This window comes from Oncorhynchus masou, chromosome 15 (genome assembly GCF_036934945.1).
Source record: "Oncorhynchus masou masou isolate Uvic2021 chromosome 15, UVic_Omas_1.1, whole genome shotgun sequence".
Taxonomy (NCBI): Eukaryota; Metazoa; Chordata; class Actinopteri; order Salmoniformes; family Salmonidae; genus Oncorhynchus; species Oncorhynchus masou.
The window spans coordinates 4664792-4805977 of NC_088226.1; the positions used below are offsets into that span (position 1 = coordinate 4664792).

General features: G+C 42.5%; 4 protein-coding genes across 5 annotated transcripts; 2 read left to right on the top strand and 2 right to left on the bottom strand.

The window, feature by feature from the left end:
• Nucleotides 1–57420: 57420 nt before the first annotated feature.
• LOC135555386 (hepatic leukemia factor-like) lies at nt 57421–71914 on the top strand. The gene is made up of 5 exons (XM_064987762.1): nt 57421–57930; nt 60915–61259; nt 62969–62980; nt 67559–67764; nt 68555–71914. Exons 1-5 carry the CDS (start codon nt 57816–57818, stop codon nt 68768–68770), a joined length of 894 nt encoding a protein of 297 aa, XP_064843834.1. The 5' UTR covers nt 57421–57815; the 3' UTR covers nt 68771–71914.
• A 2886-nt stretch (nt 71915–74800) lies between these two features.
• Nucleotides 74801–94486, bottom strand: LOC135555387 (monocyte to macrophage differentiation factor-like). 2 transcript variants are annotated; one of them, XM_064987763.1, is made up of 7 exons: nt 94295–94486; nt 86717–86798; nt 86326–86486; nt 85668–85742; nt 77863–77964; nt 77537–77606; nt 74801–76449 (listed from the first exon to the last, which is right to left on the bottom strand). In XM_064987763.1, exons 1-7 carry the CDS (start codon nt 94330–94332, stop codon nt 76246–76248), a joined length of 732 nt encoding a protein of 243 aa, XP_064843835.1. In that variant the 5' UTR covers nt 94333–94486; the 3' UTR covers nt 74801–76245. The 2 variants fall into 2 exon arrangements, with proteins under 2 accessions (XP_064843835.1, XP_064843836.1); XM_064987764.1 differs by lacking the exon at nt 94295–94486 and adding an exon at nt 87981–88380.
• An 11747-nt stretch (nt 94487–106233) lies between these two features.
• On the bottom strand, nt 106234–110756 carry LOC135555388 (transmembrane protein 100-like). Its single transcript, XM_064987765.1, has 2 exons — nt 110594–110756; nt 106234–109415 (listed from the first exon to the last, which is right to left on the bottom strand). Exon 2 carries the CDS (start codon nt 109312–109314, stop codon nt 108883–108885), a length of 432 nt encoding a protein of 143 aa, XP_064843837.1. The 5' UTR covers nt 109315–109415; nt 110594–110756; the 3' UTR covers nt 106234–108882.
• A 1679-nt stretch (nt 110757–112435) lies between these two features.
• On the top strand, nt 112436–120101 carry LOC135555389 (phosphatidylcholine transfer protein-like). The gene is made up of 5 exons (XM_064987766.1): nt 112436–112529; nt 114683–114800; nt 116185–116262; nt 116672–116843; nt 119198–120101. Exons 1-5 carry the CDS (start codon nt 112522–112524, stop codon nt 119341–119343), a joined length of 522 nt encoding a protein of 173 aa, XP_064843838.1. The 5' UTR covers nt 112436–112521; the 3' UTR covers nt 119344–120101.
• Nucleotides 120102–141186: the final 21085 nt, after the last annotated feature.

The window sequence follows — 141186 nt, forward strand, 5'->3', positions numbered from 1 at the left end:
ATGCCACCCGTTCCTTTTAGCCGTTAATCTTTCTGGTGTTCCCCCCTAACAATACAACTAGAGAATGACACACCCATGGCCTCTTTTGCTGAGGATTTGCCATTTAGCACACAAGAAATTCACTTGTGATTGAAGGGTTATTTCGTTGCCTTTTGACAGCTTCCGTAGGGAAATTCAAGATCTGCAAAATTAGACATGCTTTCTTTTAAACCCCTTTTATTGTATTGGTCGTTGTCAAAATCCTAATTCACACAGTGTCCCAATTGACCACCGAGGGGTGGTATTGCCATAGTAAGCCAAACCTGTCTTCACATAACAGTGTGCACAAAACAAGATCTCCTTCCTAATACTGAGTTGCGGAACCCCCTCCCAGCACTTTGCCTTCAGAACAGACTCAATTCGTCAAGGCATGGACTCTAAAATGCGTCGAAAGCATTCCACAGGGATTCCACAAGCATTTCGCTACACCCGCAATAACATCTGCTAAATGTGTATGTGACCAATACGATTTGATTTGTTGACTCCACAGTTGCTTCCCACAGTTGTGTCAAGTTGACTGAATGTCCTTTTGGTGGTGGACTATTCTTGATACACATGGGAAATTGAGCGTGAAAAACCAAGCAGCGTTACAGTTCTTGACAAACTGGTGCACCTAGCACTTACTACCATAACCTGTTCAAGGGCACTAATTATTTTGTCTTGCCCGTTCACCCTCAATGGCACACATACACAATCTGTCACAATTGACTCGAGGCTTAAAAAATATTCTTTAACCTGTCACCTCCCCTTCATCTACACTGATTTTAAGTAGATGACAAGTGACCTCAATTAATGAATTGTAGCTTTCAGCTAGATTCACCTGGTCAGTCTGTAATGGAAAGAGCAGATGTTCCTAATGATATGTACACTGTGTGACCTGGCGCCAAACATGTAAAACAAGCAACATTTGCATGCTGGACTAAAATGCTTCACACATTAGTATGATTCTGTCATACTAAATTTTGGCATGACATTGTTACATTGTCATAGCCGGGGTTTGTTAGAATTCCAGCTTGGTGTTAGGTGTGTGAGTTTGTGATTTCAATTTGGCTTTACTTTCTTTCCGACCATATGCCCCTAGAATGCTCGTGTCAGATTTGTATGACTTCACAAGCAACAATTAATGCAGTCATGACACGCATGCTAAATGAAACTCAATGCTTGTCTTTCATCCTAATAGCAAAGCCAACTCAAACGGGAGTGCAAGTTGGAAATGTAGGTTATCAAGCAGGTTCTAGATACTGTGCCATCAAAGTATTCATGCCCGTTGACTTAGTCCACATTTTGAGTCAATTCAAAATGGATTCAGTTTTTTCTTCTCGTTTTGAGACATTTTTGTGAATTTAAAAGAGAATATATGAATATATTTACCTAGATACAGTGAGTGCATTCGGAAAGTATTCAGACCTCAACGTTTTCCACATTTGTTACGTTACAGACTTATTCTAAAATTGATTAAATCATTTTTCCCCCTCATCAATCTACACACAATACTCCATAATGACAAAGCAAAAAAAAAAACATTTTTTAGAAATACCTTATTTACGTAAGTATTCAGACCCTTTGCTATTGGCAATCTAAATTGAGCTCAGGTGTATACTGTTTCTGTTGATAGTCCTTGCTGTTTCTATGACTTGACTGGAGTCCACCTGCAGTAAATTCAATTGATAGGACATTAATTGGAAAGACACACACCTGTCTATATAAGGTCCCACAGTTGACAGTGCATGTCAGAGCACAAACCAAGCCAAGAGTTTGAAGGAATTAGTCATCCGATGGTCACTGACAGAGCTCCAGAGTTCATTTGTGGAGATGGGAGAACTTTCCAGAAGGACAATCATCTCTGCTACACTTCACCAATCAGGTCTTTATGGTAGATTGGCCAGACGGAAGCCACTCCTCAGTAAAAGGCACATGACAGCCCACTTGGAGTTTGCCAAAAGAACCTCAAGGACTCTCGGACAATGAGAAACAACATTATCTGGTCTGATGAAACCAAGATTGAACTCTTTGGCTTGAATGCCAAGCATCACTTCTGGAGGAAACCTGGCACCATCCCTACGGTGAATCATGGTGGTGGCAGCTTCATGCTGTGGGGATGTTTTTTAGTGGCAGGGACTGGGAGACTAGTCAGGATCGAGAGAAAGATGAAAGGAGCAAACTACAAAGAGATTCTTGATGAAAACCTGCTCCAGAGTGCTCAGGACCTCACTGGGGAGAAGGTTCACTAGGACAATGCAGGAGTCGCTTTGGGACAAGTCTTTAAATATCCTTGAGTGGCCCAGCCAGAGCCCGGACTTGAACCCGATCGAACATCTCCAGAGAGACCTGAAAATAGCTGTGCAGCGACACATCCTATCCAACCTGACAAAGCTTGAGAGGATCTGTAGAGAAGAATGGAAGAAACTCCCCAAATACAGGTTTGCGAAGTTTGCAGGATCATACCCAAGAAGACTCAAGGCTGTAATTGCTGCCAAAGGTGCATTAACAAAGTACTGAGTAAAGAGTCTGAATACTTAAGTAAATGTGATATTTCAGGTTTTTTTTGGTTAATAGATTTGCAAAAATGTCAAACCTCTTTTTGCTTTGTCACTATGGGTACTGTGTGTAGATTAACTAGGGAAAATAACTATTTAATGAATTTTACTTTAAGGATGTAACGTAACAAAATGTAGAAAAAGTCCAGGGGTATGAATACATTCTGAATGCACTGTAAGTGGCATTCCCACAGATCGGACGTCATGACTAGAGATGATGTTCCCTGTTTGTGCCTGATTTTGGTCTAGTACACCCCTCTGCCTGCAACACCCCATCGCAGCACAGGTACTATGTAAAAATGTTAAGTATTAATGACCTCATGAGAAGACTGATTTGCATGATAAAACAGAGACAAATGGTGCTGAATCTATCGATGATTCCACATAGAACACCACAGGGATTCTAGAAGACTGTCACAAGCATTTTTATCTCAATGTTCTAACAACTATTTTATAGCTTTGACCAATTCCCAGAGGTTGTAAGGCTCTGGTTAATGAAGAATTAGACAAAGTCTCAGATTCTGCAATAGATCAATACTTTATTCAGAGAGCGCTCTGTCTTCAAAATGAGAACACAATCTTTTTATAACACACACACACACACACAAATTTACTCACATCAGTAGAAACTCCACCTCTCTTTAGGTGGGCTGTATTTTTCCAGAGTTCACATACATTGTTTATCACCCTTCTGCAACATGTTTCATCTTCTGCAAGCCATTTTTAACAGTTTTTCTCCTCCTTAGGGTGGGGAGTTCTCTTTCCAGTTAAAAGTTTCACCGTTATCACAGGTCGATAGTTCAGTTGTCCTTGAATGTCTCAACTATACCCAGCTCATATTGTGAAATAGTAACACAATGGCCTAGTCACACACATTATTGGATTATGACTCTAACACATTTCATACAATTATATGGTTTCAGGGTGGAATACTTTAGTCATTATCTTAAACATAGAATAATTTGTATCAACTGTTACTGTTTACATTACACTACCATAGCCTGAATGCCTGTGTTTTTGTACTATCATGCCAACTCCTTGTCAATAATTGTCATGACAAACTTTGACTTTACAATGTCAGCAATGTAGTTGGTAAGAGCACAAACTGACTGGCACTCAGGGTAACACTACTGAACTTATTTATGGTGAAACACACTGAAAGGAATAGTTGGTTCAGTGATGTGAGTGAACCTCCTATTAGATACTCACATTTTCACACAGATAGCACTACTAATCTCAAATGATTAGCTGTCTCAAAAAAGTGGTTTGTCTTGAAGATGCAGTGGTCAAAACAACATGAGGATATGGCCTTCATGTACGTACTACCAACTGGTACAAGCACTCATTGCTGTAACAAGAATGTGACTGTGATCGTTTAGGCTGCTGGGACTGCAGTGTTTACTCACCTGTAACGCTTGTAATTTAATAGGCAGTGTTAACAGATGCTGTTTACAAACTAACAACCTCATGAAATGATAATGAAAAGAAAACGAGCTTAGATATGTCCTTGTGACGCAAAATGTTACTTTTGTATACATCGTCTACTGATGGCTCAGAGAGAACAAAACGAGTCGGTTTGGTCTTTTTGGGACTCATAACCTTAAAGGTCACTGATAATTCAATGAAAAAGAGAACAAACTGCATTTCACTATCCTGGAATGTTGTCTTATCAAATGTGACCCAATTATTTTAGGAGGGTAATGGCTGTTGTGTTGGGATTTGCACTTCTTGATTGTCCAGGTGTACGTCAGTGGTTTCATTTCACGTAATGCAAACAAGGCCTGCCAGAATAGGCCTTTTTCAGGTTAAACCCATTTTACTAATTCATTTAGCTCTGAAAGGCAGATAGAGCTGTGGTGTAAGTAACTAGGTGTGGACCCCAGGAAGAATAGCTGCTGCTTTGGCAAAAGACAATCGGAATCTGAATAAAACAATAAACTAACATTTTGAAAACTTCATAATATATATATCTATATTAATGAGTATTATCTCTATTCAAGGAAGGATTGACACAAAGTTACTTGATCATTTTATGATGTCGGAACAGATGTTATACCATAGGCCTGTCCTAGTTTTGCTAGGTTGTTTAATGAGCTTGAGCACCAGACCAGAGATCACACCCTCTGGTTCTGCCTCCTAAGGAAAGAGAGAATTCACAAATATGTAGACCAAAAGGTGGAGTGCAGTTATGAATGTCTTTGACACAGAGCTCCCCAGTAATTCAAATGAAATCCCATCAGGTGTAATAGTCTGTATATAATTGCCTATGGTGATAATCATCTAACTATTTTACATACTACCTCAGTAAGCCTGACTAACAGGTGTCTGTATAAAGCCTTGCTACTCTTTTTTTCAAATGTCTTTTTACTGTTGTTTTATTCCTTTACTTACCTACACACACACACACACACACCTTTTTTTCCGCCATTGGTTAGAGCCTGTAAGTAAGCATTTCACTGTAAAGTTCAGCGCACGTGACAAATAAAGTAATTTTTTAATTAGCACTATAGGTTGGCGGTGTTTGTAAAATGTCAATGCAGAGACGGGTGGGCACCAAGGGCATTCAACGCAACAGAGTTACAGTTGATGAACACATCTCTGTTGCTTCAGCTGGCTGTGTGGAGGAGGTGTTTCCATAGAAACCAGGAGCTTGGAGGAATTGCTTTATTGAACATGTGATCCACTGTCATTTTAGTTGGGGGATGAGTATAGGATTTGATTGATGGAGGGAAGTCGTCTGAAAAATAGATCCTGGAAGTCAAATTTACTTACAGTGGGGCAAAAAAGTATTTAGTCAGCCACCAATTGTGCAAGTTCTGCCACTTAAAAAGATGAGAGAGGCCTGTAATTGTCATCATAGGTACACTTCAACTATGACAGACAAAATTAGAAAAAAAATCCAGAAAATCACATTGTAGGATTTTTAATGAATTTATTTGCAACTTATGGTGGAAAATAAGTATTTGGTCACCTACAAACAAGCAAGATTTCTGGCTCTCACAGACCTGTAACTTCTTCTTTAAGAGGCTCCTCTGTCCTCCACTCGTTACCTGTATAAATGGCACCTGTTTGAACTTGTTATCAGTATAAAAGACACCTGTCCACAACCTCAAACAGTCACACTCCAAACTCCACTATGACCAAGACCAAAGAGCTGTCAAAGGACACCAGAAACAAAATTGTAGACCTGCACCAGGCTGGGAAGACTAAATCTGCAATAGGTAAGCAGATTGGTTTGAAGAAATCAACTGTGGGAGAAATTATTAGGAAATGGAAGACATACAAGACCAATGATAATCTCCCTCGATCTGGGGCTCCACGCAAGATCTCACCCCGTAGGGTCAAAATGATCACAAGAACGGTGAGCAAAAATCCCAGAACCACACGGGAGGACCTAGTGAATGACCTGCAGAGAGCTGGGACCAAAGTAACAAAGCCTACCATTGGTAACACACTACGCCTCCAGGGACTCAAATCCTGCAGTGCCAGACATGTCCCCCTGCTTAAGCCAGTACATGTCCAGGCCCATCTGAAGTTTGCTAGAGAGCATTTGGATGATCCAGAAGAAGATTGGGAGAATGTCATATGGTCAGATGAAACCAAAATATAACTTTTTGGTAAAAGCTCAACTCGTCGTGTTTGGAGGACAAAGAATGCTGAGTTGCATCCAAAGAGCACCATACCTACTGTGAAGCATGGGGTTGGAAACATCCTGCTTTGGGGCTTTTTTTCTGCAAAGGGACCAGGACGACTGATCCATGGAAAGGAAAGAATGAATGGGGTCATGTATCATGAGATTTTGAGTGAAAACCTCCTTCCATCAGCAAGGGCATTGAAGATGAAACGTGGCTGGGTCTTTCAGCATGACAATGATCCCAAACACACCGCCCGGGCAACAAAGTAGTGGCTTCGTATGAAGCATTTCAATGTCCTGGAGTGGCCTAGCCAGTCTCCAGATCTCAACCCCATAGAAAATATTTGGAGGGAGTTAAAAGTCTGTGTTGCCCAGCAACAGCCCCAAAACATCACTGCTCTTGAGGAGATCTGCATGGAGGAATGGGCCAAAATACCAGCAACAGTGTGTGAAAACCTTGTGAAGACTTACAGAAAACGTTTGACCTCTGTCATTGCCAACAAAGGGTATATAACAAAGTATTGAGATAAACTTTTGTTAATGACCAAATATTTATTTTCCACCATAATTTGCAAATAAATTCATTAAAAATCCTACATCTTTTTAAGTGGGAGATCTTGCACAATTGGTGGCTGACTAAATACTTTTTTGCCCCACTGTATATGTATATTATTAACATATTTTCGTGTGTCTGCCCAAAAAGAGAGCAAGCATTTCCTAAAAAAGCCAACATGCATGGCAAAGATCACTGGGACCAACAACCATTTTAAGGCTGACTGACACATGGCTTTGGCCAGGAAAAGAAACAAATGTGTAAATGGTTCTCTTGAGTCTGCAATTTTCTCTAAGAATGTAACTATGTTAAGGTTCCAATCCTCTGATACCTTCTCATCCTGCTCCATAATGACCAGCTCTGTCGATTTCTAGTATAAAACCTTGTTATGCTCAATGGTTCTAAACCAACGGTGATAGGATTAATTAAACAAATAATCACATCCAGCATTCAGACTAATGATTTACTGTTCGATGTGTTTGTAATGGTAGAAGCACTATCAGCTTCATGGAGTTTTCATTGTGATCCTGCTATTTTAAAATACAATCCAATTATTCACTTGGGGTTCTTGTTGTGAAGTAACGAATGCAGAACAATAATCCCTTTTGTGAGCGTCATGTAATTCTCTGGAATTCACAGCGAGAGACGGCATTCAGAGAGCTCCAAGATCAGAGAACCAACTGGTCAAGACTAGTTGGTTGTTCAAATGGATGTTGTTGAGATTACATTACATAACAGATTTAAGCTATTATGAGGATAAGTTCATGCTAACTGGTTTTGGCACCTGGCATTTAAGTTTTTTGGTTTGTTCTTGTCATTAGAGAAAGTCAACTTTCTTGTTGGATTTTGATAATGCATTCTCCCTGATTTGAGGGCAACCTCACAGCACAGGGTCTGTCGGGTTGCGGTTCCTCCCTGTACCACATGGTGGCAGTGCAGAGCAAGGTACACAAACGACTGTCTGACCTACATCCATGTGCAGAGTCACAATATCTATCATGCTGTGTGCACTCTGTCTTTCTCAAACCCATGCACACACACTCACATACACCCAAATGACAGCATATAGACCGTGCTTAGAACACATCACACACAGTGAAAGTGCCAAGAACATGTATCTCAGCCTAATCTCAAAATTGTATTTAGATCCTCGATACATGTCTTTCAACCATGAGAAACAGAGGGAGAGATCGGTGAGTTGTTAGATATGCAGTGGAGAGATGGAGAGTGTGTGGGTGTGCTCGGTCATCAAGCCCTCTGAAGAACCCTGCCAGAAACCGGTTTGGAGATTAGAGTAGATGGCTGCCGCTGATCTTGTTTTATGGGCCCTGGGTAAAAAGGCGGCTCTCCAACTGACCTGGACAGAATCCTAAAGCCCTAGATGCAGGATTGCATACATCTCTGAGCTTAAATACGCCGTCACAACACCCAGAGATGGGCACTAAGAGAACTCAATGACCATCCCTCAATGAGCCTAAGGGAGCATGGTTGACTGGGTTCTGACATGCGCTCTGCAGCATCCTGCGCTCTACTGGAAGGCTGTCTGCACTCTACTGGAAGGCTGTCTGCACTCTACTGGAAGGCTGTCTGCACTCTACTGGAAGGCTGTCTGCACTCTACTGGAAGGCTGTCTGCACTCTACTGGAAGGCTGTCTGCGGAAGGCTGTCTGCTCTACTGGAAGGCTGTCTGCACTCTACTGGAAGGCTGTCTGCGCTGTCTGCTCTACTGGAAGGCTGTCTGCACTCTACTGGAAGGCTGTCTGCTCTCTACTGGAAGGCTGTCTGCACTCTACTGGAAGGCTGTCTGCGCTCTACTGGAAGGCTGTCTGCACTCTACTGGAAGGCTGTCTGCGCTCTACTGGAAGGCTGTCTGCACTCTACTGGAAGGCTGTCTGCACTCTACTGGAAGGCTGTCTGCACTCTACTGGAAGGCTGTCTGCACTGGAAGGCTGTCTGCACTCTACTGGAAGGCTGTCTGCACTCTACTGGAAGGCTGTCTGCACTCTACTGGAAGGCTGTCTGCACTCTACTGGAAGGCTGTCTGCACTCTACTGGAAGGCTGTCTGCACTCTACTGGAAGGCTGTCTGCACTCTACTGGAAGGCTGTCTGCACTCTACTGGAAGGCTGTCTGCACTCTACTGGAAGGCTGTCTGCACTCTACTGGAAGGCTGTCTGCACTCTACTGGAAGGCTGTCTGCACTCTACTGGAAGGCTGGCTGTCAAGCAGTGCTTCTGAGACATCACGGTCTGAAAACATCATGAGCTCCACATGGGCCTTCATGTTAGACCGCGTTAGTCAGGCTCTTATAACATTTTGATTGTTATGCTTCATAGCTCTTTTGTAATGCTCACAGAATGCATTGGGTCTCTGACTATCAGAGTAACAACAATGAGAAACCGCAAATACTCTGCCTCTAAAGGCACCACTGTGTAAAACACAGAACAACCTCTTACAATCTTTTTGGAATGTGCAACAATTTCAAAAATGTTACTGAGTTGAAGTTCATATAAGGAAATCAGTCAATTGAAATAAATTCATTAGGCCCTAATCTATGGATTTCACATGACTGGGAAAACAGATATGCATATGTTGGTCACAGATGCTTTAAAAAAAGTAGGAGTGTGGATCAGAAAACCAGTCAGTATCTGGATTTTGGCGGGAACTGGAACACACTGTCATACATGTTGATCCAGAGCATCCCAAACATGCTCAATCGGTAATATGTCTGGTGAGTATTCAGGCCATGGAAGAACTGGGACATTTTCAGCTTCCAGGAATCGTGTACAGATCATTGTGACATGGGGCTGTGCATTTACATGCTGAAACATGAGGAGACATGAGGTGATGCCTTCCAGGAATTGTGCTGTCTAATCAGCTTCTTGAAATCCCACATCTCTCAGGTGGATGGATTATCTTGGCAAATGAGAAATACTAACAGGGATGTAAACACATTTGTGCATAACATTTGAGAGAAATAAGCCTTTTGTGCGTATGGAACATTTCTGGGATCTTTTGTTTCAGCTCATGAAACATGATACCAACACTTTACATGTTGCGTTCATATTTTTGTTCAGTATAATTACTCTGTGGAAGGTTTCCCAATGTCCCCTAATTTGCTCCAGGGGTGCCGTACTACTATAGCTGACCCTGTAAAACAACGTGACCATAAAACATCCTGTTTTTATTTACTTTTGTGAACCATAACCATGTCAATTTGAAGTATCACTACTCCGTTTGTTAGGGCAATAATACAAATAACTCCAATGTCACACAAAACCCTTGTAAAGTATTGGTTATCTTTTAGAGAGAAAGAGGACCGTGTCATGGGTGAAGAAGTGGTTTAGAATGCCTAAATCATGGCTATTCCCCACCATTTATTTTCTCACTACTCTCAAACATCTTAGCCCCCACCCCCCCCCCAACACACATACCTAGCCCTCAGTGAGTGTGTGCAGCAAAAAGGCCTGGAGCTTTCATCTCTGGGTTAGGCAGAAGCATAGGGTCTGTGTCCACTCCTCTAGCCACGGCATGAGAACTACAGGCAACAACCAGAGAGGAATGTTGTAGGGAGGGGACACATAGTCCCCTGTGGCCAGAAACATCCCTGTCATAACATCAAAACTGACCACTAACCAGCAGCACCCCATGTCTTGGCCCATTCACAAATACACTGAGTGTACAAAACATGAACCCTTTCCTCATATTGAGTTGCACTGTTTGGTGGTAGGGGATGACAGATCTCATTATCTGTAATTGCTTCTGGTTAGAATTACATAAAGTCACACAACATAAAAAGAGCAGTGGGAGATATTACTGATTTTGCCTCCTCTCCTGTTGTGAGAGCTGTTTCCTGCTGGGTTAATTACTGAAGGATGCTTTCACAACTGTCTTTGTGTTGTTAGTTAGGCTACCTTTCAAGTATAGTAGCTACTCTCATTAGAATATTTTCAAAATATGTCAGCATTGTACTTTTTATTAATGTTTTACCTGGACAAATTGTCTCTGTAGACTAGAGAAATATTGGTAGCTATTTTATGAGCGACCTGTGTGTGATGCGATTATAAACTCTTACGTACACTCATAGCGAGTTTTGTAATGTTCAACTCAACCTGTGGGTAAATGCATGAGGTGATAGAATAAAACAGATCATTCATTATGCACAGGTGGTTCAAAAAAAGTGGTACTGAAATATTTGGATATGCTTGTGCACGATAAAAGCCGTCAAAAGCTCCATGGTTAATATTTTGTGTCTAATTCTCTGCATGCGTTTGAATTGCATTCTTCAGTAAAGTGATTGAACAGGCTATATGCTGGGTCATTTGTGCAGGGCGTCTGAGAGGCACAAAGCCACCTGTCCTTCAGTGTTCTAATTGGTCATCAGTTTTATTCCCCCACCACTCTGCTTCTGACAGGCCTTACAGATGGAAAGCCTGTCTACTGTTCCCAAGGAAACAGTAAGACCTATTTTACACTGCAACAGCCTCTTGGAGCTAATGCCAAGGTAGCACTCTTAGTCTCCCATGTTTCACACTGTAAATGAAGTGGAATTGGAAAAACAATTGTTCTACACTATGGCTGGTTGGTGAATGATCTTGATAACAATCTGCCATATAGTAAATATACTGAAGAAAAATATAAACGCAACATGTAAAGTGTTGGTCTCATGTTTCATGAGCTGAAATAAAAGATTCCAGAAATGTTCCATGTGCACAAAAAGCTTATTTCCCTCAAATGTTGTGCACAAATTTGTTTACATCCCTGTTAGTGAGCATTTCTCCTATGCCAAGATAATCCATCCATCTGACAGGTGTGACATATCAAGAAGCTGATGAGACAGCATGATCATTACACAGGTGCACCTTGTACTGAGGACAATAAAATGCCACTCTAAAATGTGCAGTTTTGTCATACAACACAATGCCACAGATATCTCAAGTTTTGAGGGAGCGGGCAATTGGCATGCAGACTGCAGGAATGTCCACCAGATCTGTTGCCAGATAATTTAATGCTAATTTCTCTACCATAAACCGTCTCCAATGTAATTTTAGAGAATTTGGTAGTTTGTCCAACTGGCCTCACAAATGCACACCACGTGTAACCTCGCCAGCCCAGGACCTCCACATCCGACTTCGTCTGAGACCAGCCACCCGAACAGCTGATCTTAACTATGGGTTTACACAACCGGTCAGCTGATGTAACTATTGGTTTACCCAATGTCTGCACAAACCGTCAGAAACCGTCTCAGGGAGGCTCATCTGCATGCTCACCGTCTTCACCAGGGTCTTGACCTGACTGCAGTTTGGCGTCATAACCAACTTCAGTGGGCAAATGCTTACCTTCGATGTCCACTGACACGCTGGATAAGTGTGCTCTTCACCGATGAATCCCAGTTTCAACTACACCGGGCAGATGGCAGACAGTGTATATGGCGTCGTGTGGGCAAGCGGTTTGCTGATGTCAACATTGTGAACAGAGTGCCCCATGGTGGCAATGGGGTTATGGTATGTACAGGCATAAGCTACGGACAACGAACACAATTTCATTTAATCAATGGCAATTTAAAAGCACAGAGATACCGTGACGAGATCTGAGATACCGTGACGAGGTCTTGAGGCCCATTGTCGTGTCATTCATCCGCCGTCATCACCTCATGTTTCAGCATGATAATGCATGGCTCCATGTCGCAATGGTCTGTAAACAATTCCTGGAAGCTGAAAATGTCCCAGTTCTTCCATAGCCTGCAGACTTGCCAGACATGTCACCCATTGAGCATGTTTGGGATGCTCTGGATTGACGTGTATGCGTATTCCAATCCCCCCAGCAACTTCGCACAGCCATTGAAGAGAAATGGGACAACATTCCACAGGACAAAATCGACGGCCTGATCCACTTGATGTGAAGGAGATGTGTCGCACTGCATAAGGCAAATGGTGGTCACACCAGATACTGACAGGTTTTCTGATTCACACCCCTGCCTTTTTTTAAAGGAATCTGTGACCAACAGATGCATATCTGTATTCCCAGTCATGTGAAATCCATAGATTAGGGCCTAATGAATGTATTTCAGTTGACTGATTTCCTTATATGAACTGTAACTTGCATGTTGCATTTATATTGTTCTTCAGTGTAGAATCAATGCCCTCCATGAACTGATTCAGAACACTGCATGGAGAAGGTAGAGGCTTTTCCCACACAGAAAACCTCCTATTATTCCTCAGTTGACGTGTTCACCACAGGGTTACATGGCCGCATGGACCTGAGTTTGTGCCATCATGTCTCCAGGGCTACCCGTCCTTATCTCAGTAAAGCCATATAATATCACTGTACCTTTTATAGCAGGAGAGTTTAGACCACACCTGGCTGTGCCTGACTGTAAACAACTTAGGTGCCATTCAATAATGTTACCCTCTCAATTAGCCTTATCAGAGAACCTTGCAATAGTCAGTGCTTCAATCTTTGCAATTATGTTCATTAACGTTACAGTGCATTAGGTCCGTGTTTCCCAAACCTTTTCACTCATGTCCCCCTTTCATCATTGGGTAGCATTCCACTCTGTGTGTATTTGAATGATATTCACAGTCCACCCTAGAGAGCCCTTGAGCTCCCACCACACACAGGGCAGTGTTCTGAATCAGTTTTTAAATGGCCACCCGGACTATTTACATTGACCCCCCCTTTGTTTTTCCACTGCTTCTACTTGCTGTTTATTTATCTATGCCTAGTCACAAATGACCTCGACTAACCTGTACCCCCGTATATAGCCTCGTTATTGTTACAGTACATACAGTATGTACATGTTTTGTGTTACCTTTTGATTGATTGGATTTTTTCAAACTTTAGTTTATTCAGTAAATATTTTTTAAACTGTATTTCTTGAACTGCATTGTTGGTTTAGGGTTTGTAAGTAAGCATTTCACGGTAAGGGCTACATCTGTTGTAGTCGGTGCATGTGACTAATGAAACTTGTCCTTGACTTGTATTTCCCTCAGTGACACACTCCATGGTTCAGACCTAGTCTGGTGGTCATCTTATTCAGCAGCTGGTCCCTTGGTTAGTGAGATCAGACGATCATCTCCAGTCAAATCAAATCAAATCAAATTTAGTTATATAGCCCTTCGTACATCAGCTGATATCTCAAAGTGCTTTACAGAAACCCAGCCCAAAACCCCAAACCTCAAGCAATGCAGGTGTAGAAGCACAGTTGCTAGGAAAAACTCCCTAGAAAGGCCAAAACCTAGGAAGAAACCTAGAGAGGAACCAGGCTATGTGGGGCTGGCCAGTCCTCTTCTGGCTGTGCCGGGTGGAGATTATAACAGAACATGGCCAAGATGTTCAAATGTTCATAAATGTCCAGCATGGTCCAATAACAATAAGGCAGAACAGTTGAAAGTGGAGCAGCAGCATGGCCAGGTGGACTGGGGACAGCAAGGAGTCATCATGTCAGGTAGTCCTGAGGCATGGTCCTAGGGCTCAGGTCCTCCGAGAGAGAGAAAGAAAGAGAGAATTAGAGAGAGCACACTTAAATTCACACAGGACACCGACTAGGACAGGAGAAGTACTTCAGATATAACAAACTGACCCCAGCCCCCCGACACAAACTACTGCAGCATAAATACTGGAGGCTGAGACAGGAGGGGTCAGGAGACACTGTGGCCCCATCCGAGGACGCCCCCGGACAGGGCCAAACAGGAAGGATATAACCCCACCCACTTTTCCAAAGCACAGCCCCCACACCACTAGAGGGATATCTTCAACCACCAACTTACCATCCTGAGACAAGGCCGAGTATAGCCCACAAAGATCTCCGCCACGGCACAACACAAGGGGGGGGCGCCAACCCAGACAGGAAGATCACATCAGTGACTCAACCCACTCAAGTGACGCACCCCTCCTAGGGACGGTATGAAAGAGCCCCAGTAAGCCAGTGACTCAGCCCCTGTAATAGGGTAAGAGGCAGAGAATCCCAGTGGAAAGAGGGGAACCGGCCAGGCAGAGACAGCAAGGGGGGTTTGTTGCTCCAGAGCCTTTCCGTTCACCTTCCCACTCCTGGGCCAGACTACACTCAATCATATGACCCACTGAAGAGATGAGTCTTCAGTAAAGACTTAAAGGTTGAGACCGAGTTTGCGTCTCTTACATGGGTATGCAGACCATTCCATAAAAATGGAGCTCTACAGGAGAAAGCCCTGCCCCTAGAATTTCTAGGGACAATTAGGAGGCCTGCGTCTTGTGACCGTAGCATACGTGTAGGTATGTACGGCAGGACCATATCAGAGAGATAGGTAGGAGCAAGCCCATGTAATGCTTTGTAGGTTAGCAGTAAAACCTTGAAATCAGCCCTTGCCTTGACAGGAAGCCCGTATAGGGAGGCTAGCACTGGAGTAATATGATCAAATGTTTTGGTTCTAGTCAGGATTCTAGCAGCCCTTATTTAGCACTAACTGAAGTTTATTTAGTGCTTTATCCGGGTAGCCGGAAAGTAGAGCATTGCAGTAGTCTAATCTAGAAGTGACAAAAGCATGGATTAATTTTTCTGCATCATTTTTGGACAGAAGGTTTCTGATTTTTGCAATGTACGTAGATGGAATAAAGCTGTCCTTGAAACAGTATTGATATGTTCTTCAAAAGCGAGATCAGGGTCCAGAGTAACGCCGAGGTCCTTTACAGTTTTATTTGAGACGACTGTACAACCATTAAGATTAATTGTCAGATTCAACAGAAGATCTCTTTGTTTCTTGGGACCTAGAACAAGCATCTCTGTTTTGTCCGAGTTTAAAAGTAGAAAGTTTGCAGCCATCCACTTCCTTATGTCTGAAACACATGCTTCTAGTGAGGGCAATTTTGGGGCTTCACCATGTTTCATTGAAATGTACAGCTGTGTGTCATCCGCATAGCAGTGAAAGTTAACATTATGTTTTCGAATTACATCCCCAAGAGGTAAAATATATAGTGAAAACAATAGTGGTCCTAAAACGGAACCTTGAGGAACACCAGGGTTCCTCAACACAAGTCCAGTCTATAGTCTGAGGTGTCTTACATCTTTGTGAATAGAGAAAAGGATTTGAAGAAGACAAAAAGCTGGCACACTATAACATTTGTAATACCACCTGGGAAGATGTCTGAGGATTGTTCTTTGTCAGGTCAGAACATACATTTGTACAGGATGTACCATTTTTTGATCAAATGATTTGTGCAGGATCAACTGATTTTTAGCCTACTTACTCTACCAGCTACAGTATCTCTAGCAGGTACAGTATCTCTAGCAGGTACAGTATCTCTCAAATGTGACATGAGTCTTGAGCAGGAACAACTCCTGGCCCTGATATAGTACTACATTTGAGGAGGTTAGGGATAGGCCCGCTAGGGTTTCCCTTTACTATGAGGACAGTAGCAGGGGGCTTTGACAGTGACAGACCGATGACACAGTGGCCTATCACAGTTCACCCACTCCACATCCAATCTGCACATTCCCTTTATTTTTATACAGAGTGAGACCTCAGAACAGGGATCACAACAGCAGGGACATGGCCTGCCCTACATTTAGTTCTGCTTACGGATGTGCATTTTTCATTTTCCCTTCTGCTCTGTCTAGTTTCCACAAGCCTCTTAAGTAAAACTGAGTGGGAGAGTGCATAAAGCGAAGATCGACTGCAGTAAAATAAATCATGGGCTTTACAGTGACAAGTAACACCTTGATTCATACCTTACCACTCGGCAATAAATACTAAAGATTTGTAAATAGCTCCAGTCATGAGCTCTTGATTTGCTTCCTTCCTCAAATCTGTTTGTATTTTAACCACAACCATGCCATATTTGGTTTTGAGATGTGCGTGTGTGCGTGTGTGCGTGTGCTTGTGCGTGTGCGTGTGTGTGTGTGTGTGTGTGTGGTGTTATAGTTACCATATATTTTGATTGGAACATTTTGACATGCATCTGCTTGTCATCTCACTTCACGGGGTACACCCTGGCAACTAGGAGACAACTGGGACCACAAAACAAGGCTCGAATGAAACAAAAACAAAAGAGAAAATGGATAGAACATTCTGCGAAAGAGTAGGATCAGAAGGCATTGGCCTACATTGCCCAGATTGATGATGTGACACATGTGTGAGGCCCTCTTTCTATGAAATGCATTCCTTGTGCCTGGAGGCCCTCAGGATAGGGGCTAGTTGTGGGTATTCTTGTGCCTGTGTGTTTAATCACATTACAGAAGCCAACAAGCTGTGGCTGGTACACAACAGCCTTCTGGACTGGAGTCCCACTTCTCATGGGAGCTTCCGGTGTAGACCCTGCCTGGTGAGCTCCATTTAGACAGAGGGTGTATACTAAGCCTTTCACACCCTCTACTGTACCAGCCTGTCAGCGCCAACACAGCAAACCCGCCCTCTCCCTTGTCAATGCACTCTAGGTCTTCTCTCCACTTCCTCATTCCAGCTCCTTTCCCCAGACTCCACTTCGTGTTTTCTCTCTCTCATGTTCCCTGCTTGAAAAAGTAGGTCACTGTTTGCTTTGTATTATTCAGCAACTGGAATGATTGAGCAGCAAGCCTCCTTGCTCCTGCCTGTGATCTGGGTGAGGTGCGGTGTGGCCAGGTTGTGGTGTGTGTGCAGGGCTGTGAGAAGGAGACCAGCAATATCATGGCTCATTAGGGCATTTGACAGCTCATCGGGGAGCTAATATCGTGTTTGACTTATGGTGTTTGAGCAGCCTCACTCTGTGTTCCTGCTACAAACAACTTGGCTGTATCCTGATGTGCCCTCCTGCCCTTCAGCCTGCCAGGCCCTCCCCACTATGTTCTAATGTGTAATTGCCCTATGTTCCTCTCCTCCCATTATGTATAATACAGTTCTCTGTTGATGTGAAGGAAACAGAAAACAGGAAGAGAGACTGAGGAAGCCCAACAGAGATGTTATTATTGTGGGAATGGGCTATGTACACAGAACAGAAAGAAAGTAATTCACTTTGGGCTACTGCCTTCTTTTAACATGTTTGTGCCAGAAGATCAAAATTAGATACATCCTAAATGAGAAGAAATAAAGATATGGTAAATAATTGGGAGCTATGTCATGTTCTTCGCTGAGGTGGGGAACGGAATGGTCACAGCGGCTTAGCAGGGGTCATGTCATCTCGGTGTGTTCACAGGAAAGGAGGATATGATAAGGGAACTGTTTCACAGAATCAACCACGCATGTTGTAGTACAAAGAAAAGGTTAGGTGTCACCAAGATCATCACTGCATTGGATGCTGAACATCAATAAAACCATGTGTGTGTGTGTGTGTGTGTGTGTGTGTGTGTGTGTGTGTGTGTGTGTGTGTGTGTGTGTGTGTGTGTGTGTGCGTGCGTGCGTTTACATTGCAGTGGCAATTGGCCCTGCTGTCATCCTGGATTGGAAAGGTATTATACAACTTTAAGGTCCCCAGATGAACTCTGGTTAGGGCTTATCGTGACAGGCCGTTTGGCATGGCTCCACCAGAAACAGTTACTGCACTGGCTGCTCCATCAGCATCTGTCTGTGGTTGGGATGTTTATGGTTGAGTCAACATGAGTCATTGTGGGCCTTTGCTTGTGATCAGATTAACTACCATTGTCACGACCCGTGTATTTTTCCCATTTGAACATGATGTCTCCCTAAACAGACCTCAGTAGGTAGCTACTATTGATGTTGACTGTTCACTATTGATTGGAAAACGACACAATGTCCCTTTGTAGTTGGTCAGCAAGTGATACAATTGATTTGTTGGCCAGTCTTTGTGCATAATAAAACAGGAAGATATACAATAACCGTTTAGCGATTCAGAGACATCCTTAAGAATCCATTCCCCAGCCATTCAGAGAGAGACCACAGCGTCACATGGTCTCTGTGGGAGCTTTCACACATCTGGATGTCTTTACAACCAGTGTCTTCATCTCTCTGTAACGTTCACACTGTAAAACAAAATGACACACAGTCAGTTATGGTATGTCTCTACGCACCTCTGGTTTGTCCCATTAGTTAGAATCCCGACAGCTCCTCAGTCAATCACTCTTGTGTTTTTTTACAGTCCCGCCTCCAGGCAGTGAGTTGCGGTGAAGACAAGTGGACAGACTTCACGTGTACTCTCGGGCCACATTATACTTTACAGTCAGAGCATATTGAATCTGTATTATGTAGCAGTAAATACTGCAGCTTTATCCTGCTATTGGCAATCATATTCTTATATGCTGCATTATCATTCAGTTAAGACAAGTCAAGGTGTGTCTGTGTATAGCCTTACCTCTTTTACATATTATTGTGTACTACTGTATAATATGTCCTTTCTCTTCTGCCCTTGTAGAACCACTGTCTAAAGTTATTCATTGACGTCAGCCGTGTGTCTGTTATGTGTGTCTGTGTCTGTGTCTGTATGTGTGTTTGTGTGGATCCTTGCTGTCAATTAACCCCCCTTACTTGGACATTTTGACTCCCCATTGCTGTGGACAGACATTCTGTAGTGGTTACTACCGGCCTGGTACCAGCACCTGGGGGGGGGGTTCAATGTAAATAGTACGGGTGGCCATTTGATTAATTGTTCAGCAGTCTTATGGCTTAGGTAGAAGCTTGGACCTAGACTTGGCACTCCGGTACTGCTTGCCGTGCGGTAGCAGAGAGAACAGTCTATGACTTGGGTGACTGGAGACTGACAATTTTTCAGGGCCTTCCTCTGACATAGCCTAGTATATAGGTCCTGGATGTCAGGAAGCTTGGCCCCAGTGATGTACTGGGCCGCATGCACTACCATCTGTAGCGCCTTGCGGTCGGATGCCGAGCAGTTGCCATACCAGGCGGTGATGCAACCTGTCAGGATGCTCTCGATTGTGCAGCTGTAGAACGTTTAGAGGATCTGAGGACCCATGCCAAATATTTTCAGTCTCCTGGGGGGGAAAAGGTGTTGCTGTGCTGTAACGGCCGTTGTTGGTGGAAGAAGGTGAGGACCAAGGTGCAGCGTGGTATGTGTCCATATTTATTAAAATGAACACGGAAATAACAAAAATACCGAAGAGAAATGACCGAAAACAGTTCTGGCGTGTGCAGACACACAACAGAAAACAGAAAATAATCACCCACAAAATACAATGGAAAACAGGCTACCTAAGTATGGTTCTCAATCAGGGACAACGTTTGACAGCAGCCTCTGTTTGAGAACCATACAAGGCCAAACACAGAAATAGCAAATCATAGAAAAAGGAACATAGACAACCCACCCAACTCACGCCCTGACCATACTAAAACAAAGACATAATAAAAGAACTAAGGTCAGAATGTGACATGTGCGCTCTTCATGACTGTCTTGGTGTGTTTTGACCATGATAGTTTGTTGGGGATGTGGACATCAAGGAACTTGAAACTCTCGACCCACTCTACTACAGCCCCATCAGTGTGAATGGGGGCGTGTTCGGCCCTCCTTTTCCTGTAGTCCACGATCAGCTCCTTTGTCTTGCTCACGTTGAGGGAGAGGTTGTTGTCCTGAAACCAGACTGACAGATCTTTGACCTCCTCCCTATAGGCTGTTTCATCGTTGTCGGTGATCAAGCTTACCACTGTTTTGTCTTCAGCAAACTTAATGACTGTGAACAGGAAGTACAGGGGGGACTAAGCACGCACCCCTTAGGTGCCACAGTGTTGAGGATCAGCGTGGCAGATGTGTTGTGCCTACCCTTACAACCTGGGGGCGGCCCGTTAGGAAGTCCAGGATCCAGTTGCAGAGGGAGGTGTTCAGTCCCTGGGTCCTTAGCTTAGTGATGAGTATTGAGGGCACTATGGTGTTGAACACTGAGCTGTAATCAATGAACAGCATTCTCACATAGGTGTTCCTTTTGTCCAGGTGGGAAAGGGCAGCATGTAGTGTGATTGCGATTCCGTCATCTGTGGATTTGTTGGGGTGGTATGCAAAATGGAGTGGGTCTAGGGTGTCCAGGATGATGGTGTTGATGTGAGCCATGACCAGCCTATCAAAGCTAAGGGGCGGTAGTCATTTAGGGAGGTTACCTTCGCTTTCATGTTCACATGTAGCTTAACCTTCTGATGTGAGCACGAATGCAATGCAGAAAATATGGAGATATGGCCGGAAACTTGTTGCCAATGGCAACCCATCATCGGATGTTTTTGATTTCTGTCCTCTTAATAATTTGGCAATCTCCCTCTCTGGTGTTCAGCATGCATATACCTGTTGTAGTATGGTTTTTATATCTTAACTCAGGGTGGACAAAGGCAGAGACTTTTTTTCTCATTTACACCGATCACAATCAGCCAGATCCTAAAATAATTTCATGTTTGAATAGATGAAAGATGTCTGCTCAGAACATACCGTTGGTCTGATACTTTCTCCATTAGATGGTACATTTATCTTTATTTATTTTTTATTTCACATTTATTTCACCAGGTAGGCTAGTTGAGAACAAGTTCTCATTTGCAACTGCGACCTGGCCAATATAAAGCGTAGCAATTCGACACATACAACAACACAGAGTTACACATGGAATAAACAAAACATACAGTCAATAATACAGTAGAACAAAAGAAAACAAAAAGTCTATATACAGTGAGTGCAAATGAGGTAAGTTAAGGAAATAAATAGGCCATGGTGGCGAAGTAATTACAATATAGCAATTAAACACTGGAATGGTAGATTGGCAGAAGATGAATGTGCAGGTAAAATAAGGAGCAAAATAAATAAATACCAGTATGGGAATGAGGTAGGTAGATAGATGGGCTGTTTACAGATGGGCTATGTACAGGTGCAGTGATCTGTAAGCTGCTCTGACAGCTGGTGCTTAAAGCAAGTGAGGGAGATGTGAGTCTCCAGCTTCAGAGATTTTTGCAATTCGTTCCAGTCATGGGCAGCAGAGAACTGGAAGGAAAGACGACCAAAGAGGAATTGACTTTGGGGGTGACCAGTGAGATATATCTGCTGGAGCGCGTGCTACGAGTGGGTGCTGCTATGGTGACCAGTGAGCTCAGATAAGGCGGGGCTTTACCTAGCAGAGACTTGTAGATGACCTGTAGCCAGTGGGTTTGGCGATGAGGTGCTCTCATTCTCCATGGATTTTACAGTGTCCCAGAACTTTTTTGAGTTATTACTACAGGATGCAAATTTCTGTTTGAAAAAGCTTGCCTTAGCTTTTCTAACTGCCTGTGTATATTTGTTCCTAACTTCCCTGAAAAGTTGCATATCATGGGGGCTATTCGATGCTAATGCAGAACGCCACAGGATGTTTTTGTGCTGGTCAAGGGCAGACAGGTCTGGAGTGAACCAAGGACTGGAGTGAACCAATATCTATTCCTAGTTCTACATTTTTTTGAGAGGGGCATGCTTATTTAAGATGGCGAGGAAGACACTTTTAAAGAATAGCCAGGCATCATCTACTGACGGGATGAGGTCAATGTCATTCCAGGATACCCCGGCCAGGTCGATTAGAAAGGCCTGCTCGCAGAAATGTTTCAGGGAGCGTTTGACAGTGATGAGGGGTGGTCGTTTGGTTGCAGACCCATTACGGATGAGGCAGTGATCGATGAGATCTTGATTGAAAACAGCAGTGTATTTGGAGGGCGAGTTAGTTAGGATGACATCTATGAGGGTGCCCGTGTTTACTGACATTGATAATTTGTGTGAGATTGAGGGCATCAAGCTTAGTTTGTAGGATCGCCGGGGTGATAAGCATGTCTCAGTTTAGGTCACCTAGTAGCACGAGCTCAGAAGATAGATGGGGGGCAATCAATTCACATATGGTATCGAGGGCACAGCTGGGGGCAGAGGGAGGTCTATAGCAAGCAGCAACAGTGAGAGACTTGTTTCTGGAAAGCTGAATATTTAGAAGTAGAAGCTCAAATTGTTTGGGTACAGACTTAGATAGTAATGCAGAACTCTGCAGGCTCTGCAGTAGATTGCATCACCGCCCCCTTTGGCAGTTCTATCTTGGCGGAAAACGTTATAGTTAGGAATGGAAATGTCAAGGTTTTTGGTGGTTTTCCTAAGCCAGGATTCAGACACGGCTAAGACATCTGGGTTGGCAGAGTGTGCTAAAGCAGTGAGTAAAACAAACTTACATCTACTCTGGAGATGATATATTCACAGCCACGCTACCAGGTTTAACATGGAAGGTGCTGCTACAAATAGATCTGCATATGAGGAAATCATTTCCCTGTTCCTTTCAGCTTCCTGATAACCTTTTATTTTCCTCATTAACAGTTCAGATAAGAGCCGGTTCCCTTTCTGGAAATATGCCACTTTCCTGTCTGTCAACACCTTATCAACATCAATCAACAGGCTGTCATGTCTCATTCAAACTACTGCAGCGGAGGTTGGGTTGACCTTAATTGAGATTATTTATTTGAAGCTTCTCCTGGACAGTACATGTGTTTGGATGACAATTAGGTGCCAGCAGAGTGTGGTTATGTTGAGTCCTTCCAGTTTCCATAGGGACAAGGCAGTTTATTTTCTCACCACTGTTAGCAACTGAGATGCACTTCCCTTTTCTATAATATCTAGGTCAGCTTGTACTGTTTTCATAAAGTGATAACAAGACAACATCTCGCCATAATATATGATAGAGGAACTTGTTTACAACACTCAGTTTTATAGGCTAAAAATGTCATAGCACATGTTATAGCACATGTCATAGCACATGTCATAGCACACCTAGACTAAGACTGGAAACCCCTTTTTCAGTGAAGAATTCATTCAACCCTACCACATTTTTTGAGAAATTAGTTCAACTTTGACTCATCATTCATCCTTTTAAGACATCTTTGCAAGAACTAACCTTATACAGTATGTCTCTATATCCATCTATGGCATATCCCAACCAACCAACCTCTCTTCAGCTCCTTAATAGAAAAATAGCTTACAGCACACAGCAAAAGTTTAAATAAAACCCACTTTCAAATTTTGGGATCCAAAAGGGTGTTGATCCTTTCCAACCCCCTCAGGAGCACCTGCCTACACAGCCCCCTCTAGCTTTTGTTGTGCTCCACCACTCACTCATCCTCTCTACTGCCTGGAGTGGGTTTATCTATAGACACTGCTGCCTCTGTCTCCACGGGGAACAGGCTAGCATCCTGCAGTGTGGGAGGGTGAGGGCACTCCTGGCTAAACAACGTTCCAAGTATCCCTTCCTACATTAATTCCAATATAGATCTCCCTGAAATCAATCTATTGTTTATATTTTGATTATTGGTGACAAATAAAAAGTTTAACAGCAAATGGCCTGGGAATTTACAATGACCTAACCAGCTTCCATTTTCAATAGCTTTAACTATTCTGCTGTAATTCTTTGTTAAACATACAGTGCATTCGGGAAGTATTCAGACCCTTTGACTTTTTCCACATTTTGTTGCATTACAGCTTTATTCTAAAATTGATTAAATCGTTTTTGTTCCCTCATCAATCTACACAGAGTTCCGCATAATGACAAAGCAAAAACATGTTTTTAGAAATGTTTGTAAATCTATTTAAATAAATAACTGAAATATCACATTTATATAAGTATTCAAACCATTTACTCAGTACTGTTGAAGCACCTTTGGCAGCAATTACAGCCTCAAGTTTTCTTGGGTATTGTCACACCCTGACCATAGTTTGCTTTGTATGTTCTATGTTTTGTTTGGTCAGGGTGTGATCTGAGTGGGCATTCTATGTTGGATGTCTTGTTTGTCTGTTTCTGTGTTTGGACCTGATATGGTTCTCAATCAGAGGCAGGTGTTAGTCATTGTCTCTGATTGGGAACCATATTTAGGTAGCCTGTTTGGTGTTGGGTTTTGTGGGTGATTGTTCCTGTCTTTGTGTTTGTGGCACCAGATAGGACTGTTTTGTTTTTTTCACGTTTCTTGTTTTGTAGATCGTTGTATTTTCATCTTTATTGAAGATGTACAAAACTAACCATGCTGCATTTTGGTCCGCCTCTCTTTCACCAGAAGAAAACCGTTACAGGTAGGACACTACAAGCTTGGCACACCTGTATTTGGGGAGTTTCTCCCATTCTTCTCTGCAGATCCTCTCCTCTTATGTCGGGTTGGATGAGGAGCTTCGCTGCACAGCTATTTTTAGGTCTCTCCAGAGATGTTAGATCGGGTTCAAGTCCGGGATCTGGCTGGGCCACTCAAGGACATTCATAGACTTGTCCCAAAGCCACTCTTGCGTTGTCTTGGCTGTGTGCTTAGGGTCATTGTCCTGTTAGAAGGTGATACTTCACCCCAGTCTGAGGTCCTGAGCGCTCTGGAGCAGGTTTTCATCAAGGATCTCTCTGTACTTTGCTCCGTTCATCTTTCCCTCTATCCTGACTGGTCTCCCAGTCCCTGCCGCTGAAAAACATCCCACAGTATGATGCTGCCACCACCATGCTTCACCGTACGGATAGTGCCAGGTTTCCTCCAGATGTGACACTTGGCATTCAGGTCAAAGAGTTCAATATTGGTTTCATCAGACCAGAGAATCTTATTTCTCATTGTCTGAGTTGCTAAACTCCAAGCAGGCTGTCATGTGCCTTTTACTGAGGCGTGGCTTCCATCTGGCCACTTTATCATAAATGCCTGATTGGTGGAGTGCTGCAGAGATGCTTGTCCTTCTGGAAGGTTCTCCCATCTCCACAAAGGAACTCTGGAGCTCTGTCAGAGTGACCATCGGGTTCTTGGTCACCTCCCAGACCAAGGCCCTTCTCCCCTGTTTGCTCAGAGTGACTAGATGGTCAGCTCTAGGAAGAGTCTTGGTGGTTCCAAACTTCTTCCATTTAAGAATAATGGAGCACATTGTGTTCTTGGGGACTCTCGTGCTGCAGACAGTTTTTGGTACCCTTCCCCCAGATCTGTGCCTCGACACAATTCCAGAAAATTCCTTCAACCTCATGACTTGGTTTTTGCTCTGAAATACGCTGTCAACTGTGCGATCTTATATGGACAGGTGTTTTCCTTTCCAAATCATGTCCATTGAATTTAACTTACCACAGGTGGACTCTAATCAAGTTGTGGAAACATCTCAAGGATGATCATTGGAAACAGGATGCACCTGAGCTCAATTTAGAGTCTCATAGCAAAAAGTCTGAATATTTCTGTAAATAAGGTATTTCCTTTTTATTATTAGCAAACATTTCTAAAAACCAGTAGCGTGGCGTGGTTCTGGGGCCTGGGCCTTCAGTGAAGTCCTACACAGTCCCACCCGAATTAATCCACCTCTTATTACCATCATTATGATGCCTTGGCTCTAGACACTATACACAGAAACGCAGTATAACCAGGCGTTGCGTCACCTTGAAATTGACATTTTTATTCAGAGAATTGCAGGGGAAGAGTACAATACCTTTTCATTGTGCAGCTTCGTTGCCCTGCGCGCTTGTTCGTTGAGCTGTAGATCCACTCGGGTGTCCCCAAAAGTTTTCAAAAGCACCATTGCTTGTAAGTGCCCAGCCGTACTTTGGTGTCTCGTTGCTGCCTTGGTTAGACAACTCAGGTTTGCAAAGCCAGTGTGGCTCCAAACACCAAATCGATCACTTGCAAATAATAGGCATTCCTAGCAGTACAATTTGCAGTGCTTCTCGGAGCCTGTGAGTCATTGATAGCGCCCATAATTGAAAGTGGCGAACAAACCCCTTTCCAGCCTGTGACAGGCTTTGTAGCGTCGGCGTCTACCTCTCCTGACAATGTCTAACTTTTCTTGAAAAGTTTGTCTTGAGAATGGCGTTATAATTATATCCTCGACCAAATCGATATCTTCTCCTTCCACCATTGTGGGTTGAAAAAACAGATTAGTAGTACGCAAATTAATTCGTTGATCAATTTCAGTTTCCTAGTTCTGAGACATGCCCATATAGGACCTGCCTCTCAATATTGGTAATCCAATCAAAAGACGTGCACGCACTACGCCTGCTAGCTGGCTCCTGTGTAACATTGGAGCCAGCCAGCAGGCGTACAATAGCCAACTCTAAGCTGATTGGTTGACACTAAATTTTCATTTCCATTCACTTTAAGCTACAAGCGCCCGCACTGTTGATTCTGAAGGCCTGAGGGCAGATTTTAGACCCCTGGCAACACATGATGGCTGAATATGATTGGATAAAATATCTAACATAAAGACCAGCCCTCCAAATCTCAACCTGGGGCTGGAAGCAGTGCAACCAAGAGGAATGCTATGAAATTAAGAGTGTAACTCTTACTCTGTGGAATAATTTAATACATATTTGTGGGAAAATATATTTAAAAAAAATTATATTCCGATGATGTTTAGGCCAGCAGAGAAGGCCTTGCTGGCCCTGACGGCCCACCACTGCTAAAAACCTGTTTTCACTTTGTCATTATGGGGTATTGTGTGTAGATTGATGAGGAACATTTTTTGTTTAACCAATTTTACAATAAGGCTGCAACGTAACAAAATGTGGAAAAGGGGAAGGGGTCTGAATACTTTCTGAATGCACTGTATGTACATAAACCATATCATCCATGACTACAAACGTTGTTTTGTCACACATATCATTCATAGAAGTCATCATGGCCCATACTGTCACCCTTCATCATAAGAGATGTCTCTCTCTATACTGTAGACATAACAAAGAAGTCATCATAGCCCATACTGTCACCCTCCATCATAAGAGATGTCTCTCTCTATACTGTAGACATAACAAAGATACATGATTGGCCCACTACCACCACCTCACTGCTGTGTGTGTTGTACTGTACTGCAGGCAGGCATACAGTGCTGACATGCCACCCGGTTAACCCGGGGCATAGTTCTGAACCTGCAGCCAGCCGCCATCTGCTGTGTGCCCTGGGTCCTCCACTCAGCCCTTAAAGAGACACTAACGAGATGCACTATAGACTACTGTACTAACGATACCTCTATGAGCCCTGTGCCACAACAGACATTCTCCCACCCTCCGCCCCCTCAAAACCCTCAAAACCTAAAGGATTATTATGAGGGATCCTTGGATCATTAGGAAACAGGCTTTTATTGAACTTTGCTGTTCTTCAGATACTGGTAGCCTCATTATAACTGTAAACATCTGACATAGATTGTTTTATGCAAATTACTAGAGTGTGTTTGTTGGAGCTGTGAGAACAGTTGTTTCCATAAAACATGGATATTGTAACATAATGCATATTGTAACATTTCGACAGCACAATAGCAAATCAATTATGAGTTCCACAACACTCAGCTTTTCCTGTTTGCTAGTGTTAACCTAACGAATAATGGGAGAAGTCTACTGTGTGTTAAACTGTAGGTTCAGCTGGATGCAGAGTGTAGACTGAGACGTTGCCGTGGCTAATATCCCTCAGAAGGAGATGCGGGGTCAGAGCAGCCTTCCATCAAGGGAAGCCAGAGGAGAGACACACTAATTAGCAGGTGATCCACTGTGAAGGAAGCAGTGGTTGCTGTGAGAACATAACGGAACTAGGTCGATGCACAGTGGAGTGACAGCTTGAACTGTCCTTTGATCTCAAATTGATTGGTTGTGAGGAGGTTGCCTAGATACTGCTGGGAGACAGAGAAGAAACCTCCTATTCCTTAGGTCCCTGCGCTTTGCCAGAACACACAAGACTAGCTGTGTTTGTGTGGGAGAGCATCTCTGCTCTTGAGGGTTTATTTTTCTTTTGTGTTGGAATTACATTGAAAAGAAGACTGCTAGTTCAATGAAACCTGATTAACCAACCTGATTTATTCTTTTGAGCTGAGTTACACAAAGCACATGTCTCAGTCATGCTTCTCGTCTCATAGAGACCGGCACTTTGGTGACGCACGTGTGGCTTAAGAGAGGGGGGGATTTGGTAAGGGTATACACTTGATACAGCCTTTAACTTAAAGGAGTACACACAACAACACAAATGAAAAATAGACTCATCTGTGTATAGAAAGCATAGCACACAGAGCCTGGTTCCTCTCTAGGTTTCTTCCTACAGGAGGTTCCAGCCTTTCCTGGGAGTTTTTAGCCACCGTGCTTCTACATCTGGATTGCTTGCTCAAATCAAATCACATTTTATTGGTCACATACACATGGTTAGCAGATGTTGATGCGAGTGTAGCGAAATGCTTCTAGTTCTGACAGTGTAGTAATATCGAACAAGTAATCTAGCAATTTCCCAACAACTACCTTATACACTATCTTATACACACATCTAAAGGGGTGAATGAGAATATGTACATAGAAATATATGAATGAGTGATGGCTGAGCGGCATAGGCAAGGTGCAATATGAGTAAGGTGATATGAGTAATGTAAGATATGTAAACATGATTAAAGTGGCATTATTTAAAGTGGCATTGTTTAAAGTGACTAGTGATCCATTTATTAAAGTGGCCAGTGGTTGGGTCTTAATGTAGGCAGCAGCCTCTCTGAGTTAGTGATTGCTGTTCAGCAGTCTGATGGCCTTGAAATAGAAGCTGTTTTTCAGTCTCTCGGTCCCAGCTTTGACCTTGCCTTCTGGATGGTAGCTGTGTGAACAGGCAGTGGCTTGGGTGGTTGTTGTCCTTGATGATCTTTATGGCCTTCCTGTGACATTGGGTGTTGTAGGTGTCCTGGAGGGCAGGTAGTTTGCCCCCGGTGATGCATTGTGCAGACCTCACTACCCTCTGGAGCGCCTTGTGGTTGAGGGAGGTGCAGTTGCCGTACCAGCCTGTGATCCAGCCCGACTTGATGCTCTCAAATGTGCATCTGTAAAAGTTTGTCATGGTTTTGGGTGACGAGACACATTTCTTCAGCCTCCTGAGGTTGAAGAGGCGCTGTTGCGCCTTCTTCACCACACTGTCTGTGTGGGTGGACCATTTCAGTTTATATGTGATGATTACGCCAAGGAACTTAAAACTTTCCACCTTCACAATCGTCTCCTTTGTTTTTTTGACGTTGAGTGAGAGGTTGTTTTCCAGACACCACACTCCGAGAGCCCTCACCTCCTCCCTGTAGGCTGTCTCGTCGTTGTTGGTAATCAAGCCTGTTACTGTTGTGTCGTCTGCAAACTTGATGACTGAGTTGGAGGCGTGCATGGCCACACTGTCGTGGGTGAACAAGGAGTACAGGAGGGGGCTGAGCACGCACCCTTGTGGGGCCCCAGTGTTGAGGGTCAGCAAAGTGGAAATGTTGTTTCCTACCTTCACCACCTGGCGGCGGCCTTCAGAAAGTCCAGGACCCAATTGCACAGGGTGGGGTTGAGACCCAGGGCCTCCAGCTTGATGATGAGTTTGGAGGGTACTATGGTGTTGAATGCTGAGCTGTAGTCAATGAATAGCATTCTTACATAGGTATTCCTCTTGTCCAGATGGGATAGGGCAGTGTGAAGTGTGATGGTGATTGCATCGTCTGTGGACATCGAGAAGGGAGGGGGGCAGTCCTTGTTAGTGGGCCATGACGGTGGCACTGTACTATCCTCAAAGCGGGCAAAGAATGTGTTTAGTTTGTCTGGAAGAGTGACATCAGTGTCCGTGATGTAGCTAGTTTTCTTTTTGTGGCCCTAATTTCCTGTAGACCCTGCCACATACATCTCGTGTCTTTGGCCTGTACTGGCATTTCGCTTGTTTGATTGCCTTGCGGAGGGAATAACTACACTGTTTATATTCAGCCATATTCCCAGACCTCTTTCCATGGTTAAATGCAGTGGTTTGCAATTTCAGTTTTGTGCAAATTCCGCCATCCCATCCACGGTTTCTGGTTAGGGTAGGCACAACATCTCCAATGCACTTCTTTATAAACTCACTCACCGAGTCAGCATATAGATCGGTCGTTATCTGAGGCTGACCGGGACAAATCCCAGTCCGCGTAATCGAAACAATCTTGAAGCGTGGATTCCGATTAGTCAGACCAGTGTTGAATGGTTCTAGTCACTGATGCATCCTGCTTGAGTTTCTACCTATAAGTCGGTAGGAGCAAGATAGCGTTGTGGCCGAATTTGCCGAAAGGAGGGCGGGAGAGGGCTTTGCATGCTTCGCAGAAATTAGAGAATCAGTGGTTGAGTGTATTACACCCGCGCATAGTGCAATCTGCTGATATGCTGATAGAATTTAGGTAGCCTTGTTCTCAAATTTTCTCTGTTAAAATCCCCAGCTTCAACAAATTCAGCCTCGGGATATATGGTTTCTGGTTTCTACTTCCAGTGAAGTTCCTTGAGGGCCATCTTGGGGTCTGCTTGAGGGTGAATGTACACCGCTGTGACGATAACTGACAAGAATACTCTTAGGAGATAATATGGCCGGAATTTGATTGTAAGGAATTCTAGGTTGGGTGAGCAGAAGGACTTGAGTTCCTGTATGTTGTTATGATTACACCATGAGTCGTTAATCATGAAGCATACACCCCCGCCCTTCCTCTAAGTTTATCTCTGTCGGCGCGATGCATGGAGAAGCGATGAACCGATTCCGACAACATATCCAAAGAGAGCAATGTTTCCGTGAAACATAGGATGTTACAATCTCTGATGTCTCTCTGAAAGGCAACCCTTGCTTGAATTTCATCTACCTTGTTGTCAGGAGACTGGACATTGGCGAGTAGAATACTCTGGAGAGATGGGCGATGTGCACATCTACGGAGCCTAACCAAGAGGCCGCTCCGTCTGCACCTTCTGCGGCGCCCTTGTTTTGGGTCGTCTTCTGGGATTATGTCCATTGTCCTGGGTGGTGGTCCAAACAGAGGATCTGCTTCGGGAAAGTCGTATTCCTGGTCGAAATGTTGGTGAGTTGCCGTCGCTGTTGTATCTAATAGTTCTTTCCAGCTGTATGTAATAAGAGTTTAGATTTCCTGGGGTAACAATGAAAGAAATAATACATAAAAAAACAAAATACTGCATAGATTCTAAGGACACGAAGCGAGGTGACTATCTCTGTTGGCGACATCAGCAACAGTATGGAGCTCTCTGGGGTTTTAGGCTGGGTTTTTGTATAAGCACTTTGTGGCAACTGCTGATGTAAAAAGGGCTTTATTAATCAATTTGACTGACACAGTAGTGACCCAGATACCCTAATTTAAAATTTTCCCTTTAGGAGAACCAAACAAACTTCCATGCAGAATTAGGATTTTAATTTGATCACTCTTTTGTTGCTGAGAATTTTCCTGAATTTTCCTGCAGGCAATGCAGATGAACTTCATGATTTACATATAGTACATTCACTGAAAACCCACATTAACAGTATGGCACATTTCATGTAGCCTACTTTTGGCCAGCTAATAGCCTAACCGCTGATCAATCAACATTATGGACTAAACTTTCAAAACCTGATTATTTTTGCTGTGACAATTTATAGGTCAAATTAAGATCTGTAGGAAGTTTCCAGGTCACCAGAGGATTTGCACAGTAATCCTTAAAATAAACGGTCATGGGCACTGTACTACTATTCCTGTGCTGCTCTCCTGATGTTTTAGCACTATTAAAGGGACCTCCAGGCACCATTCAGATACTGTACCTACAGTATACAGTATATATTATGGACTGATCCAACTGTAACTACCTCAATAAATTTGCTTTTTCACTGCTTTAGCACACTCCGCCAACCCTGATGTCCTAGCCGTGTCTGAATCCTGGCTAAGGAAGGACACCAAAAATTCTTCATTCTTCATTCAACTTCAACATTTTTCACCAATATAGAACTGCCAAAGGGGGTGGTGTTGCAATCTACTTCAGAGACAGCCTGCAGCTTTCTGTCAAGCTATCCAGGTCTGTGCCCAAACAGTTTGAGCTTCTACTTTTAAAAATCCACCTTTCCAGAATTAAGTCTCTTACTGTTGCCGCTTGTTACAGACCCCCCCCTCATAGATATCATCCTGACCAACCTTCCCTCCAAATACACCTCTGCTGTCTTCAACCAGGATCTCTGTGATCACAGCCTCATGGCCTGAGTCTGCAATGGGTCCACGGTCAAACGACCAACCCTCATCACTGTCAAACGCTCCCTAAACACTTCAGCGAGCAGGCCTTTCTAATCGACCTGGCCAGGTTATCCTGGAAGGATTTTGACCTCATTCCGTCAGTAGAGGATGCCTGGTTATTCTTTTAAAAATGCTTAAATAAGCATGCCCATTCAAAAACAATAGAACCAGTAACAGATATAGCCCTTGGTTCACTCCAGACCTGACTGCCCTTGACCAGCACAAAAACATCCTGTGGCGTTCTGCATTAGCATCGAATAGCCCCCGCGATATGCAACTTTTCAGGGAAGTTAGGAACCAATATTCACAAGCAGTTAGGAAAGCAAAGGTTAAGTTCAGGGACACTGTAAAGTCCATGGAGAATAAGAGAACCTCCCAGCTGCCCACTGCACTGAGGCTAGGAAACTGTCACCACCGATAAATCCACGATAATTGAGAATTTGAATAAGCATTGTTCTACGGCCGGCCATGCTTTCCACTTGGCTACCCCTAACCCGGTCAACAGCTCTGCACCCCCAACAGCAACTTGCCCAAGCCTCCCCATTTCTCCTTCATCCAAATCCAGATAGCTGATGTTCTGAAAGAGCTGCAAAATCTGGACCCCTACAAATCTGCTGGGCTAGAAAGTCTGGACCCTCTCTTTCTAAAATTATCCGCCGCAATTGTTGCAACCACTATTACTAGCATGTTCAACCTCTCTTTCTTATCGTCTGAGATCCCCAAAGATTGGAAAGCTGCCGCAGTCATCCCCCTCTTCAAAGGGGGAGCCACTCTAGACCCAAACTGTTACAGACCTATATCTATCCTACCCTGCCTTTCTAAGGTCTTTGAAAGTCAAGTTAACAAACAGATCACCAACCATTTCAAATCCCACCGTACTTTCTCCGCTATGCAATCTGGCTTCCGAGCTGGTCACAGGTACACCTCAGCCACGCTCAAGGTACTGAACGATATCATAACCTCCATCGATAAAAGACAATACTGTACAGCCGTATTCATCGACCTGGCCAAGGCTTTCGACTCTGTCAATCACCACATTCTTATCGGCAGACTCGACAGCCTTGGTTTCTCAAATGACTGCCTCGCCTGGTTCACCAACTACTTCTCAGACAGAGTTCAGTGTGTCAAATCGGAGGGCCTGTTGTCCAGACCTCTGGCAGTCTCTATGGGGGTGCCACAGGGTTTAATTCTCGGGCCGACTCTTTTCTCTGTATACATCAATGATGTCGCTCTTGCTGCTGGTGATTCTCTGATCCACCTCTATGCAGACGACACCATTCTGCATACTTCTGGCCCTTCTTTGGACACTGTGTTAACTAACCTCCAGACGAGCTTCAATGCCATACAACTCTCCTTCCTTGGCCTCCAACTGCTCTTAAATGCAAGTAAAACTAAATGCATGCTCTTTAACCGATCGCTGCCCGCACCCGCCCGCCCGTCTAGCATCACTACTCTGGACCTAGAATATGTGTTCTGACCTAGAATATGTGGACAACTACAAATAACTAGGTGTCTGGTTAGACTGTAAACTCTCCTTCCAGACTCACATTAAGCATCTCCAATCCCAAATTAAATCTAGAATAGGCTTCCTATTTCGCAACAAAGAATCCTTCACTCATCCTTCACTCAAACATACCCTCGTTAAACTGGTTATCATACCGATCCTTGACTTCGGCGATGTCATTTCAAAATAGCCTCCAACACTCTACTCAGAAATTTGGATGCAGTCCATCACAGTGCCATCCGTTTTGTCACCAAAGCCCCATATCCTACCCAACACTGCGACCTGTATGCTCTCGGCGGCTGGCCCTCGCTTCATATTCGTCGCCAAACCCACTGGCTCCAGGTCATCTATAAGTCTTTGCTAGGTAAAGCCCTGCCTTATCTCAGCTCACTGGTCACCATAGCAGCACCCACCCATAGCACGTGCTCCAGCAGGTATAATTTACTGGTCACCCCCAAAGCCAATTCCTCTTTGGCCGCTTTTCCTTCCACTTCTCTGCTGCTAATGACTGGAACTAATTGCAAAAATCATTGAAGCTGGAGACTCATATCTCCCTCGCTAAATTTAAGCATCAGCTGTCAGAGCAGCTTACAGATCATTGCACCTGTGCATAACCCATCTGTAAATAGCCCACCCAACTACCTCATCCCCATATTGTTATTATTCGTTATTACTCCTTTGCACCCCAGTATCTCTATTTGCACATTCATCTTCTGCACATCTATCACTCCAGAGTTGAATTGCTAAATTGTGATTATTTCGCCACTATGGCCTATTTATTGCCTTACATCCCTAATCTTACCTTATTTGCAGATACTCTATGTAGACTTTCTATTGTGTTATTGACTACATTTGTTTATTCCATGTGCAACTCTGTGTTGTTGTTTGTGTCGAACTGCGATCTTGGCCAGATCGCAGTTGTAAATGAGAATTTGTTCTCATCTGGCCTACCTGGTTAAATAAAGGGGAAATATAATATATATTTTTTTAACAGATGCTGTATCTTAATTTGATCATCCTGTTGTTGCAGACGTTTTCCTGCACATGCAAGCATGTAGTGTATTCAAGGTTTAAAAAGGCTTGTTTCTGACATTTCTGACTTAATTTGCCCTAACGGAAAAATGTCTTAAAATGACTTCCATGAATTATAATCCACATTATAATCAGTGGTGACAGTTGTACAACTGACTAGGTATCCCCCTTTCCCTTTCCTTGACATGTCATTCAGAGCAGGTGTGGCAGAGCCTGTTTTGAGCCCCACCTGTTTAGCTAAAAAAATACATATATTTTGGCATTACTACGTGTCACATATCAGTTTGTAAACAAAGTATTTCGCTACACTCGCAATTACATCTACTAACCATGTGTATGTGACCAATACAATTTGATTTGATTTGAAATAATCTTAGAGTTTATAAAGCCGCATACAAATATGGTCTCTTTTTTGCTTTCTCGAGTAATGCAGTTCCAAAATGCAGGTGTTTCAGGCGAGCTCAGCCCTTTCTGTGGTGGTGATGCAGCCAGCAGAAAATACAGAGTGTATGGGGTTGGAAATGTTCTCTAGTTGCGCTGTGATTGGCTCAGTGTTCTGTCGCTAATGGGGACACTACTGCACCGCAAAATCTACAGGAAGAGCTATAAAATTCAAGCCCCTTGGGTGCTGCCATAGATTTACATTAGAAGTGCCCATCCAAGAAGGCTCAAGGTCATTGGCCACAGATAAAATGACGTCAAATCATGTTATATCTATCATAGCTTTGATTGGACTGATCATGTCAACATCATACTTTCAAAATGTTAGCTAGCAAGCTGGACAAGCAGCCATTATCATGAATCAAGTTGACAATCTACTGGCAAATCCTTTTCAATTATTGTCATATGTGGAGAAATGATAGATAAAACATATCGGTGCTCATCAGCCATTGGACATAAACATTACACAACAGGTTGGAAATCACAAATTCAAAAATGAGTGGTTTGGATGGAATCAGTGGCAAACTGCAGGCGTTGCAAAGCAATCACTAGCCTGCTCTTCAGTGGAGAGGTTGTGTGGCATGCATCACATTTTTGTTGTTGTTGAATTTGCCCCACCAACATTTACGTGCTAAAATTGCCACTGATTACAATTCACATTTCCTGTTTCTGCAGGATTATTTTCCTGCTCTGAGAAACTGGATCAAATTAAGATATGGCATCTGTATGAGTGGACTCACCATAATTTACAATATTACTATTTAGCCTGTTGCTTGTTCTCCTTCTGACATGAGTGTCTGTCACGCCCTGGTCGAAGTATTTTGTGTTTATCTTCATTTATTTGGTCAGGCCAGGGTGTGTCATGGGTTTTTGTATGTGGTGTGTTTGTATTGGGATTGTAGCTTAGTGGGGTGTTCTAGTTAGGTCTATCGCTGTCTGAAGTGGTTCTCAATCAGAGGCAGGTGTTTATCGTTGTCTCTGATTGGGAACCATATTTAGGCAGCCATATTCTTTGAGTGTTTCGTGGGTGATTGTCCTTAGTGTCCTGATGTCCTTGTTCTGTGTTTATTTACACCAGTATAGGCTGTTTCGGCTTTCGTTACATTCTTTGTTTTGTAGTGTTTGTAATTGATTCGAGTTTTACGTTTGTTTATTAAACATGGATCGCAATCTACACGCCGCATTTTGGTCCGACTCTCCTTCCCACCTAGAAAGCCGTAACAGATTCACCCACCACAACAGGACCAAGCGGCGTGTCAACAGGCAGGAGCAGCAGGAGAAGCAACAGCGGCAGCAGGAGATACAAAATAAGGAATTCTGGACTTGGGAGGAAATCCTAAACAGAGAAGGACCCTGGGCAAAGCCTGGAGAATATCGCCGCTCCAAGGAAGAACTGGAGGCGGCGAAAGCGGAGAGGCGCTGGAATCAGGAGAATCAACAGAGGCAGCAGCAGCAGCAGCAGCAACAGCAGGAGAAGCAACAGAAGCAGCAGCAGCAGCAGCAGTGGGAGAGGCTGCATTACTTGGAGAAATGAACTTGGGAGGAGATCCTTGACGGAGAAGGACCCTGGGAACAGCCTGGAGAATATCGCCGCCCCAAGGAAGAACTGGAGGCGGTAAAGCGGAGAGGCGCCGGTATGAAGAGGCAGCACGGCGACGCGGATTGAAGCCCGAGAGTCAGCCCCAAAAATTTCTTGGGGGGGGGGGGCTCAGGGAGAGTGTGGCAGAGTCAGCAGTCAGACCTGAGCCAACTCCCCCTGTTTATCGTGAGGAGCCAAGGAGGAGACCAGAACCAGAGCCGGTGTTGGAGGTGAGCGAAGCAGAGACTGTGAAGGAGTTAATGGGGAAATTGGAGGAGAGAGAAATGAGGGAGTTGCTGAGTTGGTGCTTTAAGCATGGAAGTCGCCCGACGGAGCGTGTCGGGGATTTGATGGCACCTGGGTCAGCGCTTCATACTCGTCCTGAGGTGCGTGTTAGTCGGCTGGTGAAGATGGTGCCAGCCTCACGCACCAGGCCTCCTGTGCACCTCCCTAACCTTGCACGTCCTGTGCCAGCCCTGCTCTCAAGATCTCCAGTGCGCCTTCATGGTCTAGCCCATCCTGTGCCACCTCCACACACCAGCCCTCCGGTGGCAGCTTCCCGCACCAGGCTTCCTGTGCGTGTCCTCGGCCCAGTACCACCAGTGCCAGCACCACGGCCTACAGTGCATCAGGCCTACAGTGCACCTCGCCTCTTCAGTGCTGCCAGAGCCTTCCTCCTCTCCTGCGCTGCCGGAGTCTCCCGCCTGTTCAGCGCTGCCAGAGCCTTCCTCCTCTCCTGCGCTGCCGGAGTCTCCCGCCTGTTCAGCGCTGCCAGAGCCTTTCTCCTCTCCTGCGCTGCCGGAGTATCCCGCCTGTTCAGCGCTGCCAGAGCCCTCCTTCTCTACTGCGCTGCTGGAGTCTCCCGCCTGTTTAGCGCTGCCAGAGCCTTCCTCCTCTACAGCGCTGCCGGAGTCTCCCGCCTGTTCAGCGCAGCCAGGGCCTTTCTCCTCTCCAGCGCTGCCAGAGCCTTCCTCGTCTACAGTGCTGCCGGAGTCTCCCGCCTGTTCAGCGCTGCCAGAGCCTTCCTCCTCTCCAGCGCTGCCAAAGCCTTCCTCCTCTCCTGCGCTGCTGGAGTCTCCCGCCTGTTTAGCGCTGTCAGAGCCTTCCTCCGCTACAGCGCTGCCGGAGTCTCCTGCCTGTTCAGCACAGCCAGAGCTGCCAGTCTGCTTGGAGCAGCCAGAGCTGCCAGTCTGCTTGGAGCAGCCAGAGCTGCCAGTCTGCATGGAGCAGCCAGAGCTGCCAGTCTGCAAGGAGCTGCCAGTCTGCAAGGAGCTGCCAGTCTGCAAAGAGCTGCCAGTCTGCAAGAAGCCACCAGACCTTCCAGTCTGCAAGAAGCTTCCAGATCCGCCAGTCAGCCAGACTCTTCCAGATACGTCAGTCTGCCAGGATCCGCCAGTCAGCCAGACTCTTCCAGATCTGCCAGTCAGCCAGACTCTTCCAGATCTGCCAGTCAGCCAGACTCTTCCAGATCCGCCAGTTAGCCAGGATCTGCCAGAACCGCCAGCCAGCCAGGATCTGCCAGATCCAACTACCTGCCTGAGCTTCCTCTCAGTGCTGAGCTTCCTCTCAGTGCTGAGCTTCCCTCAGTGCCGAGCTGCCCCTCAGTCCCGAGCTGCCCCTCAGTCCCGAGCTGCCCCTCAATCCAGTGGGGTTCTGGGTGAGGACTACTAGGCCATGGTCGGCGGCGAGGGTGGACTATCCAAGGACGCGAGGAGGAGGGACTAAGACTTTGATAGAGTGGGGTCCACTTCCCGCGCCGGAGCCGCCACCATGGACAGACGCCCACCCGGACCCTCCCCTATGGTTTTTGGTGTGAGTCCGGGAGTCCGCACCTTGGGGGGGGGGGGTTCTGTCATGCCCTGGTCGAAGTATTTTGTGTTTATCTTAATTTATTTGGTCAGGCCAGGGTGTGGCATGGGTTTTTGTATGTGGTGTGTTTGTATTGGGATTGTAGCTTAGTGGGGTGTTCTAGTTAAGTCTATGGCTGTCTGAAGTGGTTCTCAATCAGAGGCAGGTGTTTATTGTTGTCTCTGATTGGGAACCATATTTAGGCAGCCATATTCTTTGAGTGTTTCGTGGGTGATTGTCCTTAGTGTCCTGATGTCCTTGTTCTGTGTTTATTTACACCAGTATAGGCTGTTTCGGTTTCCATGACGTTCTTTGTTTTGTAGTGTTTGTAATTGATTCGTGTTTTACGTTTGTTTATTAAACATGGATCGCAATCTACACGCCGCATTTTGGTCCGACTCTCCTTCCCACCTAGAAAGCTTTAACAGTGTCTGTGAGAGCACTTCACACTCTGTACTGTAACTGGGTCTAAAGGGTGACTGGCATCCATCCAAGGGGCTTCCGTGACAAATGCAGACGGCTGGGGGCCACTTCCTCTGGCACAGGCTGTTCTCTCAGCCGCCGGCCGAGCCGCCCTCCTGGGGCCAGAGTAGGGGACGTGGACCAGGGAGCACACAGGCCCGGGCCTGCAGGGGAGCCACCCCAACCACTGGGACAACATATGTTGTCGTTGTCCTATCCTAGTACACAGGATATAACTGAAATCTATGGAATGCCTTTCACTTCATACACTAAAATGCATATCAAGATGCCCTTTGGGGATTCCTTTGGTAGGTTGAATGACCTGTGCCTAGAATAACATTGCCATTCATAATGCATTTCAGAGGGTTATATAATTGAAATATTCCCTGTATTATGACATGGCTGAATGTACACATCTCTGTAGGCCTAAATTGATTTCACAGTGGAAGCTGCAGACATTGGGCGTATCTCCTCTCAGGCTTGCAGAGTCACTGCAGATGGTCATGGTCCCTTACTCTCTATTCTTATCCCCTACCCTCTCCCCTCTACCCCCTCCATCCTCTATACTGTACTCATGTTCAGCTAGAGCTGCAGGTCATTTCTTTCTCTGTCAGATAGAGCATTGTGTTTGGCTGATGATAAAAAGACTACAGTGCTGTCAGTGAAAGAGTCTATCACATCTAAACAGTGCATGATTCTATCACATCGAAACAGTGCATGATTATATCACATCGAAACAGTGCATGATTCTATCACATCTAAACAGTGCATGATTCTATCACATCTAAACAATGCATCTCTAAACAGTGCATGATTCTATCACATCTAAACAATGCATGATTCTATCACATCTAAACAATGCATGATTCTATCACATCTAAACAGTGCATGATCCTATCACATCTAAACAGTGCATGATTCTATCACTGTCCCAGTGGTCCAGTGCTGCAAGGAAAGACCTAGTTAAGCTGCAGCTGGCCCAGAACAGAGCGGCACATTCTGCTCTTAATTGTAATCAGAGGGCTGATGTAAATACTATGCATAGTAGTCTCTCTTGGCTAAGAGTTGAGGAGAGACTGACTGCATCACTTCTTCTTTTTATAAGAAACATTAATGTGTTTAAAATCCCAAATTGTTTGCATAGTCAATTTACACACAGCTCTGACACACACACTTATCCCACCAGACATGCCACCAGGGGTCTTTTCATAGTCCCCAAATCCAGAACAAATTCAAGAAAGCATACAGTATTATATAGAGCCCTAATTGCATGAAACTTCCTTCCATCTCATACTGCTCAAATAAACAGCAAACCAGATGAAGCAACCCCTCATGGCACAACGCCTCTCCCCTATTTGACCTAGATAGTTTGTGTGTATGCATTGATATGTAGGCTGCGTGAGCCTTTAAAAAAATGTATGTAGTTCTGTCTTTGAGCTGTTCTTTTAGATGTTACGATTGTCGATGGAAGGATCGAACCAAGGTGCAGCGTGGTAGGCGTACATTTTAATTTATTAAATAAACACCGAAAAAACAACAAATACAAAAACGAAACGTAGCGTCAAGTTGGGCTAAACAGCACAGTACCAAAAACAAGATCCCACAAACTACAGGTGGAAAAAAGCTGCCTAAGAATGATCCCCAATCAGAGACAACGATAGACAGCTGCCTCTGATTGGGAACCATACCCGGCCAACAAAGAAATAGAAAACATAGATTGCCCACCCTCGTCACACCCTGACCTAACCAAATAGAGAATAAAAAGGTTCTCTAAGGCACAGAGAATGGATTGCTATGCTGTGGACATCCCCTGTCTCCATCTTCACTTTCTGACTCACTCCCCTTGAACGCTCCATCTCCGCTGGTCCTTAGCCCTAGCCAACAGGCTGTCTCTATCTGTTGTTGACTGTAAAAACAACCAGCCACAACAGATGGACACAGCTCTATTTCAGTGTGTGAGTGTGAACGTGCCTGTGTGCGTGGCTGTGTGTATCCACTGATGAGAGAGGAGATGTATCCGTTCTCCCCTGAATGTTTATGTGTGTGTGAGAAAACGTGTCTGTGTGCACTGGCAGCATGTGACTTCTTACTGTGTGTGTGTCTGTTTGTGGGGATACTGTTGTTTTAGCAGAGTATTTTCTGCAGGGATGATGAATGTTGTGTGTAGGCTGAGGGTGGTCTCTCCCCAGCAGATCCCAGAGGGACACACATCCCCTGGGGCAGCAATGGAAGTGGATGGTGATAACTAAGCACACACAAAACAACCTGCAGAGGAGGAGAGGAGCAAGGGATGGGTGGCAAAGAAAGAAGTGCTACTGTGCCATGACAAAATGATACAAGAAAGTCCCCTATCCAATATAAGAAGGAGATTACTTTAACTCTGAGCAATCACCACCAGTCTGTAGTTCAGAGATTAGACTGATTCATTATAAGAGTTAATATTAGATTTGAATCAAAGTATTTGTTTTCTTCCTGCCAGATCACACTAAAGCCAGAGCGGGGTCATACACACAACTCCATTTACATTGTAATGCTGTTTTAAAGTTCAAATCATATTAAGTAATTATAAGCATAAGTAATCAATAAATGGTCAATTTAGAGCAGCCAGTCATATCAAGTGTGTATTTTACCTAAACCATAAAGGAGTGATGTCCTGCAGCGTAAGGTTTTATATTAAGAATGTTATTATGCTCAATCATGTGCATCATTTCTGTTATGTAAAAACACTGTTTTGGCAGTGTTGGAGGTGGAACTGTGTTAGAGCTGTCAAATCCACAAGTGTCTGCTGGCATTATACCTAAAGCGGACATTGCCATTGGCTGCACGAAGTTGCATTAAGAGAAATCCCATGAGGCCTTGTTTACAAATTTGAAAACTGGAATGTGAGACGTAATCTACACCTCCATCAGGCTGATAGAAATCCTCATTATTTAATTTGATGATTTTCAATTTGAGCGTCATTATTTCTATATAGCCTACACTTTCTCATTCTGAACTTCTAACAGGAGTGGGACGTGCTTCATGTTAATGATCAAGATTAGCTGCTCACCGATTTGACAGCTCCGATGCAGTCAAGCCTGTCGCATGCTTCCCAGTCAAAACAGTTTGTGCATATATTATGACAACATTCTATGATGTTTTTGCTTGTTTTGGTGTTCGGCAGTTTTTTTTTAGCTGTTCAGTAGCCCTTTGTCTGTGATTGGTCAACAGTACTACTCTTAGTAGGAGTGGGAGCTACGGAAGTGATTCTTCAATTAAGTGTTTGTTGTCATTCAGTGAGAGATGGCTAGTTTTCATGCTGATTTTTTAAACTTGAGAAATACTGCACCAAACATCTTAGTTAGATGTAAAATTGCACGACTAAGATCTCAGCAAAAACTTCAATTAATTACAGATTTCTTGATTTATCTTAGATTAATTCAGACTATTTTGAGGAAATGTATACTGGGTATGTTGTTGCTATGGTGTCTCAAGAGGGACAAACAGTAATTTTGCAGTTTTTCAAGCAATGGTCTTTTAAGGGAGTATGCGAGGCACAGACTTTCGCTTCGCTTATCCAAGTTCTGCTAGAAGCAAACTAAACCTAATACGTGGATGCCTTCACACCTCAGACACTGCAAAAACATCAGCTATGAAGGTGTTGGCTGTCTTCTGTTAACACTTTATCTGATTGAATCTTGGCCACGGTAAGGTAAGCTATGAGCCAAAACACTTTGCTGAAGTCACAATGTACTCAACATTTCTCTGAAAGTACACAACTCCATATAGTGAAATGTACAGTCGTTTCGCCAGGGCATACAAACTGAATGACATGGACAAGTGACAGCACACCTTGAACAAAGGGTAGACGGACATGTGTGTTATGATTATTACTCTGTGTAGAGAATAGTCAAATGCGCTTCCAGTAGGTTGAAAATGATTGACTTGTGATGTTCTTCATCCTCAGTAATCTCTCTAAGTGTAAGCCACTAAGCAGCTTTCCCTATTGACTTTTTGTTCAAAGGCCAAGTCAATGCAATACATGGATTCAAGCAGGTCATTTGTAGAAAGGCTTGATTGAAGTAGATTTGTTTGTTTTATTAATGGCAACATGTAATGGTCGTATGTCAACACATGCTTTGTGCTTTGCTTCAAATCTCAAGAAATCTGCTAGGACTCAGTGTCACCAAGATGTGGGTCATTGTGACTAAATGTCACCAAAGCACCACATTTCTTTTATGTATCTATAGGCTAAAGCTAAACAAACTGATGACCTGAATAGTATAAGTCAATTGACTCTTCTTTACTCTTACTTCTACCTATACGTGCGCTTAATAAATCAAGCATATCTGGCAACCCCGCAGAGAGATTTCTTCACCTGCGTTGCTCTTGATGTGTGTGTGGGCAGCAGCAGCTCAGTATGTTGGCGCTGTGAGAGCTTAATGCAGTGTATGGGAGCTGGAGATGACCCTCAATAACTCACATCTCAGGCAGGGAGAGGAGGTGATAGACAGGCAGAATCACGCCGAGGATGGAGAATCAGTGTGTGAAGTAGAAGCTAAGAATGCATGCAGCTGCATAGAACAAATACTGTGTAGCCCTAAAACCCTGTTTCTTGTTCCTAATGTAAATGAACAAAACATAGTAGAGTTCTTTCCCCTTGTAGAGATAACATTCAAATGGAAAAACATACCGATCATGTCCTTGTCTCCGACCCTCTATTACCACTTCTTCGCAAGGTGTTACATACATTTGACACGTAGCCTTTGTCTCATGCCGCCCACCTGTCTTGTTGAGTGTGCTCTGAACACTTTGTCAATGAAATTAGATCTGGTTAGAGTATCACTTACGGCCCACTTCTGCTTGATTGTTTCTCTGCTCTACCTCACAAAGCCTGAGTTTGAGCTCCTCTGATTCCAAGAAATGTTTACTTGCCACAGGATAAATCAAAGCAAACGGAATCAGAAACTGAAGAGTGTTACCTGCCTTATGCTTTCCTGGTAACATGGACTTCTCATGGAATTGTTATTGCTATATATTGTACATTTGTGCCCATTCTATTTCTGAAGAAGTTTTGGTGTAACCCTTGGCAATCTCTCAGGTTTGGGGATGTTTGAGTTGCAATGCTGTGGTAAAGAATGAGCTCCCTGAAGTGCTTCCATTTGGAGAAGGAGGAGCAGGGTTCCAGGTAGGTCAGATGTCTCCATAATCTGGGATTATCTTTGAGGACACCTCACTCAAATTGACTCAAAACTATATAAGTACAGAACATCTTGATGACTACACTCCTCTAAAAATAACCAACACTAAATAAGGTTTATTTTAGCATTGGCCCAGGCCATTTGGATTCCCCTTGGGAATATAACGAAATCTGAAGGATTAACATCAGCCACTGTACGTATATGATGTGCCTGAAATAGCCAGGGGTCGAGAGGTCAACAATATCAAGTCATGTTTCTGTGAAAAAGGATAATGTGAATGAATAAACACGATGAGATAAAAAGCTGTATTGTAATACCCCAGCAGGCCTGATGGTCTAGGGAGCATGCTGCAGAAGCTGAAATTAAGCTGAAGCTCTTTTCAACAGAAAACTATTCATGTTATGTAACATTACACAGAGTAATTACACACGGACTCAGGCCGTTATCCCTAGCTCATCGTGCTGCAGGATTCTGTGTGCCACATCTTGCACAAAACCACATCTGAACCCTCAGTGCGAATTCTTGTCAGGGGGAGCATAGGGAGGGGGATGTTACATTGAAATAGACTCTGCATGTATTTCACAGAACAGTACTGTCAGAAACGTACATAACAAAATAAATAGAAAATGGAGGAGACCAACACTTTATGAACAATTAATAAATTATCATCAAATCAAATTTATTTATATAGCCCTTCGTACATCAGCTGGTATCTCAAAGTGCTGTACAGAAACCCAGCCTAAAACTCCAAACAGCAAGCAATGCAGGTGTAGGAGCACGGTGAAAGGCCAAAACCTAGGAAGAAACCCAGAGAGGAACAAGGCTATGTGGGGTGGCCAGTCCTCTTCTGGCTGTGCCTGGGTGGAGATTATAACAGAACATGGCCAAGATGTTCAAATGTTCATAAATGACCAGCATGGTCAAATAATAATAATCACAGGCAGAACAGTTGAAACTGGAGCAGCAGCACGGCCAGGTTGACTGGGGACAGCAAGGAGTCATCATGTCAGGTAGTCCTGAGGCATGGTCCTAGGGCTCAGGTCCTCTGAGAGAGAGAAAGAGACAATTAGAGAGAGCATATTTAAATTCACACAGGACACCGGATAGGACAGGAGAACTACTCCAGATATAACAAACTGACCCTAGCCCCCCGACACATTAACTACTGCAGCATAAATACTGGAGGCTGAGACAGGAGGGGTCAGAAGACACTGTGGCCCCATCCGATGACACCCCCGGACAGGGCCAAACAGGAAGGATATAACCCCACCCACTTTGCCAAAGCACAGCCCCCACACCACTAGAGGGATATCTTCAACCACCAACTTACCATCCTGAGACAAGACCGAGTATAGCCCACAAAGATCTCCGCCACGGCACAACCCAAGGGGGGGCGCCAACCCAGACAGGAAGATCACATCAGTGACTCAACCCACTCAAGTGACGCACCCCTCCTAGGGACGGTATGAAAGAGCCCTAGTAAGCCAGTGACTCAGCCCCTGTAATAGGGTTAGAGGCAGAGAATCCAAGTGGAAAGAGAGGAACCGGCCAGGCAGAGACAGCAAGGGCGGTTCGTTGCTCCAGAGCCTTTCCGTTCACCTTCACACTCCTGGGCCAGACTACACTCAATCATATGACCCACTGAAGAGATGAGTCTTCAGTAAAGACTTAAAGGTTGAGACCGAGTTTGCGTCTCTCACATGGGTAGGCAGACCATTCCATGAAAATGGAGCTCTATAGGAGAAAGCCCTGCCTACAGCTGTTTGCTTAGAAATTCTAGGGACAATTAGGAGGCCTGCGTTTTGTGACCGTAGCATACGTGTAGGTATGTACGGCAGGACCAAATGAGAGAGATAGGTAGGAGCAAGCCCATGTAATGCTTTGTAGGTTAGCAGTAAAACCTTGAAATTAGCCCTTGCCTTGACAGGAAGCCAGTGTAGGGAGGCTAGCATTGGAGTAATATGATCAAATGTTTTGGTTCTAGTCAGGATTCTAGCAGCCCTTATTTAGCACTAACTGAAGTTTATTTAGTGCTTTATCTGGGTAGCCGGAAAGTAGAGCATTGCAGTAGTCTAACCTAGAAGTCACAAAAGCATGGATTAATTTTTCTGCATCATTTTTGGACAGAAAGTTTCTGATTTTTGCAATGTACGTAGATGGAAAAAAGCTGTCCTTGAAACAGTATTGATATGTTCTTCAAAAGAGAGATCAGGATCCAGAGTAACGCCGAGGTCCTTTACAGTTTTATTTGAGACGACTGTACAACCATTAAGATTAATTGTCAGATTCAACAGAAGATCTCTTTGTTTCTTGGGACCTAGAACAAGCATCTCTGTTTTGTCCGAGTTTAAAAGTAGAAAGTTTGCAGCCATCCACTTCCTTATGTCTGAAACACATGCTTCTAGCGAGGGCAACTTTGGGGCTTCACCATGTTTCATTGAAATGTACAGTTGTGTGTCATCCGCATAGCAGTGAAAGTTAACATTATGTTATCGAATGACATCCCCAAGAAGTAAAATATATAGTGAAAACAATAGTGGTCCTAAAACGGAACCTTGAGGAACACCGAAATTTACAGTTGATTTGTCAACAGGACTAACCATTCACAAAGACAAACTGATATCTTTCCGACAGATAAGATCTAAACCAGGCCAGAACTTGTCCGTGTAGACCAATTTGGGTTTCCAATCTCTCCAAAAGAATGTGGTGATCGATGGTATCAAAAGCATCACTAAGGTCTAGGAGCACAGAGGACAGATGCAGAGCCTCGGACTGATGCCATTAAAAGGTAATTTACCACCTTCACAAGTGCAGTCTCAGTGCTATGATGGGGTCTAAAACCAGACTGAAGCATTTTGTATACATTATTTGTCTTCAAGAAGGCAGTGAGGCAGCCTTTTCTAAAAAATTTCAGAGGAATGGAAGATTTGATATAGGCCGATAGTTTTTTTTATATTTTCTGGGTCAAGGTTTGACTTTTTCAAGAGAGGCTTTATTATTGCCACTTTTAGTGAGTTTGGTACACATCCGGTGGATAGAGAGCTGTTTATTATGTTCAACATAGGAGGGCCAAGCACAGGAAGCAGCTCTTTCAGTAGTTTAGTTGGAATAGGGTCCAGTATGCAGCTTGAAGGTTTAGAGGCCATGATTATTTTCATCATTTTGTCAAGAGATATAGTACTAAAACACTTGAGTGTCTCTCTTGATCCTAGGTCCTGGCAGAGTTGTGCAGACTCAGGACAACTGAGCTTTGAAGGAATACGCAGATTTAAAGAGGAGTCCGTAATTTGCTCTCTAATAATCATGATCTTTTCCTCAAAGAAGTTCATGAATTTATTACTGCTGAAGTGAAAGCGATCCTCTCTTTGGGAATGCTGCTTTTTAGTTAGCTTTGCGACAGTATCAAAAAGTGATTTCGGATTGTTCTTATTTTCCTCAATTAAGTTGGAAAAATAGGATGATCGAGCAGCAGTGAGGGCTCTTCGGTACTGCACGGTACGGTCTTTCCAAGCTAGTTGGAAGACTTCCAGTTCGGTGTGGTGCCATTTCCGTTCCAATTTTCTGGAAGCTTGCTTCAGAGCTCGGGTATTTTCTGTATACCAGGGAGCTAGTTTCTTATGAGAAATATTTTTAGTTTTTAGGGGTGCAACTGCATCTAGGGTATTGCGCAAGGTTAAATTGAGTTCCTCAGTTCGGTGGTTAACTGATTTTTGTCCTCTGGCGTCCTTGGGTAGACATAGGGAGTCTGGAAGGACATCAAGGAATCTTTGTGTTGTCTGAGAATTTATAGCACGACTTTTGATGTTCCTTGGTTGGGGTCTGAGCAGATTATTTGTTGCAATTGCAAACGTTATAAAATGGTGGTCCGATAGTCCAGGATTATGAGGAAAAACATTAAGATCCACAACATTTATTCCATGGGACAAAACTAGGTCCAGAGTATGACTCTGACAGTGAGTAGGTCCAGAGACATGTTGGACAAAACCCACTGAGTCGATGATGGCTCCGAAAGCCTTTTGGAGTGGGTCTGTGGACTTTTCCATGTGAATATTAAAGTCACCAAAGATTAGAATATTATCTGCTATGACTACAAGGTCCGATAGGAATTCAGGGAACTCAATGAGGAACACCGTATATGGCCCAGGAGGCCGGTAAACAGTAGCTATAAAAAATGTTATCGTGTAGGCTGCATAGATTTCATGACTGGAAGCTCAAAAGACAAAAACGTCATTTTTAATTTTGTAAATTGAAATTTGCTATCGTAAATGTTAGCTACACCTCCGCCTTTGCGGGATGCATGGGGGATATGGTCACTAGTGTAGCCAGGAGGCGAGGCCTCATTTAACACAGTAAATTCATCAGGCTTAAGCCATGTTTCAGTCAGGCCAATCACATCAAGATTATGATCAGTGATTAGTTAATTGACTATAATTGCCTTTGAAGTAAGGGATCTAACATTAAGTAGCCCTATTTTGAGATGTGAGGTATCATGATCTCTTTCAATAATGACAGGAATGGAGGAGGTCTTTATCCTAGTGAGATTGCTAAGGCGAACACCGCCATGTTTAGTTTTGCCCAACCTAGGTCGAGGCACAGACACGGTCTCAATGGGGATAGCTGAGCTGACTCTACATTGACTGTGCTCGTGGCAGACTCCACTATGCTGGCAGGCTGGCTAACAGCCTGCTGCCTGGCCTGCACCCTATTTCATTGTGGAGTTAGAGCCCTGTCTATGTTGGTAGATAAGATGAGAGCACTCCTCAGCAGGTCAGGCTTGGTCCTGTTTGTGGGTGAGTCCCAGAAAGAGGGCCAATTATCTAAAATTCTATCTTTTGGGAGGGGCCAGAAAACAGTTTTCAACCAGCGATTGAGTTGTGAGACTCTGCTGTAGAGCTCATCACTCCCCCTAACTATGAGGGGGCCAGAGACAATTACTCGATGCCGACACGTCTTTCTAGCTGATTTACACACTGAAGCTATGTTGCGCTTGGTGATCTCTGACTGTTTCATCCTAACATCGTTGGTGCCGACATGGATAACAATATCTCTATATCTCTCTACACTCGCCAGTTTTTGCTTTAGCCAGCACCATCTTCAGATTAGCCTTAACTTCGGTAGCCCTGCCCCCTGGTAAACAGTGTATGATCGCTGGATGATTAGATTTAAGTCTAATACTGCGGGTAATGGAGTCGCCAATGACTAGAGTTTTCAATTTGTTAGAGCTAATGGTGGGAAGCTTCTGCGTCTCAGACCCCGTAACGGGAGGAGTAGAGACAAGAGAAGGCTCGGCCTCTGACTCCGACTAGTTGCTTAATGGGGAAAACCGGTTGAAAGTTTCTGTCGGCTGAATGAGCGACACCGGTTGAGCGTTCTTACAGCATTTCCCTCCAGAAACCGTGAGAAAGTTGTCCGGCTGCGGGGACCGTGCGAGGGGATTTATACTATCTGTACTTACTGGTGGCACAGACGCTGTTTCATCCTTTCCTACACTGAAATTACCCTTGCCTAACGATTGCGTCTGAAACTGGGCTTGTAACACAGCTATCCTCACCGTAAGGCGATCGTTCTCCTGTATATTATGAGTACAGCGACTGCGATTAGAAGGCATCATGTTAACGTTACTACTTATCTTCGGCTGTTGGAGGTCCTGACGTACCATGTCCAGATAAAGCGTCCGGAGTGAAAAAGTTGAATGAAAAAAAAAAAACAATTGAGGGAAAAACCAAAAATATAAACGGTAATTAAAAAGTACAAACCGTAAACTATATATTCCTTGAGTAACATGCTCTTAAGCCACAGCAGTGACATTGAACATACACGGTGGCATATCTGCATTGCATGGAGCAGAGTAAGGAGGGCCAACTGTGAAATGTACAAGTCTACTCTGAGCTGTACTTTAAAAGCCAGTCAAATTGACTGCATTTATCAACACTTACACTTGTATTACTGGTAATCCATCACTTTTACGTGTAAAAAAACACAGAGGATAGAGCTATGCTATGGTCCAGTTGAAACATGACAAAGAGAATGTTGAAATGTGACCCTTCTCATGGGCTCAACTTCAAGTTGAAGTGCACTGCATATTTAAAAGTACAAAATACACAGTGCACAAAGAAGTTGGAATTAAAACCATGAATACTTCCAGCTTGAGTAGCTTGCCACTACTGAGGAGAGGATTCTAAACCCTTCTGGGCTTGGTCTTCCATCTAGCTCCTCAGACAGGCCAAGTAAGATCTGTCATGTTTTCTTTTTCAGGCCCAGTAGTTTCACAGGAAGCCATGGGGAGCCATAGGGAACATGACACAGCTAGTGCAGCTAAGGCAGAGGAGGTCTAACCATCATGGTCAGAACTAGAACAAGGTTGGTGGATCTATGAGATCAAATACACACAACATCCTTGCGAGATGGCAAGTGCCCCTCACTGATTTGTAATATGACATTAGGCCAATTTTTTTTAACCAGGCAAGTCAGTTAAGAACAAATTCTTATTTTCAATGACGGCCTCGGAACAGTGCATGTTCAGGGGCAGAATGACAGAATTGTACCTTGTCGGCTCAGGGGTTTGAACTTGCAACCTTCCGGTTACTAGTCCAGCGCTCTAACCACTAGGCTACCCTGCCGCCCCATTTAAATGTACCATAATTGCAAATAAAATGAATAATTTTGAATGGTAAATACAATTTTCATAGGCTGTGGTGGACAGTAAATCATGTCAAGTGATGCTAAGTCCCAAAATAGTTGGTCAATATCAAGGGTTCTCAAGGAATGTTTTAAGACCCATGTTATCCATATCATGTATCTTAAAGGTACTTAGTGGGCCCTACCCAGTAGTCCCTTCCACAGGCCCTTAGCTACTGTACTGTGGCTCGTTTCAGTCCCATCCACAGGCCTTTAACTGCTGTACTGTAGCTTATTTCAGTCCCTTCCACAGGGCTTTAACTGCTGTACTGTGGCTCGTTTCAGTCCCTTCCACAGGCCTTTAACTGCTGTACTGTGGCTCATTTCAGTCCCTTCCACAGGCCTTTAACTGCTGTATTGTGGCTCGTTTCAGTCCCTTCCACGGGCCTTTAGCTACTGTACTGTGGCTCGTTTCAGTCCCTTCCACGGGCCTTTAGCTACTGTACTGTGGCTCGTTTCAGTCCCTTCCACAGGCCTTTAACTGCTGTACTGTGGCTTGTTTCAGTCCCATCCACAGGCCTTTAACTGCTGTACTGTGGCTCGTTTCAGTTCCTTCCACAGGCCTTTAACTGCTGTACTGTGACTCGTTTCAGTCCCTTCCACAGGCCTTTAGCTACTGTACTGTGGCTCATTTCAGTCCCTTCCACAGACCTTTAGCTACTGTACTGTGGCTCGTTTCAGTGAGTTGTTCTTTTTCCGTCCAGCCCCTGAATTCTTAATCACATGACTTCCACGGCTAAGTGAGACAATCTTCTTGAAAAAACGTAGTCTCCTCTCTGTTGGTACAATTCAAATTAAGCTGTGGGTTTCATTTGACACATTTCAACCAGTTGAATCTTCAATTCTATATTTTGGTTGTGGGGGAGTGAGGGGGAAAGGTCCAGGGTAGTGTGTTTGGATATACTGATCATACAACCCTAAAAACGGCTGCAGGCAAAGTGAGGTTCTCACATACAGTATTTGTGATCTCTGTACTCCCACTCTGGTAGGCTGTGTAGAATGGTGCAGTTTTAGTCAGAACTACTCTATCTGAGGAATAAATCCATCTCAACCACCACCACCACTACCACCCACAACAAGCCATGACTGAAATATGGCCTTGAATATACTTTTTTTAAACAACTTAGCCAATAAAACAATATATTTATGTTTTATCAAGTTGTTAGACTCCATGGAGGTGAACTGAGGTTGCTGCCCTACTTTCAGATGTAGGGATCCCAACATAGACCAATCATTCACTTGATATGGACCCAATCCGGGACATACATTTGACTTTTAATATACAGTACCAGTCAAAAGTTTGGACCCATTTACTCATTCCAGGGTTTTTCTTTATTTTTTACTATTTTCTACATTGTAGAATAATAGTGAAGGCATCAAAACTATGAAATAACGTCATATGGAATCATGTAATAACCCAAAAAGTGATAAACAAATCAAAATGTATTTTATATTTGAGATTCTTCAAAGTAGCCACCCTTTGCCTTGATGACAACTTTGCACACTCTTGGCATTCTCTCAACCAGCGGCATTAGTTAGTCCTGTGGAATGCATTTCATTTAACAGGTATGCCTTGTTAAAAGTTAATTTGAGGAATTCCCAACCTTCTTAATGTGTGTGAGCCAATCAGTTGTGTTGTGACAAGGTATGGGTGGTATACAGAAGATATCCCTATTTGGTAAACGACCAAAACATATTATGGCAAGAACAGCTCAAATTAGCAAAGTCCATCATTACTTTAAGACATAAAGGTCAGTCAATCCAGAAAATGTCAGTAACTTTGAATGTTTCATCAAGAGCTATGATGAAACTGGCTCTCATGAGGACTGCCATAGGAAAGGAAAACCCAGAGTTACCTCTGCTGCAGAGGATAAGTTCATTAGAGTTACCAGCCTCAAAAATTGCAGCCCAAATAAATGCTTCACAGAGTTCAAGTAACAGACACATCTCAACATCAACTGTTCAGAGGAGACTGTGACCTTCATGGTCGAATTGCTGCAAAGAAACTACTACTAAAGGACACCAATAATAATAAGATAATTGCTTTGGCCAGGAAACACAAGCAATGGACATTAGAAAGGTGAAAATCTGTCCTTTAGTCTGGTGAGTATAAATGAGAGATTTTTGGTCCCAACCGCCATGTCTTTGTGAGACGCATAGTGGATGAATGGATGATCTCCGCATGTGTAGTTCCGACCGTGAAGCATGGAGGAGGTGGTGTGTTGGTGTAGGGGAGCTTTGCTGGTGACACTGTGATTTATTTAGAATTCAAGGCACACTTAACTTTGATTTGTTCAACATTTATTTGGTTACGACATGATTCCATATGTGTTATTTCGTAGTTTTGACGTCCTCACTATTTTTCTACAATGTAGATAATAGTCCAAATTAAAGAAAAACCCTGGAATGAGTAGGTGTCCAAACGTTTGACTGGTACTGTATATATGATGGGATGATGGGGGACACATACATACAGTTGAAGTCAGAAGTTTACATACTGTAAACTTAGGTTGGAGTCACTAAAACTTGTTTTTCAACCACTCCACAAATTTCTTGTTAACAAATTATAGTTTTGGCAAGTCGGTTAGGACATCTACTTTGTGCATGACACAAGTAATTTTTCCAACAATTGTTTACCTGGAGGCACAATCAGGTCCTCAAGAGCCTGGCTGCAGCACTTGAGACCAAGAGGAGTGCAACCAATTCATTACCTCCATAAACAAGCACTCCTGTTAAAACAACAAAATTCATCCGGGAGGGACAGAAAAGGCCCAAGCATCCTCCTACGAAGCCAGAAACTGGACACCTAGCCATGGCCCGGGACTGGAAGATGCTTGTCGATATTGGCCAGCAACTCATTTTTCCACCTGAGATTGCTTTTACCAACCTTAGGCCAGACATGGTACTCTGGTCCCCTTCACGAAAGGCTGTGTACATCATAGAGCTCACAGTCCCGTGGGAAAATTCTGTTGAAGAGGCCTACGAGCGAAAGAAACTGCGTTACACAGAGTTGGCAGCAGACGCAACTCAGCGTGGCTGGAATGCAAAAGTCTGACCAGTTGAAGTGGGATGCAGAGGATTCATGGCTTCTTCCACCATCAGGTTTCTGAAAGAATTTGGAATCTATGGACAGGCTCTGCGGCAGACCGTCAGAGCAGTTTCTCAAGCAGCTGAAAGAGGCAGCCAGTGGATCTGGATCAAATTTAACTTCATGACCCCCCACCCCCACCTGAAAACCCAATTCAGATCCCTCCAACTTGAGGAGGGCATATGAGGTATGCGGTCAGCTGTCGGGCTGGCTCGGTGAAGAAGGCGCCCCTGCCTCGCATCCCGTGGGAAATCTTAATTGGGCATGGGACACAAGCTAAGGCTTGATCACCCTTTAGCTGACCACCTTTGATGAGGGTGTTTAGTGATTAAAGGCCAAAACACCCACTGATTCGAAGGCACACCACTGAGGATGTGTCCCAAAATTGACATCTTAACCCAGTCTAAGAAATAAACCTCCCATGCCACTCTGTCAACATCACAGCAAATCTCATCCCGTATTTTATGATTCTTACAGACAGATTATTTTACTTATAATTCACTGTATCACAATTCCAGTGGGTCAGAAGTTTACATACACTAAGTTGACTGTGCCTTTAAACAGCTTGAAAAATACCAGAAAATGATGTCATGGCTTTAGCAGCTTCTGATAGGCTAATTGACATCATTTGAGTCAATTGGAGATGTACCTGTTGATGTATTTCAAGGCCTACCTTCAAACTCAGTGCCTCTTCTTGATGTCATGGGAAAATCAAAAGAAATCCACCAAGACCTCAGAATTGTTTTTGTAGACCTCCAAAAGTCTGGTTCATCCCTGGGAGCAATTTCCAAACGGCGGAAGATACCATGTTCATCTGTACAAACAATAGTACGCCTGTTTAACAAGACATTTGTGGAGTGGTTGAAAAATTAGTTTTAATGACTCCAATCTAACTGTATGTAAACTTCTGTCTGTACATAGGACAGTGGTCTATAAGATGCATGGTAGAGTAACCGAGTGGTAGTCGGCTAGTGACAGTTACTAAGTTCAGGGCAGGGTACTGGGTGAAGGCCGGCTAGTGATGTCTATTTAACAGTCTGATGGCTTGAGATGGGTGTTTTTCAGTCTCTCCGTCCCAGCTTTGATGCACCTGTACTGACCTCACCTTCTGGATGACAGCAGGGTGAACAGGCCGTCCAAGCACACCAAGACAGTCGTGAAGAGGGCTCGACAAAACCTATTCCCCCTCGGGAGACTGAAAAGATTTGGCATGGGTCCTCAGATCCTCAAAAAATTCTACAGCTGCACCATCGAGAGCATCCTGACTGGTTGCACCACTGCCTGGTATGGCAACTGCTCGGCCTCTGACCGCAAGGCACTACAGAGGGTAGTGCGAATGGCCCAGTACATCACTGGGGCCAAGCTTCCTGCCATCCAGGACCTCTATACAAGGTGGTGTCAGAACAAGGCCCTAAACATTGTCAAAGACCCCAGTCACCCTAGTCATAGACTGTTCTCTCTGCTACCACACGGCAAGCGGTACCAGAGCGTCAAGTCTAGGTCCAAGAGGCTCCTAAACAGCTTCTACCCCCAAGCCATAAGACTCCGAACATCTAGTCAGATGGCTACCCAGACTATTTGCAGTGCCCCCTCACCCCCTCTTTACACAACTGCTACTCTCTGTTGTCATCTATGCATAGTCACTTTAACTCTACCTACATGTACATACTACCTCAACTAACCGGTGCCCTGCACATTGACTTTGTATCGGTACCCCTGTATATAGTCTCGCTATTGTTATTTTACTGTTTCTCTTTAATTACTTGTTACTTTTATCTCTTATTCTTATCTGTATTTTTTTTTAAACTGCATTGTTGGTTAGGGGCTCGTAAGTAAGCATTTCACTGTAAAGTCTAGACTTGTTGTATTCGGTGCATGTGACTAATACAATTTGAATTGATGTGATGTGCTTGATGATTTTTTTTCTGCTTTCCTGTGACATTGGGTGCTGTAGATGTCCTGGGAATTTTTTGTACTAGCATCATTCTAATTGATTGGTTTTATGTTTTAAGAAAAAATTAGTAGAGGGCTGTTGTAGACCATAGGTTAAATGTTTGTAGTACATAATAGAGAGCTAAAATAAATGTTTGTATAATTCAATTACTCTGTGGCCAATAGTAGGCCTATAGATCTAAGGTTAAGAAATGTACAGTTGGCACACCTGTTATAAGCCTACTCCTTTTAGTAGCCTAGCGGTTAGCATGTTGGGCCAGTAACTGAAAGGTCACTGGTTTGAATATCTGAGCTGACAAGGTGAAAAGTCTGTCGCTGTGCTCTTGAGGCACTTAGCCCTAATTTACTCCAGGGGTGCCACCCTAATTTACTCCAGGGATGCCGTACTACTATGGATGACCCTGTAAAACAACACATTTCCCTACAACTATCCAGTGTGTGACAAACAATTATTAGAGTTGAATAATTACCAGTTTGGTGCAAACAAGCTTTAAATGATCTATTGAATGTACAGGAATGAGAGAGCTATGATGGGAGCTTGATCCATATCCCATTACAGAGCTGAGCACCTAATAACACAGGCCTCTGTGTATGTGTCCAACAAAGCTCACTACACCACATTGCAGTAGGCCTAAATGACAATATTCACCCTCTTTAAAGAAGGGTTGTATATCCTCACACTCAAAGCTTCACATGCTTACAAGGCCCCGAGAGAACACCACAATGATCCCACTGCTGTCACCAGTGTTTCATCAATTTATTTCACCTTTATTTAACCAGGTAGGCCAGTTGAGAACAAATTCTCATTTACAACTGCGACCTGGACAAGATAAAGCAAAGCAGTGCGACACAAACAACAGAGTTACACATGGAATGAACAAACGTGCAGTCAATAACACAATAGAAAACCGAGAGAGAGAGAACTGTATGGGGGGCTAAATCTATGGATCTTGCACTACATACCAAGGCTAATGGCTGTGGGTAGTACTACGATCACATACGCCATGTCGGAGTAATCTGTCAATTAACATGATTGACATCTAGATTTTCAATGAGAAAAGGACTGAGAAAAAAATGATAGGGAAAACCGTGAAACAAATAAGTTCCAAAATCAGCAGTGGTCAGTCCTTCCTTCCCTCCATCTCATTCGCAGAGTCGGTATTCAAGTATTTGCCAGGTTTGACGTCATGTACATCGGTGTCCACAAATGGATTGTGAACCATCTTGAGCTTCACATCCAGTTAGTTCTCTGCCTTCTCGAACTAACGTCGTTCGACGAAACCCGTAATTGTTATTTTCTGCGCGGATATCAATTTCTCGGTCTGAACTACAGGTTGGGTCAAGCATTGAGGTTTTGTGTTTGTTTAACATTTTTCAAACGTGGGTCTTCTTTTGGAATAACAGCAATTGTACGCTATACTATCGTCCTCCAGACCAATGGAGAAAATGTCCAGACCTGATCCTTTAAACTCATCTTTCCAACCTCCAACTAATGGCGTACTGAAATCCTTGTTGGAGAATCCAATGAAGCTGCCATTTCATCATGAAGAAGGTAAACAAAACGCATACATCAAATAATTTGTTACGTGGTAGTTTACATTAATTTTTGAGACGATTGTTTTTTCGTTCTCGCTTTCAAGCATGATCTGTCAGTGTTGCAGCGCGTGAGCAAGTAAGATACAATGCAGAAAAAAACGTCTCCAATGGCTACAATATTTCAGTAGCCCGGTGTTTCTCACCTTTAGTTACTAAGAATTGGCGTTGATTCAAGTGTAAATTTAAAGGGACAATCACTGTTGCTACATCCACTTTTGGACTTATAAATTAATTGATTCTTGAAGAGTAGAACTTATAAATGCCTCCATGAGCTTAGTTCAACTGTCATACCCCATCAGAACCCCAAATATAAGAACGTTTTACTCCAATGTTTGTAAACAATGAAAATGTAAACAAACACAATATAGCCTCAACATGGTTAAAACTATAATTTTGATATCATGGATGGTCAATCCTTGTATCCATAACTCTAACTCTTCATGTCTGCATTTGAGTGGTTACATTTCTCAGCCCCATCCCTCAGCTTTTTACCGAACCAGTGTCGGGGATTCGCTTTATTGATTATACTGCTGATTTCCGCATTAAGTGTAATGTATTAGTCCTACAACATCTGGTCAGATCGGGAAGGAGTACAGTATGATCCATGATGGTTGCAATTTTGTCGTTAAATGTCAAAATACATTCCTGGTATGACAGCTCCAGCCTGATAAGGATACAGTGGAACAACTATCCATTTAATTCCTTTGACTTACGACAGAAAACGTCCCGCTGCAGGTTTTTGTCATACAGTACTTATTATTTGGAATGCTATTTTTCGTACACCGTTTAAGCTCGAAACGTCATTCAAACTTTTAAAAAGTGCAGTGGTCAGGACCAGTGTGCTTGTATACAACTTTTGGATGTCCTTTACACTTTATAAACTATAAAGCTATTTGCCTTTCGTTTTGTCCTCCATCCACTCTAAAGGGATTTCAACATTCTAAAGGTCCCATTGTGACATCATTACATCCAACATTCTATGCACTGTGAACAATGTGACAACAATCAGCTATATTGACACTTTGCCAACAAGTTAGACAAAAAGTTAGGGTGTATGGAATCTTCCTCTACTTCTCTGCTGTTGAAATCTGAAATCGTAACAAAAATATATTCTTGCGATAAAACGGTACAGCTGTTTTAGTAACTTATTATTATTATTTTTTAATTCCGAGCTCCCCAGTCCTTTAGACAAAAAACTTAGAGGGTATAAGATCTTGGTCTACTTCTCTGCTATTCAAATGCGTATTTCACGATATACCGAAACTTCAGTACTTTTTGTATACTAGAAACGGTTGGGTACTAGAATTTTTTTGGGGTTATATTTGGTACTTCTATCATGTCTCATGTCGTCAACGGATTGAGAGAGGATTAAGTCTGTCAATCAGCAAAGCCGATGTACCCTTATAGCGCGATAGCACCGTGCCTGCTCCCCTTACTCATTGCTAGCCCAAGCCTGCCTGGAGGAACCACTGAGAGTCTGAGCTGCATCACCACTTATGCTGCACATAAGTTAACACACTTGAATAGTGAAAATCAGCATGTAGAAATGTTGAAACGGTTAATAAATGTTTTCAGAGGTGTGTGTGTGTGAATGACGTCATGAGTCTTAAAGAGAACCTCTGTGGTTTTCATCTGTAACCCAATGAAATCAGCCAAAACAAGGTCAATAACTCAATGCATGGACACACTCCTATTGAATATGCATTCCCTTGTATTGTAAATAGGCCTAGGCTACATCACGATTTACCCAGTTTATCAATAGACTAGAGATTTACCATTCAAATAAATGTTGACCATAATGTTGTGTAGTTTGATTGGTTAAAAAAAGGTGACATTTATTTAATCATTTATGAATTAATCCATACATTAAAACATTTTTCAAATGTAATGATAATGGACTCAAAAGATCCATCTGGATTAATTACCATTCTGTGACTTTGGCTAATAACCCTTCTTTTTTTTCAATTGGTTTAATTTTGGTGTTGAGTATAGTGATACTAAACCTGGTATCGAAGTCAAAACTCTGGTGTCATGGTGTTCTGTTCTGATTTCAGATTTGAATGTGTTATCTTCTTCTGGTCAAAAGTGACAGCTGTTTTAGTAACGGTTATCCACTGCATTCGTTAAGCTAACTTCCCACTGTTGAATTAACTGTCATGTAACATTTTATAGCACTGGTTGAGCACATTTCTACCATGAGACAGTAAGTAAACATTTAGACTTTGGACACATCAGCTACTTTGACGACTTCCCCAACAATTTAGGCAAAAACATAGAGGATATGGCATCTTGTTCTACTTCTCTGCTATTTAAATCAGAACAGAAATATCTTCTACCAATCAAACAACCACTGTTTTATTAACCACACCAACTCCATTCTATCTAAACTTTTAAAAAGAACTGACATTTTTACAACTTTCCCAACAACTTAGACACATCTGAACACTACTACAAAAATACTTTTAAATGGCAGAAGCAAGTCCAACAGTAGTACATTGTGGGAAGTTTGTAATCTACTGTAAAGAGTTAGTATTCCGAAGACTAGCCAGGCTAGAAACCATTTAGTACTTATTTGTCAACAACTTGATATGGACTATATATATATATATATATATATATATGATTTGAAAAAACTCTTTAAAACGTCTGGAAATAGGTTGAAGAGAAATTAAAATATATTTCCTGAGACTGGAGGTTGTCCCCTACAGGGTACTTTTGCTTTTGGAATTGATGGGGTGTTTACTGTAGTTTGGTTATTCATCTATTTGCATCAAGTATATAAACATTCACATATGCCTCAAGTATACGCTTAATCAACAACAGGGGCTTTAGATATTGTGTGTGTATATAAATTAAAACCTTAGCCTTTTGTTGGCTTAGCTGTTTTGACATTGTCTGTTTTGGTCTAACCGTGATATGACTCTCTCCAAATATTTGCAGGTTTTGGAAAAGATGAGAAAAAGTTGGATGAGGAAGGCGGTGCCAATACTCCACAGTCGGCCTTCCTAGGGCCAACCCTGTGGGACAAGACCTTGCCATATGATGGGGACAACTTTCAGCTGGAGTACATGGACCTGGAAGAGTTTCTGTCAGAGAATGGCATCCCCGCAAACTCAGCTCAGAATAACCAAAACCAGCCACAGCAGTCCCGACAGCCCACTATCCAGCAGGCTTCCCCTGCATCCCCCATACCCTCTGTGGTCGACCTCAATAGCCACACCACTATCTCTGTTCATACAGCCATGGTCTCCCAGAACTGTCTCCAGAGCCCCCCAGCCAGAGCAGGTAAAATACCATATCACACACAGCACACACAGCACAGGAACACTCTCAAACGAGGGCTAACATCTGCAAGGTCAACCAAACGCACACACACAACCCTCCTATAGCTCTCAAATTAGGGCAAATCTCTATGGTCAAAGCCTTAGTTGTTGCGCTTTGTAATACCTTTGTCAACCTGGTGTACTCAGCACGCATATCATGACCAGGTTGTCTTCTCAACACTGAACTTTCTCCTTTACTGTATACCCCATTCAACTCTGACCAAAAGCACAGATAGAGGTTTCTCCGTATTTAGGCTAATTCAGGGGCTTTGAGTATGCTAGGACATTTCTTCTACAATTCTGGCCCTGGACTTTGGAGCTTGAGTGGCATTGTTCCAAGTACTAGAAAGTTAAACTGGAGGGACAGTAGTTGTACAACGTGGGTGGGTTGTAGTTTTGATCCCTCCACTGTGTAGTTTTTGTCAACAAACATTTACAGTTTTACTACATTCCCGATGACATTCCAATATTGATTTAGATTAGGCTCATTTTGTTGCTTGGCACACAATGCTTTGTTTGGTTAAGGTGAATCTTGACTTATCTGTTGCTGCCTACTGAAGAGACAACCAGAAAAAAGTTAAACGTTCCTCCTTAATGAAACACACATTCCTGGTACCCTGTTATTTAGAGGTGTGAGGATAAACATACCTTATTTACATGCATCACCAAGGCAAACATCTTCCATAAGGCTAGTTGTCATGGTTTCAGCCTCTTGAAAGTGGGGGAGTGAATAAAGAGGGTCAGTGTAATTGCTGTGTTTGATGGAGCAGGCAGATGTAATCTGGTTTGTGCTAGCCAATTCTTTGTTGCTAAATAATGGACATCCTATCTGAATCTTCGAGTCGAGGGGAAAACAGTGATTCTATTGCCTGTAATTGTTTTATTTTGAAACTAGTTAATTAATGATGAGGATGGTAGTTGTCTTTATGACCCTGTTTTAGTTAATGAAAATGTATAAATAAGGTGTTATCACATAACATAACTGATATGTTTAAAGGGAATATTTCTGTGTGCCCATTGGTTTGTGTTATATAGTAACTTTGGTACGTATTTTGGTTGGTGTGTGTGTGATCTTCTCATTACCATAGTTGGTAGAGCACAGTGTGTCAAATACAATCCTTATAATCACATCCACACTGTATGGAAACCTGCCTTTTTATAATGTTCCAGTGTATAACAGAAGCTCATGTTTACAATGTCTCTGCTCGGTGGGACCTATATTTTTTTGTCCCATACTTCTTGAGGTTTTACAGATATGAGTTGACACCATTGTCAGTAAACATCCTCAGATTGAATAGAAGTTGAACTCTTACACAAAACACATTCTGCTGCATTTTATTCCAATAGACCTATGTATGTCCAAAGGTTTTTCATCTTAGTCATTAATGATCTACCATGTCCCGACGTGAACAGTGATGGTGATCTAGTGAAACTGGCCTGTGTAGTGGACTTGAATTCATATGACATACCACTTAAATGGTAGTGCTGGGTATTGCCAGGGCTCTTCATGATATGATATTATCGTGATACTTAGGTGCCAATACGATATTCATTGCGATTCTATATGAATTCTGATTTGATGTTCATGACATATTGCTCACTATGTCTGCTGCAGGGGGACACGAGAGACCCATGATGAAAAATAGTTTTGATCCGTCATGGAAATAAAAGTGCTGAAAACATGTTGGCTCACCATTTTTAATAGAAGATTGAGGCCAGCGCTATAGAAGGAGAAATACCAATGTTTTGGTACAGCCGACTAGCGCCAGCTAACGTCAACTACCTAGCAGAAAATATACAAAAGGTTTGTTGTTGAGAATTGATACTTGGAGTCATAAAATTGATATAATATTGTCATAAATAGTATTAATATTACGATACTCTACTGTATCAATTCCCCCCCACTATTACTCTGATCCACCCAGCATGCTTTTACTGTGATTTGCAATCACATTTGAAGGAATTGCAAATGCCCTAAATTCCCATCCATTCCAAAAATAGCCTCACAATTGCCATGGGAAAAAAAAAACATTCACAACTTTCTTCTGATGTATGACATTCTGTTTGACACATTTTAAGATGATTTAGTTTGTCCCTTGAAAGTAGTCGCAGACAGAAGTGTAATAGTTTGTTTCTAATGATGACATTATTACTCATGCCAAACACAGTATGTCCTTCCTCAGTGTGCGTACAGTGACCACAATGTTCCCCTCAGTGTTTATTTCCCCACTGCTTTCACAAAGTAAAAAAATAAAGAAAAAAGCTGGGAACACACCTTGACGTGGTACTGTAAATAGTTTTTGGCCTCACCACAGGAAGTAATAGTACATCCGGACACAAGTCTGTCACTCGTATCAAAGAATTCCATCTGTACTGTTACAGTACAAAGAATCCCAGCATGTGAGGGTGTACGTGCATGTATATTTGTCTGGTACAGTTTCACAGGGCCTGTCTTCTCGCCGTTATGCACATTCCCTCTCACATATATGGCTAGGTCTTCCTGACAGACACATGCATCCGCCATGTGTAGCCCCACTGCTAACGGGAGCTTGTCATGGCATGAGTTTCTCCTCCTTCCTTTAATTCTCCCTCACCTCCTTCCTTTAATTGTCCCTCACCAGACAGATCCCAGTCGGAGCCATAGCAGAGGCACAGGCTGAACCCTGATGAGATCACATGGTCAAGGCTATACTGCTATCACATACGCCTCCAGCCTAGCCTGCCCCACCAACCTCCCAATTCCATATTGCATGCAAGCACAATGCAGCCTGAGATAGCTTTGTTATCACAGCAGATATCCAGTGGAGTTAGCGATGGGCGGGTCCCACTGCTGGTTCAATATGGGGCCCACAGTGTATTATTGGCAGGGGCCAAAAGGGAAGTGGAATGTAGATGAGGTCAAAGGTCAGGTCTAAACTTGTGTGCCATGGAAGTGACTGTCTGATAAGGTGTGTGGTACCTATGGAAATCCTCTCCCTATAGTAAACCGATAAAGGGGAGGTGTGGTTAGTATTGTAAAGTGGCTGTTCCACTGATGTCAGAAGGTGAATTCACCAATTTGTAAGTCGCTCTGGATAAGAGCGTCTGCTAAATGACTTAAATGTAAATGTTAGTCCTGTTGACTCCATGTTGTTTAGCATCACATTCATATACAGTAAACACTTAACACAATAATAGGAATCCCCGACGAGCTCACACTTCATTTTGAAGATTGGTTGGAAAAGGCACAGACTCGATGTTGTCATTCCTTAGGGGTCAAGCTTAAAATGTTAATGAAAATCAAACCATTTTAAAAAGGGTTTGAGTTTCTCTCCTGACTGTCCAGCAGTCAGAGGAAGAACATGCAGGTGAGAGTCAGGTCAGAGCCATCTTAGCCCTCCGTCCCATCTGCACTGGTTCTACTACCCACCCACACAATGCAAATCTGAGCATTTACCTACAGGAGAAGGAACAAGACGCAGAGCTCTTACCTTCTATCTATTTTTGGTGGACGTTGAACACATGTTGTCAGACGGGGTTGTGTTGTCTCTTCCTATTGGAGGTTCGTAGAGGGGAGGTCACAGCCAAATTCTATAGGGCACTATCAGCCAGGCTTTTCACCAGGCCACTCTTAGCCAGTAAAGCATGTCACTGTATTTTTACTCCAGTAATCTGGTCAGAATTAATGGTTAAAGTGATAAGATGTCTGAGCCACAGTGCTTGTTATTTATACAGGTGATATACTTTTGACAGATTGTTTTGGACAGCATCTGATTTAGCCCTTGTAAGTAGCTTGGCACTAAGCTGACAGTGTTAAGTCAGTGGCCTGTCATTGTTGGGGACTAACATGCAGCCAACGTGTTCTTGACAATTCACTAAAATGAGGCATTGAATTGGACCCCTGCTGAAGTACCACTTTGGATGGCCAGCCATTTTAGCTTAATGTGTCAGTGACTACTGATGCAATGATTCACTGGTGAAGCAAGAGTGTAGTTGTCATGCTTGCGTGTCTACATTTTAGCAATTTAGCAGATGCTTATATCCAGAGTGACTTATGTATGAGTGCATACATATTCATCCATATTTTTTTCTCTAAATTCCTTCATATTTGTTTTCTCTTCTGAAAGGGCTAGAGTAGCTGTCTTACTTCCTTCTGCATAACGTACAAGCAAGTCAGACCTGTATGTTGGCCTTGGCTTAAATCTCAACCAGGACTAGCTGGAGCTAGAAATGCTGCTGTGATCAAAGGTCAGAAGGCTTAAGGCCGTAGCCAGCTTAAAGCACAGAGAAGCTGGGTCATGACGTAGGAAGTGACCTAAAATGTCGGCCTTTGAATTCTGTTTGAGTGTAGTATTTTCACCGTCAGCAGGAAGAATTTGTATTTCTTTCATTCCTCATTAAGTTTTCAAACCAACTACAAAAGACTACAGTCCTTTGATTGTGAGTCGTTGTAATTGTCAAGCTGTTTAAGTCGATGAATCTCAGGTAAATACACTGACATTGGGCTCTTAGCTTACTGTCATAAGATGCTCACCGCCAGCCACCAATCAAATTACAGCTGATTTGATGAAGCCATCCAATTAAGTTCTTCAGTTCTGCTTGCTAATCCACTGAATGATGAAGGGTAGAATGTGAAACCGTGTCAACTGCTGACCTGCTGCTCTGTGCAATAGAAATCTATTAGATGTTACGTAACATCCACAGAGAGATTGCAGAGGCACATGTTGAGGCTGGCTGACGAGGAGGTTGCCTTAAGTCAATTTACAGACAAAATGTTGTTGTCTGCCTGAGCTCAGCTGACTAGAGGCACTGATAACAGGGCTCCAGAAAGGCTTAAATAACATATCTTCTGTGTTTGTGAGAATGTCTGTCTGTGTAGCAGTAAATGTGTGTGTGAGTGTTCTCTGTGCTCCACCTGTTGGTTAAAAGGTGCAACCACAGTTATTTTGCTTCCCTGTGGGCAAGGCTAGTTGTAGAATTATTTAGATTAAATAATCATTGACTTGATGAGCATGTATAGAATAAGACGGACATAAGAATATAGTCCATCTTCACATGCAAGGCTGGTATTGATTCTAGAGCAGGGGTGTCAAACTAATCTTTCCCCGGGGCCGCATATGGTCGTCAACGAGGTCCGGAGGGCCACACAAAAAAAATGTGTTATATTTCCTTGCTGTAAAAATTTGCAACAAATAGTCTTGTAGTCCTCTGTTTTCTGAATTTCTGATGCTCCCTGACTGTCTAGCTTTCATTTTGGTGATTATTAGCAAGCTGGACACAGTCAAGAAATTATATGATTGTAGGACCTTTATCTTTTCTACACATTTTCAATTTGGTTTTAGACATTTTAAGGTGTGTATACAGACAGACAGTACCAGTCAAAAGTTTGGACACACCTACTCCTACCAGGGTGTGTTTTTTATTTTTACTATTTTCTACATTGTAGAATAATAGTGAAGACATCAACTATTAAATAACACATATGGAATCATGTAGTAACCAAAAACGTGTTAAACAAATCAAAATATTTTATATTTGAGATTCTTCGAAGTAGCCACCCTTTGCCTTGATGAAATCTTTGCACACTCTTGGCATTCTCTTAACCAGCTTCACCTGGAATACTTTTTCAACAATCTTGAAGGAGTTCCCACATATGCTGAGCACTTGTTGGCTGCTTTTCCTTCACTCTGCGGTCCAACTCATCCCAAACCATCTCAATTTGGGTTGAGTTCAGGTGATTGTGGAGGCCAGGTCATCTGATGCAGCATTCTCTTTCTTGGTCAAATAGGAAGTGTGTTGGGTCATTGTCCTGTTGAAAAATAAATATGAGAGATTTTTTTCATTTTTTAAACTCAAATCACCTGTAGGCCGCATTGGACCGGGATGTATGTTTGACACCCCTTTTCTAGAGGATCAGCTTTGTAAAGCACAACCATGATACAGAACAGAATGGCAGAATACTGTGATGTAAACAGGCACACGTGTGTTAGTTTCCCCCTAAGTGCCCTCCTTGGGACTTTTTACACCTGGTATGGGGTAGGAGGTGAGGGGGGGGTACTAATGACTTTTGTCATAGCTTTTTATATTACATTTAATGGCAGATTCTAGAACCTTCATTTTAAGGAAACCAGTTGAGGTCTAATAAGGCCTAATTTCTCAAGGACCATTGCACCTCAAAGCCTGCTCTTTGAGAGTACAGTCTCTTCTTAATAGTGCCCAGATGTAATTCAGCAGACCTTCTAACCTGTTTTCCTTTGCCTTTCTCCTGCAGTGCTGCCCCAGCTGCCAGGAACACCCCCAGCCCCATCGATCCAGAGTCTATTCAAGTTCCAGTGGGCTACGAGCCCGACCCTGCAGACCTGGCTCTGTCCAGCGTACCCGGACAGGAGATGTTTGACCCCCGAAAATGCAAGTTCGCCCCAGAGGAGCTCAAACCACAGCCCATGATCAAAAAGGCACGCAAAATCTTCATCCCTGAAGATCTCAAGGTAACCTACCTGGAGCCTAAGTTGGTGGAAGGTTGAAAGGGTTCGCCACTTGTTTGGCCAAAAACTTTAAGCACCATGTTTTCTTACCTTTATTTTACTAGGCAAGTCAGTTAAGAACAAATTCTTATTTTCAATGATGGCCTAGGAACAGTGGGTTAACTGCCTGTTCAGGGGCAGAACGACAGATTTGTACCTTGTCAGCTTGGGGATTCGAACTTGCAACCTTTCGGTTACTAGTCCAACACTCTAACCACTAGGCTACCCTGCCGCCCCATGTTATGTTACGTTATGTTACGTTATGTTACGTTACGTTATGTTACGTTACGTTACGTTACGTTACGTTAGCAGCAAGTGGACTTATTCCACCTAAATAACCAGAAGTATTTTAAACCACAATATAAGGAGGAGCGTTGGCGCAAACCCAAACGGCAGCTTTTTCAGTATTGACAGGGAGGAGGCGAACTTGGCCAGGATTTAGATTGACAGGTTTAGCCGTGGTCATTCACCCTTAACCCGGGTCATACGATGTTGTTGGAAGAGGTCTATCACATGTACTATTTTGTTTGAGGTAAGATGGCTTCCTGCAGGGTGCAAAGGAGGTTGAACGTGTCAGGCAGTTTTAAACAACGTTATGGAAATGTGATAAGTGAAAATGAGATGCGTGCTGACATAAATAATAGGTTTGGAATACGGTTTATTACTCAGGTGAATCACTTATAATTTTACAATACCACAGGTAGTGTGAAAAAAATATATGAATCACAACAGTGTGTTTCACCTCACTTTCCAGGATGACAAGTACTGGGCCAGACGCAGAAAGAACAACGTAGCAGCCAAAAGATCACGGGATGCCAGGCGACTGAAGGAGAACCAAATTGCCATCCGGGCTGGCTTCCTAGAGAAGGAGAATGGTGCACTTCGCTCAGAGGTGGCCGACTTGAGGAAGGAACTGGGTCGCACCAAGAACATTGTGGCCAAATACGAGGCTCAGCATGGGCCCCTGTGAACCTCCCCAAACCAACATCCATGCCACACCCTTCCCTCTCACCCCCTCACCCAAGAGTTTAAAGGACAATGTGCCTCCCTTTTGGTGGCACTGCCCCACCCCCCTCACACACACACACACACACACACACCAGCCCCTCACCCCTGTACATGATAATCCTATATGATTCTATCATTTGGAATTTGAATTCTGTCACTGGGATCCGTTAGTTTGTTCCTTCTGTTTTCTCACTCACCCTTCATGTACACACATGGGGTATGAGTATGTATGCACACACCCTTTCCTCTTTCAAGTACTAGAAGGCACTTTGAGTGTTAATGAGCCAACAGCCTACTCTCCGGATCCCTACCCCGTCCCCTCTTTCCACTGTTCTTTTTAAATGATGCCATGCTGTTTGTTTTCCCCCTTTCTCACCTGTTTTATACGTGTGATCAGGACTGAGAGCTGTTGTAATGTATCTCCCTCCCCATCCTTATGTTCTTCCAGTGCTGTTTTCAGAGGGATTCTCCTCCTACCTAAGACCCTGTTCCTGTCTGTTATGTCCTGTACCTTCCTGTAGCATCCTTTCTCTCGGTTTGTACCATACATTCATATTGCAATTTGTTTATGTTATTGTACTTCTGTTAATATTATACATTTCGTGTCCATTGTTGTTCTATTGCAGAGCTGTAACATCAGTTCATCACATCAGGACTATAAGCTACTCTTGTTTTAATATTTTCTCGTTAGCACTTAACCTCTCTCTCAAACCTCAGTATAACTGTACAGTTGGAAAGAAAAACCAGCGATTATTTTCTATCACACATTGAGCAATAATCTTTTCCAAATCTATATTAATTCATGCTACCAAGTTTTTCCTCCCACACCGATTCCCCAATCAGAGCACCTCTTGGTCTCCAGTAGAACCCACAACCCTCTTGTCTCGCGTTGCACGGTCATTTTGTGTTGGGAGTTGTGCTCGCTAGCATGGTGATGGTGGACAGATTTCCCACCCTGTGCTCAGTGGTCTCTCTGCTGCAGCCTGTTCCACAACCACAACTCTGCTTACCCTCTCTGCACCGATCTTCTAACACGTGTCACAATCTGCCCTGGTGCAATGTTCCTCAGTCTAATCTGCCTGATATTTATGTATCTTTTCTGTTAAGGACAGATTAATTCTTTGAAATATTCAATTGTTATTATTATGGCTTCTATTTGTGTCGTTGATATTGTTGTTCTTCTTATTATCATCTCATCGTTTTTATTTGAATATTTCAGCATGATTTCTCAGAACACAAACCTCAAGCTAATCGCAAAGTGGTTGAATTATTTCCTTTTTTATTTAGCATGATTAACAAGAGTGGTTCTTTTAATAATCAATAGAGATATCTGTATTTTTGTAGATATGTGTTTGCCTTCTTCCTTAAGATGGCTGTATGAATGTAAAAGATGTCGGGGAAAAAAGTAGGATGGTGTTGTCCAGTACTGTGGTTATCCCAAACAATTAGTTTACTACAAACCAAAAGATTCAGTACAGAGATGATACATTGGTTATAAGAGATGTTTATATAAAGCTATTCTATATGGGGGTTTTTGTACAGTATTTTTCCTATACATTACTGGCTATGTATTTTAAAGGCACAGAATCCAGAATATTATTATTATTAAAGAATACAAATGCATTACTCAAAGAAAGCAAAACACTACTATATTGGTTATCTTAACCATAACAATGTGGTAGTTTTACAGAGATTCCTCCAAATCCAGCAGCAGTAACAGATACTGTTGGGCATTATTGGAAAGACACTCCTGTATCCTGGTTATATACTATAGATTTAGCCATCAGTAACCTTTAGTTCCTTGTGTCATGGAATCGTAGTGCTTTAAGATTGAGTCTCACCAACGTTAACATGAAATAAAGTTGTGAGTATGGAGGACAGAATGTATGGAATGATCTTTAATCGATTTCTGAAGAGACCCACTTTTGGGCGGCAGGGTAGCCTAGTGGTTAGAGCGTTGGACTAGTAACCGAAAGGTTGCAAGTTCGAATCCTCGAGCTGACAAGGTACAAATCTGTCGTTCTGCCCCTGAACAGGCAGTTAGCCCACTGTTCCGTCATTGAAAATAAGAATTTGTTCTTAACTGACTTGCCTAGTAAAATAAAATAAATTGCTATTGATTGTCATCGATGTCACCACTAGGTGTCTCAAGATTCCTGTTATGGGTCCCTTCACTCAGCCAAAATATGACACCGGAGTCCTTTGATGGTAAAACTGAAAAGGTTTACCTTTAGTCATATTCTGATATAAACTAATATTTGGAGCCATCTCTATGTTCACTAGTTAGAACAATGTTACAATGAAGGGGAGGGCAATTTCAGGTTACTGTAGCTGCTGTTTTTCTGCTTGTTAGACCTTCGCAGTTCTAGTAAGCCCACTGCCTGAGTGATATTACTCTCAATAACACTGCATAGCTTACTGAGTTCTCTATTTCTGCTATAATACTTCATTAAATTCACAATTGACCAAATACAGTGTAGTGTTCCTTACCTGTTGCAGATCATGGTCCAGCCAAGGTGAGAGTAGAGCAATGTTTTGGCTGTAAAGAAATGGCTGAAGATGGTTTTCCTTATTCACATTTCTATAGCCCATCCGCACAGATATGGGTTTTGTTAGCTGTGTGTGTCCATGTACTTAAACATGCTATTCTGTACCATGGACGTACCATATGAAAGAATAGGATAAAGCCATTACCAGTCCACACATTGCCCACATACCTTCCCGTAGAGTGACTTCACTACCTCACCCATGAATGGAAAAAAGTAACCATAATTCTGAGTCTATTCCAGTGCCTTGAATACACTGACTGTTCCTCAGTCTCTCAGCGATGTAATGTCATTATCACCACTTGAATAGGTTCAGATCTAATGCAGCAAATATTCTATATATTTACAATTGTCTTTTTACTTATTTAAAACGCTACAATTAACTAATTACCATTGTATTAATGGCAACACCAATGGACTGTTTCACAGAGGGTACATAGATACACAATGAAAGGAGTATTCTGTCTTGTCTGTCATGGAATGAATGCATAACATATGTTATTCAGTCCTTGGCCTCCTGATCTGTAATTCATAGTGTCTAATAAAGTATTTTCTGTTTCTTTTGAGTGTCACACTTGTTATTTCTGCTGGTGTCAAACATTTTCAAACTGTTTACTGTATACACTGAGTCTATATAGTACTTAAACAATAAGGTCCGAGGAGGTGTTGTGTCGTACCTAAGAACAGCCCTTAGTCATGGTACAGTGCCTTGTGAAAGTATTTGGCCCCCTTGAACTTTGTGACCTTTTGCCACATTTCAGGCTTCAAACATAAAGATAAACTGTATTATTTTGTGAAGAATCAACAACAAGTGGGACACAATCATGAAGTGGAACGACATTTATTGGATATTTCAAACTTTTTTAACAAATCAAAAACTGAAGAATTGGGCGTGCAAAATTATTCAGCCCCCTTAAGTTAATACTTTGTAGCGCCACCTTTTGCTGCGATTACAGCTGTAAGTCGCTTGGGGTATGTCTCTATCAGTTTTGCACATCGAGAGACTGACATTTTTTCCCATTCCTCCTTGCAAAACAGCTCGAGCTCAGTGAGGTTGGATGGAAAGCATTTGTGAACAGCAGTTTTCAGTTCTTTCCACAGATTCTCGATTGGATTCAGGTCTGGACTTTGACTTGGCCATTCTAACACCTGGATATGTTTATTTCTGAACCATTCCATTGTAGATTTTGCTTTATGTTTTGGATCATTGTCTTGTTGGAAGACAAATCTCCGTCCCAGTCTCAGGTCTTTTGCAGACTCCATCAGGTTCTCTTCTAGAATGATCCTGTATTTGGCTCCATCCATCTTCCCATCAATTTTAACCATCTTCCCTGTCCCTGCTGAAGAAAAGCAGACCCAAACCATGATGCTGCCACCACCATGTTTGACAGTGGTGATGGTGTGTTCAAGGTGATGAGCTGTGTTGCTTTTACGCCAAACATAACATTTTGCATTGTTGCCAAAAAGTTCAATTTTGGTTTCATCTGACCAGAGCACCTTCTTCCACATGTTTGGTGTGTCTCCCAGGTGGCTTGTGGCAAACTTTAAACGACACTTTTTATGGATATCTTTAAGAAATGGCTTTCTTCTTGCCACTCTTCCATAAAGGCCAGATTTGTGCAATATACGACTGATTGTTGTCCTATGGACAGAGTTACCCACCTCAGCTGTAGATCTCTGCTGTTCATCCAGAGTGATCATGGGCCTCTTGGCTGCATCTCTGATCAGTCTTCTCCTTGTATGAGCTGAAAGTTTAGAGGGACGGCCAGGTCTTGGTAGATTTGCAGTGGTCTGATACTCCTTCCATTTCAATATTATCGCTTGCACAGTGCTCCTTGGGATGTTTAAAGCTTGGGAAATCTTTTTGTATCCAAATCCGGCTTTAAACTTCTTCACAACAGTATTTCGGACCTGCCTGTTGTGTTCCTTGTTCTTCATGATGCTCTCTGCGCTTTTAACGGACCTCAGACTATCACAGTGCAGGTGCATTTATACGGAGACTTGATTACACACAGGTGGATTGTATTTATCATCATAAGTCATTTAGGTCAACATTGGATCATTCAGAGATCCTCACTGACCTTCTGGAGAGAGTTTGCTGCACTGAAAGTAAAGGGGCTGAATAATTTTGCACGCCCAATGTTTCAGTTTTTGATTTGTTAAAAAAGTTTGAAATATCCAATAAATGTCGTTCCACTTCATGATTGTGTCCCACTTGTTGTTGATTCTTCACAAAAAAATTGTTTTATATCTTTATGTTTGAAGCCTGAAATGTGTCAAAAGGTCGCAAAGTTCAAGGGGGCCGAATACTTTCGCAAGGCACTGTATATTGGCCATATACTGCAAACCCCAGAGGTGCCTTATTGCTATTAGAAACTGGTTACCAAATGAATTAGACAAGTAAATAGTCATTTTTAGCCATACCCATGGTATACCATGGCATTCAGCCAATCAGCATTCAGGGATCGAACCACCCGGTTTATAAAAAAAACATGAACACCTGCTCCTTCCATGACATAGCTTTCACCTGGTCAGTCTATGATCCCTTATTTATGTCACTTTTTTAAATCCACTTCAATCAGTGTAGATAAAGGGGATAAAGATACAGGTTACAGAAGGATTTTTAAGCCTCGAGACAACTGAGACATGGATTGTGTATCTGTGCTGTTCAGAGGATGAATGGGCAAGACAAAAGATTTAAGGTCCTTTGAAGGGGGTATGGTAGTCGGTGCCGGGCGCAACGTTTTTGGATTTTTCATGCTCAACAGTTTGCTGTGAGTTTCAAGGATGGTCCACCACCCAAAGGACATCCAACCAACTTGACAACTGGGAAGCTTTGGTGTCAACATGGGCCAACATCCCTGTGGAAAGCATTCGACACCTTGTAGAGGCCATGCCCCAGCAAATTGAGGCTATTTTGAGGTCAAAAGGGTGCAACTCAATATTAGGAAGTTGTTCCTAATGTTTAGCATACATTTAGGAAAGTAATGTCACATAACCAGTATTTCTAAGGAGTAAAAAACCTTTACAGGTGGCTGGGTTAAGGTCAGTTGTGGTATGTTCAGGACATGGTACTAAATGAATGAATCCGCTGGTATCAACATTTCAGTGGCTTGTGTGTTTTCCTCATCCACCTGCCAGTCTGATTGATCAAAAAGCTCCCAGGCCCAGCAGCTGTCTCAAGCATCAAGGTCAGTGATTGGAAGGTCTCTTGCTGGGACTCTGTCTGGCTACCATTCTGTCCATGGAGGAAATGAGCTAAGGGGAAATGCAACTCCTTTAATGAAGGTTTGGTTTCCTACACAGAACAATGGAGAAATGTGTTTTCTGTCTGTATGAAGCCCCCAGAGGTCACAGTGCTGTGACAAGCCCCCAGAGGTCAGCAATAGTTTCAACCTATAGATCTAGTACACATTTACAAGACATGGAGAAACTGAGAAGAAAGGAACAATATTGAGGGCATTTATTTTTCATCAACACGTTAGTAACCTATTTCTTACAGAGTGAACATTGTTTTCTATATGTACAGCACCAATACACCCAATGGATAAAGTAGGGAGTGAACAAGAAGCGGATGTTTTCCCTAAAAAGGCCAGTACAGGATCATGTGCCAAAACAGAATATACAAATATTACAAAACATTGTGGTAAAGGGAGCAAGACATTTCAGAATGGCTACAATCCATAACAAAATCATCTGATTTCTCCACTTAGCATAGCTCACAAAATGTCAGGGAGGGGAAACAAAAGGCATGCTCACCAAGGGCTGTACAGTGTTTTACACAAGGAACATTTGTGAGAAACAAGTGAGAAAGCTAAAAATGGATAAATCTACCAACCATTATAAATCATTATCGGGTTGGTTGTACATGACACGTTTCTCAATCAATTCAACTTCATAGTATAATGGTACTGGTCTTCATAGTTTCTCAACTGAAATGGCAAATACTCCTCAAAAGAAAAGGTAGGGAACGGAGTACCATTGAAGATCCAAAAACACATAACAGGTTCAAATTAATACAAAGAACAGAAGGGTAATTTCAGATGTAAGGAGAGTTTTTAAATCAGGAAGTGTGTGATATAATGGATCTATCTACTATACCATTAAAGTGGCAGCAGTGATATGTGCAGAAGTACAGGACATCTCAGATGTACTGTAGATATTGTATCTTTCTGGAAGTTCAGTCCATTCACAGAGACCCTTTTTAAAAGCTATACCAACTCAAATACTCACCTTCTGAAGGCTCCATATTTGTGAGAAAGAATACAATTACACAAATCAGAGTACTTAAACATCATATCCAATGGTTCTTTGTGGTTCTTATCATACAAAAGTGCTTCTGAAAAATAAGACTGCACTTAGATACTGATAAATACTGATTCGGACATTGTGTGTCCAATGTGTACCGTGCACATTTACCTCAGATTGAAAAGCCCAACTATTGAATGTCCTTCCCAACTGCTTTCCAATCAATAAGATGACTGACAAAATCACTACAAATGACAGAAGATACTAAGTATGGAATGTGAAGTGATACAAAGCACTGATATCAACTCAGCCCAACGTATCATTATGTGTAGAAGATGAGAACAATTTCCAAATGGAAGTCAAAAGTTGATCATTTTAGTTGTTTTGGGGGTTCCAAATAAATAACAGTCGTACAAAAACAGAATTACAAATAACCTTTGTTCAAAGTTTGTACAGTCAAAGATAAACCGAAAAACTGTTCCCTACCTGGAAACAGTAAACAATGCATGGTCGTTTTCGTAAACTTTCCAGCTGTGGTTGAATCCTTGGTGGGCAGTTGTGGGAGTCTTTATTTGCTGGTGCCTATGTCGAGAGGCACTGGAGGGCAATGTGTTTTCAGTTAGCCTACTTGATGCTGTGGGGGTCAGGCGTCCCGAATAGTATTAGCAGGGGGACTCCTGTAGAGGTACTTCCAGATAGCGTAGTAGTGCACGGCTGCAGCCAGCGCCACAAACACATGCCAGATGGCATGGGCAAACGGGATGACCCCGTCCGACTTGAAGAAGATCACGCCCAGGCAATAGATGAGTCCCCCACAGGCCAACTCGTACAATCCATCCGTGTTGTTCTGTGGAAAATTTGGGGGAAAATCTCATGTAAAGGACTAGAATATTATTCTCCAAGGTTCAGCATATAGTACAGTAATACAAACCCTAAAAACCTTTGGAGTCTGAGTGACCTACCACAAGAAGGCCACAGGGGGGCATAGGAAGCTGAACAACAGATATTCTGCTGATCATATAGCGCAGGGCTATTCAACTCTTACCCTACGAGGTCCGGAGTCTGCTGGTTTTCTGTTCTACCTAACAATTAATTGCACACAGCTGGTGTCCCAGGTCTAAATCAGACCCTGATTAAAGGGGAATAATGAAAAAACATGCAGTGGGACTGGCTTCAAGGTCCAGAGTTGAGTTTGAGGGATATAGTGGTACACAAGTGAAGGGTGGTGATGGAGGCTGTGATCACTACGACTTGGTGATGGATGCTACTGATAATGTATAGTAAGTCACTAATACACACATTAACCCGATGTTTTTGCAAGAACACCAGATGACGGTAGGCATTACAAAGGTGCAAAGCGATAGAGCACCTTAGTGAAAATGAGGTTGGAAAGTGGTGGAGTTGTTCTATCTCCAGCACAGCCCATTTCTAAGTTTCATAGAAAAAAAAGGAAGTGAACAGTTCTACCCGATGACATCATCAAAAGTTTAACCATTTTAAAAGGAGTGATTTTCAAACACTATAAGATTGACGGAGACGTGGGGAGCAAGAAAATACCCTCCCTTGGGCAAGAAACTCATTGCATGTTTTGAAAATCAGTTTTTCCCTTTTAATCCTACCCTGTGATGTCACAGAGAAGCATTTTTTAGGACCTTATTTTTTTAACCACAGACCATAGAAATGCTCTGTTTTCACATATGGAGACATCAGTTTGGTGGAATTGACAGATTCCAGATTTTCTAGGGCCATTTTAATTAAGTTATGGAGAACCGGTCATGTTTAATGCGTCTGCCAGAGAGCTCGAAACAGAGTGTCAAAGCAAACAGTAAGCAGCAGATGCAGATGTAAGCAGCACTGCCACTACCACTGAGTGTGGTGGTGACTGAGTAAGGAGATGACAACAGAAAGGCCATATGTAAAACTGAGTACGTTACCATTGATGTTACAACCAACGCAGGGAAAAAACCCATAGTCAAATAGAAGGCGAGCTCAACAACTTTATACCTAGAACAAAAAACACACGGAATATTCCATATTAAAAAAATACCTACTTTATCACCAGAAAAACTACAAAATTGAGAACAAAAACAAGTGATGGTTAGCAGATATAACAATGGCCCTGTTCATCAGCTTCATTGTTATAGGATTCATTGAGACCGTAGTCTGTACATATCCAATTACTCCACTGAAGATTTAGTTAAAAATATATTTACATTGCAAAAAAGGCATCATTAAAATGCAGAAAGGTTATTATACTGACTTTTCATGGTAGTTGAAGACGTATATTGTTCCTGCCGCAGCCATTAGCCATACAAACCAACGCATGTGAACTGCGAGTGGGCCAAGCTCACGAAGATTCAACCTGGCAGGAGAGAAAGATGATATTCATTCCACACTTTAGCCTAGGGAAACATACCAACTACAGGATCCTCATCACATACATGAGATCATTTTGAATTACTTGTGTAACCCCAGTTCTATGGGAATACCAGTGACATGTGTCACTTACGGGATATGCCTAAGGGTGGGGTCACAGGCTTGAATTATCCAATCACACAGCGTCTGTTGAAGACAGACTGGTCGATTGGCGAATGAGGTGAGCCCCTCTCCTCCATAAAGGGAGCCACTCGCCAGCCAACTGGTCATTTTCAATCATGCCTCTAGTTCTTGCGCTCTTGCAAAAAGTGGTGACATCTCACTCATATTCTCATAGAACCGGGGTTACACAAGTAACCCAAAGTTGTATTTCTTATACTTGTTTCAATGTGTCACTTATGGGATATGGTAAACTCCCATAACACAGACATGCTCTCTGAAGCCAGGGTAGCTCCAACAGTATCACCCCTCAGAGGCTACGACACTGAGGGAGTATTCCCCACGAAGTTGCAGTGACATCCAGTCGGTGAAGACCTCAAACATATGAGGGGTGGCCCAACACGCTATAGCGCAAATCTCCCCGAAGGAGATGCCTTAGACCAGTGCCCAAGAGATAGTAATATCTCTAGTGGAATGAGCCCTTCCGGGCTGTAACCTTGCTATTATATTTTCCAATACAATAGCCTACACTATCTCAATATAGCCGTTAACGATGTAGGGGGCCTCCCTCTGCAGGGGTTGGCTGCCAGTGAGTACAACCCGCTTATTGGTTTTGCAGGCATAGGGCAGACGGTAAAGCGGGTTAGAAAGAGAAGTATAACATCTGTCGAGGCCTGTGTGACAGGCGAGATAGCAGTCAACTGGACGTTTGGAGATCTTCCCTCTGTCCAAAAAAGTCCTGCAATGAAACATACGGAGCATTTAAGGAATGATCTGTGTAGGTTACACCACTTCTCCAAAAAAAAGCATTGTCTGTTTCGCCAAACAATGGGCATGTATGTGGGGCACTGGCACTCTGGATTGTGAAAGATCTTGAGTGGCCGGCTTGTCACATTCAGATTTATCCTCCCACGGGCTATGCACAGAGGGTAACAACTACTAGGTGAGGGTACAAATCTTTCCGTATGTTAGTGTCCGTGGATCCCTGCATAACAGTGGCTACAAGGACTGGTTATAGAGCAGGAGAGTGGTCTCCGCTAACGAGGATGCACCTGGTCATTGCGGGGGTCGAAGATCAGGGATAAGCCTGTTACCTCGCTTTGCTTAGAGTGGGGGTGTCAGGCCTAGGAGAGAGAGAAAAAGCATAGGGCATTACCCTTGAGAGGGTGTGCCGTGGCTTCCACCCCTAGTGGTGCTTAATCATCATTTAGGGGCAGGGTCTCCAAAAGACCGTTATAGGGTTGACACTTCTAACAGTGTCTTCTCGAGTCAGTCTGGATAGATGGGGAGGCCAGATTCTCAGGGACTGGTTTGAAGTGCAAGCATGTTCACCCCGGGGTGTAATAACACCACGGGGGGAGAGGCAAAGAGTGTCCCAGTTAACCCAGGATACCTCGTAATGGGTCGAAGGCATATGAGCATGAATGTTTCTTGCAAAACATGCTTGATCCTCTTGGACTGCAGGTGGCAATAGGTATGGCTATTTCGTGTTACCGAGCGGGGTTCTTTGCGCGAGAGAGACCGGCCAATGGAATGACTAGCGGGGGCAACCACCACCATCAAAGCCTCTCGTGGAAGAATTGTGTTGTATCCCTTTAATAGAGTTCCAGACACTTGCAGAAACTATGTCAAGGTGCATTGACTCTGTTCTGGTGGCTCATGGTGGCCCAACACCCTATATGGTGGCCCAAGACACTTTATGTTGGTGCTTCCTTTATTTTGGCAGTTGCCTGTATGTGTCTGGTCTGTTTCGGCCCCTACCCCGGAAGGGAGGGTTAGAATGAACGAAGATCTCCTCAGCCACTCAGGTGGAGCTGCCCTAATCTTAGACTGCGCAAATCAAGCGCAGTTAAGAACGGGACAAGGAAAAAAAAAAAAACAGAGCGCATTGGACTTGGTACTCTGGGGCCCAGCAAAGGTAACCATTTACCCCCTCTTATTTTTGGAATAAGGAATACTGTACTGACTGTCCTATAGCTCAACAAAGAAAACTATTTATCAATAGAGCTAAGTTGCCATAGAATTGCCCAAAAAAAGACTGGTCCCTAAAGTGAACCCCGGAAACCTGATTTCCTGTTTGTCACTATTAAAAACAGAGAAAGGTGCCAGGTTTCTCCCCTGCCTTGCTCAGTTCATGATGGCGCCTCCTGGTGGTAGTACCGAGGAGGTGCCCACATGAGCCTGTTTTTACTGTGTTGCTAGTGCAAAAGACAGAGGTAACAATGCCATAAGGCAAGGAAAAATAAGGAAGCCATGGTATAATAGCAAAAGGCAATCTGTCATCCAGCTCCATATGCCAGAAGAGACCGGAGGGAGAACGGACATGTTAACTTTTTCATCCCTGGCTAAAACCTGATAAGGTGCCAAGCGGAGAGTCCAAGGGGGATGGCACTCATGGTAAGAGTGCACATCCTCCATCTTCCCATGTGAGCAATGTCACGAAAGTGTGCTTTTGCAAAAGGGAATAGTGTATACATATTATTATTATTTTTTTTTTTTACAGATGTGCCTCACCACTGTCACGCGAGGGGGAGGGACAGCTTACGTTAAACCCGAGAGAGGCTTTGCACACTATCCTCCTCTGCCACTTAGTGCTGTGACCTAGTTTGACTGGCACTTCTTGCCCCCCTTAGGGGGGGTTAGGAGGGAGAAACCTTGCTGAGGCCGCCGAAAAGGATTGTTTGGCTTCAGGGTTGCCTTGATTTAAGAGCTTAGCCTGGGTATTGGCAGTCTGCTGTGTCGCTGGGGTTCAGGGCCCCTAAGGCACTTGGCATTCAGGTTTCTCCTTCTTCCATACACATGTTGCACTTCTGCTGCATGGCGGCGACTGCGGGCCAAACAACTCCTTGGGTAACACAGGGGCATCCAGGAAGTCCACTTTTTCTTTGTCTGTCAAGCTGGACAAGCTTAGCCAAAGAGCCCATTCTCCCACCACCGCCAGACTCATAGTATGACCACAGCCTTGGATGGCATTATGGGAGGCACAGAGGTTTAGATCTGTAGCCATACAGATCTCATCCCAATAAACCAGATTCAAAGAACCTGAATCCAGTTGCTTCCCCCACATCCCCCTGGAACTCTGCCTGGTAGGCCAACAATACAGAGGTCACATTAAGTTCTCAGATTTAAAGGTCCAAAGCTCTGTATGTCTTATGGAAAATGGAGGCAATAAAGTGATCCATCTTTCCAGGGAGGGAAGTGCCAGTAGTGCTAGCAGCACAGCGTGTGGGGTGGAGGTGGTCAGCCAGTGACGGCTCCACCTTGGGAGGGTTGCAAAACCCAGATCATACATGGTCTTGCTAGGGAACCCCTAGCCAGGATGCTGCTGGTAAGGGGCTTATTCCATGAGCCCCTAGCCTCTCTGAGGCAGGCTGTCACCATGGGAAGCAGTTTCTTAGCGGGGGGCCATGCGGGATAGGAGTATTTTTCCAGAGCTGGATAATCGATAGAGACATCAGGACTTGAGCTACTACTAAGCTATATGGAATTATTTTAAAAAAGGTCATACCAAGGATCATTTTGCTATTTGATTAAGACCCCTTGAGGTATCAAAAAAATATATAAAAAATGTATTTAATTAAATTATTTTGGACCTTACTGGCCCATACAAACGCATTGACTACATGGTACAACAGATACATGTATTTAACCCCTTATTTTGGCACTGAACAGTCTCCATATACAGTGCATTCAGAAAGTATTCAGACCCCTTCACTTTTTCAACATTGTTATGGTACTGCCTTATTCTAAAATTGATTAAAATAGTCCCCCCCCCTCCAACTACACACAATACCCCATGACAAAGCAAAAACAGTTTTTCAGAAATGTTAGCAAATATATTAAAAATACAAAAACTGAAATATAATTTACTCAGTACTTTATTGAAGCAACTTTGGCAGCAATTACAGCCTTGAGTATGGCAATACAAGCTTGGCACACCTGTATTTTTATTTTTTACCTTTATTTAATTAACTAGGCAAGTCAGTTAAGAACAAATTCTTATTTTCAATGACGGCCTAGGAACAGTGGGTTAACTGCCTGTTCAGGGGTAGAACGACAGATTTGTACCTTGTCAGTTCGGGGATATGAACTTGCAACCTTCCGGTTACTAGTCCAACGCTCAAACCACTAGGCTACCCTGCCGCCCCAACAACTATTTGGGGAGTTTCTCCCATTCTCATCTTCAGAGCCTCTCAAGCTCTGTCAGATTGGATGGGGAGCTTCACTGCAGAACTATTTTCAGGTCTCTCCAGAGATGTCCGATCGGGTTCAAGTCGGCTCTGGCTGGGCCACTCAAGGACATTTAGAGACATGTCCTGAAGCCACTCCTGCGTGGTCTTGGCTCTGTGCTTACGGTCATTGTCCTGCTGGAAGGTGAACCTTTGCCCTTTGTCTGAGGTCCTAACCTGCTCCAGAGAACTTTTCATCAAGGATCTCTCTGCACTTTGTTCCAATCATCTGTCCCTCAATCTTGACTAGTCTCCCAGTCCCTGCCTCTGAAAAACATCCCCACAGTATGATGCTGCTGCCACCATGCTTCATCGTAGGGATAGTGCCAGGTTTCCTCAAGATATGACACTTGGCATTCAGGCCAAAGAGTTCAATTTTGGTTTCATCAGACGAGAGAATATTGTTTCTCATGGTCTGTGTACTTTACGGGCCTTTTGGCAAACTCCAAGCGAGCTGTCATGTGCCTTTTACTGAGGAGTTGCTTCCATCTGGCCACTCAACCATAAAGGTCTGATTGGTGGTGCTGCAGAGATGGTTATCCTTTTGGAAGGTTGTCAAATCTCCACATAGGAACTCTGGAGCTGACCACCTCCCTGACCAAGGCCCTTCTCCCCCAATTGCTCAGTTTAGCTGGGAGGCCAGATCTAGGAAGAGTCTCAGTGGACTCCAATCAAGTTGTAGAAACATCAAGGATGATCAATGGAAACAGGATGCACCGGAGCTCAATTTTGAGTCTCATTGCAAAGGGTCTGAATACTTATGTAAATAAGGTATATATATATATATTTTTTTTTATACATTTGCAAGCATTTCGAAAAAGCTGTTTTTGCTTTGTCATTACTTTTATTTAACTAGGCAAGTCAGTTAAGAACCCAGACGACGCTGGGCCAATTGTGCGCCGCCTTATGGGACACCCAATCACGGCCGGTTGTGATACCCTTGTTCAAATACAGGCTGTATGTGTAGTGACGCCTCTAGCACTGAGATGCAGTGTCTTAGACTGCTGCGCCACTCGGGAGCCCATTATGGGGTATAGTGTGTAGCTTGATGAGGATTTTTATTTATTTAATCCATTTTAGAATTAGGCTGTAACGTAACAAAATGAAAAAGAGTCTGAACACTTTCCAAACGCACTGTATATACACTACATGTCCACATACAAGCAGATGACCAAAAGTAAAACATCACATTCCAAAATCATGGGCAGTAATATGGAGTTTGTCCACCTTTTACTGCTATAACAGCCTCCACTCTTCTGGGAATGATGTCCACTAGATGTTGGAACATTGCAGCGAGGACTTGCTTCCATTCAGCCACAAAAGCATTAGTGAGGTCGAGCACTGATGTTGGACGATTAGGCCTGGCTCGCAACTGACGTTCCAATTCATCCCAAAGATGTTCAATGGGGCTGAGGTCAGGGCTCAAGTTCTTCCACACTGATCTCGACAAACCATTTCTGTATGTAAGTCGCTTTGTGCACAGGGGCATTGTCATGCTGAAACAGGAAAGGGCCCAAACTGTTGCCACAAAGTTGGGAGCACAGAATCTTCTAGAATGGCATTGTATGCTGTAGCGTTAAGATTTCCCTTCACTGGAACGAAGGGGCCTAGCCCAAACCATGAAAAACAGCCCCAGACCATTATTCTTCCTCCAACAAACTTTAAAGTTGTTACTATGCTTTCAGGCAGGTAGCGTTCTCCTGGCTTCCACCAAACCCAGATTATTTCGGCGTACTACCAGATGGTGAAGCGTGATTCATTACTCCAAAGAACGTGTTTCCACTGCTCCAGAGTCCAATGGCCGCAAGCCTTACACCATTCCAGCTGATGCTTGGCATTGAGCATGGTGATCTTAGACTTGTATGCACCTGCTCGGCCATGGAAACCCATTTCATGAAGCTCCCGACGAACAGTTATTGTGCTGACATTGCTTCCAGTAGCAGTTTGGACTTCGGTAGTGAGTGTTGCAACAGAGGACAGATGATTTTTATGCACTACGCCTACCACTTTACAACTGAGCATTTGTTTTTCCTAGACGTTTCCACTTCACAATAACAGCACTTACAGTTGCTATTCAGTAAGGCCATTCTATTGCCGATATATGTCTATGGAGAATGCATGGCTGTGTAGTCGATTTTATACACCTGTCAGCAACGGGTGTGGCTGAAATTGCTGAATCCACTAATTTGAAGGAGTGTCTACATACTTTTGTATATATAATTTACTTCCATACATTTTTTCGACTGCAACCGGGGACCTTCAGACGATTCTTGTGAGGCCTGTGGGCATCCTAGACCAAAACAACCAACATGTACGTTAGATTAGTGTGTAGCCCAAACTGTACGGACGCTACAGACAGAAGTTGGCAGATTGGCTGCACAGACTTCAGACGAGTCTCAAGATGCTTGTGGAGGTCGTAGCCAACAGTCAATAATAGTTTGTAACCCAAACCGTTCGGACGCTACAGATGATTTTGTGAGAAGACCGATGTTCGGGATGTCTCATGGTCTGACAAACACTGCTCTAGCTCTGTCACCTTTCAACGCTGATGCGGAAGTGTTACATAGGTGGATGCGGTGGATTGAGACGCATCCAATGCAACAAAAAAACATCTCTAGCTTAAACTGACAGATTTTTATGGGGATTTTTTTATTATGGTAATTCGATATCCGCGGGGGTGCAGACATAAACCTTAGGAAGTTAATACAAACATGTAAAAGTAGATTTGAACCAGACAAGAGAAGAGAGCTAGCAATAGTACTGTGTTGCTGGTAGTAAGGCTGGTGCGGTTAGCTTGCTTTGTAGCTAGCTAGCCAGGTTAGCTTAAGCATTGCGTCAGGAGCTAGACATTTGTTAGTGGTTAGTTAAAGCCTTACGGTGTGTGCTAGCCTAGTTAGCCGAAGCGAGGGCTAACCGAGTCTCGGTAGCTTGCCATGTGGCACTACCTGAAAACAAAAAAAAAGCAAAAATGTTCCTTTCGGTCAGTACTCAACACTAATCGACAAGGTTCTAAGTTCGGCAGCGTTAACCTCTTGGTTCGCCTGAGAACAGTTCACTAGAAAGACAGGAATCTAGTTGTGCTGAGGAGAGCTTTTAGTGAACGCGGTCACTTCCGCAAGGTAAAGGCGAGAATGACCAGTTGGCGGGCGAATGGCTACCTTAATGAAGAAGAGGGGCTCACCTCATTCGTCACGCTGTCTCCAACAGACGCTGTGTGATTGGATACTTCGAGCTTGCGATCCGCCCCTTAGGTTCATCCCATAAGTGACATATGGAAATTGGTATTAGAAATAGAACTTACCATGGTGTGTAGGAGGCAGCGATGAAGAAATAGATGACCACTCTATCACACATATGAAAGCAGTGCTCCACAGACCTAGAATCAAGACCAAGCATTCAGTATTTCTCTCATTGGCCTTTGATTGTGTCTGCCCACTCATACCTAGTATGCAATTAAAATTATTATGTGCTGGGTGCTGTATAACATAACTCAGGTAGTCAGACCTGTTACTGCAAATTAAACTCACTGAAGTATCTGACATAGGCTTTGAATAAGCACCCGCGAATAGACTACCACTGCAACAAGTGCTGCTGGTAAGCTCTTGGCTTGGACTTTCATTTTTAACAACACATGGCTAACCTTTGTTTAACCAGCGCTAAGCAACTGCTCTTAGCGAAAATGAGTTTGGAGTTACCTTTCTAACTAATAGGCTATGAGTTTATACTTTCTCTTTCAATTATTATGTGGGGAGGTCAAAATAATCAAACAAATCTATTCACTTTAAAATGTTGATTACTTCTCCTTTCCATTCACCTGATGATAAGACATGTAAAACATAATATTTGCTTAAGTATGGTGGGGTCCCTGGGTCGGCATTTTGCCTGGGAGGGGGTCCCTTGGCAAGAAAAGGTTGAAGACCCCTGGTCTAGTGTGATCAAACATTCCTCTGCCTCCTCACCTCATGTGGCTCTTCTTCCAGGTGATGATGTGGAACACAGTGGAGACCAGGAAGAGGGCACACAGGCCCATGCCGTACACCCAGGCTGTGATCTTCTCCCAGCGGTCGTCTGAGAGCCGGTGCAGCAGGGCCATGCCCACAACGGCTGGTACGATGAGTAGCTGCAGGGTACAGACAAAGGGAGACAGATTTACATTACCAACTGTTGTAACATACACTCAGTCTAGTTTATAATGATAGTGTTTTTCATCAAATGTGTTTTCTCCATAACCCTATCAACACCAGGTAGAATTCCGTCAATAGAATTAAGCATGGGAAAAAGAGCAATTGAGGTGTGACATTTGAAAACCTGTCTTTGTACAGTAGGTCTACTTAGGGAACGTGAACTCACCGCGTGAGTATAGCAGTTTGCAGCATGCTCATAGCAGGTGGGCTGGTAGCGGCAGTTAGCAGAGGCCCGCCTGTTCATGAACCTGAAACATACAGCAACATGCAGCAAGTGTTAGTGGGGCAGGTAGCGGGAGGACTAGGGGCTGTTACAATACCGGTGTTAGAGGTTATCCTGATTCAGAGCTGTTCTCACACTGTTCTGGGTTGTTCATGCAATAGTATGCCACTCCAATTGAAGGAAGCAGGAAAATAACACGAGAAGACCAGAAACTGACATACAGTACATCTCAAAGAAAAATCGCATATAACTAACACAAAAATGCCTACTGGTACATTCACATGTTAGTGATTGGCTGAGAAAAAAAAAAAGGAAAAGTTGTTTAGTTTCAGGTCATTTCAATGTAAAAAAAAAAGGGACCAATCAGCAATAACCTGAAGTTTATAGGAGAATTTAACATTTTGTTCCAAATGAAAGCTAAGAGTCTGTATTTTTTTTAAATTTAAGGCATAGATACATTTTTCAACCATTTTAAATCCTAAAAATGTGGAATATTCAAAAGCTTTGATTTCTGTTCACGGAGATGGAAGTAGAGCTCAGTACAGTAGAGCACATGAGTAGAGTACCATATAATGTAATATACTCTTCTGGACTGAACTATACTGTGCTGTTTTAAACTATATACTCTACTCTACAGCACTATACCTTTAATTTATTGTAATGTCCAAACTTGTGAAAAATAGACATCTATGATTGGTAGAGATTTGGTCCGGTCACTTAGTGTAGTTCAATAACCAAAACAGATTTGTTCATACTCAAGGTGTCATATCATAGCTGAAACCTAATTCTTAATGCAATCATCTTTGAATCTTGCCACACATTTTAAAGTGAGTCTCAGCGTCACTCTGATAACATGGAATTACCCTTCATCAAGGACATATAACCATTATTTACAAAGCAATGATTGGACAATTATGGCGACTTGTTTTACCGGATTCCATTTCCCTGTGCTATATCGCATTTCCTGGTGGGACACATTGTAGCTAGTAGGCTATAGTACTGCATTCTACAATAACCATGTTTCTGCTCAATTCATGGCTACAGACAAACAATCCATCTAAGAATAAGGCTCAGTAAATGCCAATAGCTAGGTTCACTTACGTTAACAAGACCACTTGCCTGAACAAATGAATGCCAGCTATCTATCTATAGCTAAATTCATCATAATGCAAACATTGGATGACTGCCACATTATTAGCTAACCCACCTTTGAAGGCTGTTCACTCTCTTCATTTCAATGCCTTCACGCAAAACGAGGAAATCACGAAGCAAGATTTAGCTAGCGAGCTGCAGTCAAAAATAGCAAATCAGCAAGCTAGCCAAATGGGAAATTAGAAAGCTAGCCAAAACAAGAGAAAGTGAAGGCCCAGCTTTCGTCATCAACTAATCAGTCATCTGTACACATAATAAGATACCCCCAGTCCAAATCAATACATCAAGACACTATTTTAGTATTTTCCTTAATACCATTGTGCTGCAAATATAAACTAGCTTCAATCGAGTACATTAATACTATCATTTAGCAAAGCCATATCCTCCTGACACTTGTGCCCCCTTGTTGACACCGGCGTTGTTCCCTTTTTCACGATTGAAATGTGTTTAGTTCACGCAAAGAGATTTGAATGACGGATGCTTGAACCAATAATAGCACTAAAAGTGCGGGGCATCGTCCTATCAGACCAATCAATCATCTTATGACATTGTGGGTGGCTGGAGGAGATCTCAAAATCTGTCACACCATGATAGACAGATGTGACAGTAGTAGTTACTTTTGTTTTTTAACCAGCAACCCTGAATATGGGTTTCTACTAGTTACTACAACTCTAAAGTTAAAACGCTTTATCGAAAACAATTCATGAGAACCAAAAGTAGCTTTTTGGTCTTAAATTAAGGTTCGCTTTAGGCATAATGTTAGCAGTGTGGTTAAGGTTAATGTTAGCGTTAGTTTTGAAATCAGATTTTAATTTCAAGAAGAGAAATTGTATAAATTGCCGGGGTTTATGACTTTGTGGGTGTGGCAACTCGTGACGAAACCTGAATATGCATCAAAAGTCCAATATCATGTCCTGTGTCATGAATTAATAATTTATTTTTCTGAATTCAGCCTTTTAGCATTGACTTTTTATCTCAGTGTCAATAAACTTGAGCAAATAAACTGATATTACATCATAGGCCTGTTTCAACAGATGTATACTTGCATGCAAAGAGATTAATTCACAATGTTATCAGATGCAAATATGTCCCTATGGGTAATTGTGTTGTGCTGTATGTGGACAGGACACAAAACAATGTGCTGCTAGCCTATGTTGAATTTCACATCAGCAAGGTATCTGATGAGCACTCTAACCATAAAGTTACATAACAGTGATAGCATTGTAACTCAGCAATGTATCTGATGAGCACTCTCTAACCCATAGAGTTACATAACAGTGACAGTAATGTAACTGGATCATTCAGGAACAGCATTAGATAACACAACACATAGCTGTTTACATAAGACTTTAAGTGCAATATGCAAGCTTAATGAGTTTCAAACTGACAAATGCCTGCAGTTTTTTTCCTCTTTGCGCTATTACAACCAGAGTGAAACATAAGCCCATACTGACTCAACTTCAACGCAGTGGCATTGTACAATACCGTTCAGAACCATTAATAACCAGCACATTTATGCATGAGAAGATAACATTCCCAAATGTATCAATTTTAAATGTTTGCGTTGGTAAATTCAGAATAAGATGTATAATCAACCCCGTAGAGAAATATTTCACATGTTATCTTTGGACAGACAGGTAAGCCTCTAAGTATGAATTAATCTCTCTGGTTTTATATGTTGTGATGCCAAAGGATTACAAAAGTAGCCCTAGCCTAATGTGTATTGTAGTTCATGAAAGTAAAATCCACTTTTTGCACAAGATCCTATCCCTAGGGTACACCATGCATCGGACAGTTCAAATGTGGTTTATCCAGCCCAGGATGAGCTCATGGTTCACCAGCTGTGGAAGTACAGCTGAGATGGTGGGTGGAAGGCAGGCATGGTTTTTAAGAATGACATTAGCAGAGACAACGGGAGGATGCGAGCAGCCATATGTTAGGGTTTAGTATTTCCTTGTTCTTGCTGCAAGGCTGCAGTTCCCCCATGGTGCCATGCTAACACCCCTAATGCGATACAGGACTGAGACATGGAGGTTGGCATCTGTCATGCAAACACAGGGTTGAGCTGCTCAGCAGAGTGTCCCTGTGTTTCTAAATATGCTATAAAACAGTGTTTCGCTCATTCTATTCCTGACACTGTCACATGTTAGAGGCACATGCAGAGTTCATCCGTTACCCCACTCTGCTCACAGTCAACAACCTGAAGACCCATTTCACTTACTCCACGAGCCACAACGGCAGTGCAAGTGGAAGAGCTCATGTTACAGAGGAAGTGTGGTTAAAGGTTCCTCAGGTCAGGTATTATGTTAAGCATTTGACAAGAATCACCCTCCGTGTCACACTATGGCAACACATACTGTAAAGGCTGTGTGTGATTTATTTTCATTGATTGCTTTTAAACACTCAAAGCTTGCCGAACAAAGCCCTCTGGCAGGATGTAAAAGCTCTCTACACCATGTAGATCAACAGTACTAAACAATGCTCCATACTGCCCAACAGCAATGTACTGTACTGTACATGCACACAGCAGGCCATGCTGTTAATATGACATCTTTAGTAGCTACTGTAAGACAGACACTGGTGGGACTACCCACAGGATAACAGAGGCTTTGTGAAGACACGTGATGCCAGGGTTAAACAGCTCTGTAATTGGTTTACTGTTTCATGCTGGAATGCAGTACCTCGAAAAAGGGAAAACATGGGAATCCCAATACTATGGATTACAATAGGCCGGAAACACCTCTAGGAAAAGCCACAGAATATTTCCATCCTCACACTTAGAATAACAACAACGCTAATTCTGTCTGACAAAGATGACAAGAAATGTAAAGGTGTGATATTCAGATGCTTGATGAATCAATGTTGTCAATGTGAAAAGGCTAAACATCTAAATACATAGCTATGCCCTTCGAGGTTTCAGTAAAGAAATGGAAATAAAATGGCTGCTTTTTGCAATTCATGGCATGGTGGATATATTAGTGTATGTTATAGCCATGCTGTCAATGCCCATTTCATTCAATAAATCAAACTGCTGTAAAGTAAGATAGAGCCTGTGTAGTGTCCCAGCCTCAACAGAGTTCAGAATTGATCTAGTAGCTAACAAGATGAGTATGGCGTGTTCTTAACCTGTAAAGCACATTTCCCCCTGTAGCAAAGGATTACTGTTGTAGTGTCTGCATAGAGGCATGACAGCCGACCTGCACCCAGCTAATACATTGGTGTAACATTGCTCTTCACTGTTGACAAAAATACTGCAAGCATTTTCAGATATTTGGAACATTCGTATTTATGTTCACATTAGGCCTTAGGAGCCCCATTGTCCTGCAACATGTTGCCTTTTCTAAATGGTACAATTATTCACATACAGTATATACTTAGATGGGATTCTGTGGTATTCTATCTTAGTGGTAATTATTTTTACATCTTAATACTCAGCAGAACATGATCCTTTCAGATGGCTACTTTCTCATCAGTTGGAATCTCTTGATTCCAGCTTTTGAGAAATACATTTTCCCAAGTAAATTACTTCAAGAATATAAGTGTCTCTCTCTGTCAATAACTGATAAAGAGATGGTGTGATTCCCTAGGTGTTGATGCTGTTGTACTGTAATATTCTATTGGTAGTGTAGGTGTTGATGTTGCTGTACTGTAATATTCTGTTGGTAGTGTAGGTGTTGATGTTGTTGTACTGTAATATTCTATTGGTAGTATAGGTGTTGATGTTGCTGTACTGTAATCTTCTGTTGGTACTGTAGGTGTTGATGTTGCTGTACTGTAATATTCTATTGGTAGTGTAGGTGTTGATGTTGTTGTACTGTAATATTATATTGGTAGTGTAGGTGTTGATGTTGTTGTACTGTAATATTCTATTGGTAGTGTAGGTGTTGATGTTGTTGTACTGTAATATTCTATTGGTAGTGTAGGTGTTGATGTTGCTGTACTGTAATCTTCTGTTGGTAGTGTAGGTGTTGATGTTGTTGTACTGTAATATTCTATTGGTAGTGTAGGTGTTGATGTTGTTGTACTGTAATATTCTATTGGTAGTGTAGGTGTTGATGTTGTTGTACTGTAATCTTCTATTGGTAGTGTAGATGTTGATGTTGTTGTACTGTAATCTTCTGTTTGTACTGTAGGTGTTGATGTTGTTGTACTGTAATATTCTATTGGTAGTGTAGGTGTTGATGTTGTTGTACTGTAATCTTCTGTTTGTACTGTAGGTGTTGATGTTGTTGTACTGTAATATTCTATTGGTAGTGTAGGTGTTGATGTTGTTGTACTGTAATATTCTATTGGTAGTGTAGGTGTTGATGTTGTTGTACTGTAATATTATATTGGTACTGTAGGTGTTGATGTTGTTGTACTGTAATATTCTATTGGTAGTGTAGGTGTTGATGTTGTTGTACTGTAATCTTATGTTGGTACTGTAGGTGTTGATGTTGTTGTACTGTAATCTTCTGTTGGTACTGTAGGTGTTGATGTTGTTGTACTGTAATCAAGCTATTGGAGCTGCTTTGCCAGGTGTGTCAGCTCAGGGCAAGGTGCATACATGTAGCATTTCTAAGTATAAGGACTAAAACAGCTTAATTCGTTTATGCTCCAGGTAAGATGGCATGGGCAAAGCTATTTCGGTGTGTACAGGTGCTAGTTTTGGCAGTGAGTACTCTGTCACACTTTCGAGTGAATGTATGATTACTGGCGTTTAATTATATTACATGCAAGGGCTTAATTCAGTTTATAGCCTCAGCTTGCACTCTCTTTTAGAGATCCTAATTCAAGCAGATTGACTGAATAATTGGATAAGTGTTAGCCACAACCTCTTTCTCTCAATATACTGTAGTCATTCAATGGAGTCTGTGATGGCCTAGTGAATTTCGGGAGGGGAATGTATGGCCACGACCATACCTGCGAGTCCTCATGAGGGCAAAGTCAGGACTCAGGAACTACAGTAACAGCACTGCGTCACATCAATAAATATCTATGGGACTTTGCTCGTTTCACGTGTACACTGCAGAGCTGCACTACATTATGACTGGTGTGGGGCTTGGGAATACAATGTTCCCATCGTATCTGTGTCACGAGAGATACAGGTTTTTCCGGGCACTGCGTGGCGTGCTCTCTGTATCACCAACAAGTGAAGTGCCCTGGGCAGTCTGGACCCTACAGTCAGGAAATAGCCATGTGTGTGCTGCGGTCACCTTTATCAGTATTAGATACTGCAGCTCTTTGTTGGAACAGTCCATGTAATATTTACATGCACTGATAGGATTCAGCAATTATCAAAACAAAACACTATTTAGAAAGTATGTTTATTTTTGCTTGATGATAGGAGTAGTCTGTATCAAGCGTCTGTCGTTTCATTATTCATAAGGGAACATTCGTACAGGAAGCTACTACTCATACAGGGAAATTATACAAAACAATAAGCACTTCAGAAAAAGTACACATTATGCCATATCGATTGATTGATGTGTTACTCTGACCATTTGTATCTACAATACAGCTTGTAATTATTGAGTTAACTGTATATAAACCGTTACATAGCATTTGTTAATGTATTTATTTACACGTATCAACTTGTGTTGGCTGAATCAAGTCACATGTCTTGACATCAAAGGGTTAGCAGGTACATATCTGAAATGGGCTCCATAAATAACCTGTTTCTCATGGCGGGTGGGAGAGAGATTAAAGAAGCAAGTCTCAAAATAGCAGAATAATCTGGGCCTCACAGGTCAGGACCATGGTTGGACAGCACTTGGCTGAACTGTGGTTGGTTACTTCATAGAGACTCAACACTGTCACGTTATGTAATTGGCTAATGGCTACCTTAGTTTGCCTCTAAACAATACGAGGAAATGTCCTAATCTGAAAATGCCAGGGGACACTTTGTAATACACTCCTCCTGAGTCCTGGTTGAGATAGGACAACAAGTCTGTCATCGATGAAAACATTACACTAGCAGAGCATCATACAAATGTCTATCAAGTAACATTTGACAAAGTAGTGAAGCAAGATGACAATGAACGCTCACTGAGAGGGGACAGACCTGTCTCTCTTTAAAAATGGAAATTTATAACTGGTAATACTTTGTATCACATTTAAACACTGAGGCATTTTGTGATGTAATAAATAGTTGGGCTATGTGCAAAGATAAGGTTTGAAAACTGCAACCATTTTTCATTCAATTGCATTTCCTTCTCATGTCGTGTAACACAAACCACTGTTAATAGTACAGCTCCTGAATTCCATGTTGATTATCAGTTGTGACATTTCTTCTTTTAGAACAGGCTGTAGGCTTCTGTGATCCACCAGAGCTTTCTAAAAGACGGATTTCATGTGCATCAACACTGCACACACATGCTTCTCTCTTACCGTCTCAGACTGGTCTTCTGCAGGTCCAGTCCTAGCATTGTCCTGGCCACCAGGGAAAAATACAGTCTAAAAAATAAATGTAGAAACAGATTTTAAAAAACATATATGTACAAAAGTTTATTCCGCTACGATAATTCCAACGGGTGGTGGACTGAGTTATTCAGCACCACAGTAGTCCTTCTAGAATCTAGACCATGGTGCTCTTCTTCTCCCTGAAGTCTGGACTGGGCTGAGGCTCATATGAGGTGACCATATTGGTCTGGTCCCAGCGTTGATGTTGCGGAGAAGGGGTGGTCTGCTGCATCACCACCAGTCTGATGGGGGATTGGGTCGGCACAGGGTCCGGCGCGTACTCCTTGGTTGGATCCTTGCCCCGGCAGTCATACATTATACAAGATATCAGGAACACCAGAAGCAAGATAACATAGCTGGCGATAAGGATGCAGAGGTTCAAAGTGACAGGATCAATCTCCGAGAAGTTTTCCTTAAAGCCCATGGTAGCTGCCTCATACTGTGCGGCCCACAGGCCCAGAAGAAACAGCTGGTGGATGGGACGGAGAATGGAAGACGGTCGCCTTCAGTGGAGCTGGAATCACTAAACTAGCGAGTGACAGCAGGGCTTTCTCTCTATCCTCGTCAATCTATCCTCGTCAATCTCCTCTCTCTCTCTCTCTCTCTCTCTCTCTCTCTCTCTCTCTCTCTCTCTCTCTCTGATCACAGTGGATATGTGGCTTTGTGGTAAAAATACTTTAATCCATGCCATTCCTCCAACCTTGAATTTCTGTGATCAATGATTAAAGCTGCTCTGTTTAATAACTTAAGCCTCGGTTGTAATTTCAACAACTGAATCTCGTATAGGATTCTGCCCATTTAAAAAGGCCATTTTTGAAAGCCTGTGTTATATCACCAGAATCTGTTTATCAAGTGCATATTAATGTCGGAAACAGCACGGATTTAGAGAATTAACAGAAAAAGCAGGGTGGGGACGGACAGTCTGTCGTTAGTATGAACATGTGTATGACGCATTTATGAGTACTGTGTTCTGTGTGTGTGTGTGTGTGTGTGTGTGTGTGTGTGTGTGTGTGTGTGTGTGTGTGTGTGTGTGTGTGTGTGTGTGTGTGTGTGTGTGTGTGTGTGTGTGTGTGTGTGTGTGTGTGTGTGTGTGTGTGTAATAGTGTAATCTTAATCTTGATTGTGAGTGGGGATTGAGAGAGGGAGCCATCTGGCTAAATAGAGACTCGAGATAGCGACTTAAAAAGCTACTCAGATGTGAAAGAGGGGTCTTTGACTTTCATATTTTCAATGTTAAATATCAATGCAGGCATATTTATTGTGGTAAATATGTGTGATCAGTACTCTTCTGTTCACTGTGTGTAGCAGAGGATTGACACAGTCGTTGTAGGCTGCCGCTGCAGAGATATCAGAGGGCGGATTAACGAAATTGAAAGCGTTCCTATGAGGTCAATAATCTGTGCTGACGCATGTCAATTAAGGCAGTGCCATTTTTCATTTTCAAATACACATGCTCTGTGGAAGAGAAAACCTCCACCACAAGGACATTTCTTAACCATATTTATATACTGATATCTTTTTACTGAGTGAAGCTAATGTTGTTCCTGTGGTGGTATGGTTTTCATCCTTTTGCTTTCAAGCGAGAGGGTTAGATGAGCAGCAGAGGGCAGTCATCATCGTCAACATGAGCTGCGCAGTAGGAACAGCACCATCTATAGGATGATAATCTGAACTTTGACCCAGACTGCCATCACACACACACACACACACACACACACACACACACACACACACACACACACACACACACACACACACACACACACACACACACACACACACACACACACACACACACACACACACGTGTCTGTCATGTATGGGGACAGGCAAACTGTAATGTTCTACTTGATGTCGTTGGTAATCAATATTTGTTTATTAGGCACATCAATACAAAGAGATGAGATTTGATTGGTGCATTTTTATGAGTGCATACATGAGTTTTAGATTGTATTCTTGAACAAAGATAAAACCAGATAGATCCTATGTGAATTGATGAACTTCTAACAGCTCTGTTTTTAGAGTTCATGTTCCTCTGGCTCCACTAGTCATTTAACATGATGATTGTCTACAATGGACAAGCCCCAAACAGATGACATGGGTTTTTAGAACAAAGGACAGAGCTGTTTTAATTCGAAAAAGTAAGGGTTTCTTTGATAAAGAGGTTTCATGTTTCCAAATAACATCAGAGGCTTAGTTAGGATTCACTGTTACTTCATAGCAGAACTGGATTTTCATGCCTTGAATACTTTTTTTAATGTTCTTGTGACCAATGCCAAAGGTTACAAAGATTTTTCATAGCCACACCAACATGTCATGATCTAACTGTTCATTTGGACATTGATTTAAAACTAGAGGGTTATTTTGGCCTCTGAAGGACAATCAGCACAATATTTCATGAATGCTTATGAAGAAGACTAATGCCTTCTCTGTCTTTTAGTAAAAAGTCCTCATTGAGCAACCATGTCCTCTGACAGTCCTCTGTACGTCAGTCAGTTCGTCATCACTTGTTAATCTGGTCAAATTCCCAAAATGAGCATCTGGAAAAGGCTACGCCCTTGTGTGGAGGCCTCAGCATTAATACAGTCAGCCTGTCTGTTTGTGGATTGAAATGCAGAACATTTTCAATCTGCATTTTTTTAGGAAACATCCTCCAAGGCCTCCAACCTTATTTTTGGAGGCCAGAATTTCCTTCTGGAAAATGGTCAATTTTGGCAATGAGATGACATTGTGGGTATGGATTAATATTGATAAGGTCTTTGCAGGATCAATAAGATGACTTTGTGCGTTGCAATCCATATAGCTTCATTTTCAAGATTACTAAACAAAAAATAGCACATTGACATTGGGTTGAAGGAAAAGCTGAGGGATGTTTTTGTTGAGTTCTTTGGAAGTGATTACAGGAGAGGATATGTCAGGTTTGTCTGTCTGTCCCATGCCCATGGGTGGGGACTCTCTCCTGTTTATATCTGGGCCGGCGATCTTTCCCAGCTCCAGACTTGGTGCCAGGGTGTCCAGCCGTCTCCACGGGACTGGAAGTAGACAGACGCCCTGAGAGAGCTGGGGAGAAAGGATATGTAGAGAAACCTCCCGGAGGGCCTTGGGCCTTCCCATCTGTCATCTCTGTCTGGATCGAGCCTTTCTGTGTGTAGATGTCTGAGGGCGCTAGGGGAGTTAGTCTTTTCTTTGACTTTTCTGTTAACAAAAGCCTCACTTTCTGCTAGAGCACAAAGACTTTACCTCCAAGGGAAAGAGACACAACTCTGCTCAATGTTTGTTTATTTTCCCAGCATGCCACTAATACTTGGTGGTGTCCCTCCCTCCATCAGACATATCCTGACCCCCCACCCTCACCCCTCCAAGTTCACAACAAATGAGTTACAAGGCATACACATTCAAAAGGTCCCTCCCTCTCTGCAATCCAACACAATGTGATAAATCGTCACTACAGGGCCCCAAGAGCTTTTCTCGCCTATACTAGCTACACGTTCAAATACTGAACAGCATAGACCTTTGTCTTGACATGTATGTATTCAAGCACTCTTGTCTTTGTTGCCATGGTGTCTCTGTGGGCAACCATGAGGGTGCGCCAAATGTAGAAAGTTGTTGCAACTTAACTGACATGAATCAAAAGGAAGCATGTTTACATTTGAGGTTTAAATGCTCTGTTTTACAGATCTGGTAATAATGATATTCAATCGGCGGACAGTGGCGTACACTGTGTTCTTTCTACTACTAACAAATGTAAGATATATTTTATACACGTTTGGAGAGTTTAGCCATGCCAGTAAAAAAAATTGCAGAAGTTTCAGGCCCAGGCTTTTTAAAATCATTTTTAAAAAAACAGAGTACTAATTTTGTAATGCGTTAGCGTATCAATTTCTTGCAAAAACCCATAAAATCAAGACCTCCTCGATGTGGCGAAGGTTTCCCTATGACATTAGTGGGATATCATCTACTCCCAGTCCCTATCCTACATGACAGTTGCTGAGATCTGTTTCTATCTAAAGAATGGAGGAGTCAACCAAGAAAACATTTGTTGCTAAAAGGTTGAACTAAACTGAAGCTTCAACGTTTCCTTCCCCCATTAAATATACCGTTCCACATCCGGTTCCTTTTCATAAGGGTTTAATAAGTTTAGAAAAAAGATCAACGTAGACACAGCCCCCTTTACTGGACATAAGGGAACTATTACTCACTCGGAGTTGCCCAAGCGGCATACACAGTCATGAGGTGCTGAAGCCAGCAGATGTTGTGAACGTGTTCCTGTTCTTTGTGTCTTCAGTCTCCATGAGTTACTCCAGAGATGTTCCATGAGGTAAGCAAAGAGGCAGGGTTATGCAATCAAAAGACAGCTGAGGGCAGCTCCTGTTCGGCCGCAATGTGTATGAATACCACAGGAGAGACATACTGGTCCATGGGCACCGAGAGTAGAGGGGATCTAGACTGAGGATCCAGGGGGTTGAGGATTTGTTTCGTGTTGTGTTTATTTCCTTCAGAATTGTTTTTATGAATAGTATAACTTCTTTGATCAGGAAATTAGACCTGAACGGGAAGGAATCCATGTGTGGTGTGGTAAACCTAACTTACCCACACATCAGTTATTTTGTTCATTCTATAGTAATTGTTACCACATTGCTGTATCCCGTTGGCCAGACCTTCCTGAACAAGTGAGAGAGGGTGTAGACCACTGTGCACAGGTCATCACATATTGCACTGCCGGTCTAGCCCTATCTGATAGTGTTGCCATTAGCCTGCATTCTTGAAATGTTGACTAGTTGACTAGTTCAACACTTTACCTCTGTATGCACTGTGTCCTCAGACCCAAATAAGGGAGTGACCTAGCAGCTAGCCTGATATTTAGTAGTGCATTATGATGACTGATTATTTCAGAGTAAAGGGACCATTAAATTGGACCCGGGTGGAGCCGTACCTCTCGGGGGGACAGCAGCTGGCGGGCGACTGGCGGACTGAGGCGCTCGCAGATCTGAAAAAGGCCTAAAGGGAGCCTTTTCCTTCCTGAAAGGCGGACTGTTTGTGTTAGCCTGTCCTCCATCTCTTCTTCTGGGTGTGGGAACCTGCTCCTCCCAGAGCTCATGGCTTCCTCTAGTCAAGGACCCCACAAAGCACAACCCGTCTGTGTACCATGTGACTTACATTTAAAGCCCAGCCTGGGAGAGGAGTGCTTTTACAGTGGTATTAAACCGCACGGAGAGTATGTGACACATGTAAAGACCCTTACCGAAACACCACATAAATCATTGAAATGGTTTTTAGACAGCACTAAATTACAGCTGTAGGATTTTAATTTGATCACTCTTTTGTTGCTGAGAATTTTCCTGCACATGAGGAGATGCAAACTGTAGTGTATTCAAGGTTTTAAAAGGATTCTAAAGTTTGTCATTTCCACTTGGAAATATCAGACTTTATATGCATGATTTGCCCTAACAGAAAATGTATCAACCCCTACAAAACATTTACATTAATTATAATCCACACATTATAATGCACATTTCCTGTTCCTTCAGAATTATTTGACTGCTGTAGTAAACTGGCTCAAATTAAGATCCTTCATCTGTAGCCTACTTTGACATGTACTGTATGTAATATGGAGTAATAGGATTTCAATTAACTGTTTTACTCTATATGAAGCCTGTGTAATCCTTTGTAACACTCTTCTCTGGCCATGTGTCTCAGAACACATTGCAACCTATAGCAATGTTCTACATACTCAGGAGGACAGAGAGCTGTCGAAGGGTTTTCTTTCTCCATCTAATGCATTGTTGACTTGTTTTATTTGCTTTGAATCTCACTTAGCATCAAAGAGACTCTTTCGCCTTGCAGCTCCAGAGGAGCTCAGATTTATACGTGGGTCCCATTGGCCACAGTAATAAGTCATTGGGGCACTACAAAACAGATGCCCTGACCGTGTCCCCTCTCCATTGTCCTGCATACGTCATCAGAAATGCTGCTGTTTTCTTCCCTAGGCAGCGCTCAGAAGAACGTCCAGAGCTGATTAAAAGCATGCCGATTTACACCCCGAGACCACATTAAACTCTCCCCCACTGATTCCCACAGTAACCTATTCACACTTGTTCAAGATTAGGTGGTGCTTGGAGCTGGGGTCCCACTACTCTCAGCTGGGGCACATTCCCTTGTTGTGCTCTGTGTGACCAGGTCTGACCAAGTCCTAGGCTCCCAGGCGGGTTTATGGGGCCATAGCTTCTGGGTGTGAAAGTTACCTGACAGAGCGTGGCAAATAGGAGAGCCTCTGGGCTTTCACTTCATGTCACATAAGGGCAGAAGAAGGTAAATAAATATACATTTCTGTCTTGGTCTCCATTAATGCATTCAAGGATGAAGCGTTTAGATTATTCCCTCAGCATTTTTTCATTTTCCCCCAAAGATCAATACATTTATATCATAACTGTAGTAGTTTATCTGTTGAGGAATAACCTAACCAACAGCAGAAGTAGAAGTTTCTACTTACCATTCAAAAAGATCTATGCAATGGAGTTTTTGAACGCCTATAGAGGAAAATCCAACCTTTTACAAAGTAGCTCAGCTGTTCAGATGAAAGGAAACCAAGTGCTGTGAAGAAGCTACTTCCCATGACATCATTGTGTTTGTTAAATGACCTCTGCAGCTGTGTCAGACACACCTTGTCATTTCCTCCCTGAACCATTCCAATTATTTAGTTAATTTACTTAGGGGAAAAAGACTGGCCATGCTTGCCAAGATGTTTCTTGGCACACATACAAGAATATGGTACTGGAAAGAGTGAACACCTTGCATGTATTATTGCAGTCTAACCAATTGCACTTGAGGTCTTCCAGCATTAACTCACTGTCCACATTGTTTCTTTACAGTAAACTGATATTCTAGACAAAGGAGACATATTAATCATTGAGTTTTTATGCACTGTTTTGTGATTTAAAAATATATATCCTTTTGCAGCACATGCACTTTGGCATATTGTCTATTATTTGATCAATGAGGGGATGCAGTTTTAATCTGTATTGTGTATTTTTCTCAAATACTTCTGTAATGAGCATTTGCATACATGCATGCACACACGCACGTGTGACAGGTACTGAACAACAACAGAGAGAAAGAGAGAAAGAGAGAGAGAGAGGTAGGTATCCCCTCCACACCACCCTCAGCTCCAAAACACACACACACACACACGCACACACACACACATACACACAAATTAAGGTGGAAGTGCAAAAAATAAACACTGATTAATAGATAACTCTTCAATTACAGCTGTTCCCCAATCCCTGGTTTCAAAGGAGAACTTGCAGATTACAAACAGATTTCCTGAGGCAGAGTTGGTAAACACTGTGGAAGTCGCTTTTTTCCTGTTGGTGTCAGAGATTGACATGAAACAGCCCTGTTGGTCTTTTACACCATGACAGGAGTGATTGTTCCTCTGTTGTTCCAACAAGGGTACGAGGATTAGATTGTTTCAGGGTGAGAACTTCTTTCAAGATCAACATTGAGCCAACATATTGACCATGAATAACATATCCATCACTGCCTTGTTCATACTACTTATCTCTCTCGTTTTTTTGCAATGTATTGTAAACCATGGTTCAACAGGAATTCTGCCAACTATCCTGTATTATGTATCACAGTGAAACCAAACTCTGACCATGTCTGTTCTCATTCCTCTTTTCAGACAAATGGATTAAATGTATCTTCATGCTTGACGGAGTCAACAATACAGTCACGATAGGATGTCACTTTTGTGGTTTCCCTTTGTGCCGTTTTTGACGTCCTTCCGTCTTTGTTGCATGATGGGAATCATTTTCACCCTTTTCCAGCAGGCAGCTGGTTGAGGCTCACTATGTTTGAGAGAGGTCTTGATGAGGGAAGAGAAACAAAGGGAAACCCCTGTTAGCAGTGCACTCCTTGGTTGAATTAGGAAGTCTGTGGGGAGAGAGACAGAAGGGTGGCTGGCTACAAGGAGACAAGAGGTAAAATACTACACAGCACAATCGATTAGAAGATGAATGTGCTAGTTCAACAGTTGGTCGTTGTTGGGCATTGGGGGAGCTGCAGCTGCTTCAATCGTCAAGATTGTATCAGTCAAGATGGCCTTTTGTTATGGCTGAAGAGAGCCCTGTAGTCTGAATAAGAATTTAGGGAAATAATACAAAACAAAAATAATTGTTTCTAGAGGCCCTGACCCACCACCCTTCCAAGGTTCTACACAATGTCCAGACTCAATAACGTCACAGTGTCTATTGATCTTGCGTTGTTTGCTGTTCAGACTTATTTTACTCTGCTGAGAGTTGTTCATGTCAAGTTGAATCAAGATTCAAAACTCAAGTTAAACTGCCAGATACAAGAGGGTGAAGAACTTTACAGTTTTAAAAAGGCTTTAAAAAGCAGTGCTTAAGTTTTTTTTAAACAACAGTGGGAAAGTTTGGGTTGAACTGAGATTTCATGGCGATCCAGTGCATCCTCTATCCCTCAGAGTTGTTGAGTTTGTCAGGAAGGGCTTTACCTCCAGTGTGCATGGGAATGAGGACATGCCATGGGTTAGGACTCCAGAGGCAGCGGGCAGGCAGCACTTCAGACACCTCTTTGAGAGCTGTTGGCACAGCATGAAAGAAAAGACAGTCTTGGGCAGTGCCAGTGAAATAACTGTTGTGAATGCCATAGTGGCTTTTCTGTTCCTTTTAAGAGATTTTTAAATCTTTAAAATGTGCTTCTTGGATAATGGATGTAGTCTGGATTTCTTCCAATAAAAAGTTATTATGTTTACCCTGTCACGCCCTGACCATAGAAAGCTTTTTATTCTCTATGTTGGTTAGGTCGGGGTGTGACTAGGGTGGGTAATCTAGGTGATTTATATTTCTATGTTGGCCTGGTATGGTTCCCAATCAGAGGCAGCTGTTTATCGTTGTCTCTGATTGGGGATCATATTTAGACAGCCATTCCCCTTTGTGTTTTGTGGGATCTTGTCTATGTATAGTTGTCTGCGAGCACTACCTGAGCGTCATGTTTCATTTTGCGTCTTCTTGTTTTCACTAGTTTCACTACCTAATCAAGAGGATGGAACCATACCACCCTGTATCTTGGTCCACTCATTATAAAGATCGTGACATATCCTCTCCCAGCTATCACAATAATAATTTGTTTAAGGTAACTACCACCAAAATTGGGGTTAGCTATTGCCTTGAAATACTTTTTGATAAGCCATTTATTTATCTTGGAGGGTGTGCACTTAGTACCTTTCAAAGGGAGCAGGAAGAAAACATTGCTTGATGAGGCGCTTGAAATATAGATTGGAACTTTTTTGAAGGGCTGAACCAATACATGGAATTTAGCAGTTTCAGTGGTTGCTCTTTCAGTTATCAAAAACATGGGCCAATGTTGAAATTCAGCAGAGGCACAAGCTTAAAAATTTGAAACGCCAAGTGAGCAAATATTTCTGACAGTGAACATTTGGGAAGGCAAGCATTCTTACAAGCGACTGCTGCAACAATCTAATCAAAACTCTCTCCTGATTGCCAAGGTTCCACTTTTGTTGTATCCACTGACACAACCATCAAAGAACTGCTCACGTTCAAGAAATGGGAGGGTTGTTTCTGATAAGCAGGCTAGCTGCCTATTGTTTCCTGCATCAGCTGGCCTGTGCCCATGGTCACTGAGTGTCAGGTGGGGTGAGTTTACAGAGGAAGTAGTGACATGGGCCAATCCGCCAGGGGAAAGGTGGCTGACGCACTCTCCAGCTCTTTAACCCTCCGGCCCTTGTAGAGCAACTAAACAGTCACTCCCCAGCCCTTTAACCAACAGACCCGTGTAAAGCAATTAAACAGTCACTCTCCATCTCTTTAATTAACCCACCAGCCCTTGTAGAGCAACTAAACAGTCACTCTCCATCTATTTAACCCACCAGCCCTTGTAGAGCAACTAAACAGTCACTCTCCATCTATTTAACCCACCAGCCCCTGTAGAACAACTTAAAAGTCACCTCAAAATGAATTTACAATGGTTTGGACATATGAGAAGCTCTGACCACAGAATACTTCAAATGACAGTTTCACATTGATCAGAAACCCAGTTCTAATATCATAACAGCAACGTATCTCTTGAAGTGAATATTTGTAACACTGTTTTCAAGTGAACAATCCACAATTATTAGGATATGGTTAGCTTTTTTTCCATTTGGGCTGGACTGTACAAGCACATGGGCAGTCTTATTTGTGTGCAGACACAAAATGTGAGAATTTGTCTTCTTTTACATCAACAGCCCTAACAGCCTAATGATAACAGGGTGAGCTCACAAGCAACGATGAAAATAATATTTCTAAAACATTGACCTTATTTCCAGGTCAACCAAGGTCATTGATTGGATGTCATTTGAAATAGAAGCTCTAACAAATAAGCCCTTTGCTCCTCTGGTACCACATATTTTGATTATTTCAAGCTGTTTATGGTTAAGTCATGCTTCTCTGTTTTTTTTATCAAGTAATTGATTGGAGGTAACTGACTGAAAAGGATCCCTGTAATGTTGGCCTCATTACTTTTAATTGTGCTCATCCCATTCTGGCTTGTAACAGCTAGCCATTATGGGCTTCTTCGATTCAATTCAAATAATTTGATCCAATCTCACTTTTGTCTTATTCATAAACATAATTATCTGCTTGGCAGTCCCTGGAACAAAGAAAAGTGACGTACACCAAATTCAGAAAGAGGGTACGGTAGTGGAGAGCACCTGTTAAATCCCATATCAGATCACCCCTTTTTTCCAACTTCACTGCTTCTTAGCCCAAGCTGCTGGCAACCTTTCGTGCGGAAAAGGGACACATTTGGTCTCAGAGTCAGGTGTCTGAATGACTCCATTCTCCCCCTATATGTGAGCTTCCCTATGCGTGGGGTAAGGTTCACCCTCAAAAGTGACAAAGTGTGTTGTAGGTGCTCCTCTGACGCAAGCAAACCATTTAGTTGTAGTGTCTGGTGTCACAGGGACACATAGCAACGCAAATGCTGCCTATAAATATACCTCCGCATCTGTGCTATTTTAAACCAAGTCAAACAGGAGAGTTCAACTTCCTTTGACCTTTGGGAATGTATGTATTGGAAGGTAGAGTGAAGTATTGATTCTGTTGGCCAACTGAGCACTGTTATGCAGATTATTTGGACTTTACTATATAGTGGAAGAAACAGTGGAAGTGATTTCTCAGCTGTCAAAGCAGACAGTGATGTCACCTTTGGCAGCTACATAATTTGATCCTGACAGAGGTACAAAACAATAACAAATAGTTAATACATTGTAATATTAGAAAACATATTAAGTATATTTTAATACTGTAACTTATTTAAATAATACATAAACAATATTTATTATCCTTATCACGAACACATTTCATTCACTGCAGATGAATGAAATGTAATCCTAGGCAAACCTTCCCTCAAAGCAGTTTAAACAATCAACAAAGGGCAGAACAAGTGCATGAGGTTGAATACACAATGGAACCCCAGGATAAGGAGTTGGACTTAGTGGTGTACGTCAGGAGAGAAAGACACACTTCCTTCAATTCACTATTGAATGTTCAAGTCACACCACTTATCTGCTTTTAGCAGTTATGCCCTACTCTTTCTTCTTTGACAAATACATTAAGTGAGAGACATTCTATTATGTCATTTCAGTCATTAAAAACCCCCAAAGCTGAAATAGACCATGTGTGGTTGTGTTAAACAGAAAGATCATTTAATTTGATATGTCAAGCTAATAGCTGATATGAGCCAGACTGTCTCATGGAACACTTCGACTTCTCCCCTATATATCAGCTGTTCTCTTCAGAATAAATACATAGTGAACCTTTGGATCATGAAAACGGACACAAATGAAATGTTTAAATATGGATGAGAGTTTATTAAACCTCACTATAACCTATTAACAATCGATGTACTGTTAACAGAGAAGTCATACATAAAAATGATTATATTAAAGTGAAATAAAATACTAGAACATTTCATATCGCTCAACATATGAAATACATTTACTGACATTGGCAGGTACTGTAGTGACAACAAGACTGTGGCAAGATGCTAGTAATTCCAAAGAATCTTGTCGTCATAGTTACATAGAACACCATGTTAGTCATGGTGTGGAACAAAGTGCTTACAGGGAATACTTAATAAAGGTTAATTCGATGTAAGTTACATTTAGTCAATAATCATATTCCCTCATAATGCAATACTACCTATAACATAATAGGTACATCCTAGGTACTATCAATAATTACTGTGTGACATCTAATTTACTTTATCTCTGAGCTCGACTTGTTTCAGAGAATACGATGATAAACATCAAACAAAAACAACACGTTTTTGTGTCCCCATAATTCCAATATATATCATTACATATTAACATGTACAGTCAGGGGGAAAAGTATTTGATCCCCTGCTAATTTTGTACGTTTCCCCACTGACAAAGAAATGATCCGTCTATAATTTTAATGGTGGGTTTATTTGAACCATGAGGGACAGAATAACAACAAAAAAATCCAGAAAAACGCATGTCAAAAATGTTAGAAATTGATTAGCATTTTAATAAGGGAAATAAGTATTTGACCCCTCTCAATCAGAAAGATTTCTGTCTCCCAGGTGTCTTTTATACAGGTAACGAGCTGAGATTAGGAGCACCCTCTTAAAGGGAGTGCTACTAATCTCAGTTTGGTACCTGTATAAAAGACACCTGTCCACAGAAGCAATCAATCAGATTCCAAACTCTCCAACATGGCCAAGACCAAAGAGCTCTCCAATGGTGTCAGGGACAAGATTGTAGACCTACACAAGGCTGGAATGGGCTACAAGACCATCGCCAAGCAGCTTGGTGAGAAGGTGACAAAAGTTGGTGCAATTATTCGCAAATGGAAGAAACAAAAGAACTGTCGATCTCCCTCGGCCTGGGGCTCCATGCAAGATCATGATAGATCATGCAAGCAATGATCATGATAACGGTGAGGAATCAGCCCAGAACTACACGGGAGGATCTTGTCAATAATCTCAAGGCAGCTGGGACCATAGTCACCAAGAAAACAATTGGAAACACACTACGCCGTGAAGGACTGAAATCCTGCAGCGCCCGCAAGGTCCCCCTGCTCAAGAAAGCACATATACATGCCCGTCTGAAGTTTGCCAATGAACATCTGAATGATTCAGAGGACAACTGGGTGAAAGTGTTGTGGTCAGATGAGACCAAAATGGAGCTTGTTGGCATCAACTCAACTCGCCGTGTTTGGAGGAGGAGGAATGCTGCCTATGACCCCAAGAACACCATCCCCACCGTCAAACACGGAGGTGGAAACATTATGCTTTAGGGGACAGGACAACTTCACCGCATCAAAGCAACGATGGATGGGGTCATGTAACGTCAAATCTTGGGTGAGAAGCTCCTTCCCTCAGCCAGGGCATTGAAAATGGATCGTGGATGGGTATTCCAGCATGACAATGACCCAAAACACACGGCCAAGGCAACAAAGGAGTGGCTCAAAAAGAAGCACATTAAGGTCCTGGAGTGGCCTAGCCAGTCTCCAGACCTTAATCCCATAGAAAATCTGTGGAGCGGTTCAAGTTGCCAAACGTTAGCCTCAAAACCTTAATGACTTGGAGAAGATCTGCAAAGAGGAGTGGGACAAAATCCCTCCTGAGATGTGTGCAAACCTGGTGGCCAACTACAAGAAACCTCTGACCTCTGTGATTGCCAACAAGGGTTTTGCCACCAAGTACTAAGTCATGTTTAGCAGAGGGGTCAAATACTTATTTCACTCATTGAAATGCAAATCAATTTATTACATTTTTGACATGCAATTTTCTGGATTTTTTTGTTGTTATTCTGTCTCTCACAGTTCAAATAAACCTACCATTAAAATTATAGACTGATCATTTCTTTGTCAGTGGGGAAACATACAAAATCAGCAGGGGATCAAATACTTTTCCCCCTCACTGTAAGTACCATATTCCCATGTCGGGTAATTTAACATAATTCTGTGTGAAATGAAAAGGAACAATCAGATTTTATGAGAGATGTTATGCCTAAAACATGGTAAATGAAGCATGATTCATTGTTCTGGATTTTCCCATGTCCCCCTCCTTTCAGACCACTATCCCTCCCAGTAAATCTAAGACACCAGATGCAACAGTAGATTAATGGGAAACATCCTCTCCATTGCTTTGTATAGTGGTAATTTGTCTTAATTTTGATACATTCAGTTTGGCTGTCTGCCCAGCTTCCCAGATGTGACCAGTCTGTTTGACAGATTAAAAACCCAACAACTTCATGAAAGCTAAGACGTTTTGACTTGCTTAGCCTAGAGATAGTCTGAGGTCAAAGCTTTGCAGGGCAACGACCCACCACATAGACGTTGGTCAGTCATGAAAACATCTGGATACAGCTGTCTCCACTCCGCTTTCAAATTAATCACTACCTCTGTTTCCTCTCACACCCGAACATATCACAGACTTATTTTTCTCCTGATGATCAGTCTTTCCCTTCATGCAAAGATGCTCCTCTGGTTTGCGACCAGAGCAGTTTGGCTTTCCCTCCGCCTCTCCTTCTTTCTCTCAAGTCTCATCTTCCAACATACCGCACTTAGCGCCAATAGCACCAGTCCAACAGATAGTAGCACCAGCCCAAAGTAGGAGATGGTGGACCCATGTGAGTTGAAGCTGTAGGCCACAGAAGTGACCACGATACCGGCAATGAGAATGACCACACCAAATGGCACTGTGCAGCGATAGCAGGAGAGTTCTGCACCACCTGTGGCCGCATTCAGTTGGATTTCAGTGACCAAAGGGATAGCTACTATAGTCACAGTCGGAGTGTGGTCATTGATGTTGGCCTTCTCCACGACAGCTCTTTCTGGGGCTGCTGCCACTGTCATGGTGTCTTTACTGGGTTCCTCTGGCATCGCAGGATCCAGCATCAAAGTTTTGCTTCTTTCCAACCACAGATGGATCCTCACTTTAACCACAGATGGGTCTTCACTTGTTATATCCTGAGGTTGTTCTGTCAGCGTGTCCCAAACTATGTGAAGAAAAATATAATTTGTTATGTCATACTGAAGGGAGTGTCAAAATCCATATGTTCCTCAACATGTTGCCCAATTTTAGCCTCATTGGACATGAAAAAATAGGCCTAAACAATAATTTAAGTAGCTATTATGTGCATGCACATGGCCTCAGTCGGAATTGTTGACAGCTTAAGACATGAGCCTTCATTTGACACTTAGTAACTCCAGGCAACCTCCTTGCACAATGCTAGCCTCTGGCCCAACAAAGTCAGAAATTGGCTGAATGACGCAGAACCACTCAACCTTGCACAAGCTGTCACATTCCCTGGAGAGCGTGGGAGATGGCATTACAAACTACTCTGTGTAATCCGAGCAGCCTCAAAATCATCAGCAGTTTCACAAGCAGTCATTCTTTCTCCATGTCCGCAAACTTAGAAAATATAATAAAACATGTAATTCAAGATGCTTGTTATAAAACATTAGTCCATGTCATAGCATCTTAGAAATGTATTACTTTAATAGGCCTAGTGCAAAATTGTACATCTTTTGCAATTGATATTCTATATGGAATATATTTAACTTATAGCCTATTTATTGTAATAGGCCTAGTCCTTTATTATAGTAACCTTTGTTGATGAGGTCCCTGATAGAAAAAATACATTCATTTCACATGTGAACATGTGAAGTGTTCCAAAAACACATGTTTTCATGTGATCACATGTGATAGTATGTGAAGTTAATGTGATAACATGCAACAACAAGTAAAGCAACATGTGACAGATAACATGAAACTACATATGTGAAATGTTACAAAAACAAATTTTCACATGATTTCACAAGTACAATTTAATGTGAAATTATGTGATTTTACACATGTAAAATCATGCGGTTTTGCTATAAGGGGTGTTATGTTTGAATTGAATTTCAATGTGTCTAGAAAATTAGTAATGGAAAATATTGTAGCCTTAGCTGTGCCACATGCATAGTCTACCTACCATATATAAACACGTTATTTCAAGTTATTGTAATGATTACATAAAAGGTAACATATCATGTATGAGGAAAAGTGTTTGAGTTGGAGAGATCGAGTTTTACGCGTGGGCCAACTTCCGATAAACACACAGTGAATATTGTGTGATGAAGAAAAAAATCAGCATGTTCGATAAGTGTCTAACGAAGTGTTTAAACTTACCTTGCACGCATTTTCCATGCCCGCACCGTTTAAAATGTGTTTTTGCCCATCGATGAATAAAACATGGACTGTAATACGCATTTGTATTCCAGTAACTCCGTATACTTTCAAAAGCCGACACAAGTGGGACTCCCCTCCGTCTTTGTGTACATTCAATTATAAACCAGATTCAATGTGTAGGTCCAGAACACAGCTTCACTCTCCACTTCGCTCAGCCAGTCTACAGCTCGCACCGTAAACGCTGTGTTGGAATTTGACTCCCATTCATCGGATGTCCCCGGTGCGTTTCCTCCTGTGTAAGAAAACGACTGTTTGACTGCCATCTTCTTGCATTGCAAGCACGTTTGTAGAATATCGGTGGCTATGGGGGTGGGGTGAACCAAAAGCGGGCCACATGTTTTTATTATTATCTTGGCTTCAGAGGAGGGGGGACCTTTTAACCTCTTCTGACTAAGGCAGGGCCAACATGAAGCACAGCTGTTGGGATGTCCAGACACATTTATATAGCCTAGAACTGCGCATTAGGCCTTTGAAGCAGATGTTGGCTAATACGAAGATGAGTTATAGCAGTTCACATATTACAATATTATCACATCATTACAAACAAATATACACACACACAAACATACAAACACATACAACATACAAACACACACACTTGAGCCTACAATAATATCCATGCACATATCTTCGTGTTTGGTTATTTTTAATTAAAACAAGGGACTCTCTAAGATGATTGACATATGGTCTATCAAACTGGGACCATGGTTCATAGGACCTATGTGTCTGGAAAGTCATGCTGTCACACACATGCTATGCCTGTGATCCAATGGCAGCCACCAGGGCCTGTGGATGGGATATGCCTACTGCTTGTAACACAAGTGTTCCCCAAGACAGATCTGATACATAGTAATGTGATACGGGGTGTTGTCTTGTCCTTTCCTTCCTGCAGTAAATCCCTTCCCAAAAAGAGACAGTGGCAATGGGAAATCATGGCTCTTCCACAACCCTTAGCTAGACCATATACTGTCCGGCTGGAAAACGGATTTTAGTAATATGACATATCTCTAAACTATCCCTCAGAGGCACTTATGGAGTGACATATTTTAGAGTGATTATCATTTGGGCCTACCTTCAATCAGTGGCATATGTAAATGCTGAAATTGCCTGAGGAGTGCAAAGGATGCTAAACCACAGATCCACGGTTCTACCTCTGGAAGTTCCTAAAGGCATTGATATATTTTATTATAATCACCAGATGTAGCTTATCCTATATTTGAAATAGACTACAGTTTTGGGATTTCTGAATGGAATGGGAGTGGTTAACCGCAGAATAATCATCAACAAGCAACTGAGACAGCGCACCAGCAGGACACAAAGCATTACAGATTATGTTTCCTCTCTATTGTAATTGGAGATGGTCAGTGCTTCCAAATGACATTTTTCCTTGGATGGCACTTCAATTTGGAGGTGGGATAGACAAAGGAGCATTCCAAAAACATTACAGTGCAGATAGTAATTAACCACACACACACACACACACACACACACACACACACACACACACACACACACACACACACACACACACACACACACACACACACACACACACACACACACACACACACACACACACACACACACAGTTTAAATACAAAATACAATTTCAATCACAAAAATAAATAGATAGTGATTCTAAGTATATCACTGGAACGACTGACGCACTTCAGCGCACGCACGGCGTCTGAAGCTCTCCACGGAGTCATAGATCACATGATCAAATGTCAGAGCACAGTTTGAAAACATGTCGCTGCACTTTACAGATGAGGAATTTCTGGAGGCATGGAAGGAGTTAGATAAACCTCAGTTGGAGGGGGGATGGGAGTTTTTCACAGAGACTATGGGTGTCAAAATCTACCGGCTGTATGACAAGGTACATTTAAGTTAATGTTCTGAGACAGGAATAGAAAGTGAAAACTGCTGTGTTAGCTTATCGGCGGTTAGCGTCGTTAGTTGGCGAAGCAATAGTTTATTCATTGTGATTATGCCGATTGGCGTGATTGAATGACGCACTGGCATCGATCTGTTGGATGTGCTCGCACGTAGACTATTTTCACGTTTCATACGTTGTATTATTTTCACCTCGAAAATGACATTTACATGAAATAGCATAGAAGATTTTGTGAGTAGCCTGCGTTAGACTCGAGCAACAGGCCCACTGGCAAAATGCGGAAGTCGTTATCATCAACTAAAGTGTTTTAAAGTCATATTGATAATTGAGTAGGCTAGGGGAGAGTGGGGTAAGTTGAGCCTTTCAGAATTAATGTAAACATTAGTTTTGAAAGCATACTGTAGCTTGTCCAAAAAAAGTGGCCTTTGGCACAACTTACCTCCGCAATTCAACACAATTACGATCGCTTTTTTGTATTTCAGTAATTTAAGCATATTTTAACAAGGCTTAACACCTAAAAAACACTTTACCTAATTTTTTTTCAACATAGGCCAGGCCCTGTTACCTCATATCCCAGCGATAATGCCTTGCATTATGCCTGGAAAGAAAACACTTTAATTTTCTCAACTTACCCCAAAGGCAAACATTTTGACTATATTTGCCCACACAGGTACAAGGATTCAATTTTTATGCTAGGGTTAAAAGAAAAATACAAATCAAATCATCAAATGTTATTTGTCACGTGCCGAATACAACAGGTGTATGTGGACCTTAGGGTGAAATGCTTACCTACAAGTCCTTAACCAACAATGCAGTTTTAAGAAAAAAACAAGTGTTAAGAAAGTATTTACTAAATAAACTGAAGTAAACAATAAAGAAATACTAATTAAGAAAATAGCAAATAATTAATGAGCAACAATCACAGTGACGAGGCTGTACACAGGGGGTACCGGTACAAAGTCAACGTGCAGGGGCACAGGTTAGTTGAGGTAATATGTACATGTAGGTAGAGGTGAAGTGACTGTACATAGATAATAAACAGAGAGTAGCAGCAGCGTAAAAATGTGGGGGGATGAGGGGATCAGTGCAAATAGTCTGGGTAGCCATTTGGTTAGCTGTTCAGGAGTCTTATGGCTTGGGGGTAGAAGCTGTTTAGAAGCCCTTTGGACCTAACTTTTTGACAGTCTATTAATAGGGTGGCTGGAGTCTTTGGCAATTTTGAGGGCCTTCCTCTGATACCGCCTGGCCTTCCTCTGATACCGCCAGGCGGTATAGAGGTCCTGGATGTCAGGAAGCTTGGCCTCAGTGATGCACTGGGCCGTACGGACTACCCTCTGTAGTGCCTTGCACTCGGAGGTTGAGCAGTTGCCAGGCGGTGATGCAACCAGTCAGGATGCTCTCAATGGTGCAACTGTAGGACTTTTTGAGGATCTGAGGACCCATGCCAAATCTTTTCAGTCTTCTGAGGGGGAGTAGGTGTTGTCATGCCCTCTTCACGACTGTCTTGGTGTGTTTGGACCATGACAGTTCGTTGGTGATGTGGACACCAAGGAACTTGAAGCTCTCAACCTGCTCTAATACAGCCCTGTCGATAAGAATGGGGGCGTGCTCGGCCCTCCTTTTCCTGTAGTCCACAATCATCTCCTTTGTCTTGATCACGTTGAGGGAGAGGTTGTTATCCTGTCATCACACTGCCAGGTCTCTGACCTCCTCCCTATAGGCTGTCTCATCGTTGTCGGTGATCAGGCCTACCATTCTTGTGTCGTCAGCAAACTTAATGATGGTGTTGTAGGCTAGAGATAGTGGGATGAATGGCACCCTCAGAAATATGCCAAATATTGCATTTTGTGCTGCGTCTGTTGGGTATGGTGTGCCAAATTGTAGTCTAGAACTTTACGCATGCTCAGACAGTACCTTTTCACAGAATGCATGTTTGTTTTTTATTAACCCCCTGCCTAACTCTATCCCCAGCTCAAGTTTCTGGAGAAATAATATCCTGTGCAAATCCAGCACATTTTTGAGGGTTGCATGTTTCTTCAACTGGCAATAATCAGAGCCCTGTGGTATGGGATTAGTTACATTGTCGGTGTGGTATATATTTGGAAGAGAGAACTTCTTTCATATGCTGTTCGCAGGAAACTGGACTTTATGAGTACAAAGTCTTGGGAGTGCTCGCCACCTGCACTCCAGAACTGTGTGCTGATGTCTACATGGACTTGCCCTATCGGAAACAATGGGATGGATATGTCAAAGGTAAAGGGTTACGCAAACTCTCCCTAGATCGACCTTCTTCCATTCAAACCTCTTGTCGCACTCAACCCCTAATAAGGGCCATTTATAAGACTCATAACACATTCATAAGCAACTCAATTCTGTCAGTTTGGTTGAGTATTGATTACATGGCATTGCATATTAATGCTTGTTTTATATGGTGCTTACTTATGCATGTGTTATTGTTCATATGTATAGCCCCTTTAACTCTTACTTAATTATCTAAAATATGAGCTCCATAAAATAGTTGAAACCATCACCTTTCCATTGTCCTTTTCCATTCACTCCTGTTTTATATCCCAATCAAACCAATCATAACCAAGAATCCCTTTTATCTCAGTTTTCATGAGGATCGCAACAAGAGCACAGGGCCCGTTTGGCAGTTAATAACTTTTCTCATCTTTTGTTCTCTCTTGCCTCCCCAAAGTATCCAACAGGTAACATGTCTGTCCACCTGAATTTAGCCATAGACTGTAGCTATTGATGTTGTAGTTGGGTACTTAGCACTCTGGTATAGTCATGGGCTAATGTTGTTGTGTCCTTTGTGTATTAATGTGCTTAATCAAATGTTTAAATAAGCCTAGACTGTGTGAACAAACAAGGGAACTTGAAGATGTTCTTTCAAGGGCTTGTATCTTGAAAATGTAGTTTTTTGTTTTGTCGACCCACTGAGAAATTACCAACAGGTTCCATCTTAACAAGGTAGGCCTAAATCATTGGCCATAACTTGTTTTGGGATTTCCAAATACTGTACTGTTGTCCTTTTTCAAGAAGAGACAACAGGGTTCTGGATATCCTGGAAATGATAACTAACTGAAGTAACACATTTGCCTCTCCCAGAGACTTGTTGCGTGAGAGGGTAGAGTGAGCTTTTTATTGGAAACACATCCTTGGCTTCAGCTCCTGACTGCCGTCAAGCTTTTTGCTGTTGAATAAAATTGCCATTTCAATAGATTGGATAGATGCTGTATTCTGAACGTGCTGTTGGTGTCTTTGCTTGCACATGTGAGTGTATCTTGATGTGCGCTGTACACTTAGAAAAAAGGGTTCCAAAAGGGTTCTGCGGTTGTCCCCATATGAGAACCCTTTTTGGTCCCAGGTAGAACTTTGTGGGGTTCTATGTAGAACCCTCTATGGAAGGGGTTCTACATGGAACCCAAAAGGGTTCTACCTAGTATCAAAGGGGGTTATTCGAATAACCCCTTTTGGTTCTAGATAGAACCTTTTTTTCCCCCTTAAGTGCAGCCAGTGTTCTAGAAGATGTATGATTTAATCATGTAATGAATAGTATGACATTATAGTATAATAGATGACTGATGTTTCATGATGTAAGCACTGCTTTGTTTTGTGTGTGTTTTTTGCAAAGCTGCATGAGAAGGACTATGATGGTCGTTCAGCAATCTACTGGGAGGTGAAATACCCTTTTCCTCTGTCAAACAGAGACGTATCCTTAATGAAGTAAAATGTCCAAATAAATAATAAGTGTAGATATCAGGTCATCATGTTTCTCAGTAAAAGAAAAATAGGCTTGTGATTTTTTTAAACTTAAAAAAATAAATAAATACATACTCCATATACAATATCACATAATCCTGTTCTATGTATTCACCCACCCACAATGTCTCAATCTTGCTTTCCTCTTTCCTCCTTTTCACATTTACAATGGGTCCGACATGGTGAAGTGAAAACAAGTATGGTTTATAGTATTAAGAGTAACGTGAGAAATGTATTGTTCTTTAGGTGACAACACGGGACAGTATATTTTCTCAAGGAGTAACTAATTCAGTCACAGGGTGTGGACCACATTAGACCATATTATCTCTACCAGGCTTCTTTAACAGTGTAAACCTCAGTATGTGTACGTCAGGGAGCGGAGGGACGTTGACGTGGACAGCAGGAAGATCTGGGTGGTCCTGGCTAAGAGCTCCCCACAGTCCCTGTTACCAGAGAAGAGTGGGATGCAGCAAGTGAATGACTACAAGCAGACTGTGGCCATGGAGAGTGATGGTGCCTGTGGCACTAAAGGTACTGCTCACTCTAGAGTACACCAGATCCAATCAGAACACATCCCTGTAGTACCATTTTAAATGTCCATAGGGGAAACTGTTCAGTTTTGAACTTGAATCTGTTGTGGATCTGTCTGTTTGGGTTTGAGTTTATTTTTATTTTTACAGGGACAGTGCACATTAATCAACGTTTCAGTAAAAGTGACGGTTTTAGCCAGCCGGCTAATTTTCAACCGCAGTCCCTGGGCAGGTTATTAAAAACAATTACAATATAGACAATAGGAACATAGAACAAGCAAGACATAGCAACATAGGACAAGCAAGACGTAGCATACAGACAGAGCAAAAAGCAGCAAGACAAAATTCATAAAAGCAACAAAGTGTTTCCACACCTCACAAGCTACAGACAACAGACAACATGGAAAGCGGCAACACACAGCTAGGGACCATGTTCACAAATCTGATTGACCTTTAGCCATGTCTTCAAGCATTTTGTGAAAGTGTGATATGTGGTGCAGTTATGTGTGTCTGATGGCAGTGTATTCCAGACATGGGAAGCTCAGATTTACTAAAGGTGCTTTTCCTTAGGGGAACTATACAGTCACCTCTCATGGCAGACCTTGTGGATCTGCTGCCATATGTCTGGGTTTTCTGTTTAACAAAAATATTGAGTGGAGGGGGAGCCAGGCCATTAAGGATCTTGAATACAAGACATGCGTCAGTGTATTGCACAAGATTTTCCCAACTCAAGAGCTCATGCTTTCTAAGGATGTGACAATGATGGTGGCTATTGGGCTTCCTATCAAGCACTTTGAGAGCCTGTTTGTAGACAGACTGAATAGGTTTTAATGTTGTACAGCAAGCTTGGGCCCAACTAGTCAAGCAGTATGTTAAGTGGGGCAGTATCATAGAGTAGAAGTAGAGTTTTGCTACCTCTGTAGTCAAACAATTTCATATAAATCGGAAATTAGCTAGGTTGAATTTAGTTATTTGAATTACCTTTTTCACATGCTTTTTAAAAGAGAGGTTGGAATCAAGTATGATGACAAGGTACTTAAAATCGGATACCACCTGGAGCTTCTCCCCTGACACATAGACATCTGGCTCAGTAGCATCTGTTGCCCTTTTTGTGAAGAACATGCAAACAGTTTTTTTCACATTGAGATGCAAACACGAGCCACTGAGCCACTTTGTAACCTGGACCATTACAGTAGTGAGTTCTTGTGCAGCTTGTTGTTTGCTCTTTGCATGCACATATATCACTGTATCATCTGCATACATTTGAACTTCAGACCCAGTACAGACAGAAGGCAGATCATTAATGTACAGGCTGAACAGGAGGGGCCCCAGTATTGACCCTTGGGGCACGCCCACATCATAGCTACGATAGGGCGACAGCTCATTGCTCACTCTGACACAATGAGTTCTGCCTTCAAGGTATGATTTCATCCATCTCAAGGCATCAGGGAAAAGTTGAACTTTGACAATTTTGTGATGAGAATCTCATGGTTAACAGTATCAAAAGCCTTTCTTAGGTCCAGAAACACAGCCCCAACAGCACCCCCTTTGTCCATCTTGGACTTCACATTTTCCAGAAGAAAGCAGTTGGCCGTTTCTGTGGAGTGTTTCGCTCTGAAGCCAAACTGCATGGAGTGTAATGTGAAGGGGCTGTTGTTGAGGTGGGCAATCAGTTGTTCTGCTACACACTTTTCAACAACCTTTGACACCACAGGTAGTATACTAATGGGCCTGTAGTTACTCACGTCAGCAGGGTCGCCTGATTTAAAGATGGCCGTTATTATGGCCGACTTCCATACCCTTGGAAACATAACTGTGAAGTCACTTGCTTTTTATTGACAGACATTTACATTTGCATTATTTTCTTTCAGTTTTAATGAATTACTTTGATAACCCTGGTGGTAATACTCCAACCTGGCTTGTTAACTGGGCAGCCAAGGTGAGTTCAGACCTGAGTGCTATCTAAAAACCTAATAGGGTTCTTTGGCTGTTTCCATAGCAGAACCCTTTGAAGAACCCTTTTTGATTCCTGGTAGAACCCTTTTGGTTCCAGGTAGAACCCTGCAGCTGATCTTTTTCTGTTGGTGGGATGGCTGACATTCATAGTAGAGTAACAATAAAGGAGTACTATAGAATTAAGAAAATGGTTTGTTTACTCATTGATATGTACTTGCCAGTTATGAATGCCCCAAAGCATGCCCTGTTATCTCAATTGGAAGGCTTTATTCACGCTGTTAATCTCAAGCAGATGTTTTGTGTTAGGATGCCAATGGTTGCCCCATTTGGGTGTGTCTACTCTGCTAGTCTATCCATGAAGTTCATTGACAAAGGCAGCTATTCCCTGTGTTTCAACAGAGCGGAGTGCCTGCCTTCCTTACAGACATGCAGAAGGCCTGTGGCAATTACTCAAACTACTGCCAGAAGAACAAGAAATGAACGCCCTTTGTGGGAAGTCGCATCAAAGCCACAAGGATTGTATTTTTCAACCCATCGTTCAATAAAGTCTACACTTATGGTGTCTGAGGGCCATTGTGGGTGTTTGGGGTATGGTTGGAGACTTATTACGAAGTCAATAGGTGAAAGTGGTGGTGGTGTAATCTGCAGCTGGATGTGGTACTGACTGGGGCATGTACTGTATTTTAGTTGTATAAAAAAATCAATTTCAATTGAAGTTATCTGGTACTGAATTCCTACTCCTATGTAAATGTTGCATTTTGGGCTTGCCCACAGTAAGGGCTTGGATGAGATCTGTAGTGATCTACCCCCTGTTTTAACAAGTACTGTTTCTTTGACGACAATGGCTTTTTTTATTTTCCTGTTTATTATGGTCAAATGTATGTTGTTGTTTTTTAAATCCTACATTTTTTCATGTATGAATGTTCAGTCAATGAATAATATGCATTTTTGCACTTGTGATTAAGCACTGAAATCAAATCAACTTCCAAACCTTAATGTCTATAGGAAGAAATGCAGTGCTGTAATTATATGTATTTCCCTAATGGACATTTTGAATGTACATTTAAAAAATATATTTTTTTCCTATCATTAAGTTGCCTGCACTGATTTGTTGTGATACTTGAAATTGACAAAAACACGATAATGAAATAGTTTAAGTTAATTATTCATATGTTGAATCTTCGAGAGCTAGGCCTATACCTCTTTATCCTTGTGTGGTTGCAATTAGGGGTCCAGTTCTGTGGAGATGATACAGTGTGTATTACTATCTAATACATATCAATAAAATGACGGCTGAGATGAAGCACTGCATCATGCATTATTTGACTGAAACCTGTAGACGCTTTTCAAAACAGGACTATCACCTTAATCGAACACAATATTTAAAAAAGTGTATTTTCCACCTTTTGGCGTTGACCAATGAAATGAACTGTTCCTGTGGTTCGCGCTCCCCCTTGCGGTAAAAAAATTATGTTCACGCCGCGCGGCCCTGATCTTGCGTGATGAAGTTGATATACTTTACTTGACCTTTCAAATTTGATACATTGTATCTGTTAATTTAATTCTCTCACCGGAAGTCCTGATGTGTTTTGTAAATACTAGTTATATTGAAGATAAATTGACAGGGTATTTCTTGATATCTGAAAAAGGGAGAGCCTAGCCTACGTTTAGCAGTCTATGCCTACTTTGCAAGTTATTTCTTAAAATTCGTCGACAGCATAGAATCCGCGAGGCCGGAAAAACCGAACCTCATGAACCGTGATGGTGATGAGTCCTATAGAATTTGTCTGGCTACATAGGTGGTATAGGAGCTTAGTTGTAAGTAAGCGATGTTATTCTCATAGGCCTACTGTAGGTTGTGAGAAAGTGGACTAGTAACCGAAAGGCTGCAAGATCGAATCCCCGAGCTAACGAGGTCAAATCTGTCGTTCTGCCCCTGAACAAGGCAGTTTACCCACTGTTCCTAGGCCGTCATTGAAAATAAGAATTTGTACTTAACTGACTTGCCTAGTTCGATAAAGGTAAAAAAAAAACTAAAGGGCCCAAAATACTGAAGGTTCTGGCTTCTAAAGGCAGAGCGCCTGTAACTTTGACAAGGCGTCAATAATTAATCACACAGCAGAGTTATAGATAACCATAGAACAAAATGTCACCCCAGTCTAAAATGAAATGTGCAGCATGAACTGCAAACACGTTGCGTAACCACGACCAACCCCAACGTAATGGATTTGTAATTATTGGTCATGACTAGACATTACCATCTCACAACGTTGTGGCTACATAATCTGAAGGTAATACCATTTGGTCATTTTCCTACCTCCTCAACATGTCACAGCAACATGATTTCATTACATTACATATTGGTCTTGATTAGACCCACACAAAGAATGTCATTCTGTGATCACAGCCTATATGAGCTGTGGAGCATGCATCCTCAAATGTCTTTTGAATGAACTACACATTTATAGATGTTTGAGCCCATGTATTGTTCAGATTGGATTTTAAATCTCCATGTAGTTTTTTTAATGCACCCACACATTTGGAAAGACTTATTGAACAATATGTAAGGGACAATTTTCCTTAAATAAATTGGGCATACACTTGATTAAATAGCATGGTCAAATAAAATAAATATATATATACATTTGATGTATTTAATATAAAATAATGATATACACTATATATACAAAAGTATGTGGACACCCCTTCAAATGAGTGGATTTGGCAATTTCAGCCACACCCGTTGCTGACAGGTGTATAAAATCGAGCACGCTGCCATGCAATCTCCATAGACAAACATTGGCAGTAGAATGGCCTTACTGAAGAGCTCAGTGACTTTCAACCTGACACAGTCATAGGATGCCACCTTTCCGAGAAGTGTTCGTCAAATTTCTGCCCTGCTAGAGCTGCCCCGGTCAACTGTAAGTGCTGTTATTGTGAAGTGGAAACATCTAGGAGCAACAACGTCTCAGTCGCAAAGTGGTAGGCCACACAAGCTCACAGAACAGGACCACAGAGTGCTGAAACGCATAGTGGGTAAAAATCGTCTGTCCTCGTTTGCAACACTCACTACCCAGTTCCAAACTGCCTCTAGAAGCAACGTCAGAACAATAACTGTTTGTCAGGAGCTTCATGAAATGGGTTTCCATGGCTGAGCAGCCGCACACAAGCCTAAGATTACCATGCGCAATGCCAAGCGTTGGCTGGAGTGGTGTGAAGCTCACCGCAATTGGACTCTGGATCAGTGGAAACACGTTCTCTGGAGTGATGAATCACACTTCACCATATGGCAATCTGATGGACGAATCTGTGTTTGGCGGATGCCAGGAGAACGCTACCTGCCCCGATGCATAGTGCCAACTGTAAAGTTTAGTGGAGGAGGAATAATGGTCTGGGGCTATTTTTCATGGTTCGGGCTCGGCCCCTTAGTTTCAGTGAAGGGAAATATTAACTCTACAGCATACAATTACATTCTAGACGATTTTGTGCAATCAACTTTGTGGCAACAGTTTGGGGAAGGTGCTTTCCTGTTTCAGCATGACAATGGCCCCTGTGCGCAAAGTGAGGTCCATACAGAAATGGTTTGTTGAGATCGGTATGGAAGAACTTGACTGGCTTGCACAGAGCCCTGACCTCAACCCCACCGAACACCTTTGGGATGAATTGGAATACCGACTGTGAGCCAGGCCTAATCGCCCAACATCAGTGCTCGACCTCAAAAATGCTCTTGTGACTGAATGGAAGCAAGTCCCTGCAGCAATGTTCCAACATCTAGTGGAAAGCCGTCCCAGAAGAGTGGAGGCTGTTATAGCAGCAAAGGGGGGACCAAATCCTTATTAATGCCCATGATTTTGAAATGAGATGTTTGTTCACATACTTCTGGTCATGTAGTGTATCACGTTTGCAAGGCATATGAACAAACAGGTTATAGAATAAACAACGCAATTATCACAACACGTACTGTAGTTTTTTTTTCTGGCTTGGCTTCCCCAGTGATTTTACCCACACCGCTATTGGTCACTATTCTCCTGTTTATTGCCAGTCCACTGGTGGAGAGTAAGACCAGAGAGTGTTTCCCTCCCATCCTCACTGTGTCCCTCTCTCTGACGTTTCACTTCTGCTGACCTGTCAGTGAACTGGGCATTGTTCTAGATGTTTCCTGAGTGAAAATGGTGCTGGCTTCCTATGAGATCACCACCTAGTGTCATTGCTCTAGGCCTAGGATATCTTGTGTGAAAGCCCTCCCATCAACCCCAAAGAGAATAGCTTTGTCTTTGCCATTACATTTCCAAGCACTGTCCAGGTAACTTTCTAGTCATCGGCATATAGCCAGTTATTAAAAACGGAATGTTTTGTTGTCTCTTTGTCAGGCGTTCAACCACGCGCATGTACAGTAGGCTACAGTGCACACAACATGCCATCTATAGCCTTTGATATAGATTATTCCACCAAGTGGTCTGTGGAGGCTATTTGCTATTAAGGAGTTAGAGAAAAGTGCAATCATGGTATCACTACCCACTGGGCACACACTGGTTGAATCAACGTTGTTTCCACGTCATTTCAATTCAATTAGATTGAGCCAACATGAAATAGATGTTGAATTGATGTCTATGCCCAGTGGGTATTGTTTAATCATCAATGGAAAGTGAAGTAGGGCCTAAGGCTCACTGATTTCACTGTGCTGGAGATTGACCATTTACTTTCTTCTTCTCTTCCACCTAGTGGTCTGTGGAGTGAATAGTAGAACATTGAATGAACATAATCTGCAGTGAAGGTCCGGTCTCAACTTTGTCTCATGACTTCTTTCAGCCCTGAGACTATCAGGAAGTACAAGGAACACATTTGTGTATCCAATTAATATCTCAATTTGATTCATGAATACTTTACAGTTTTGATTACATTACTGAATTCAAATTCGATCTATGGGCCACAAAGCATAGGCTTGCATTAGTTATTTTAATAGAGTAATCAAAGGCACACTTCAGTTCTGGCAATGTAAGTGACGAGTTGAGAATTGTCATAGCAGAGAGAGCTGAATCCGTTTACAAGATAGTAGTAGGTCGATGACATTGGAATCTTGGAAGAGTTTTTGTATGATTTTCTATGCATCCATTCTATTTTGGTGGGACTGAATTATGGGAGTAATGCTAAAAATCAATAATGATAAAAATCAGAGCCGTACATTTCTATTTTTATGCACCATTTTATCCACGGGAATTTCTTGAGTGAATAATATTCAGTTCTCAAAAGGGTTATTTCCATTGCCAGTCTTTCACAAATGGAAGACAAATATACTTCTTGGCTAGCCATTGTATTTTAGAGGGGGGTTCTTTTGATTGGTAATATACAGAGCTAATTAGCTTTAGAAAGTGATGTACTTTTTGTCCTGGACTCCTGCTTCTCCTAAATGTCAGCTCAGATTTCCCAGGTGCCTTGCTGTCTGCCAGAGGTAATACAATAATGGCTGTGCTTGGAAATGTATTTTTTCAACCTCCTTTTTGGTGATTTTTAATAGATTACAATTATAGATATCGGTGTGCTCTGGGAATCGGAATCCTTGATCCTGAATAGGCTTTTATATGATTTTATACAGTGTTGTGCAAATCAACTGTAGTTCAACTCAATTATACATGCAGACTCACATGTGGTTCTAGCTGAGCACAGTTGCCTTGCTTTACTTCTATTCAAAAAGGCCCAATCTTAAGGTTATACACTTATTTTCTTAAGCATAGGTAGCCTAGTGGTTAGAGCTTTGGGCCAGTAACCGAAAAATTGCTAGATCACATCCCCGAGCTGACAAGTTAAAAATCTGTCGTTCTGCCCCTGAACAAGGCAGTTAACCTAGACTGTCATTGTAAATAAGAATTTGTTTTTAACTGACTTGCCTAGTAAATTAAAAGCATTTCCTTTACATTATGAATATCAATCAACCCTGTCGCACTGGTTCATTTCAACAGCACCTTTGAGAACTGCTGGGTACTTGTGCCAATCATATATTTTACTTAATTAATACAGTCCAAACTTACTTCCAGCAGTAAGAGCATTTTGAATAACCAATAGTATAACTAATGTCCAGCAATAGGATGCATACGCATGTATTTATGATGTTGGAAATAACTCAGCCATGCAAAATGGGAATTTTTAGGAGGGATTGTTTAACTCCATTAGTTTTATGGTTAAAAAAAGATGTATAGCAGTATTGTATTTGCATCTCTCAACAACTGGCATGCAAACTGGTAGAGTTATAGCTTATCCCTCTGTCTGTATTGCTATGTGTGCTCAGTTTGTGCCCCCTTTTATTTTGGAGAAATGTTGAACCGTAGCAAGCCGTATATATCAGGATACCAGGCAGGAATCCAACTGTTTGACAATACTTTTAGAATGGCTGTGTTCATGTTCTTATTACCACAGAGGATGGTTTAGTTGAGTTGAGAAAGCTTGCAGTCAAAACACTTGATGTTTGACTCTTTCTGTTTTAAAAACATGCTTGTCTAGGATGGTAAATACTGTATCTCTCTGTATGATAGCTCATTTGGCGGGAGCCATTCCGGTTCTGGGAGAGTCTAGTCTGTTCCTCAGGGCCAACGTTTAGCCTGCTACTGAGGTAATGAATGGTCTCTTCACAAACATGGAGAGACACAATATTGTCTCAGGGCTCTCCTGCTACGGAACTCGGAAATCACCAGGATGGCAGGCTGCTGCTGGGCACTCAGGGGTATTTATGGATTTTGGATCGTTACAGCTCTGTAAGATAATGTTTGATTTTCATCCATCAATCTTTCTGCAAACAGCTCCTCATTCAACGAGCAGAAAATAATGTCGGTGTGAAATACGGGTCCTTTTAAACAAAATAAAACAAAAAAGAGAAGCTTTTTCCTGACTTGAGCATACATTTACAGGCAAAAATACACAGAAGATTTAAAAATAAAATGTATTTTTGTGAACTGGGTCAGACACGTGGCTAATGCCTGTGACTGGATGTTGATTTTTTTCCCATTCACTTTCTACCTGCTGTTACGGTCCCTAAATTCTCTGGTCATTAGAATGCAGGCTTGTGTCTATGCTGATGTTGAGAAAACAGACTATGATACAGGCTATTTTTCAACTTTTCAGAGGAGTAACAATAACTGCAAAACTTTCTGTTGTTCTGCAGGCCGCTGCCATAAAGAGAGAGGTACACACAGACCGTAATTAACACCCATTGCTGGTCTTATGGTATGGTTATAATGAATGCATTTCTAAGTTTAAATGACTAAGCTTTACTGCTTGTCTGTGCAAGTACAGATTCAATCACGTAAGAGTAATGCACAGTGTAAGCTACATTACACAAAATTGCTAAGGCTTTGGCGCTAGCTTAATGTCAGGTATTTGTTTTCCTTGGTGTGTCTTTGCATTCATTAAAAATAATAGTGTTTTCTGTTGAGCTGCCGTAGACTGGGACTGGCACCTCCTCCATACGTAACCTAGTCTCTGGGCCAACACAGGCCTTGCATTCCAAGGAGCGGCTACTCCTGTTTACCTCTCCCGACATTCTGACTGCAGACTCAGGGTCCTCTCCTTTCCTTCTGTGGTTTCTGGCAGCCAACTCCAGATTCCTGTATGTCTATCACTGTAATCAGGAGTCCAGACCTGCAGTCAGCCAAGCAGCTTGAAACAAAGCAGCATAAAGTAGGTGAAGCATTTCATTTGGATATGGAGAAGCAGCATCTCGATACTCTCTCAGATTGGTGACCCTCCTCTGAATCTAGATGATGACCATTCTTCCCCAAAGAGCCAAAAGGGGGCATGCAAGCTCTCCTCAGCTCTGGTAGCCTAACTACAGAGGCTATATTGGCTCCTCTATTCATTAAGGAGTTGTTGAGGACTACCACCACTACTATTGTGAAAATGTCAAGTCATTTTCTCCATTGCTCTTTTCTAAAAAGTTTTACCCCAAAAATATAAATTTGACAAATATCTGATTGCAAACATTTTGAGTGATTACTGATTACCCCTTCTTCTGTTTTATCACTCTGGCTGTTCTTATACATTCCATTTAATGAAACTCCTCTGGGACCTGATACCTCCTATTATGTCAATACCCCTCCGCTAGAAGAAGAGATGACTGTTTTTGCTTTACTACAGCTGCCTGCAGACCACATAGAGCAGAATAGTACTAGAGCACTGAGGAAGTAGTACTAGAGCACTGAGGAAGTAGTACTAGAGCACTGGTGAAGTAGTACTAGAGCACTGAGGAAGTAGTACTAGAGCACTGAGGAAGTAGTACTAGAGCACTGAGGAAGTAGTACTAGAGCACTGAGGAAGTAGTACTAGAGCACTGAGGAAGTAGTACTAGAGCACTGAGGAAGTAGTACTAGAGCACTGAGGAAGTAGATGACATGAATAAGTGACAGAATGTGCAAACCATCCAGAAAATACAGATTGGAATGATTTGTACAAGTCAAGTGCTTTGCTTGGAGTGCAGTTTTGACATAGGTGATTGTTTGGTTTGAACAATAGTAAATACCTTTTGTGGAAAAAAAGATGAGACCTGAAAAACATTAATGTGACTGTTTTAAAAATTAATTTCTACATTTCTTTGCTTGATTTCCATTTAGAAAAATATAACTATTTATAGTTAAGATAATGATTTATCACTGTAATCAATAGAATGCAGATTTACCACATCGAATAAATTCTGTGGTTAGAATCGGTCTCTGAAGGAGAAATTCTGCAACATGTCGAAACAACAAAAATTCTTCACTTCACAAATTCTTCATACTACAACATAATGTAGTGTTTTTTTTCTCTGTGGCATACACTTTCAATAGATGGAGTTTTAAATGGACATAATGATTTTGGCATGTTGGTATGAGTCGTGAGTAGTGGTTTGCTTAAATGGACCCCATTGGTTTCTGAGGATTGTACTTGACTGTAGTGGCTGACATGATAAAGGAGTGCAATGAATAGGTAATAACACCTTTGAGGAACCATCAGTAAACCCATCTGTGAACTTGAGTGTTATTCTACAAACTTCTGAACAGCAAATTCCCTCATCAAAACCAACCCTGTCTTGGTCAGAGATGGATGCGGCCATTTAGGTACCAATAAACAAAATAAATACCACAAATGAAATGTTTCAGTCTATAGATTTACGCGTTCCCAGAATCAAAGACCAGCAGGCCTCGTACCCTCTGGTTCCACAAACAGTGGTGGTAGCAGACAGACAACCATTCAGACAGTATTACTGTCCTGTTCTGTCTTTACAGCATACTTACAACTAACTGTCCTTAGTCAAATATAGAATTCACCTGAGTTTGTAACTACAGATTACGTTCATATTGTTCAAACCGTATTTGTCTTTCCCCTAAAATGACCAAACCTATGAATGTTAAACCCGTGGCTCCCAATATATAGTTTTGATGTATTGTTTTGATTTCATTGTCTGAAATGATGAATGCAGTAAAGAGCCTCTCCCAAACCTGGGCTAACCTGGTGTGGCTACAGCAGCAGTAATAACCAGTAGTGACTCTCTCCTCTCTCCCTCCCTGATTAATGCACATAGATATGATTGAACCCTGCTCTTTGTCTGTCTCCTCTCAGACTCATGCCTGAAAGACTATCTCATTACAGCCCCAGTTAACTGTAGTAATACACACTGTGGCAAGCGCACATCTTGCAGTGTCATTAAAGCCACTGTTCATTACTGCTTTGCCCTTGAATTCACACATACCAGGGAACTGGACGTGTTTAAGGGCTGCAGCCATAGCAACGGAAATTCTGTCTCTTTCACTTTTCCTGGAAAAATAACGTTCACTTTACCATACTGCACATGAGCATTTTGTTTGGGTTTCATGGTTCGTTTCTGCTGTAGACAAATCAAACCTCCTGAATATCATGCTTTCTCTCTTTTTTTCTTCTTCTTTGCATCCAACTTAATCTTCCCACTAAGACCATAGTTTGTAAGCTTGTTTTTCTAATCAGAGATAGGTGCAGATTCTCAGGGTTTCAAGCCTGGCATCTATCTGCTCTGTCGCCATAACATTGTGTTTGTAATTAGTTTAATTCTACAGTTATTAAGCACTCTCACAAATACTGGAAGGAATTTAAGCCCAGAGTGGATTCTCACAGAGCTTGCCATTAAAGCTGTCTGAATAGGTCTGGTGCCATGGTTCTTACGTGGGATGATTCCCCATGTTGCAGTTTGTTTTAGCTCCACATTGCTATGCACCAGTGTCAAAATGAGGATATATACTCACTCACAGATTTAACTGTACAAATATTTTGAGAGCAATATGCTAGTCCCTTCGAATACCTCTCTGAATGTGAGACTGAACCAATTTATCTAGAAGTCTCATTTGTTGAAGGGAAAACAAATGCATCATTTTGTGTCCTGCGTGCTTCTCAGAGGTAACCTGAGGTAAGTTGTTATACTGTATATGCCGACTACTAGATTTTGAAAGCAGTCCATTACATTTTGGGGGGCATATTATGTCAAGTATATCAGTCTCGTGAGTTACTGACCTTTGTCTGGCTCTTGTGGATAGATTAATAATCTGCAACACAGATTAGACGGCATATTATTCAATGTCGTCGACATTCAGAGGAATCGGAAAATTGACCTTTTACTGTTACAATTACAAAAGCCTTTGAATGTATCTGTCTATCAGAATGAACAAAGCTAGTCAGACAGACGTCTCACTGTGGGTGCTGGAAAGAAAACGAGCCAGAATCGGATGATATTAAACATTCTCAGTCCTTCACATTGATCAAATGCATGGTGCATATGGTTTGATCTAGTTATATAATGTCCATGACAGATCTATGCAACATAAAGCCCTCTATTTAGAAATTCCAACAATATTTAGTTCAAATGATGTATATTTGAACATGTGGTTTCACAATTGTTTTTAAATACAGTAATTCAACACGGAAAACGACCTTGGCTGTTCCCCTGCGCTGTGTTCCAGGACAATTCCTTTATTGTTCTGTTTGACTGTGTGCAGTAGAGTGTATTCTATAAAGGAAGTTGCTTATTCAGGTGTAATCAGAGTGCCGTGGCGAGACTCTAAACCATCTGAAAGTTGACTGTCCAGTATCAAGTCAAGTCTCACTTGGCTTTCCTGATAAGACTGCCACCTGCTGGCTGGCTGCCACTCGTAGCGCTGTTCAGTTTTTTTATTTATTTTTTATTTCACCTTTATTTAACCAGGTAGGCTAGTTGAGAACAAGTTCTCATTTGCAACTGCGACCTGGCCAAGATAAAGCATAGCAGTGTAAACAGACAACACAGAGTTACACATGGAGTAAACAATTAACAAGTCAATAACACAGTAGAAAAAAAGGGAGTCTATATACATTGTGTGCAAAAGGCATGAGGAGGTAGGCGAATAATTACAATTTTGCAGATTAACACTGGAGTGATAAATGATCAGATGGTCATGTACAGGTAGAGATATTGGTGTGCAAAAGAGCAGAAAAGTAAATAAATAAAAACAGTATGGGGATGAGGAAGGTAAAATTGGGTGAGCTATTTACCGATAGACTATGTACAGCTGCAGCGATCGGTTAGCTGCTCAGATAGCAGATGTTTGAAGTTGGTGAGGGAGATAAATGTCTCCAACTTCAGGGATTTTTGCAATTTGTTCCAGTCACAGGCAGCAGAGAATTTAAAACCCATTTAAAACAATAGTGAAAGAAAAGGATTCATAACAATGTATCTGTCAGAAAGATGTTAACTCACTGCTTTGGAGAGAATCTCTTTACGGATTATTCGTTACATTAACCTTTGACATGAAGTTCCGTTGATATTGATGTTCTGCTGGACAGTTTTTTCAACATGTCGGTTAATTAATGTTGAAAAGGTTGGCAGCTGGACAAATTGACAAAGGGCTGTTTTGTATGATGTGGCAGTTAGTATGATGACTTATGATGAATCTATTTCCTTAGGAAAACACAGTGTGATGCTGCCCCTGTGGAATGTGGTGCAGAGCAGCTGATTACTGCTGGACTTGGTGCAACCACACTTACATCAACAGTGATACACATTGAGATATCTAATGTCACCATTAGGGAACAGAAAACCTAGATACCTGACCAACCAATGGACAGCCTCTCATAAACATGGTATGTGTCTCAATAGTGTTGCCCCTAAATATCAATATGTTGTAATGTCTATAATTAAAATCTAAATCTAATGGCAATCTCATTGTCTCAGCCTACACCGCCGTTTAGTCTCTACTTGTCCCCTCTCTGAGCTGGATTTAAAATGACCTGGGGACCAGCTTTGCCTGTGATGCTTTGGTTATTTAGTAGGGTTCTGAGAGACAAGGATGGACAGCACTTTGTTTTGTCTGACCTCTCTGTGTTTGTTCTCTTTCCAAGGTCTTGGGAGACGCCAAGCCGTGTCTGAGTGACCAGCCGCACATCACTCATTGTCATCTCCTTGGAGCCCCCAGCACCCCAGGCACCCCCTCTCAGCCAGACTGGAACCCAACTGTCAGTTCTTGGGGTGTAGAGGATCCCAAGTCCTAACAGGGCTCAAGAAACGAAGGTATATATCCAGCTCTGTTAAAGAAAATATAACATAAGTTATGTAAGTCAATGTGGTAATGGGTTTCTGCCCCATTAGATTAATAAAGACAATATTAACAACCCTACCACAGGGCCCTCCACCCAGCTCCATTCACCCATCACACTCGCTCATCTGTCCTCACCAGCCAAATCTGTTTGTTGATGCAGAAATTCTATATAGAGTTTCTAATTCAGTTTGATAAAACATTGATATGAACGAATGAGGTAGGTGTATGAAATGCCCAGCCACTGTCTGTCAACGGGTGGCGTGCCTCGTCAGACTCAGTCAACCCACCCAGACCTGACCCCCTCTACAATGCCCAGCCACTGTCTGTCAACGGGTGGCGTGCCTCGTCAGACTCAGTCAACCCACCCAGACCTGACCCCCTCTACAATGCCCAGCCACTGTCTGTCAACGGGTGGCGTGCCTCGTCAGACTCAGTCAACCCACCCAGACCTGACCCCCTCTACAAAGCCCAGTCACCTGCTATTAAAATAATTTACAGAAACAACACAAGACGTGCTCTTGAGGGAATGGGTGGTCTTTCAGTCCTCTCCTGGTGAGGGAGCCTCTCAGCTGAGTCTCTGGACTGGCTGCACAGGTAATCCGAGTGACTCCTAATTAAATGTTACAGCGTGGCAAGTTTCAGTCACACTGCGGAGCTGGGCTGGTGTCAGACTGGTATTTAAACATGGTCTGTCAGAGCCCAGGGTATCTCTCTCTCAGCCTCTATTTTCTTACTTCCTATACTCAAACCAATATTGCCCCCAAACAGAGCTGATTTTCTAGGTTGTCTTGATCACACACCAGAGTATGACTTGAAAAGACACTGGCAAAAATGATTAAGCTGATGGCAGAATAAATGTATTGACATCATTGACATTCATTACTTCCAGACAGAACATACTTTGATAGATCTACTGTCAGGTTTGTGCAATAGAACCCCTGAAAGAGGTTACATAATTCAGCCCTTTAAAATATAGCTAGCTAAGGATGTACAGGATTATGCAAGATATGAGATTCAGACAGACAGTTATACAAACATTTATAGACTGTTAAAGATCATTTTGTTGTTTTAGAGAGGGTCTCAAATTGAGTTCAAATGTTACGTTTCCTTAAAACAACATATCATGCAAACATATATTTGCCTGCAATAGGAAGAAAAAATCATTTATTTCTATGACTACAGATTTGCTTGCAGACAGAAAGCTCTTTCTCCTTAGCCTTCATATGGGCGTTTTACCGTGGGTTTTGTTTTTCTTTAATAACGCAACAGCTTGAATCACGGAGTCGGCAGGGATCGACCATCCTGGTTCCTGAGACAAGTTAAAGATCTTAAGCTGGGTGTCTCTGCTCTACACCCAATGGGCTTAAACATATATCACACTGGCAGTGGGCTGTTTGCTTTCAACCCCCTCTTCCCCTCCCTGAGCCGACCACTGATCCCCTCTCTGTCTGTATCTCATAGAGGATTCCCTCTATTCAGGGGTTCAAGTGAGGCTTCACAGTCAAACAGCCATGCTGACAGAGAATGTCTTTGATCCCCAAAGCTTACTATCTGACCGAGCTTCTGGATTTACTCCACCTGGTGAAAGATGTATACTTAACTAACACATTTGAAGTCACGTGTAAATGTGTTAATTTAGACTGTCCTCCAAACACCATGAGGGGATGAGGTGAAAGATCATATGTGGCGGTCCTGTAAAACATGTCTGGTGAACAGTCCTGCTGATCTCTGTGTCTCTTTTGATCACTGGACCTTGATGACAATCTGTCTTTACATCTTGAATCACCATGTCGCAAAACAGCAGTTCATCTATTACCAAAATAACACTGTGCTAGTTTTGTCTTTCTGCATTGCATTAAAATATGAGCTGGTAAATGTTAAATGTTTATATAATTTGGTAATGTATATAGTTCTGAAACATCACCTCTTACAGAGAGCATATTACATTAAATACAAACATGATATTTGTGGAGGAAGGGTGGAAATTTCTCCTTGGGGAGTAGTCTAATCAGACTGACTCCAGCCATTTCAAAAGGTCTGCTCGTTTTTCAGACTAGAAATCCAACCTTAAAATTGCTTTAGTCTGACCCACAAGTCTCAGTTACAGTGCATTAATCTGAAATCAATGAACATTTTCCTGTTGGAATTGTTCTCACTAATTCACCGCCATTGTAGAGGATTCAATTCTGGTCATGATACACCCATCTTAAATGTGTTACATCACATTGGACCCATTACAGTTATGGTCATCCATACACTTGTTTAAGTGTATTATTGTCATTGAAAATAGACTTCACCGTGAAACAGAAGATAAAAATAGAAATTAGATTCAATTCATATTACGGACATTAAATTGATTGTATGATTGTACAATAATACGACATATTTCAGTGGCCATTATTCATGTAGCTATTGGTTCAGTTCTGTCTGGAGACATAGGTGCTGTCTCTGCCTGTGGTTCAGTGGGGGAGAGTGGAGTGCTTTTGAGGGCTTCTTCCTCTATACCGTGGAGAATAGCCCCATACAATCTGCTCTCCCTGGTGCGCACAGCGACACCGCCCTCCATGATAAAAGCCCAAACCATGTCCAGTCTGTCTCTCAGCTCTCTACTACTTTACTAGTCTATTCAACACCACGGGGCAGTTTATAAGAGGGGGGCGGGGATAGGGGTGTGCCCTGACGTTGGCATACTGTATAACACTCTTGGCAGTAGCAACAAAACAGCCAGTCCTCTGGCGACCACTGCCAGTCATTAAGCATAATGTGTCTGGTATCCGTGCTCTGAAAATGCACAAAGGGGGAAAGTAAGACCGCATGAGACATTCTTCTAAGCTGTGATGTGGAGAGATGGGGGCCCCATGCGGGGTGCAGGGAGCAGACAGCGACAGGGAGGCTCGCTGTGATCTCCCCCAGGACGGCTGGGGGACAGCAACCCGAGAGGGACTCCCCTGATGGTTAAAACAACAGCCCCTGCAGCCAACCAGGCTCCATCTCCCCAGTGGATTTACACTCCTTTCTCAACCCCCCCCACCCCGTCCCTCCCTCTCTTCTCCCCTTCTGCTTCCCCCACCAGTCCCCCTTGTGTCAGTCTTTCAGGAGCAACCTCCCCCTCCTCTCTGGGCTCTCCTGCTGCTCCCGTAAACAACTACTGTGACAGAGCGGTGAGCTGAGCTGACAGTTCCACACTCCAGCAGCCAGCCAGCCCTCAGGAATGACTCTGGCATTATAGGTTTTGATTAAACCGCAGTAGGAACTTGTCATAAACTGCCCTGTCTGGTGTCATTTTTTATGATGATGGGCTGAGTGAGAGAGGTCCTGCCTCCATAGAACTCACGCTATGAAATCTGCCCTCTCTGTGTCTGTTTGTTACCGCTTTACATGACCACTATAGATCAACATCAATTCAAAGACAAACGGTGTGAGAAAGAGAGGTGTGAAGAGCCAATAGTACCAATAAAGCCATTTAGGAGTGATTATAGATTTCCTCCAGTACAAACCAGAGGTGTAAGGCTTTCTCAGTTGGATTTCAAAGGCAATGAAGTGGAACTCTTAGCTTTTATCGTTAAAGGGTGCTTGTTTAAATCTCAGCCTCAGCTCTTTAGCCCCTTTCTGCAGTAACTTGCTACCCGCCGGTGTTTGTTACTACAGATTTGTGTCTGGTCCTCCTCCTGCCTCACCATGCTTAGGATCATCTACCTCTCAGATGATTCCATTTTAATATCAATCACGGTGTTCAATGTTTTGAAATTGAAGATTGAGTTGGGGTTAAGGCTGTTGCTCTCTTTGCCTGTGTGACGTGTTGAAACCACGTGGAGGCCTTCGGAGCGTCTGCCTGCCGTTGTGGATCACAGGGAGCATGACGCTAGGCTAGCGCTGGAGCCGTGGAGGTGAGGTGAGCTGGGATGCGCCTGGGTGGCAGGGCAGCGCGCGGGGCCTCCCTGGCTGGCGCCTGTAATTTTACCTTCCCATTCATCAGCCAGAGATATTAATAATAACAGCACATCTGGATTCACTTTACTGTCTCACTTGAACTCCTTCTGTAACAGTCGCTGCTACCGCTGCTGCCCAAGTCCCCAGTACACTCCCCCTCCTCTGCTGTCTGTCTCCCTCTCACTGCCTTCCTCTCCTTTTTCACTTCTCTGTTTTTGAGTCTGGCCTCGTCAAGCGAGGGGCTCCTATCTCAACCTCACTACTGGTAAACCAGCCAAGGACCGCCTTAGAAGACTCTTGCAATCAAAACAAACGTCATTCCATTGATACATTTTACAGTCCTAACAAAACAGTGGTAAAGTCCTTATTCTTAGCTTAAAAGAGATCATTATAATAGTTGTATTTCAGTACTAATGTTAACGCTTCATATAGTGACAAGAATATTGACCTCTTTCATTTTTACATGAGACCAGGTGTTTAGAAATATAAAGTACAGACATTGAACTGGCTTTAATTCCACTGCCAACTTTCAATTAGCACCAACCCTCTGTACACAACTGGACATGCCACCCCTAGGCGGAGGCTGTGTAAATCACTGAGCTGGCCATCCATAGGTGGAGGCAGGGGCCTGCTGCTGGCGGGCCAGGCTGTCTCAACGCCCGCAGTCCAACCCTCCTGGCTCGGCAGGTGAAAGAGGTCTGCTGTGTGCAGAGCTGACAGCCCCTCGCAATGCATAGAAACACTTGCTTCATTACCAAACGCCCCCCAGTGAAAGAGGGAGAGGTAGAGAAAGAGAGTTGCTGTACTAAACATGACTTTGAGAAGAGGAGAGAAAAAACTGTGTGCATCACTCATCTGCTCATGAGTCAATGAACACTGATGATGTCACAGGGAGCAGTGCAAGCCTCACACAAACTATACTGTATTACCGATTTTCGTTTAAACGACCTTATTTATTTGCACAAAGAAAATCAAGAGCTGATTATTTTTTCCATGTTGTGAACTGAAAAGTACCTCCCACAGAGAGAGAACAACCTTATTTCACAAACAAAACACTTAAAATACTTATTTAGTACAGAAATAGACATTGGACAATTACAGCTCATATTTTCTTACTACCTAGCGCCTCTCATGATATATTCAAAATGGAAATATGAAGCCTGGTATGGATCTTTTCAATTATACTCAGACATGTTTCAGCTTTGATGATCAACAGATTATCTGCTATAGCTATAAAGGACTTGTATATATTTTTATTTAACTAGGCAAGTCAGAACAAATTCTTATTTACAATGACGGCCTAGGAACAGTGGTTTAACTGCCTTGTTCAGGGGCAGAACCACAGATTTTTACCTTGTCAGCTCAGGAGTTTGATCTAGCAACCTTTCGGTTACTGGCCCAACGCTCTAACCACTAGGCTACCTGCCCCCCTGTAAGCTATCAGGGAGTGAATACATCCATGAAATGAATCCTAGCACTGCTGAAAAAGCACCACTATAAAGCAAAGAGAGGGATTCATTAATGTAAGGTCATCTTGATTTATGATGTGTGAATTTGGTGCTGAGAGTCTGAGACCAAGGGGGTGGGTGGCAAACACAGCACCCTGTGTTATAGGTTGAGACACCGGGATCCCCCTCGGCTGGCTCCCCATCCTGTCTCCAACTCTCCCAGCCTGTTAGTTCATAGAGGAGGCTCCGGCCCAGCCACTGCAGCTTTGTCCTGATGAACCGTGTAAATCCACCTTGATTACTACATTGGGATCACCACGCTGGCTTTGGCGGTGCTGAAAATCCGTCTTTGACGTGTGCTAAACATCCTGGTAGCCGCAGTGGATGCCCACCGTCTCTCTGTGCTGTTGTTCACGCTCCATTTCTGTGACATGGTGGATTGATGAACTGCTGAATCATCAATCAAAAGCCAAAGTATTTATTTTTCATATACTAAAGGGGCTGCTATCTGAGAGCTGACCACTGCCTTCGGGCTGCATCACAGCCCAGTGCACTTGCTGTGTAACTGGCTTGTTAGAACCATCAGTCCTCCTCCGTCTCAGCTGAGGACACTGCTATCCTGGATGACATATGAGTTCATGCTCACCTCCTGAGCTCAATGGAACCTTAAGCCCTCCACCATCCATGACGCTCTGATGTAATATGTTAGTTGTGAGGTACTGAGCTTGCTTTGGATTATAAGTAGGCCTACAATACTGTATTATCATTTTCTCAGGCCCGTGTCTTGGTCAAGGTTGCCAAACCTGAGCATTAGTTTGTTTATTTTATTGACCATTTCTGGAAATAATGACACAATTGCTTTTCATAATTTCTTAACGATTTCATTTACAGGCCCAAACTAACTGTGTAAAAGTACACGATTTGTTTTGAAACCCAAATAGACATTATGTTAAGTCATTTGTTTGAATAGCTAGTAAGGGCGGTTCGGAGATTGAAATAGCCCCGTGTTTATATTCTGGTTAATTACTCTGTTTGGATAAAATGCTATTGTCTATGAAAACTTTATGGGATGAAAAGAAATGAACACACACAACAGCCTCAACTCCACAACCTGTGGGAAAACAAGGCTACCTGTTAATTAAAGAGCCCGTTAAAGGGGAAGTTCACCCATCTGGCCTTATTTTCACTCTTTCTGTGCTTGTAGTTGATATTTTGTTTCTTTACAGTGAAAATTGGTTGTCACATTTTTCTGAGTCATCACTTGGCGTTGATTATAATGCAAAATGCAAATATGTCTAAAGCATATTACAAAACACTCTAAAACACTCGAAACCAACTCATGTTACATCAGAGTCCCATTTGGAATGATGTTTCTGCACTAAAAACATTCCATTGTGCCATAAATCCATATTTGCATGATGCTGTTTATAACAAGAACAAAAATATGGATTTATGGGACAGTGGAAAAAATAGCAAGAATTGAGTGTAGAGATATGATTCAGAATGGGATTGTGATGTAATAGGAGCTGGTGTGGAGTGTTTTAGAGCGTTTTCTAACATGCTTTAGACACATTTTCATGTAGACAATGGCAAGTGATGACTCGGGCAAAATGTGTCTACCAATTTTCTCTGTAATTAAACTAAATATACATATTTTTTAACGGTTCTGTGCCTTCAAAGAACAGTATTGTCCATGTATGGTAATGTATAACGACTACATATCTGGATATTTATGATAATAGATTCACAGAAATAGGATTGACATCTGTATGCTACATAAAACCTGTAGTTGTAAAGATCTGATCGAGACAAATGATTGGTGTTGTAAACTCTAACGGCTTTGCTCGAGCAGTAGAGTGGCCTTGTTTGACGTGAAAGAACACCATCCACAGTAAGGCTTAACATTGTGAAGAAAGATCTCACCTTGCTCTAGTGAAACCTAGCAATTTGTTGAGATAAAGCACATAGTAAGTGTGATTATTGTGATTGTGGGCTCTTGGATCGCAGGAGGAACATGGGAAAAGTGCTAAACAAACTACCAAATTGCACACCACCAGTGTGCCAGAGTAAACAAAATAGCACCCATTTCATGTCTGTGTTTACTCAGCAGCAATGTGGCCTCAATTAGCCTGGAGTGTGAAAATGGGATTGCGCAGATAAACATTGTGAAAGGTGCTGTGTAGGAAGAGCGCCACGTGAAATGGACTGTTTTCTGAGACAATTTCATTTTATTGAAACCACACACTGTTTCCATCAGTTATGACAACTATCTGTGCCCCCCACCAGTGCCTCCAGAGTAGACTACACAATCCCCCCCACCGGTGGAGTGGGAGTGTCAAGAGATTGTATTGTCTAGTAGTGAGGTGCTCTGACTTCGACCACTTCTGTGTTGAGCATACTGATCATTCTTGCTGTGGGCCCTATTCAAGCAAACACAGGAAACAGTCATCAGTAAAAAACAAAACACTGATCTAGTACTATCAGAATGCACATTTTGATTCATGTCCTACAAGAATAATACAGTTTACTCTGTGAAACAACAAGAAAATGCTTAAACTTTCTCATTGTACAGAGAATAACAGTTTTTTCTTGTCTTATGCTTTCAGTTCATCTTTGTTTTCAATAGTCAACTGAGGTAAAAGTGTAACTAATAATGCAGTACCTGGAAAACCTATGTCCATTATATTCATAACAAATCTCAATAACTTGATACAGTTGAAGTCAGAAGTTTACATACACTTCGGTTGGAGTCATTAAAACCTGTTTTTCAACCACTCAACACATTTCTTGTTAACAAACTATAGTTTTGGCAAGTCGGTTAGGACATCTACCTTGTGCATGACACAAGTAATTTTTCCAACAATTGTTTCCAGACAGATTATTTCACTTATAGTTCACTGTATCACAATACCAGTGGGTCAGAAGTTTACAAACACTAAGTTGACTGTGCCTTTAAACAGCTTGGAAAATTCCAGAAAATTATGTCTTTAGAAGCTTCTGATAGGCTAATTGACATCATTTGAGTCAATTGGAGGTGTACCTGTGGAAGTATTTCAAGGCCTACCTTCAAACTCAGTGCCTCTTTGCTTGACATCATGGGAAAATCAAAAGAAATCAGCCAAGACCTCAGAACATTTTTTGTAGACCTCCACAAGTCTGGTTCATCCTTGGGAGCAATTTCCAAACGCTTGAAGGTACCATGTTCATCTGTACAAACAATAGTACGCAAGTATAAACACCACGGGACCACGCAGCCGTCATACCGTTCAGGAAGGAGACGCGTTCTGTCTCCAAGAGATGAACGTACTTTGGTGCGAAAAGTGCAAATCAATCTCAGAACAACAGCAAAGGACCTTATGAAGATGCTGGAGGAAACCGGTTCAAAAGTATCTCTATCCACAGTAAAAACGAGTCCTTTATCGACATAACCTGAAAGGCCGCTCAGCAAGGAAGAAGCCACTGCTCCAAAACCACCATAAAAAAGACAGACTATGGTTTGCAACTGCACATAGGGACAAAGATTGTACCTTTTGGAGAAATGTCCTCTGGTCTGATGAAACAAACATATAATTGTTTGGCCATGATGACCATCGTTATGTTTGGAGGAAAAGGGGGAGGCTTGCAAGCCGAAGAACACCATCCCAACCGTGAAGCACGGGGGTGACAGCATCATGTTGTGGGGGTGCTTTGCTGCAGGAGGGACTGGTGCACTTCGCAAAATAGATGGCATCATAAGGATGAAAAATTATGTGGATATATTGAAACAACATATCAAGACATCAGTCAGGAACTTAAAGCTTGGTCACAAATGGGTCTTCCAAATGGACAATGACCCCAATCATACTTCCAAAGTTGTGACAAAATGGCTTAAGGACAACAAAGTCAAGGTATTGGAGTAGCCATCACAAAGCCCTGACCTCAATCCTATAGAACATTTGTGGGCAGAACTGAAAAACGTGTGCGAGCAAGGAGGCCTATAAACCTGATTCAGTTACACCAGCTCTGTCAGGAGGAATGGGCCAAAATTCACCCAACTTATTGTGGGAAACCTGTGGAAGGCTATCCGAAACGTTTGACCCAAGTTAAACTATTTAAAGGCAATGCTACCAAATACTAATTGAGTATATGTAAACTTCTGACCCACTGGGAATGTGATGAAAAAAATAAAAACTGAAATAAATCATTCTCTCTACTATTATTCTGACATTTCACATTCTTAAAATAAAGTGGTGATCCTAACTGACCTAAGACAGGGAATTTTTACTGGGATTAAATGTCAGGAATTGTGAAAAGCTGAGTTTAAATATATTTGGCTAGGTGTATGTAAACTTCCGACTTCAACTGTAGGAGAAAGTAATAATTTAATACAACCACAATAAAAGAAATGACACTGGAAAGTCTAGGTCCATTCTTAATCACTCTTAGTGTGTTTTTAATGGTTTAACTAAGC

Excerpts from the sequence above, each read along its gene's own strand:
- LOC135555386 (XM_064987762.1), top strand. The coding sequence starts at position 57,816 with ATGGAGAAAATGTCCAGACCTGATCCTTTAAACTCATCTTTCCAACCT. Across the intron at positions 57,931-60,914 it reads GCCATTTCATCATGAAGAAG|GTTTTGGAAAAGATGAGAAA; the intron begins GTAAACAAAACG and ends AAATATTTGCAG. Across the intron at positions 67,765-68,554 it reads TCATCCCTGAAGATCTCAAG|GATGACAAGTACTGGGCCAG; the intron begins GTAACCTACCTG and ends CTCACTTTCCAG.
- LOC135555387 (XM_064987763.1), bottom strand. The coding sequence starts at position 94,332 with ATGCTAGGACTGGACCTGCAGAAGACCAGTCTGAGACG. Across the intron at positions 77,607-77,862 it reads GTCTTCAACTACCATGAAAA|GTATAAAGTTGTTGAGCTCG; the intron begins GTCAGTATAATA and ends TTTTTGTTCTAG. Across the intron at positions 76,450-77,536 it reads CGTTGGTTGTAACATCAATG|AACAACACGGATGGATTGTA; the intron begins GTAACGTACTCA and ends AATTTTCCACAG.
- LOC135555388 (XM_064987765.1), bottom strand. The coding sequence starts at position 109,314 with ATGCTGGATCCTGCGATGCCAGAGGAACCCAGTAAAGACACCATGACA.
- LOC135555389 (XM_064987766.1), top strand. Across the intron at positions 114,801-116,184 it reads ATGGGATGGATATGTCAAAG|CTGCATGAGAAGGACTATGA; the intron begins GTAAAGGGTTAC and ends TTTTTTGCAAAG. Across the intron at positions 116,844-119,197 it reads TGGTGCCTGTGGCACTAAAG|AGCGGAGTGCCTGCCTTCCT; the intron begins GTACTGCTCACT and ends GTGTTTCAACAG.